The sequence below is a fragment of the Cupressus sempervirens genome, chromosome 3 (assembly GCF_028749045.1).
Source record: "Cupressus sempervirens isolate cs-2001-9-10 chromosome 3, ASM2874904v1, whole genome shotgun sequence".
Lineage (NCBI taxonomy): Eukaryota > Viridiplantae > Streptophyta > Pinopsida > Cupressales > Cupressaceae > Cupressus > Cupressus sempervirens.
The window spans coordinates 1,052,705,677-1,052,849,855 of NC_143120.1; the positions used below are offsets into that span (position 1 = coordinate 1,052,705,677).

The following is a 144,179-nucleotide window of genomic DNA, read 5'->3' on the forward strand; positions in this document are numbered from 1 at the left end:
GAAAAGAGTGAAGAAGAAAGTAGAAAAGAGCCTAAGGATTACAAAAGATTTGTTTACTATGAACCTGATACCCTACCAAATCTATCTAAAAGAAAGGATGCTTCACCTCTTGAGCCCCCAAAATCTCCAATAGCTACCAAGTTGTAGACAATGCAACCCAAGTCATAGTTTGAAGGACTCGAGTCACAGTCAAAAGCTAATGAGCTAGATCAAACTGAGTCTGATGAACCTGAGTCACAAACAATGGGGCCCGAGTTTGATATTGAAGTTCATGATGAAATTAGTAAAACTCATTCCAAATCTAAAGAACCTGTGTTAGCAAAATATGTCAGAAGGCATCATGCACCTGATGAGATCATTGGAGACAAATAAAATGGAACAATGACAAGAAGCAAATTGAAAGGTACATGTTTACTTGCTAAATTTGAACCTAGAAATGTTAAAGATGCTTTGGACAATGAAAGTTGGATTGAAGAAATGAATGAAGAAATATAAAAGATAGAGAAGAACAAAACTTGGACTCTTGTTCCTAGACCCAAGGATAAAAATGTAATTGACACAAAATGGGTATTTAGAAATAAGTTGAATGAAGATAGAAAAGTATCTAGAAACAAAGCAAGGTTGGTATGTAAAGGCTATTCTCAAGAAGAAGGCATTGATTATGGTGAAACTTTTGCTCTTGTTGCAAAATTAGAAGGTGTTAGAACTTTACTAGCTTATGTAGCTTACAGAGGATTTGAAGTTTATCAAATGGATGTAAAATATGCATTCTTGAATGGAATTCTTGATGAGAAAGTCTACATTGAATAGCCCAAAGGTTTTGTAGATCCCAAAAAAAAGACATGGTCTACAAATTACACAAGGCATTATATGGACTCAAGCAAGCTCCTAGAGCTTGGTATGAAAGACTTCATAATTACTTAATACAGATTGATTTTCAAAGAACAAATGATAACAGTAGTCTTTATATCAAAGAAGAACCAGATAAGAAGATTGCGTTGGAAGAAATATTTTTTGATGACACTTTATTCATAGGAAATGATGACTTGTGGAAGGCATTTTCAGAAGAAATGAGAAAAGAATTTGAGATGTCTATGATTGGAGAGATAAAATTCTTTGTTGGATTACAGATTCAGCAGAAAAAAGATAGTATCTACATTACACAATCTAAGCATATCAAGAAAATACTAAAAAAATTTGGAATGGAAGATTCAAGACCAGTTGGAAACCCTATGTCTACTGGACATAAGCTTTCCAAAAATGATTATTCCAAAGAATTAGATCAGACCACATATAGATCAATGATTGGAAAATTGCAGTATGTAGTACATACAAGGCCTGATATTGCATCAACAGTTAGTATGGTGGCAAGATTCTTAGAAAATCCCAAAGAAAATCACATAATGGCAGTTACAAGAATCATGAGATATTTGAAAAGTACTGAAGAATATGGTTTATGGTATAAAATAGGAGGAAATTTAGACTTAAAAGTATTTACAGATGTTGATTGGGTAGGAAGTATTGATGACAGAAAGAGCACTAGTGGTGGAGCATTCTTTCTTGCTAAAAGACTAGTATCTTGGACAAGCAAGAAACATAATTGTATCTCTCAGTCCACAACAAAGGTAGAATATGTGGTAGCAATAGTCAATTGTTCCAATATTGTTTGGTTCAAATAACTATTGATAGGTATGAAGGTAGAGATCAAGGATCTAGTAGTCATATGCTACGATAACACTAGTGTAATCAATATATCAAAGAATCTAGTGATGCATACCAAAACAAAGCACATTGCCATAAAATATCATTTCTTGAGAGAATTGGTGCAAGATAAAGAAGTCAGATTGGAATATGTAAATACAAAAGAACAAATTGTAGACATATTCACCAAGCCATTGCCTAAGGATGAATTTATGTATCTAAGAGGTAAGCTAGGGGTCATTCCCCTATCTAAAGCTCACTAAATGAAGTTTAGTGATGCATCAACTTGAGCATGTTGAAGATCAATTAGTTGATGGAGAATTGACATGGGCATATTACAGATAAATTATTATTGAGGTACATTGATATTCACCAAGTATTATTTTTGGCATCAAATGTCAAAGAGGGAGAATTTTATTGTCATAGCTCATAGAAATTTTGTTGAATAGAGGGAGAAGTTTGTTGTCATAGAAAGAATTGTCAAAGAGGGAGAATGAACTTGGTAGAAGTTCTAGCAAACAGAAGCTTTCTGATAGAGGGAGAAAAGGCAGACAGAGTTCCCATTAACAAAGGGAATTCTCATAAAATGAAACTAAGGATATACAAAATGAAACTAAGGATATGTTCCTTACTTTATTCTTACTCCAAAATTTCATTGTCTTATGACATATTGTATTGCCATCAATGCCAAAGAGGGAGATTGTTGGAACAATTGATTAAGTGTGTATTATCTTTGATGTTACACAAAATGTCATATCATTATTAGTCAGTGTATGCCAAGCTCACTCGAGCATTGAAGACAATTTTTTATGGCTATCGAGCGTTCTAGATTTTGCCTAGTTCAGAAGATTGTGTCTACCAATTTCACTTGGATGCCAAAGGAAAGTCTGTGAAAGTTAAGTGTTAACCGAGCTCACTTGGTTATCAAAGGATCTATGTGAGTATGTAGTGTTAACTGAGTTCACTTGGTTAACACAAGAAAATTATTTTTGAGTTAGTGTCTACCGATTAGGGATGACCAATGAAGGATTTTCTTGTTTTGGCATATTGAGTTCAATTGATTTATCTGATGGTTCTAGCTGACTAAGAAGATGAATATTAATTATTCTAAGTTGTATTTGAGCTAACTTGACAAAAAGAAATAGATAAATAAAAATTCAAGTTGAGGCATAAAAAGTGTGTGAAAATGTGAAGTATGTGAATGCATGGAAGATTTTTGAAGATCTTATGATGCTAAAAGGAAGCGAATCGAAAGGATAAGATGAATATTCTTGAGAAGTTGAAAAGATATATTTGATCAAGAAGGATCAAGTATACAAGCCATAACTAAGATCTATAATCAGCAACTCAATTTCATCCAAATCAAGTCATGTCATTGTTACTCTCTAACCATTGTAGCAGTAATCTAAATCTCTTAACAAAGTTGGCTTAACAATTATTTGTGAATCCTCTAATAAGGTGGCAATTCTATTGAATTGTCTAAAGACCTCTAACAAGGCCACTCCTAATAGGGTTATTAAATCCTCTAACAGGGTCACACCTAACAATGTGTTTTGTAACCTTTAACAGGGTTGGCTCTTAACAGGGCTCACTTTAGAAGAGTGAAAAACAGTAACTAGTTGCAATTGATGGTTTTTCCCAAATTGGGTTTCCACGTTAAATCTTGGTGTCATATGTGTTCATGCTTCTTCTTTTATGTACTCACAACTAAGATTAAGTTAAAGTAATCTCAAATAACATATTAAAATTTGCATGTTAAGTGTCAACCAAGCAATTTCAGTATTTACCAAGTGACAGAAATTTTTTTGTTTGCAAAGCATTAGCTAAATTTAGTTTTTAGAGTTTTATTTGTATTGACATCTAAGGGATCTGGGATTTATTTTTGTAGTAATTGATTCACCCCTCCCCTCTTAGTTACTCCTCTTATATTTCGAACAATTTACCCTCACTTCCCTGTGGAAATCATGAAGTTTTACTTCTTGGGCATTACCTGGAACTTGAAAGTCATGGGTTTGAGTTTGACCTTAGCTACTATAGAAGACAAGGAAGCCATGGTAATTCTTAGGAGCTCAAGGAGCCTCTAGATGTCTTAGTTGTGTGCAGCTGTAAACCTTTAGAGACAATTCATTCACCAAATCTTCAAATTGTGCACCTACGCACCTGTACAGCTTCAAGGAATTGTGCAAGGTGCTCAATTCACTAAACAATTAAAGTTCTTAGTTTTGAAAATAGTTTCTAGGTTTTACTCAAATGGGTTTTAGATCACTCTTGTGTACTTATTTTGATCCTTTTGATGATTTAGGCCTATTTGCGCACCTATGTACTTTGTTCTTTAAAATTTGTAAACTTGTGCACCTATGCACCTTCACACATGCCCACCTTCTAGAGTCCTTCAACTTATGCATATCTCAAAATTACAATATGCACCTGCACACCTTGCACACCTGCGCATCTTCTAGAGACAATTAATTGACCAAACTTCAAATTGTGTACATGCACACATTCAGGGAATTGTGCAAGGTGCTCAATTCACCAAAAAAACAAAATTCTTAGTTTTGAAAATGGTTTCTGGGTTTTTCTCAAACAAGGTCTGGGAGCACTCTAGTCTACTTCTTTTGCCCTTTTTGAAGATTTATACCCTCTTTATAGCCCAACATTGATATAGAATTGAACTCTTTATACTTCTTCTATCTGAAATTCCAAGGTGCTTGTTTTGAAAATGCACATGCAATACAATGGATATTTTTTGTGCTATGGATAATGAGGATGTCATTTTATCTACACAAAAAAGAAAGCACTAGTCATCTTATATTAAAAGATCCAAAAAAGGACTCCATAGGACTCAGGCTAACAAAAAATTGTGTCAAAACTAGTTAGACTACCCAAAAAGTGAAATTCCCCCACCTCCCTCAATAGCTTGTTATGTGCACAAGTACACCTAGCACACCTATGCTAGGTGCACTAGTGTGCACCTCACTTTCCTCTTAAGTGGCTAAGTGTACACATGTGCACTAGTGCACCTTGCATAGGTGTGCATTGTGTGCATGTGCGCAACTGTGTACATGTGCATCAACACATTTGTGCAAAGAGGGGGGGAGCCTTGTGTGCATCTCTAAGGGTGTGCATGCATGCATCCCCAAAGTGGGGTAAAGTGTGCTTGTATGCACTTGGTGCACATGTGCATATACGCACTTCATGCACTGTGAAATCTATCCTTGATTTTTGCTTCTCTCTAACTACCCGATCCTTCTCGATCAAAGACCAGGGTTTGACCTAGACCCTAAGGAGGGTCCAAAATGACTAAGGCTTCAAACCATATGACTCATAAAGAATTTTGGAACTAGGTGGTCCCCATTTTGTGACTCAAAATGGAGCATGCATTGTGAGGCCACAACACCCTTCCCCACCCTCCCTCTCCCTTAAGTTACCTTAATGAGTATTCTTCAGAGTGATCCCTATTAAGGGGTAGCTTTAGTAGCTTATGTGATATTCAGTCCTTTTGTTTCAATGGTCAAGATTATTTTGTTGACAGGGAGACCCTCTCTAACAAAATATTTTTCATAGTTGGTTTCTTGTTTATGTTCTCTGATTAATGCAAGGTTAAGTAGTCAAGGCAGAGTGAGATTGAGCATTGTTTCTCCAACCATCCTATAAGGTTAATCAAATTTAGCTCACTGATTTCTAGTTATGATTTCCTAATTTGTAAGAGGGAGTATGCCCCCTCAAGTCCTCAATTAGGAGGAAAATGTAAAGGGTGGTATGCCACCTTTGGTCAAACAATTGACCTATGTAAATGAGGGTATGCCCTCTTAGCTTTTGTATTGGAGAACCCCTTAGCCTCCTCATTGTGTAGATAGGACTACAGTCCCAGGTTACATCTGAGATTTTCTTCCCCATTCTTTTTCCCTTGGTGGGCACACTTTGAATGAGGTATTTTTTTATATAAAACTATTCAAAATTAATAAAATCTTTAAATATAGCTATTGTCTTTTTCTATTAATGGGTCAAAGCCTAGAGAATATTTTATTATTTATTTATTGTTATTTGACAATTGACAAGATTAAGTATTTTAATGTGTTGAACTTGAGAAGACTCGAACCCAAGACCTCCCAAATGAGAGATTGATAGGTAATGGGTCGAAGCCTAGAGAATATTTTATTATTTATTTATTATTATTTGAAAATTGATGAGATTAATTATTTTTATGTGTTTAACTTGAGAAGACTTGAACTTAAGACCTTCTAGATGAGAGGTTCACAATTTACCATCGTGTTGTAGGATTTTCCCTTATTATACACACACACACACACACACACACACACACACACACACACACACACACACACACACACACACACACACACACACACACAAACACACACACATAAACACACACATAATCGAGTTTAATGTAATAATTATTAATCATGCTATGTATCGATGTTGTATTAACCATGTTGTGTATCGATACTATATTATTCATACTCTATATCTATATGATATTAGTCATGTTGTGTATTGATAATGAGTACCGATATTATACTATGGCAACATATCAATTTGTAAATTGATGGAGATTAGTTTACGTTGATTGATCATTATCATGGGACATGTCTCAACACACATATATAAATAACAAATCGAATATTTTGCAATGTATAGAAATTGATAAGTGAAAAACAAGATATAGTGGTGACATAAAACATATTATCACAATTTGATATTTACTCATCATATCTCAAAATCTTCATAGTATCACTATTCAATATTGATTCTTAAGGAATTATTGTTGACATTTTATAGATTATATTGATAACCATATCATGATCATTGTAGATTGATATAAACTCATATTGATATATATACAAGTATTATAATTGTAATATTGTGATTAATATATCAAATATAATTTTGTTCAAATATGCATATACATCTAGAGAACAATGATTCAAATCAAAATTCCTATAACCTATAAATTTGAGTAAAATTAGCAATAATTAAGGAACATATTGCCACCCTCACTAACTGTGCTTAATGAATTGAGTTACAATCTTTTGGTAGTAGAACTTTAGTTTAAGTGATATTCTTTATATCTTCTTTATATATTCCTTGCTTTATGCCCCCAAAAGTATACAAGATAGACATTATGAATGAAATTTGACAAGTACTACAAGTTTCAAGTAGATGCTTTGACAATGGAAGCACCAAAAGGGCCTATTGGCTATGTACAAATGCTCATCTTGACTAGTAAATAGCTTTGACGTTTAATGTTTTGATTACTTCACCTATAGAGTATTGCTTAAAATTTAAAGCTTTATTAGCTACATGGGTGGATTCAAATAATTGTTCTAACAATTTTTTAGGCAATCCTTCATTTTATCCTCCTCTTTGACAATCCTGAGCAAAATGTCCCCATTCATTACACCTTCTACATTGTATCATGGGACATCCCCTGCTATCATACTAGATTTGGTTTTAAGGTGTATTATTACTGTTCCCCCTTCTATTATTCTAGTATCCACTCGGTGATGCATCCATGTTTGTGTTCCATGGGGGTGTGGAAGGTGGAGTAGATGGTTCTCCTTGTGTAAAAACTACTTGAGTGCTCTGTACCTTTAGGTTATAAGGACATTCCTTATTTGACTATCCGAACACCTCACATATATCACAAAATGCTTTTCTTGGATAACTAGTTGTGGTGTGTCCTTTCTTACAGTCTATACACCATAATTCCTTCCCTTCTTTTTGTATTTCTTTGCTAGTGGCCATTTCTTTCATCATCCTCATCATATCCTTTTGAAGTGCTTGGATTGTTTTGGATTCATCTCCTCTTCCTTATGAGCTCTCATTCTCATTTTTGTGCTTCCTCCTATTTGAGGTTTTTCTTTCACTTTCTATATCCATAGTACAAGTATAGTCATCTACAAAAGATGATGGTGGTACTACTTTCATTTTTCTATGTAGGGATAGGGTTAACCCCTCAATAAACAATCTTTTCTTTAACCCATCTCTTTTATTTTCCATTTTCTCAAATCAATTCTTTCATCCTCCTACCATAAGATCTTATAGATTTGTTCTTCCATTGCCTTGTTTGTATATTTATGTTACTATCTCATTATCGTCATGTAAGAGTCCAAATTCTTCCTTAAAGGTTGCACAAAGATCCTTCTATGTAGCTTTATTCCTAGCCTCCAAATCTGTGTACCAGTCAATGGTGATGCATCTTAGGGTGGTTGGGAATGCCTTTAACCACTCATCTACATTATTTTATCCATTAGCCTGCCACATGGTTATGCACATTTTACAATGTCATGTTGGATCCTCTGATCCTTCTTTTGTGAATCTAGGAAGTTTTTGCTTGTTTGTGGCCATCCTGGTTCTCCCAATCTTCCCTTGAGTGTTCCCTCATGATGGGATAGTATTCCCTCTTGACGAGATTACTCCTTGAGTACTAGTTTCTACCGAGATAATGTTCCCTCCTGACGAGAGCACTCCTTGAGTACTTGGCCTAGGTACTTCTCCTTCCTTCTGTAGTTCTACCTCTGCTTGACTAGATCTTTGTTCTTGGGTAGGATGATGCTCTCTTTGTGCTAGGGTTTCCAAGTTTGTCCACCCCTCCTTGCTTTCTAGTGCTTTTGAAATTTCTAGATTGGCTATTCCCCTTATAGTATTTTCAATAAAATTGTCTTCTATTTGGTTTGGCACTTGAGTTTGATTAATAGCACCTCTTAGATGGTGACACCTTTCTTCCTACTCCTTAGTATGTAGGATCCACCCTAGGGTTGTTTCTCCTTGGGTTTCTTCTTTTGGTACTTGCCTTGGGTCCTTATTTGGAATTAATGGCATGAATTATTTTATTTCCTTGTTTTCCTTGGATTTTCCCACTCTTGGAGTTCACGTGTACTTCTTTCTGCGAGGAGTACTTGTTATCTTCTTTGGTCCCTTTGTACTTTGACTCTTTCTTTCTCCACTCATCAAGTTTCTTGCAAGTAATCGAGGTATTTGTCCAAGGAATTTGTACACTGTTGGTGGAACAAAAAATTCATCTTGTACTATGCTCTGTGGAACCACTCTCTCTCTCTCGGGCTTCCCTTTGCACATAATGGTCAACATAAACTTCCCAGGCTTCCACTAGGTCTTATGTCACTTGATCTTCCCTTGTTATTTCTTCCTCTTCCCCGTCATTGTTTGTAACTTGTACTTGTGGTAGGAATGGTCTGCCTATTACTCCATCCAATTTATCATAAGAACTCCACGCTCAAACCTAGGCAACAACACCAAAATGTTGAATGGTTATAGTACAATATATTAAAGCATAAATTCACATTTCCAACATCAACATAAGAAATTATTGTTGGTATGTTTGTCGTTGCACCAAAAGCTTAAGCTATCAACGAACATCACAAGCACTAGACTTACCCAGATCCACAAGAGGTGGTTAAGCCATGTCACGAACCTCAAAGGAGGTGCTAACCACCAAGTCAACAATCTCCCCCTCAACACTGAGGGTTCTGCACTGACAAAATGAAGGAGACCTCTTGAGATTTGAACCTATGACCCAAGGCTCTGATATTTATTGCTGGTATGTTTGCTGTTGCGCCAAAAACTTGAGCTATCAACAAACATCACAAACACCAGACTACCTAGATCCACAAGAGGTGGTTAAGCCATGTCGCGAACCCTGAAGGAGGTGCTGACCACCAAGTCAACAATTATTACCAATATTGGTGAGGGAAGATAATATTCTTTATTTATTACCAAAAAACAACAAATAAATCATTCATGTTCCAATTTTCTTAAATATTGCTTAGTTGGTTAAGAAGACCAACTGACACATCCTCTTGCCACCTAACTACCCAAGTGGAATGTCCTCACTATTAGGGTTAGTTTGGGACAAGTAATGCCAAATAAATGTTAGAACTTAAACAATAATAAATCTAACTACACTAGTCTACCCTCTATTTTAAACTCCAATCGTAAGGACGTCTCTAGATCAGGCTTCACCAATCGACACATCCCCTCACCACCTAACTACTCAAGTGGAATGTCCCCACTATTAGGGTTAGTTTGGGACAAGTAATACTTTCCAAATATATGCTAGAACTTAAATAATAATAAATCTAGCTACACTAGTCTACCCTTTATCTTAAACCCCAATCTTAAAGATGTCTCTAGATCGGGCTTCCTAGCTCATAGCTACCTTGTCATCTTCCCGGGAGCGCACTCCTCAAGATTTTTCTTGGATGGGACATTCTCTATCTAAGGCTAATCACATATGCATATGTTGACATCATTAGAATATTTTGGCACATGGAGATTATCTATTGATTCCAGACCATGGTGGTCAAATGGAGATCTTAACATCTCACATACCTAATGCCTTGAGTCTCATTAGTCTCCATGGCGTCAATCCAACAGATTGACACAATACTATTCATTTCTCATCTAGCCATTGATACATGGTTACTCATCTCTTGCACTAGCATGATGACCATTTATATGAGAATCTCAAATCCTGTACTGGCACTATAAGATTTTATTTATTACTTATCTAGACATTCAATATAGGATAATAATCCCTATATTGAAACTTTGGAAGTTTTAATCAATTCCTCAAATCCATAAAAAATATATAGATATCTTGCAATATATCAATTATCTCTATTAATATTATTATCTAAACTAAAATAGTTTTCTAATATTCATAATATTAGAACTTAGACATATATATATATATATATAAAATGAAGAAAAAACTATATAATTAATCACTTTAGCTACTGAAGTTATCTTTTCTATTTAATAAAACATTACCTTTAATATCACATACTTTTTTTTTTTCTCAACCCCTATAATTTTGGGTCTTTTTATTTGGCTATGGTAAAAAGATTGAATTCTCCCTTTAATAGTAAACATTACTTTTCATACCATTATTGTCTTCCCTTTCTCTTGGATGAAGTTATTTGTCTTATCGAGAATCATTGTCTAATTTATAATCGTACCATGGACACCTACTCATTTGGATAGTGGGTTCCGTTGCATATGCTAGCCTCTTAGTTTTTTTTCTTGTTTTTCTCATGATTTGAATGTTATACATTACTTGATATTTTTGCTTATTTCTATGCACGCTGAGTTTTTTTTCTTCTTTTTCTCATGATTTGAATGTTATACATTACTTGATATTTTAGCTTATTTCTATGCACGCTGCCCTTTTCCCTCCTTATACCATGTTATATATTTTGTATGATGTGGTGGGTCGTGCCTTCCATACTCCTCATCAGAGTAAAAATACATCCACATGTCATTTTGGGCATTGTAGATAGATTGTACTGTCCCCTTGGGTATCTCTTGCATGGAAAATCAACGTGTGACATCACCTATCTTTTACAAATATTCCCAATTTTTCCCATGTCCAATGACTATTGACGGCTAAGCTGGCAATGATATTATGACATATAAATATATAGTTGACACTTCAGCTTAGGATAGTCATGCAATAGTCTTGGTATTATGTTCTCAAAACACATTGTTGATAGTTAGATTTATTAAATGAAATATTAAATCAATATTATAATGACCTAGAATGATATAGTTTAATAATAGAATTTAATATTTATTTTAGTTAATACATTGACATTATATTATGGATAGTTACTTAGTAATATTGATTAAGATTGTACTTGGTTGAATAAATGATTTATTATTATTATTGATTAAGTAATCAATATGTATATTTATTATTAGAGTAACATAATATAAATTTGGATATATTTAGGAGTTATCATACCAAGCTCATCACTTAGGGTCCGTTTGGCTGTGGGAATATAAAAATGAGAATAAGAATATTTATTCTCGAATTGAAAATGGGGTTATGTATTCCTATTCTTGTTTGGCTCACTCAGAATTTGATGCAGAATTCACGGACTCAAAAAATTATGTTTTCTAAAATTAAAAAAATTGGAATAGGAATACATATTCCTATTCCACCTATTTAGGTGGAATAGCAAATCCTCATTTTTGGACCAAAATTGAAATATGTATTCGAATTTTATTCCTATTCCAATTTCGTATCTATTCCACTTAGGGCCCGTTTGGTTGCTGGAATATAAATTAAGCATTGGCATTTAGAATGCTGGCTTTGGGATTTTGGAACTTGGAATCCAGATTATGATTAGAGAATCCAATTTGGGACTGTTTGGTTGACCAAGAATTTATTGTGAAAATACAGATTTTCTCCGTTTGGTTGCACACATTGGAATTGGAATACTAGCCAAAATAACATACAAAATATTATCATCCAGCTGTAGCATTATCATCATGCAAAAAAAACTAATACTTATTTGGTTTGTTGAAGTCCAAACATTTTTAACAAGTATAAAAAGATTAAGTCATATTGAAAGTAAACATTATCATAACGGATGAAGATGAGATTGTACTAATGGATACTAAAACTTTAATGACTCTTGCTCTATAAAAAAAATACCATTGATTATAATTCACATAATTACTGATATGAAATATGTATATTGTTCAAGTCTCGTTGAATGAATCCGAATCACAAGAATTGATGAAATAAGAGTTAGAAACATCCCATTAAAAATATATATATTTGTAAAGATCCAATAAAAAATTTGATCATCACAACATTCAAACTCACAGGTGCAAAGTCTAAATTTTTATATTAAATTTTTACGAAATCTTACCTGGAAACACTTTTACACCAGAAAAAAATCAATAGTGTAGATTATTTTTTTCCTGCATACAATTCATTTAACTGAGAAACAATGTATGTGAAAAAGTTATTTCACCAAATTTTTTTGCAGTAACTACTGAGGCGGATCAGGCAAAAATAGCCTGATAAATTACTCAACAGTGGCAAATATATGAGTAAGTAATAGCGGAAAATTTTCTCCCCATTTAAAAAAATTAAATTTCAAAAATTAGTGCAAAAAAAAGTGCTCCCAAATGGGCATCCAGAAGTCAAACCCAATCAAATTTTACTTTAGTTGAAATCCTCATTTTCAAAAAATGAGAATTAAAACGAGAATTCCAAATAACAAGTATTTGAAGGAATTTAGAATCCTTGTTTTGAGGGTCAAATGGGGATACCGGATTTCACTTTTTTTAAATTTCAATTCTGATTGTGCCGACCCAAACAATAGATTATAATTTTTTTAGAATTCCGAATGCCAATTCCATTCTAATTCTAGCTACCAAACGGCCCTTATATCCTGTTGCCAAACTGACACTATCTTTAATTACATTATTGTTTTGGTACTTCCTACACAAAGTCATTCCCTTTTCAATGCCTTCGTAATTTATTTCAGGTGCCATGTTGGCATCGGATTCAGCGTTTAATTAAAATAGAGCATTTTGTTACTTGAGAATTTGACAGTTTCATATACTGAAATTTTTATCCTACTTGCAATATAAATTTTGATTTAAAATGTTCACGCACAGTTGTGTCATGTTCCAAGGTGTTACACAGGTCCAATGGAGTTCAGGAATTAAAGATATACACGGCTTTTATTTATGATAGTGAAATACTAAATGTCTCTGATGTATCCTATTTGAAGTTTGAAAAATATTTTAAAGATATTTCCAGAAAATCAGATTCTCACTGGGGTATTGTATTCATATTTGTACTTGTCTATGAACAAAATTAAATTCTTGTGGACTACTAGAACATGTTGCCCAATTATTGCCATATTCTATGTTGTGTTAATAAACAAAGCTATTGTTGGATGCAGCTAAATTCCAGGGAGAAAAGATGTTGGGAGCTTTGCAGAAAAAATCTGCATTCAGCTTGATAAATCTCATTTCTTCATTGGTATGTTTCAACCTCCTTAACTGACCATTGACGCTATCTAAAATATAACAGCAGCATTCAAGTTGATTGTCTTCTCATTTTTTCTGGAGGACGGGTATGATCAGCATGCTGTATCTCATAGCTGATCACCTTAGTTTTGTTGCTCTTGATCTTTTTGTTCTTGATTTATTAATATAGACACGCAGGATGACATTCTAGGGCTTTCTAGGCATGCAAAGTGAATTTTTCTTGCAATGGTTCAAAGCTATTGCTGTTGCCAGAAGTTTATGCTTCTTCCGTTTGACAGATCCTTAGTTTCTTATGTTTTTATGCAGAACCATGGTCTCGGGTCAGAGGGGGTGATGCCTCTAGTATCAACACAGCTAAAAAGTCTATCTACTGCAGCTAAAGAGGTAAATCAAGCAATGATGAAAGTTAGATTATAATATCTATACCAGTTCTGCAGTAACTGAAGTGCATTTTTTGGGTGTTAACTTTTAAAATAGTGCAAAAGAATTCTGAAAACAATACTGTAAAACACTAATGAATAACAGTATCAGTGAAATGGTCGATTCTGACCCTGAAAAAGCTTGTCCTGGGATCAAGTAAACTGTGTTAATAGTCACTATAAATTCCCCTCGATATATTCAAAACTTCATCTATAAACTACTTTCTGCAGTTCCAACAAAAGATATGTATGGCCTACAATTTATATATTTCAAATGTATAAATTTAATTAAGTACAAACACTTTGAAAAGACTATCAAGTGCCTTTCGAACACCTGTACACATCATATGCGAGAGTATTCTTGAAACAATATTGTATAAGTCTGTAGTAATATATTTTCATCAGCATTTAAAGCTATTTGTAGATTCATCTATCCTATGAAAGCCTAGATCTATATAAGCTTTTCTCTATGGAAGACTCTAGGAATCAAAATGGGTAGCATCAATTCTCAAGGAAACCCTGCTCAGAAAACATCTCTACAAAAAAATATATAATTTTTTTAGGCAGACAACTCTTGGCCGAGCTAGTAATGCATGGATGGTCCTTGCTTATGACCACACAATGTGGGTTGAGATAATCAGTGTTAGCTAGCACAAAGCATTCAGTTGCATGTCAGCATAGTGAATGTGTAAGTATGTACCCCAGTTCCTTTCATCTTATCATTGGACACCTATGGAGTGAAAGATGGAAATTTTAAAATTGAAGTAGCTATTAAGAAAACTCTCAGTCAGCAAAAACTCACCAAGCCCCAAAAACAAACTTTGGAAAATTTGACCTAAAAAACAACTTAAAATTTAATTAAAAATACATTTTTTTGCAATTCAACAAGAAGATGCATCCAATGAGTTGATTAATGAGAACATGTAATAACCCCAACTGGTTATAACTTCTTCAAACACCAAGATTCTTTATACTTTAGTTGTTTGACATTTCGTCAAACACTTTGCAAGCAAGCTCTGATACCACTGTAATGACCCTTATCAATAGGCCACTAATAATCACTAATATTGAACTGTGGAATTTCGTCAAACACTTGGCGTGCAAACTAAATACACTGCTGAAAATAAAATGCTGAATAAAGGAAATTGTTGTGCAACAAATCTATTCAAATAACTGATGTAAAATAGTGCCAATATATTCATTCAATGATAACCAAATGCTTTATATATGTTATGCGATTTTCAACTCAAGGCATTGCAACATGACACATTACAAACAAACCCTTATTGGCTGAATACAACTGAGAATTTCTTACAATACAAACTGAAATGAAAAAACTTGGATTGAGAAAATGTTGGAGACTGAATGCTGAAGACAAAATGATGAAAATGCAACTCCAAACTGCCCTCCAATTTGCTGACTGTATGGCTTGCAGGTACAGCCGTACATGTATGGATTGGTACGACTCCTGGCAAAAATAAATGCTGGGCTGAAAGGTGCTGAAAATGATATAGAAATAATTGCCAGGCTCCAAGGAAAATTCTCCCAGAAAATAAAAATCAAACTCCCAGCCAATAGTGAGATATGAGTAAAAATGTATGTCCAGGCTGAAAATCGAACCGTGCTGAAAATGCCCAAATAAGCTCAACTTGAAGTAGCTGAATACCACTTCCAAAGTGCAACCCTTCAATGGATATTTCACCTCCTCAGTTATGCAAATCTTTAGGAGACTCCGTTTCTAATGATCAAATGACAATCTGCAGGCCAAGATGGCGCCGCAAATGCTCAAAGAGAAAAGTGGTGTAAATTCAAAACTCGGGATGTCCGAATAAGAGGCCAAACATTCTATTCATGCACTTTTCTAAGAAGACTCTAAGAACTTCTAGAAGTATCCATAAAATATTTTTTATGAAATCTCTTTATAATGCACTTTTATATTGAAGTAACTTAATAAAATAAAAAGTGCAACTCAATTCAAAATTATAATATTTTCGCCCTGCATAACACATAAAAATAAAAATATAATAAACCCCATCTCTCTAAGAGCAAATAAGACCATCCAATCCCCAAATAATCATCAGAATGACTCTCTCACCAAAAACATCTGCCTACGAGAGTCCATAATAGGCAAATTCACTGAAAAATAACATGTCACTAAAAAGGGGACATGACAGTCCGCCCCTCCTGAAATTGCTTGCCCTCAAGCAATCTCAAAGTTGGATGTTGCAAAATATCTTCTCCCTTCCATGTGGCATCCTCCTCAGGTAAATCTCTCCACTTCACCAACTACTCTCTGATAGTCCTCCTACGGAGCTGTCTCTCTCTGTTGTCAATGATGTACTTAGGAACAAGAACCAATTTCCCTTCATTATCCAATGGAGGAAGAACTGCTGAAGGCACAACATGCTGACCCAATGCCTTCTTGAGCCGTGACACATGGAAAACATTGTGCACCCTGCTGTCTGTTGGAAGCTCAAGCTCATAAGCCATCTCACCAATCCGCCTAATAATCCTGAAAGGGCCATAATATCTAGGCTTAAGCTTCTCTAACCCCCTCTTCTAGAGAGTAGACTGTCGGTAAGGCTGCAGCATGAGGTAAACCATGTCACCAACCTCAAAACTCCTCTCTGTCCTCTTCTGTTCTGCATACTGCTTATGCTGATTTTGTGCTTTGGCAATATTATCTCTGAGAGTATCAACAATGTCCTTGCTCTCCTGAAGCAAATCCCCAGCACGAGGAACTCTAACATCACTCATAAGTAAATCAACAAAGCTCGGTGTATTATAGCCATATAGTGCTTTGAAAGGAGTCATCTGAATAGACATGTGATAGGTAGTATTATAGCAATACTCATATAAATAAATCCATCTAACCCATGCTTTTAGCTGACTAGCCATGTAGTTCCTCAAATACCTCTCCACCCACTTATTTACTATCTCTGTCTGCCCATCAGTCTGTGGGTGGTAACTGGTGCTAGGTGTGAGCTTAGTGCCACATAAATGGAACACCTCTTGCCAAAAATGACTCAAGAACCTGTTGTCCCTATCACTCACTATGCTCCGGGGTATCCCATGTAGTTTGAAGATCTCCTTGAAAAAGACTTCAGCCACTTGCGTTGCCGTGTAAGTAGTAGTGATGGGAAAGAAGTGTGCATACTTCGTCAACCTATCTACTACCACATAGATGCAATCTCACCCTTGGGCCTTAGGCAACCCCGTAATGAAATCCATGGATATACACTCCCACTTCTTGTCAGGAATGGGAAGTGGCTGTAGGAGCCCTGCTGGGAATGTGTGCTCTTATTTGTTCTGTTGACAAACAAGGCACTCTCTGACATACTGCAACACATCTACTTTGAGCCCCTTCCATGTGAATTGCTCTCGTACTTGCCTATATGTTTTGAAGTATCTAGGATGTCCAGTTGTAGGTGAATCATGAAGTGCTCTCATAACAATACGCTTCACCTTCGATCCTGGGACTAAGAATATCCTATTCTTGTAGATAATCGAATCACCCACAAGTGTATACTTGGTATTAACAATTGTCCCATCAACAATCCCGGATGCCCATGAATCTCTAGCATACTCAGCAATGATCAAGTGTCTCTAATCCTCTGATATCTGAATCATAGCACTGAGATGTGTTCTACGTGACAATGCATCTGCTACCACATTCTAAGTCCCTTTCACATAGGAGATGTCAAAATCATAAGCCTGCAGTTTACTAACCCACTTTTGCTACCTGTCATTGAGATCTCTCTGTCCAAGGAAATGTCTCAAACTATTGTGATCAGTTTTAATGCAAAACTTACCACCCATCAGATATTGCTTGAATTTAGCCAATGCATGCATAATAGCCAACATCTCCTTGTCATATATATTGAATGATCTCTTTGGCCCACAGAGCTTCCTGCACTCGAATGCAATGGGGTGCTTGTCCTGCATCAGAACAGCACCAATACCCTCTCTAGATGCATCACACTGAAGCTCAAATGGCTTCGAGAAGTCGGGCAATGTTAACATAGGACATGTAGTCATGATCTCCTTGAATCTCTCAAAGCAAGCTTGTGCCTCAGGTGTCCAAACAAAGGCTCCCTTCTTCAACAAATCTGTCATAGGAGTTGCATGCCATGAATAACCACTAACAAATCTGCAGTAGAAACCACACAACCCAATAAACCCTCTCAATTGTGTCAGGTTCTTTGGAGTAGGCCATTCCACAATGGCACGGATCTTATCAGGTTCCACCCTTCCTCCCTCTGCACTAAGGATGTGACCCAAATACAATAGCTTTGTCATGCCCAAATCACATTTGGACTCCTTGGCGTACAAGGACTCCGACTGTAGGATTCCCAAAACTGTCTCCAAGTGCTCCATGTGCTCCTACCAAGTCTGAGTATATATCAGAATATCATCAAAGAAGACTAACACATACTTCCTCAACTGGTGACGGAAGACCCTGTTCATGGTGGACTAAAAAGTAGCTGGCGCATTGGTCAGCCCAAATGGCATGACCAAAAACTCAAAGTGCCCACAATGACATCTGAAACCAGTCTTCTCAATATGCTGCTCTCTAACTCTGATATGATGGCAGCCGGATCTCAAATCAATCTTCATGAAGTAACATGCACTGTAAAGCTCATCAATCAACTCATCAATTCGTGGAATGGGGTACCTGTTCTTGATAGTCCTTTTGTTCAGCACCCTGTAATCAATGCACATCCTCAATGTACCATCCTTTTTCTTCACCATCACAACCGAAGAAGCATAAGGAGACTTGCTAGGCCTGATGTGACCCATCGCAAGGAGCTCCTTGATAGTTTTCTCGATCTCATCCTTGAGCCTCTTAGGATGCCTGTATGGTGTAATCATCACGGGTTTAGCACCCTCCTCCAACTTAATGATGTGCTCAATACCTTTGTTTGGTGGTCTGCCAGGTGGGATGTCACTGAAGACTTTGTCATACTTCAGTCTCAATTGCTGTATGTCTGGATGATACTCTGTCTTATGCTGTCCCTCTTGTGTAGGCATGAGAGTACATACGGCTGCCCACTCAATGTCATCATGTCTAACTAACCTCTCCAGCCGTCTGAAGGAAATAGTCTTGATGTCTCCATTCCTGATGGCTCTCAAAATGTGTTGCTTCTCGTCCACTTCAAACTTAATCTCCATGTCCTTCAATCTGAAGGTGACCTCTTCCAATGAGCGCAACCATTCCATCCCAAGAACAATATCCAGATCACTCATGTTGACAACATGGTAGTCCACCTTGAACTCATAGTTGTTCAGGCGTAAGGGCAAATTTCTAACCATCCTGTTACACTTAAGAGTATAACCATTAGCAACCTGTACTCGTAGTCCCTCAAACTCCTCAGTCATAATATCACGACGTTCAACAAAATGTGCATCAATGAAATTGTGCATAGCATCAGTATCAACCAAAGTAATAACTCTCTGCCCTGCTAGAACACCACGCAGTCTAAAAGATTGTTCCTGTTGAATGCTAGACAAGCGTGCCTCTTGGAAGTGCAACTCGGGCTCCTCCTTGGTCTCTGGAGCTTCTGCTTCTGCCTCGAGCTCTGCATCACTATGATCAACCTCATGTCTAGAATTATTAGAATCCGAATCCTTGTAGTAAGCCCACATAACCCTGTTGGCCTTCCCTTTAGGCCTCATAGGACAATCATGATCTCTGTCATAGGGACCTTTGCAGTAAAAACATAGTTTCTTCCTGCGCAGGTCATTCAATGTCTCCATATCCAAAGGTGCAGTAGATTTACCCTTGATGTCACCTTTTTTGCCCTTGTTTTTACCAAACTTCTTATTGTCCTTGAATGAAGAAGTGCTCCTCGAGGTGAACCTGCTGGAGGGTGTTGTGAGCTCCATGCTCCGTGCCTTCCTCATAGCCTCCTGCAATGAAGGGGGACCGAATGCCTTGATCCACCCTTTTAGAGGTTCAGACAACCCCTCTGTGAATAGTATAACCAACCTCCTCTCGGACACGTCCTGCATCATCACTGATAATCTTTGAAACTCACTGATGTAGACCTCCAAACTGTCTGTCTGTCTCAGCTCTGCAAGGTCATGGAAGAAGACCTCCGGGTCTTTCTTATCAAAGCGCTCTACCAATCTATCAACAAAATCCTAATAGGATGTCACCTAATTATGCTGCAATGTAACCATACCATGCGACCACCAATCATGTGCTGCACCCTCTAAATGCAAAGTGGCATACTTGATAGCATCGGTCTCTGACATAAGCCTCAATGCTAGGAATGTATCTAACTTATGGATCCAGGCTTATGCTGTCATTTGTCCACTGCCATCGAAAGATGGTAAGGTGAGTTTGCTAGTAGCTCGTTGCAACTCACTATCCTGACCTCCTCTAGGCCTTCAGTTCTGCATGCAATTCCTCATGTGCTCTCTTCTCTGACTCAGGGAGCGAACAAAATTCAGCAACTCGCGAACATGTGGAGGAAGTGCGTGCCATTCTGCATCTGCAACTCGAAGATCATCTTGAAAGTCCTCTGGCATATAATCCTCTACTGCCTCCTGGGTTGCCTCTCTAAGGAATGTAGGACGTGTAGGCCTGTTTGTAGTCCATGACCTATGCCTAGGAGCACCCTGTGAACCTACTACACTCCTGTTATCCTGCTCTGGTGTCCCCCTATCTTGTTCCTAATTACGTCTGTCTTGTGGGTTTATGCGCTCCACCATGGTGGTGAGTGCTTGCAAAGCTTGAGCCATCCGCTCTTGTGCTGTAACCATTGCTCTGAAAAATTCTCTCGTTTCCTGATCCTCATTCCTATTGTCTCTTGGTGGGCTACGTTCTTGTCTGTCACCCATGGTGTCTGGCTGCCTGTCAAAATCTTGTTCCCTATCAAACAAAGTTTGCTTGCGAGTGTAAAATCTGTGAGAGCCAACCCCAGGTGGCTGCACGTGATTGCTAAACCCTCAGGATGACAGGATCTAGTTCTGATACCATTGTAATAACCCCAATTGGTTATAACTTCTTCAAACACCAAAATTTTTTATACTTTAGTTGTTTGACATTTCGTCAAACACTTTGCAAGCAAACTTTGATACCATTGTAATGACTCTTACCAATAGGCCACTAATAACCACTAATATTGAACTGTGGAATTTCATCAAACACTTGGCATGCAAACTAAATACATTGCTGAAAGTAAAATGCTGAATAAAGGAAGTTGTTGTGCAACAAATCTACTCAAATAACTGATGTAAAATAGTGCCAATATATTCATTCAATGATAACCAAATGCTTTTACATATGTTATGCGATTTTCAACCTAAGGCATTGCAACATGGCACATTACAAACAAACCCTTACTGGCTGAATACAACTGAGAATTTTTTACAGTACAAACTGAAATGAAAAAACTTGGATTGAGCAAATGTTGGAAACTGAATGCTGAAGATGAAATGATGAAAATGCAACTCCAAACTGCCCTCCAATTTGCTGATCGTACGACTTGTAGGTACAACTGTACATGTACGGACTGGTACGACTCCTAACAAAAATAAATGCTGGGCTGAAAGGTGCTGAAAATGATATTGAAATAATTGCCAGGCTCCAAAGGAAATTCTCCCATAAAATAAAAATCAAACTCCCAGCCAATAGTGAGATATGAGCAAAAATGTATGTCTAGGCTGAAAATCGAACCCTGCTGAAAATGCCCAAATAAGCTCAACTTGGAATAGCTGAATACCATTTCCAAAGTGCAACCCTTCAAAGGATATTTCACCTCCTCAGTTATGCAAATCCTTAGGAGACTCCATTCCTAATGATCAAATGACAATCTGCAGACCAAGATGGCGCCACAAATGCTCAAAGAGAAAAGTAGTGTAAACTCAAAACTCGGGATGTCCAAATGAGAGGCCAAGCACTCTATTTATGCACTTTTCTAAGAAGACTCTAAGAACTTCTAGAAGTATCCATAAAATATTTTTTATGAAATCCCTTTATAATGCACTTTTATATTAAAGTAACTTAATAAAATAAAAAGTGCAATTCAATTCAAAATTATAATATTTTGGCCCCGCATAACACAAAAATAAAAATATGATAAACCCCATCTCTCCAAGAGCAAATAAGACTATCCAATCCCCAAATAATCATCAGAATGACTCTCTCACCAAAACCATCTGCCTACGAGAGTCCATAATAGGCAAATTCATTGAAAAATAACATGTCACTGAAAAGGGGACATGACAGAACACAAAAGAAGCAAGTAGAGTTTAGATATATATATAAATGCAAAGTGGGTAAAAAATTGCATTCTCATGTACAATGCTGATGGCGGGAAGCAAAATAGTAAATAGTTTCTTTAAAACTAGAAGTAAATACATCATAGCAAAATAGTCTGAGAGTGAGTTTGAGCAATTTTGACCTGTTGGAAAGTAATGTTTGTTTTGGGTGTGAGTGTTTACCACCTATGGTAAACTAGATTAATGCATACTATAGTAACAAGATATAAGACATGTAATGCTTCAAGAACCATATATATATTTCATTAATGGTTCAAGTACATCATACGTCAATACATAAGATAAATAGTGATGATCAATTCTGAATGAGTGCTATCTCCCAACAGAAAGTGTACATAAAGATCCCAAAGGGGTGCGGCTCAACCGTTGCGTCATAATAGAATGCCCTTCGGTTACTAATTAACACCCTTAACACATGTTTAACTAATCCCAATGGCATAACACACTTTTGCCAACAACATCATCCCACCCAAAAAGAAAGTCATCTCTGGACGACAATATGCAAAATGTCTGGGACTAAACACAACAAAATAGGGATGATAAGACTACATAACTCTAACAAGAAGAAGGGGGCTTAGAAGACATCTCTGTAGAGTCCAATATCTTTTGCAGCTAGTAGACTTGATCACGATGAATCTACAAATTTGCTTGTGCTTGTGAATTTAGCTCCACAAATTCATTCAACATAATTGCAACCTCCATTGCCTTAGCTTCCTTCTTTGCATATGTTGCTTGACTCGCAGTCAACTCAGCTTAGGCCTCCTCTAACTATTTCTCAACCATGCTGTTGTCTTATAGGAGCGCTGCTCGCTCTGCTGCCCACTCTACCTGTTGTAGCTAACTAGATGACTAACTTCTCTCTAGACTTCTTTGCTGTCTGTCTAGACCTCTCAGCTGTCTCTCTATTGACCTCGACACGTCGTTGAGCATGGTAGGTGCCTTTATATGCCTCTAGTACCTCACGGCCAAGCCGGGTCCCAACTTCGGTTCCTTGGTCTAGTCTGCCATCATTTCCGATGTCTTAATTGCCGACCATCCTCTTGCCTCAAAGAAAGATTGAAAGTGTATAGGGCATCTCTTCCATATGAAGGCAAAAATAAGCTTCAACTCCTTCGTTCTGGTCATTGCATTATGACCAATCACACAACCCATAGCTAACACATCACTGAGGGTCTCAAGGACCAAGGTATGTGGTCACTCATAATTTGAACTGTAGACTATCTCTTCCTCTTCTGCCTATTCTATTTGTAGTTCAGCCTCTACCTCCATTCCTTGGGAACCTCTTCCTCTAGTTGCAGCTATTTCCACACTCGGTGTGGCCTCTTCTTGCACATCCTCAGATTGTGGTATCACGATATCTCCTAGTGCTGCAATGGATGATGCCCTAGCCAAGATGTCTTTCCTTCTAGGGAATGAGTGGAGGATCCCCTTGCTACAAGGGCAAGATGAAACTGTTGTCGGAAGAACTCACTGGCACAGTCCATCAATGGTGTGGGTTGCAATGTCACTGGTAGTATCATCTTCATACAACCAACTCTTCTAGGCTCAACCAGCAGTACTGTATCTATAGCCACCATCACCTCTGATCCAATCACCTCGAGGTGGACCTAAGGCTCTTGCGGCTTCTGTGATGGACTATCTTCGATCTCCACAATCTCCATCGCTCTAGTATCTTGAGCTATGTCTGTAGATGGCTGCGACGCAACATCACCTCTTGCCAGAATGACATCACTCTCACGAGGTATAACACTCTATGTCAGGAACGGTATCTGCTACCTCTGCCTCGCTTTCCATCTGTTGAACTACTACTATGGCGTCCCCTTTTGTAGTCACTGTCTTGGCTACCCTTGTAAGAACACCCTCTATTCACACAATTGTCGTCATCTCAGGGATCATGGGCACTGCCTTGGGCGGTGTTGAAAGGACTGCAACTACTTACTCCATTGAGAATCTCTCCGTAGTGATAATTGATAAAGTCATCACAATAGGTGTCCTAACTTGCCTCAAGGCAGGGATAGGAGTGCCGCTAGTACTCGGTGTCAAGTGCATTGTCGTCGACAACATCAGTGGTGCAAATAATAGGTGAGGCTTGGAAGCAACTTCCCTTCCGCTTGAGTACTCTCATCATCTGCTGAAAAACTTGTGCTCTTCGACGTCTCCTGACGCCCACTATCTGTGTCTCTGTGGTTTAAGCTTGTATCATGCCTTATGGGTTTCAAGCCTGTCGTTGTTCCTTCGGTATCCAAATATCGCCAGTAGAATACTGGAGGCTCCCCTGGTGCCAATTTTCCATCGGGAGGTGGCTAACACATCTCTAGGAATTTGATGTATGCGGCTTCCAGAAACAAGCTAATGGCATATTGGAGCATATAGAAGTTATGGTGTTATAATGTCTTGAATTCATACATCCTATTGGCTAACACAAATGCTAGTCGTAGACCACCCCATTTATGATGCCATTCATGAAAACTATCTGTGGCAACGCAATGTATGAAGCACGACTTGCTCCCATAAGCCTACACTTCAATACATATATTATACAACACATGGCCTCTCTTTAATGAAGTTTTGTCGGATTCCTTTGCTCCTTGTATCCTTTACTATGGAATCGAACTCTGAAGGAATGAGTTCACGAGCAATCATCTTGGTCCAGAACTCTTTTTGTTCCTGTGTTAGCTTTCGATTCTTCATTTCTACTTTGTGTCCAGCCCTACCCAGAATACCAAAAACCCTTGTGAAGTCTACAGCTTTGAATGAAACAGTAATAGGATGTTTCTGGTACTTGAATGTACTTTTCATGGTGTGCCCATTGAATGCTTGAATCATCATCCGTAAAATATTCTCAAAAGTTTGAACAGGGAATAAGGGCATCTAAATAGCCCAATGCATTCTGGCCCATTGCAATAACTGCTTTACCTCATCTGTTTTAGGTGTTTCCTGCCACCACCTTCGGTGCTTAAGCCCATTGAGTCCTTTGAACTGTATTGTGAGGTGTGACTTTTTCTTATCGAGAAGTTTGCTGAATCTTGGGTTGGACCTTCTTCTTGCTATTGGAAGTTGCTTCTTGCATTTGGCCTGCAACTCAAACTCATGAGGATAAAATTTTTGCTTTCTTGTCCATGCTTGAACTGTTTGCTTCTAATTGAACCTTCCATCGTCTCTTACTTGCTGAATGCATAACTTAACTACAACCGTTTCTTGTTTTGTCTTTATGTGAAAATATGGTTAGGGCTTGAGACTATCGTCGCCTTGCTTTCTGTGGTGCCAGTCGACTCCTGTTGTCCGCCTCTAATACTCATGGTGGATGTAGTCCTCTATGGTTGCACCTATTTTTCTTGCTCTAGGCTTGCTACCCTCACAACATACAATGTAGTTATGTTTCTGCAGGTTTTATTATGTCTCCACGGTTATTTCTCCTCTTATCGCAACACTCCCTTGCTTCCCGACAAACTTGGATTGTGCAAGTTTGAGCTATAAGGGTCTTCCTTTAGCGACGACCTTTTTTTTTCTTCTCTGTGCGGGGTACCTCATCTGTGGCTCTTCCCTAAGATGTTTGTGTGCTCCTTTCCAATGGACAAAGTCACAATTAGTCTCTACCCCAATCAATCCAACTACCATGCATAGATCCCTTACTCATGGCGCGGGTTGAGCCATGCACCTTTGTCTGCAATGCTTGAGGTTCAAATAAAAAATTGATCACTTAGCTGTTATGGCCGATCAATGACTATTCCCTATCGACTTCTTATATTGATTTGCCTCTGCAATAGTCACACCCAACGCTTCCACACCCGACTCTTCTTATATTGATTTTCCTCTCAGGTCTTTGTCTTTTCTTTTCTGCGGAGGCTCAGTGTTTTGTCAGTGGGAATTCGATGTTTTTATTTGGCCCTTCATACCTCTTCCGTGGGAGTTGTTTTTCTGCAAAGTGAACATTTTCCATGAAAGTTAATGTTTTCCACGGGCTTGTGATTTATTTGCAGTGGGTGTAAATCTTTTCTCGATTTTTGTGCCTTTTCTATAGGGCTTGGTGTTGCCCATGGGGATTTAATGTTGTCCATGGGCTTCTCGTGACGCTTGCTCGCAGATTCTTCTTTTCCGCGGGTCTTTTCCAACTTAAGCTCATATTTTTTTCTTAATTCCTACTTAAGTCTAAGTTAGCTGGTCTTGGCAGGTCCTCATGCTTCAAATGGTATACTTTTAGCTTTGAACCATTGACCAGGTCGGCTATCTCTTTCCTGTCCAAGGTCCACCACTTGATCACTCCATTATTGCCGACTTCGCATACCTTGTATGGTCCAACCCACTTCACTTTGAACTTGCCCAGTTTAATCTCATTGCACTCATTATACTTCAACACGAGTTGACCTAGGGTTAATTTAGTTAGTTTCAGTTGTTTATCATGCCATACACTTGAGCTGAGATATTTAGGTGGTCCACTGTGCCATTAATCTCTGTTTGTCAAGCTTTTTGAGATTGTACCCATGTCACCTAACTTGTTCTCGATTGTTGTCCTTAGGCTTGGCACCATAAACTCGACCGACACCTTAGCCTCTTGACCGTACACCAATTGGAACGGAGTTTGTCCCGTAATAACCTTATTAGTGGTGCGGTAGGCCCATAACACAGATAACTTTTCCTCCCAATCCTCTCCAACTCCGTAGGACTTATAGATCACCGATACCAATATCTTATTCGTTGATTCAACCTACCCATTTGCTCTCAAGTAGTATAGGTTCGAGAAGGAATGATAGATTTTAAACTCTATCTTGAGCAATCGGATGACATGATTTACGATGTGTCCTCCCCGGTCACATGTTAACTAGATTGGAATGCCCATACATAGTAATGATTTGTTCATAGATAAACCTTGCCATACTTATTGCTAAGTTGTTTGGTAGGGCTCATGACTCTACCCACTTTGTGAGATATTATGTCACTATGATGATGTACTGACACATTTGAGCTTTGCTTTCCTTTAGGGGCCCAACAAAGTTTAGCCCCCATCGTTCAAAAAGTTCTTGTGCATGCGAAGGGTTAAGCGGCACAAAGTCTCTCTTCAATGGCTTTCTCGCCCTCTGACAAGTATTGTAGCCCATAATCCATTCCCTAGCATTGTTATACAAGGTAGGCCTACACAACCCTGCCAGGAGTATCTTCCGCATTATTGAGTTAGGCCCCATGTGTCTGCCTGCGGGACCTTGTTGTAATGCGCTCACACTTCCTCATCCACGACACATCGTTGAAAGACTTGGTTGGGTCCCATCTTATACAACAACCCGTTAATCAACTGAAATGTTCGACTCCTCAACACAAGATTCCTCCTTTCGCTCGGTTGCATTTCTCTTGGGAACTGCCCTATTGAAAGGTATTCTCTATTATGAAGTAATTGGTAAATATTTTTTTGATATTAACAGAGATCGAGAGGTCAATATATACACAAGAATAAAATGATGTTTCCTTAGGAAATGATTGTAAAGAAAGAAACATTCTATTCTAGCTAAAAGAAAGATAAAAAAAGCTAATAGATAATTACAGATTAACTAATATTAGAAATATTCTAATATTTACAATAGATTACAAATAGATAACCATTAACTAATAATAGAAGCTTATCTATTATCATAATACCCTCCCTTAATGGTTAATCTATTCACAACACCAAGCTGTCCTCTGAATTTAACAAACTTATCAGGACCACAAGGCTTGGTGAGAATGTCTGCAGTCTGATCCGTGGTAGGAACATGCTGCAAGTCTATTGTCCCATCTTGAACCAACTATCGTATATAGTGACAATGAACATCCACATGCTTAGTTTGTTCATGGAAGACTGGATAGTTTGTTCATGGAAGACTGGATCCCATGTTAATTTGATAACGTCTTCATTATCGACAAACAAAGTGGTCGGTTCTGTTGGTAATATCTACATATCCCCAAGCATCCGACAAAGCCGAATGGCTTCACAACTTGCCTTGACTGTCCCTCTGTATTCGGCCCCTGTAGAGGAGAGAGAAACTGCCTGCTGCTTCTTACTGGTCCATGTGACGACACCAAATCCCAAATCGAACACATATCTAGAAGTTGACTTTTTATCGTCAATAGAGCTTGCCCAATCTAAATTTGTGAAGCCACCGAGTCTACGATTAGAACTTCGAGAGTAAAGAAGTCCAAAATCTGTAGTGCCCTTCAAATAACGAAGCACACACTTTGTTGTCATCCACTGATCACCTTTGGGAGTTGTCATAAAGCGTGAGATGTAGCTGACTGCAAAGTTGATATCAGGCCTAGTAGCAGAGAGGTAGATGAGGCTACTTGCTAGTTAGATGTATGTAGTATCATCAACGGGATGAGAATCAGACTTGGCTGATAACTTGAGACCTTTCTCCATGGGTATAGATGCAGGCTTGTAATCTTGCATATGGAATCTGTCTAACAAAGCCTTGGCATATTTGGACTGGGAGATGAATATACCAGAAGACTATTGCCAAACCTCAACACCGAGGCAACAATGCATGAGCCCAAGGTCAGTCATATCAAAAAATTTGCATAAATTCTGTTTGATTCCTTGAATCAAAGATGCCAAACTGCCAGTGATGATCAAATCATCCACATAAAGAACCAGAAGGATGATGTACAAATTTGACTTTAAAGAACTCCTCTGGAAGCCTTGATCCTTGAGGTACTTATTAATTTTTATGTACCATGCCCAAAAGGCCTTCTTTAAGCCATAGAGAGCTTTCACTAATCTAAGAACCTAATGTTCTTTATCGACAACCTTGAAACTAGGAGGTTGCGCCATGTAGACCTCAACGTGGAGATCGCCATTCAAGAAAAGCACTCTTGACGTCCATCTAATGGACCTTCCAGCCAAAGTGTGTTGCGATGGCTAGGACTAATCTAATTGTGCTCATCTTCGCAGTAGGAGCAAAGGTCTCCTCACAATCAATGCCCTGATGCTGAGAAAAGCCCTTTGCAACGAAACCAGCTTTGTACTTATCCAAAGTACCATCAAATTTGTATTTAATTTTGTAAACCCATTTGTAGCCAATGAGTTTCTTCCTTGGTGGAAGATAAAAAAAGACCCATGTGTTATTCTTTAGTAGGCTATGGTGTTCAAATGTCATGGCTTGTTTCTGTTGGAATTCTTTAGAATAATTTAGGAGGGAGGGGGGGCGGGGGTGAATCAGTTATGCACTATTAAAACTTTTCACAGCTTAGTGAACCCATAAAACATTTATCGTCATGCATGCAGCCATAAGATTACACAATCACTTAAAACTTGTAGGTTACTGTCAAATCAATTTGCAAAAATGTAAACATGAAACATAACAGATTCAATAACACACTTGACACAATGATTTACATGGAAACCCAATTTGGGGAGAACCACCAGTAACATGCTACTCTTTCTCGCTTTTCTAAAGTGATGCCGTGTGATAGTCCAACCCTGTTAAAGGTTACAATGCACACTATTAAATGTGACCCAGTTAAAGGATTTCAATCATCTTATTAGGAGTGAGCCTTGTTAGAGCACTTTAGACCATTCATTTGGAATGTCACTTGGTTAAAAGATTTACAAATGACTATTAGGCCAACCTTAATCCAAATATCTTAGGTTGATACAATTATTAGAGAGTAACAGTAAGGCTTGATCTGATAACAACTTACGACTCCATTTGCAGATTATAGATCTCTATTTCAGTCCTCCATTCTGCTTGGCTTTCACACACTTTAGTTCCGATAGCTTGTTCACCCTTCAAGTATCCATACCCTTAAGCCTTCTTGCTCAACTTGCCAATGCATACTCTTCACTTAGGTCACTGAATGAAACAATTCCCTAGACTCCTTGTCTTCCTCAGGTTCTCGCACATAACTTTTGTTTTTGATCAGCCATCCCTATAAATAGAGAATTAAGATATTTTGTTGTTCATTTTCCATCATCCAATTTAGGGTTAGGACATATTAGGTAGGATTCAATTAATTTACCCCTTATTACATTTCATCCCTTTCTAAAAACTTCTCCTTAAATTCTCTTTGAATTTGTCGCAAAACAGTTTACCATGGATTTTGTACCACCAGCTCATCAATCTTATCTTCCACATGGTTCACATAATCCAAGAAAACAAACTTGTCACCTCAGATCTATCGAATTCACTATCTTTCAAATAACGTTGTCACTCGGCATTGACTAGCTTCTGATGCTCGACACATACTGCATTGCTCGACATCTTCTGTAAAATTACTCGGTATGAACTAAAGTTTACTGGTGCTCCGCATCAACTAAACTTTTCTCGGCATCAACTATTTTACTCAGCATACACTAAAATAGACTTTTACTCGGCTCCAACTGATTTTCTGCTCGGCTTGTACTAATGTTGCTCGACGCCTACTGTCCACTTGGTCAAATTTGACATAAAAACTTTGTTTAACTTGTTCTTTTGAACTTGCTTAATGCAACCAATCTTTGCAACCTTAAGTAGATTATCAATGCACTATAATATCACTATCTTAGACGATAATTGTACTTCTTTTCATATCATAACTCAACCTTTCCTCTAGGTGCTATTGTTACATCATTTGATCAAATCCTCTTCATCAATCAAATAAGTGATAGTACTTAAATTATATAAGCAGTTGTTTTCCCAACAAATAGCAAGTTTGACATCAGTGACAAAACAATGATTGAAACACATTTATGACACTTGTATCAATCTGTTTTCAACAATCTCCTCTTTGGCATTGATGGCAAACCAAACTGATCAATCAAACTGACTTAGTTTAAATAGTAAGAGCAACAAAATACCAAAAATTAAATAATTCCTTGTATTGAAATCTATCCCTCTATCAACAACTTTCATCTTTTGAATAGGTTACAAAATTTGTTCTGTTCTGATCAACAAACAGTCAACTCATACTTGTGACTCCTTAATTATTTCTTATATCTCCTACATTATCTTCCTCTTACTAGGTGGATGTAATCAACATATACACTTTCAGTAGTCGAAATGTGCTGATAACAATGTCTATCTTCAATATCTCTTTTGATTAGTTACTATCTCCCTCTTTGACAACAATGTCAAAGACGTCATCGTAATATGTAGATATGAATTTCTTTAGTTTCTCTTTTTGTCACCTTGCTTGTGACTGATTTGTAGTTTCAGCTCTTTGATTACTTTAGGCAGCTCCTAAAGTAAGACCCAGTGCATCAATTTATAACATATGTCAATCAACTTGTTTGATGCAGGGTACTCCTCTTGTTTGTTAGATAGCCTTTGATACGGGTATCACCCCTAGTTTACCTCTTAGATACTCATGAGCATCCTTGGGTAATGCCTTTGTAAAGATATCAACAATTTTCTCTTTTGTGTTAACATATTCCATCTTCACCTCTTTATCTTGAACTAATTATCTAAAGTAATGATCTTGATTACAATGTGCTTAGTCTTTGTGTGCATCACAGTATTTTTTGATATATTTATAGCACTTGTATTAGCACAATAAAGTATCACTGGTTCAATAATTTCTTCCTTCATACTTTTGAGTAGCTATTTGATCCATACAACATTCGTACAATTTATAGTAGCAACAACATATTCAGCTTGAATAGTAGATTGTGAAATGTAATTTTGTTTCTTGCTAGTACATGTAACCAACCTCTTGCCTAAGAAAAATGCTCCTCCATTGGTGCTCTTTTTGTCATCAATATTTCCAGCCCAATCAGCATTAGTATAGGCTCAAATTTCTCATTTTTCTTGTAGTGCAGACCATATTTTTTTGTTCCTTTCAGATATCTCATTATTCTCTTTACAACCATCAAATGATTCTCCTTGGGATTAGCAGAGAATTTTGCAACTATCCCTACAGATAAAGCAATATCAGGTCTGTTGTGTACCACATATTGTAATTTGGCAATCATAGACTTGTATAATGTTTGATTCACATTAGCTGAATCATCATTCTTTGATAATTTATGTCCTATTACCATAGGTGTACTTACTGGTTTGGAATCCTCCAATCCAAAAATATTCAGTATCTCCTTGACATGCTTTGACTGAGTGATGTATATACCATATTTCATCTAGTGTACTTGCAAACCCACAAAGAACTTGATCTCTTCAAACATAGACATCTCAAATTCTTGCTTCATTTCATTTGCAAAAGCCTTAAAGTATCTTGACCTCTAAATATGATATCATCAACAAAAATTTCAGATCACAAAATACCTTTGCCTTTCTCTGTCTTCAAGTATAGATTGCTGTTATCATCAGTCATTTCAAATCCAATTTTCACAAGATAATTATGAAGTCTCTAATACCATGCTCTTGGTGCTTGCTTCAAACCATATAAAACTTTGTGTAATCTACATACCATGTTTTTATTGTTAACATCAACAAATCCTTCTGGCTGTTCTATATAAACTTCTTCTAATATATCATTTAGAAATGTTAGATTTAACATTCATTTGATAAATTTTGAAACCTTTGTATGCAGAATAAGCAAGCAGAGTTCTTACTCCTTCCAATCTAGCAACAAGGGTAAATGTTTTTCCATAGTCAATTCCTTCTTCTTGTGCATATCCTTTGTAGACTAATCTTGCCTTGTTCTTTGTAACTTCACCATTTTCATCTAACTTGTTTCTGTATATCCACTTGGTGCCAATGACATTTTTGTCTTCTAGTTTGGGAACTAGAGTCCATGTTTTGTTTTTCTCAATTTGTTCAATCTCTTCTTCCATGGCTTTACTCCAGTCCACACCTTCTAAGGCATTTTTCACTGTTTTGGGTTCTTTCATGCTCAACAAACATGTATCATTCTTCAACTTGTTTCTTGTCATTGGTCTAACATCTTTATCTCCAATGATTTGTGCAGCAAGATGACGTCTCTTGACATATTTAGACAATCTTGGTTTATCTCTAGTTTCTTCATTTGGTCTTTCAAATTCTGAATCACTATGTACATTTCTGTCAAGTATTTCACCATCTCTTTCATGTATACTAATATCAGAATCAGAATGTGCCTCAACTTCATTTTGTAATTCGACACTTGAATGTAGCTCGGCTCTTGAATGCAACTTGACATTTGTAGTATGTGACTCGGCAGTCACTGAAACTTGCTGTTGGTTTGTAACTTGATTTTTAACATCTTCTTCAGCAGGCATACTTTCATAAAAGTATACAAATGATTTGTATTCTTCTGGCTCCTATATAGGTTCAGCCTCATATAATTCTATATATTCATCAAATTTCACATTTGCACTTTCCACAACTTTGTTAGTGTTAGTATTTAAACACTTGTAAGCTTTACTTCTTGTGGAATAACCTAGGAATATACCTTCTTCACTTTTTGCATCTAGTTTACCATTCCTAAAATCTTTGAGAATAAAGCATTTTCTTCCAAATACCTTAAAATATTTTACATTGGGTGAGTATCCATACCATAGTTCAAAAGGTGTTGAATGAGTACCTTTCTTGACTTGTACACGGTTCAATTTATAGACAGCTATACTTACAGCTTCTGTCCAGTATTTTAAAGCAACATTTTTTCCATCATGTCTTAGCACAGTCCATTACAGACCTGTTCCTCCTTTCAGCAATTCCATTTTGTGGAGGGGTTCTAGGAGCAGATGTTTGTCTTTTGATTCCTTTGTCATTACAAAACATCTCAAACTTATTTTATGTAAATTCTCCTCCTCTGTCAGATCTCAAACATTTCAGAATTTTACCTGTTTCCTTTTCAACTTTTGCTAAGTACTACTTAAACATTTGGAAAGCATTAGATTTCTGTTTCAGAAATATAACTGTCATCATTTTAGAATAATCATCAATAAGCAGCATAATGTGCTTATTTTCTTTGTAGCTTTGCACTTCAATGGGTCCACACAAGTCAGTATGAACCATCTCTAGTATTCCTTTAGAGGTTTGAGTTTTACTATTAAAACTTGACTTTGCCATCTTGCCTAACTAACATTGTTTGCACATTATATTGTCAGACTTCCTCAACTTAGGCAAACCTCTAACTTTTCTCATGTTACTGATACTAACCAAGTTATCAAAATCAACATGGCATAATGTCTTGTGCCATAGCCACACATCATCAAATTTTACAACTAAACAAGTAGCATCCTCTATATCAAGGTAGAATAGACTACTTCTAGTTTGATCACCCTTTCCAATCAGTTTTTGATTAGTATCATATATCTTAACAATCTTGTTTTCCAACTTAGCCTTACATTTTGAATTATTCAGTTTTGACATACTCAACATATTATATTTGAGTCCTTCAACATAGTAAGCATTGTCACATAAAATCTTTTCTATAAGTTTGATAGAACCTTTTCCTTTTATCAAACATAGTGCATCATTACCAAATCTTATAATATTTCCATCATAACAATTCATGGTAATGAACTTACTTTTATCTCTAGTCATGTGATGTGAACACCCACCGTCAATGATCCATCTGTTATTCTTGTTCACACAAGACACAAGTGTAGTTGCCTCATCTTCATTAGATTCGTCCTTCGTTGCAACATACACCACTTTATCATCATGTTCATCAGATTCATCTCTTGTTTCCTCTTCAACAATCTAGCAAGACTTCTTGCCATTGTCTTTGTAATCTTTGCTGTCTTCATCTTTTCTACTTTTGTACTTGTCACCACCTCTATAGTTCTTCTTCTTTGGACATCTAGTAGCAATATGACCAACCTCATTGCAATTGAAACAAATAATAGGTAGTTTACCTTTAAACTTGCCTCTACCTCTAAGAAATCTCCTTGCAAGGAGTGCTTCAAGTTGACCTACTTCCTCCTCATCTGTATCATTGTCACTGGACACATATTTTGTCTTTTTCTTCTTCTTCTTCTCATTAGGTTGCTTCAATGACAGTTTAGTTTTGAAATTAGATTCAATATTTTCAAGTTTATAATTATTGAAGTTAGATAGCTCAAAAGCAGTGAGTCTACCTAACAGACCTTCAAGAGTTAGAACATTCCCTAGTACACCTCTTAGTTCTTGTATAGCAGAATCTCTAATAGCATATATAGGTAGCAATTTTCTCAAAACTTTGCTTGGTACTGTATCATTAGCTATTGTACCAGTAGTTCCTCTTATTGCATTAACATTTTTTATCCTAGAGCAATCTTGAGCAATATTTTCACCTTCTTGCATTCTCATATTATCAAACTTACTTTTGAGACTTTCAACTTTGGTTCTCACAACATTCTTGTCTTCTCTATAGATGGTGTGTAGAGCATCCCACATTTTCTTTGCACTGTCAAGACTTTTGATATCATCAAACTTAACATAACTTAGGGTAGAGACAATCTCCAACATTGCCTGGTTGTGTTCTTTCTTCTTTTTTAGATCCTCGACAGTTAGGGCTCCAACAGGATCAATATGCTCAATAGTAATGGTAGATTGTGCATGATCTTCAAGTCCTCCAAGGTGTAGCTTCATCAGAATTTTCCATGTAGGAAAGTTATCTCTATTAAGCTTGGGTACTTCTCTTTTTGACATCTTGATCTTTGTGCTTCTAGTACCTTCAAACTAGTCCTCTTAAGTAGATGACTCTGATACCAATTGTTGGAATTCTTTAAAATAACTGAGAGGTAGGGGGGGGGGGGTGTGAATCAGTTATCCAAGGTCTAGATGTACTATTAAAACTTTTTACAGCTTAGTGAACTCATAAAACATTTATCATCATACATGCATTCATAAGATTATGCAATCACTTAAAACTTGTAGGTTACTGTCAAATCAATTTGCATAAATATAAACATGAAATATAACAAATTTAATAACACATTACACAATGATTTACGTGAAAACCCAATTTGGGAAAAACCACCAGTAACATACTACTCTTTTTCACTCTTTTGAAGTGATGCCTTGTGAAAGGCCAACCCTGTTAAAGGTTACAACGCACATTGTTAAATGTGACCTAGTTAAAGGATTTCAATCACTCTATTAGGAGTGAGCTTTGTTAGAGGACTTTAGATCATTCACTTGGAATGCCACCTGGTTAAAAGATTTACAAATGATTATTAGGTCAACCTTAATCCAAAGGATTTACCCTAGACTGATACAATTATTAGAGAGTAACTATAAGACTTGATCTGATAACAATTTACAATTCCATTTGCAGATTACAGATCGTTGTTTCAGTCCTCCATTTTGCTTGACTTTCACACACTTCAACTCTGATAGCTTGTTCACCCTTCAAGCATCCATACCTTTAAGCTTTCTCAACTTGCCAATGTAGACTCTTCACTTAGGTCATTGAATGAAGCAATACCGTAGACTCCTTGTCTTTTTTAGATTCTCACACTTGAAAACCTTTGCTTCTGACTAGCCATCCTTATGTAACGTCCCCATTTTTAGCAAATTCTTGCAGCTGGCTTGGTCAGTTCACCATCGCGACCATTGTGAGTTGACATTGGGATTTGAGGGTCTCAATTGTGTAGTTATAGGCTTTTCAGCAGCCTATGGTATGTTTTGGCTCCATTTGAGTGACTTACTATTTATAGTTAGTCAAACTATTGGTTCCGATGAGCTCAGTTGAGTTAGAGGAGTTGGGTGATGCTCTTAGTTTTTATTTCAGACTTCCGGTTTGAGCTCCAAAAATCTTGGAGGGAGCATCTATTTATAGTAAGTCATTCTGTCAGGTTCATTCATCATCTTCCATCATTAGGATCACTTTGGTGTTGTCAGATTTTGATTTTGATGCCTCTTCAGTTATTTTCGCAAGACGGGTGAATTATTATTATTCATATAAATACGTTGAGGTTATTTTTGATAGTGCTGTTGGTTAGTCACCTCGGTATCATAGCTTGTTGGAACCGGGATGAAAAATTTTAAATCATGGGAACAAGAAATAGTGGTTTTACATGTTAGAATTTTAAGTTATTGTGGAAAACGTCATTTTTAGGGCCAAAAGCAATTAATAAATTAGATTATAATGACATTTTATTATATTTTAATGTTGTGTGTGGGAATCTTCTTAACTGAAGTTCATTTGGGAAACTTTGTGCCACTTGGAGATTATAGATATGAGCCCATTTGATGAGTAAAACATCCGATTATTTGATTATCTTATTTTGCTTTGTCATCTTTGTGACGTTTCTGAAGTTTGATTTTTCTGTGCCCTTGCTGAAGTATGAGTTTGTTCTTGAGAAGTTCATTGTAATTCATAGCTGAGGTGTTGTGAATTAGTTTTTTGAGAATTGGTCTTTATCTCCGTTACTCTGGGAATTTGGAATTTTGCATCTTCTTATACTGTTGTTACTGTTGTTGAGAAGCAGTTGGGTGTTGGTTAATTTGGAGTTGGTTGAGCACCCATGTGTATTTGTTGCTAAGCGTTATTTTCTATTTGCACTTTCGGAGCAACGTTTTAAATATTTGTAGTTGCATTTGTTTGTTGGAGAATTCTTTTACTGCTGCTAGACTTCATTTCAAAGGGTTCAAGGCATGTCTTACCTGTAAGTTTATGGATTGTAACTTATAATTTTTTTGAGTATTGTTGATTTAGATAATAGGGGATATTTTATCAACTGGGTTGTTGGTATTTTGTGAAAATACTTAGTATCTAAGTTGGTATTAAAATCTGGACTTTTCAGCTATGTATTCCCTATGTAATATCCAAATATTTGAGTTGAAATAATTATTGTAATATCTTCTATTGTTTTTCTATATTGTTGTATCATGAATTGCAAAACTTCAAAAACAAAAAAAATAAATCATTTCTTTAGCAGAGATTGTTTGGGAGCCCGTAGGGCTCATTACAACGGTATCAAAGCTTGCTTGCAAAGTGTTTGACGAAATGTCAAACAACTGAATTATAAAAGAATTTGGTGTTTGATAAAGTTATAACTGGTTGGGGTTGTTACAGTGGTATCAGAGCGGTTTCTTGCTATTTTGTGGGGTAGGAAATTTTTTTTATTTTCAGATTTGTTGTTGCATGCGGAGTGACCAGCATTGTAGTTTTTTCCGGCTATGAACAGATATAGGAGGCCTAGTAGTTCTGGGAATTGGCAGAGTAGTGAGGAAGATAGTAGGAAATTAAATTCCTTGAGAGAGTATAGAGAAACTTAAGCTTCATCAACAAAGGATGGCAGAGAGCTTGTCGAATCCAGAGATGGTTGAGAGGGCAGCGAGGTATATGGTTTTCACCTTTAAAAGGTTGGCGGGAAGAAGGCTTGAGTTTACCCTGACAGGTGTCCATGATGCAGATAGACCTATATTTAGTACGACACTTGCTAGTCCTATCCACAGTGTTGATGATGGACCTATTTCACAGGGACATGTGATTGTGTCAGTAGCAGAGGATAGCGGTATTGAGCTTCAGTAGGTTGATACTCCTAGAGCTGTTGTTGCAGTTAGTGTAGAGACAGTTGATGCAGTTGTTACTACTGATACTTCACACTCTCTTGAGGAGGGGATTATTATTAGAGATTTGTATGTGAGCTGTCATAGTGTTTCTTTGGTGCAGGAGGCAGCTGCTTCCTTAGGTGGGACCGATGCATGTATAGAGTCACCTAGCTTTGATGTTGGTGATTTGGGTGATACAATGGAGTTAGTAGATGTGGGTTCATACTTTAGCATTATTGATTCAGAGGTTGATGTTGAGTCAGGTACGCAGAGTCAAGTGTCAGCAGTTGAGGCTTTATTAGGAGATGTGGATGCAGATAATATGGACACATCTGATGATACATTTGATGATGCTATGCGTTGCATCGGGTATGATATCCCTTGCTAGGTATCAATTGATGACTTTGAGGAGGTTTTGGATGGGTCCTAGGATCAGTATTTACAGGTGGAAGCTGAGACTTGCGAGGATATTGATATTGCGAGGGCTTCCATTTCTTCAGATGAGGAGTTGATTGAGGTACATAGTAGTTGTATCTCGGATGCAGAGTTGTGCGAGGTCGATAGCACACATGTAGTGAGTGATCTTGTGGTGGGTAGTTTTGATTCAGTTTCTTATCACAGTGTAATTAGTGAGACAAAGAGGTTGCATAGGAGACAGGGATTACAAAGGCATCATGTGACCAGTCAGTTGAAGGTGAGTGAAAGTGACATCTCTTAAGCTTTCGAGCATTATGATACGATTTGTTAGAGTTTAGCTACATCTAGTTGGGGTGCTCCTATGTTCGATGAGCACGGTGATAGTACTCTTTCTCTAGCAGAGGTTCATGCACTTCGAGAGGTTGTCAAGATCTTGAAGCATAACTAATTGCAACTAGTTGCTGACAGAGATTACCTTTTGAAATGAGGTAGCACCTGTTATGAGACTTTGTTATAGAAAGAGGAGGGGGTGGTTGAGCTCACCCAAGAGCTTGAGGTGACTGTAGCCTCTCTTCAGTGTACTCAATTGGCTCTTTAGTAGTCACAGTCACGATTGGATGAGGTGACCGTAGAGTTGGAGCATGTTTGGACCACACCAGCCCCAGATCCAGTTCAATTGGATATTGTGATTGGTGGTTAGTTTGCTTCTACGGTTGGGGATGATGGATGCGATAATGTGGCCGACACATTTGTCCAGCATATGGATGCAGTAGGTATAGAGGAGGTGAGAGCATCAGTAGAGACGAGCTCTCATGGTGATTTGCTTCCTTCTGCCGGAAGCAAATCTATTTCTTCATTTCATACAGTTGGTACCATTGGACAGTTGGCAGTGCTAGATTTGCAGAGGGATCAATTGTGGGTAGTAGGGGAGCAGGTTGATGCTTTCACATATAATTTTTACTACATAAATTCTTTCATGAAGTATCTTTTGGAGAGTTCGGATGTGCGGGAGGATTCATACAAAGTGTCTGAGGGTACTCTCATTCGAGGTTCTCGTGCTATTCAGAGGTTGGTGGGAAAGATTGTAGAGACTCTATCTACTATGCTTCCCCATAGGGATTTCGAGGTTGGATTTGCTGAGAGGATTGCCCAAGATCGTGCCCGACCGGTAGTTTGGATTCAGAGATTGGAACCATCTTTTGATTCCCAGTTTGATGATTATGAGCCCTTGATAGAAATTGGGAGATTTTATCGGCATTACACTGTGAGGAGTGCTCATCACTTTTCTTATGACCAACAGGTAGAGGATTTAGTTTCGTGTCGGTTTGGGTTGGCTGCAATTTCATACCATCCACTATGGGATGGGGTAGCACCATCTTTTCTAGATGGAATTGATAGTTGCAGATTAGACCCCTTGCAGAATCTACACACCTAGGACAGTTTGACAAAGGTTGGAGTTGGTGGTAGTGTTTCAGGTACCTATGGTTGTCACCATCTCCAGAGTTTAGTTGGGTGTGAGTATCAGTTTGATGGGGACTCAGGTGTTGACAGAGTTGGTATTTCAATTGGGTTGAATTTTGATGGGTTGTTGCCTCCATCAGCGCCTTGGGTCAGTTTTCACATATTTATGATGTTGATGTTCGATTTTGGGTGTTGGTGGTATAGGAGTTGCTTGTACATAGCAGGGATAGTACACAGTTCTATCTTTGGGATCCAGGTGGATTGTGATGTTCATTTTGTGCCGTGATTGCTTGGGGACAAGCAATCTTAGTGAGGGACGACTATAATGCCTTCATTTTTAGCAAGTTCCTGCAGTTCGCTTGGTCAGTTTACCATTGCGACTCTCGTGAGCTGACATTGAGATTTGAGTGTTTCAATTGTGCGGTTATAGGCTTTTCAGCAGCCTATGGTGTGTTTTGGCTCCATTTGAGTGACTTACTATTTATAGTTAGTCAAACTATTGGTTCTAATGAGCTCAGTTGAGTTAGAGGAGTTGGGTGAGCTCTCAATTTTTATTTCAGGCTTCCGGTTTGAGCTCCAAGAATCTTGGAGGGAGCGTCTATTTATAGTAAGTCACCTCATCAGGTTCATTCATCATTTTTCATCATTAGGATCACTTTGGTGTTGTTGGATTTTGATTCTGATGCCTCTTCAGTTTTTTTAGCAAGACAGGTGAATTATTATTATTCATATAAATATGCTAATGTTGCATTTTTGATAGTGCTATTGGTTGGTTACCTCGGTATCATAGCTCATTGGAACTGGGACGAAATTTTTTAAATCATGGGAATAAGAAACAATGGCCTTATGTGTTAGAATTTTAAGTTATGGTCGAAAAGGTCATTTTCGGAGCCAAAAGCAATTAATAAATCATATTATAATGACACTTTATTATATTTTAATATTGTGTGTGGGAAGCTTCTTAAGTGAAGTTCATTTGGGAAACTTTGTGCCATTTGGAGATTATAAATATGAGCCTATTTGATGAGTAAAGTATCCGATTATTTGATTCTTTTATTTTGCTTTCTTGTCTTTGTGACGTTTCTAAAGTCTGATTTTTCTGTACCCTTGCTGAAGTATAAGGGTTTGTTTTTGAGAAGTTCATTGTAATTCACAACTGAGGTACTGTGAATTAGTTTTCTGAGAATTGGTCTTTATCTCCATTGCTGTATACACTGTGGTTGAGAGATATTGTGGTGTTGAAAATTTGGAATTTGGCGTCTTCTTATACTGTTGTTACTATTGCTGAGAAGCAGTTGGGTGCTGGTTAATTTAGAGTTGGTTGAGCACCCATTTATATTTGCTGCTAAGCATTATTTTCTATTTGCACTTTGAGAGTAGTGTTTTATATATTTGCAGTTGCATTTGTTTGTTGGAGAATTCTTTTGCTGCTGCTAAACTTCATTTCAAAGGGTTTTAAGGCATGTATTCCCTGTAAGTACATGGATTGTAACTTCTAATTTTTTTGGGTATTGTTGATCTCGATAATAGGGGATATTTTATCAATTGGGTTGTTGGTATTTTGTGAAAATACTCAGTATCTAAGTTGATATTAAAATATGAAAGTTTCAGCTGTATAATCCCTATGTAATATCTAAATATTTGAGTTGAAATAATTATTGTAATAGCTTCTGTTGTTTTTCTATATTGTTGTATCATAAATTGCAAAACCGCAAAAAAATAAAAAAAAATCATTTCTTTAATAGAGATTGTTTGAGAGTCCACAGGGCTCATTACAATGGTATCAAAACTTGCTTGCAAAGTGTTTGACAAAATGTCAAACAACTGAATTATAAAAGAATTTGGTGTTTGATGAAGTTATAATCGGTTGGGGTTGTTACACCTTATAAATAGAGAATTAAGATATTTTGTTATTCATTCTCCATTGTCCAATTTAGGGTTAGGACAAATTAGGTAGGATTGAATGAATCTACCCCTTTTTACATTTCATCCCTTTCTTGAAACTTCTTCAATTCTCTTTGAATTCGCCTCAAAATGGTTTACCATGGATTCTGTGCCACCAACTCATCAATCTTATCTTCCACATGGTTCACATAATCGAAGAAAATAAACTTGTCGGCTCAGATCTATCGAATTCACGATCTTTCAAATAATGTTGTCACTTGACATTGACTAGCTTTTGATGCTCGACACATACTATGTTGCTCAACATCCTCTGTAAAATCACTTGGCATGAACTAAAGTTTACTGATGCCTCCATTGTCCAATTTAGGGTTAGGACAAATTAGGTAGGATTCAATGAATCTACCCCTTATTACATTTCATCCCTTTCTTGAAACTTCTTCAATTCTCTTTGAATTCGCCTCAAAATGGTTTACCATGGATTCTGTGCCACCAACTCATCAATCTTATCTTCCACATGGTTCACATAATCGAAGAAAATAAACTTGTCGGCTCAGATCTATCGAATTCAGGATCTTTCAAATAATGTTGTCACTTGACATTGACTAGCTTTTGATGCTCGACACATACTGCGTTGCTCAACATCCTCTGTAAAATCACTTGGCATGAACTAAAGTTTACTGATGCTCGGCATCAACTAAACATTATTCGGCATCAACTGTTTTTCTCGGCATACACTAAAATAGACTTTTACTTGGCTCCAACTGATTTTCTGCTTGGCTTGTACTAACTTTGCTCGACACCTACTATCCACTCGGTCAAGCTTGGCAGACAAACTTTGTTTAACTTGTTCTTCTGAACTTGCTTAGTGTAACCAATCTTTGCAACCTTAAGTAGATTATCAATGCACTATGATATCACTGTATTAGCTGATTCTTGTACTCCTTTTCATATCATAACTCAACTTTTCCTCTAGATGCTATTGTTACATCATTTGATCAAATCCTCTTTATCAATCAAATAAGTGATAGTACTTAAATCATATAAGCAGTTGTCCTACCAACAAATAGCAAGTTTGACATCAGTGACAAAACAATGATTGAAACACATTAATAACACTTGTATCAATCTGTTTTCAATAGTTCCCACTTTGCAATTCCTTTAGCCTTGGAATATGTTTGAGGTTCAAACACACTATGAATGTTGGCCATGAGAGCAAAGTTAACGGACTCTGTAGGTTTACTCTTTTTGCGAACAATTCTCTCATCAATGAGCTCATCATCACGAAGATCAACAAGTGCCTTAACCCATCACTACATCACGATTGTATAGGAGATGAGATGTCTTAGTGTCAATCAAGTGATAGGCTTTGTGAAGACTACTATATCCAACAAGCATGAGTTTCTGACTCTTGGCATCCAACTTGGTGTGAGACCCATCCCAAACAAAAGCAAGGGAGCCAAAAACTTTCAGGTGATTGATTCTGAGCTTGCAATCTGACCAGGTCTCTTCCGGAGTCTTACCTTTGACCACCACTATGGGTGACCAGTTGAAAAGATAAACTATAGTGTTAATTGCTTCTGCCTTGAATTTCTTCAGAACATGTCTATGTTCGAGCCATCTCGACGATTGTTTTGTTCCGACGTTCAACTACATTGTTCTATAGTGTTGTGTGGGGTGTGGTTAATTGGCCTTTGATGCCATGAGTATCCAAGAAGCTAGAGAATTCATTAGAACAAAATCCCCCTCTTCTCCCATTTTCTGACCTAAGAATAATAATAGATTTCCTAGGCTCTTCAACTAAAGGTTTAAACTTTGAAAGATAGGAAATGCATCTGATTTCTTTTTAAGAAAATATACCCACATTTTTCAACTGAAATCAACGAACAACAAAAAATACCTGGACCCAAGAACAAAAGGAGTGGACATAGGGCCGCAAATATCAACATGAACAAGTTGAAATACTTGAGAAACGTGTTATGAATCGCCATGGGTGAAAGGTCCGCGATTTTGCTTCCCAACCTGGCATGCATCACAAACTCCAAGTTGCTAAGTTTGAATCTCTGGCAAATCGAGGACAAGCTAATGCACATTTAAGTGCCCATACTGCTGATGCCAAAGTGTGCTAATAGAAGACCGTCGAGCAGCCATAGCTAAGTCTCAAGAATCACTAGAATCAATAAATCGGAAAAGACCATGATCCTCAAGACCCACTGCAACAATAGACTGAGTTTCCCTATCAGTGATGGTACACTGATGTGAACTGAAGGTGACTTCCAACTGTGGAGAATGTCACAGCAGTTGACTAACTGAGATTAGATTTAGTTCCATCCTTGGAACATAGTACACATCGGGGAAAATGAGATTCCTTCTAGCAGACTGAATTTGAATGTTGCCTTTGTCGACAATGGTGTACTCTTCTCCACCACCAAAAATAACATAATCTAAATAAGGCTGGTAGTCAGTGAACCAGTCTCATCAGTGGGTGGAATGATGAGAGGCAACTGAATCAATTCACTAGGAAGACAACTTCACATGATCTGTTGGTCTTTTAGCCATGAAGGCATAAAAGAAAGATTTTGTTTGCTCAATATGCTTTGCATTGTTTGCTTTAGGCTGCGAACCTGATTGCTTAGATTGGGCAGCTAAGTGTTTCCCATATTCAACCTTCATGTGACCAAATTTGTGGCAATAATTGCATTGAATGTTTTTCTTCCGAGAGCCTTTTGAAACTGGAGCAGAGGACGTCTGTTGAGAAGATTGCTGAGACTTGCCTTTATCCTTCTGAAATGATTTAGCAACAAAGACTTGCTTTGTGGAGGTGGAGCTGGAACTGCTACCGAACTGTTGTTTCCACCGATCTTGCTGAAGCAGAAGTGTGCAAAGATCTGTGAACTTTAGATCAACACCAGAAGATGTGATGTTGAGAGTCTCGATAAAACTCTCCTAGGACTTGGGTAAACTTTGAAGAGTGACAACCACAATGTCCTCTTCCTCCATCTTGTGACCAATGGCAAGCAATTGATCATAGATTTCTTGAATCCTATTCAAGTAAGCCTGGAGCGATGTTCATTTATCCATGATAATAGAAAATAGAGTGTTCTTCAAAAAGAAAGCTCTACTTTTGTTAGAAGTCTCATGAAGATTTTTGAGATGTGCCTATATCTCGATAGCTATCTTGCTGGATAGAATCTGAGAGATCTGATCGTCAGTTATGGATAATTTGAGAAGCATCATCACCTCCTGATTATTCAAATACCATGTATCCTGATCAGTACCAGGAGCAGTCGGACACTGAGTAACACTCAGAACGATCTAATCAGTATTTCGATATTCAAAAATTGCTATTATCCACTGCTTCTGAGTGTCATAATTTTGACTATTGAATTTTGAATTGCTCTCGAGCAAAATATTAGTCAAAGATGCCATAGCACATTTTCCAATGAAAAAGTGTGAAAATTTGTGAAGGCACATACTTTGAGACAAAAATTGGAAGACCCAGAAAATTTAAAGGGGTACCCAAAAGAGAACTCAGAAAACCCAGAAAGAATATGTTGTTGGTTTTTGGATCCATTGGCTCAAAAATTGAGCCATGAAAATTGAGGCACCCTATAAAGCCAGACGAAGACCCTATTGAGATCTTGAAAAACCCACTAAGAATTTGTAATCTTTTTTGATTCGGTATAGGAAATTAGGCTTTTGAACAAAAACAGCTCTGCTGCATAAAAGACCACAAAAAATGGTGAAAATGTGCAGAAAAAATAGATAGTAGTTGTAGAAACATGGCCGTAACAAATATATATCACAAAAAATAATTTCAACAAATATTGCTCTAATAATTTCAAACAAGAAATTATAATATTTTTCAAAAAAATTCAAAGAATTGACTTTGATACCATATTATGGGTAAATATTTGCTTGATATTAATAGAGACCAAGAGGTCAATATATACAAAAGAATAAAACGATGTTTCCTAAAGAAACAATCGTAAAGAATAGAAACATTCTATTTTAGCAAAAAGAAAGCTAAAAAAAGCTAACAGATAACTACAAACTAACTAATATTAGAAACATTTTAATGTTTACAATAAATTACAAATAGATAACCATTAACTAATAATAGAAGCTTATTTATTATTGTAATATTCCCCAATGTTTGTACTAGGATGGGAGTATGGCAATCCAAAACAAGTGTGCATCCAAAAAGTCATCATTTACTCCTTCAGATGGTTCCCTTGACTTGATCCTTGACAGGTGGCCTACTCTTACGTGACTCTTTCCAGGATGTACAACAATACTAAATGTAAACTCCTATAGGAGGAGCAACCATCTACTCACTCACCCTTGAGTAATCGACTTATTCACTAGGTACATCAAGGCCTGGTGATCCACATAGAACATGAATAGAGTTGCTAGTAAGTAATGCCAAAAATTTTGTACAGCATACACCATTCCAAGGGCTTCCCTCTCCGATGTACGATAGTTCTTTTCAGCTTTTGACAACAGTCTTCTTGCAAAATAAATAGGGTGATCTAATTCATGGTCACTCGTTTGCACTAGTTCTGCCCCGATTGCAAAGTTTGATGCATCCACATGCACATGAAACTCCTTATCCCAGTTCGGGTATGCGAGGATAGGTGCTCCTAACAGTCTAGTCTTCAGTTCTCCAAATGCCTCATCTTGCTCTATTCCCCACGTGTAGGGCTCCCCCTTCTGAGTCAACCTGCCCAGTGGGTAGGACACTCGAGCAAATTTTTTAATAAATCTTCTATAGTACCCAATGTTTCCCAAAAATGACTTCACTTCAATCACGTCCATGAGAAGTTGCATCTCCACAATTACTCAGACCTTGTCTGGGGCCATTTTCAAACCTGTTTTGCACACACAATGTCCCATTAGTTTCCCCTAAGGCACCATGAATCTGCACTTTTTAGGGTTCAATGCTAACCTCACCTGTCAGCATCTCTCCATACACTCCCCAAGGGCTACCAGGTTGCTAGAGCGTTGCATAGTCCGAAGGGAATCCAGTTGTATGCATAGACTCCATCTACTACGAAAGTTGTTCTTAACTTGTCTTCTTCTGTGATAGATATTTGGTTATATGCAAAAAATCCGTCTATGAATGAATAGATCTCATGTCCCACAACTTCCTCTAGAATACTATTTGTGAACGACATTAGGAATGGATCCTTAATGGTTATTGCGCTCAGATAGTGGAAGGCCATACATATCCTTATCTTATTGGCCTTCTTCAGTGAGATTACTATCGGAGACACCCATTCGCTTGTCTGTACATGAAATATGATGCTTGCATCAAGCATTCTTGCAATCTCATCATTGACCCGTGTCGCATAATTTTTGTTCATTCAGTATGGTCACTTCCTCACAGCTAGGGCCCCTTGCACAAGTGGAATTCTATGGATGTACACTTCGGGCGAAACCCCTTTTAGATCCTTATAAGTCTAGGCAAATACGTCTTTGTATTCTGTAAATATCTTGAATGTCCCTACTTTCAACACAGGGTTCATCGCTGACAAAAATGTTCTTCGCATTGGCTTTGTCCCCTAGGTTCATTGCCTTTACCAAAGGTTCTTCATATTTGATGTGTTTTTCCTTGTCGAATGCATGTGTTGGTGTTTCGTCCATCCGTGCCTCCCCTTTTTTATATTCTCCATATTCCGTTGAGAACACATTCTTTTCATCCCCTTCGTCTCCTTCATCTCCTTCATCAACCCCTAGCATGTTGCGACTCCGAAACAACTTAGTCTTCCATTTGCCAATGGAAAAGTCCATTTAATGAGTCCAGGTGAACAATGAAACATCCCTCCAGTTCTAGGATTCCCTCTTTATTAAGTTCCATGCTTCTCTTCCCTTCGTCATCTTCTTCGACTTTGGAATCAGACGAGGATGTTAGATCTTCCACTCACCATTTGCGTTCGTAGGTTGATTGTGAACTTGCGACCCCCTCTCTCCATTGAAATAGTATTCCTCTTTCAATCATGCTTCACTTTTGCTTGTACTAGCCAACCCCTTTCGAGGATCACGTCATATCATTTCCTCTTCTATGGAATCAGTATGAAGTCCTTGACAAAGGGTTGCGTTTTGATCATCACTCTCTGTGCCATTAGAGTCCCAATAGGTTTAACGCTGTGTTGGTCAGTGCCTACCAATTGAAATGTTGGCGGCCACAACATTGGTCACCCTAATTTCCTCGATGTTTCCCCTGACACTACGTTGACACTAGAACCTCCATCTACAATGGTGTCTGTTAGGATGGTCCCAAGGATGCCCGTCTCCACCATTGCAGGATGCTTCCCATATTCACTGCAAGTAACATCGGGTCTTGCTCTGTCCCGAGAGAAATCTTCTTTTCAATGGAGTTTTCCCTTTCACTGTAAGTATTCTTTGCTGGCCCATCCAATGCCTTCAGGGATGGTGTCATGTTTAGTATTGTTGTTCTCAATTGTAACATTGCAAGAAGAAGGTCATTTAGTTTTATGGGGATTTCAGCTTGCATCACCTGCCTTATGATGTTTTGCTTCACTTGAGTCCTCATTGAGGTACTCGCAGTATCATTAGTTTCCTTTCTTTTTGTCGTTATTTCTTTCTCTATTTTGACTTTTGCTTCTCGCATCCTTCTTTTTGGGTACGCGGCTTTCTTCCCTTGTGCTTGGGTGCCTAATAACACTTCTTCCCCGCTCCCTTCGATGTTTAGTAGGCTCACCCCTGGCTTTGAGCATTTTGACTTCTCATGGTTTCTAGGACCACACCATCTGTACAGAAACTATAGTGCTTCACTCTTTGTGCACTCTCTGGCGAAGTGGTCCCATTGATTAGAAGCACGACATTGTATCATCGGCTGCCCACTTGGGTTGTATTGTATATGGCTGCAACCTCAGTTGTTATTGTTATTGTTTTCACCTCTTCCTTGTTGGTTGTTCCTATATCCCTCGGACGATGCCACGTTAGTGTTTGCATTCCTCGTTCCCGCAACTCCTGAGGTAGATACTTCTTGTGTCATTAAAACTTGTTGGTGGCCTCTAGTTTTCATGTTGAAAGGACATTCTTTAGTAGAATGCTCGGCTATTTGGCAGATGTTGTAGAACTATTTTTTGGGGGCAAAATCCCTTCATATGGCCTTCCTCGTTACAATTTGTACACCATAAGTCCCCTTCGGTACTTCGGCCAGGGTAAGTCTTCATGTTCTTAAATTCTTTCATCATGCACAACATGTCTTTTTGTAGTGCTTGGATCTTCTTGTTTGATTCTTCATCGCTACTTTCTCTGGAAGAATCATCTTCCTTATCAGATGATCTAGACTTCTTCCTGGTCTTGCTTTCGCTTTTGAGGTCCATCACTCTGTTATATGTATCGACGTATGACATTGGCGGTACTATTTTCATTTTTCTTTGAAGTGCGGGTTTTAATCCTTCGATGAACCAACGTTTCTTCAAGTTGTTGGCTAGTGGGATTTCCATCTTCCCCACCAATTCCTTTAGTCTCTGCCCATATCCGTGGACAGTCTCATTCTTCGCCTGTTTGGTGTTGTAGATTTCTGCTACAATTTCATTATCATCTCTTAATACTCAGAACTCTACCCTAAACTCCTTCAGGTCTGGCCATGTGGCTACCTTCGCCAGATCGATATCAGAGAACCAATCGATCACTACTCCCTTTAGAGTGGTCGAGAATTGTCGCACCCAATCATCCTAGTACGTTACACTGTTGGCCATCCATATAGTCTCACATGTTTTACAGTGTCGCACAGGGTCTTTTGTACCATCACCCATGAATTTAGGTAGTTTTTGCTTCTGTCTTTCCATAGCTGGTGTTTGTTGTATTGTTACAATTGGCCATGTTGGCTGTAGTGGTTGTTTTTGTTGAACCTTGTGCAGGGTCTATGTCTGCGCCTGCACTTGTGCACCCGCATTGCACTGTGGTGTGGTAGGTTTTGAAAATAGGGTTTAGTTACCAAACTGTGCTTGCTCGTTTGGTGTGTGGGGAAAAAGTGGAATGTCTCGGTTACCCTGCACTCGTGTTGCCTCAGCACCTCTAGCCGTGCTGGTTCCCTCTTCACTCCTACACCGATTCTCCATCTGTGGTGTGCAAGAAAAATTGACGAACTCCTCCCTTGTTTCTTCGATCCAACTTAATCTTTGTCATATCTCTTCTATTAAGTCCTCACTACTTCTCTGTAATATCCCTTCTTTGGGGACATTAGAATTATTAAGAAGGAACGAATTTACAATATTAAATTTGACTATGTAAGCTGGAGATTTATTATTAAAGGTCAAATTATTATTCCTTGTGGTCACAAGAGGACGAGGAGGAATAAGACGATTTATTAGAGAGAAGTTGAAGAGTCACAAGGAATAGGACGAAAACCAGAAAGGAGCCCAAGAGTCTTGGTTTGTGTATTAAAAAAAGGAAATAGGCTTATTGTTGGGCATGCTTGATTTTATTATTTTGTTCAGTTTTCTCTCTTGTGAGAGTTTTCAGAAAGCTTCAGCTTTCAGCTAGTTTGAGGACGTAGCCCCTCGTGCTGGTAGATAGTGGACACAAACCCATTGTCCCGAGAAACGTCATTTCAGGTGTTTCATTTGCACTTACAGGAAACGAAAAATTAGTAAATATCCGGTTTAGGATATTACTGTGGTATCAGAGCCATGAACTTGCCATCCTATTGTGTACAGTCAGGTTTCTTCAGAAATGAAGTTTCAATTTTTCAAAGGGGTTAATATGTATTTACATTTCTCAGGAAGGTATTAGAAAACAAAGGTGCAATAGTGGAAGACTATAATATTGGCATATTATTTGTATTCAAAACATTATTTCACCATGAACATACAGAGGTAGTTGTGCCGCATAGGGGGACAAGCTTTCATTAATAATTTGAAGAGGTGTGGTCTCCGTAACAGAGTCTTTGTGCAAAGAAATTGTAGAAGATTCGAAATTTCTATGAATAATTGTGTTGTTGAAACCTACGAGATTCAAATTGATTGTCGTGATTAATATTTGAGTGGAAGTTGCATGCAACTCAGGGAAAATTCACCGAGCGAACACGTACTTGCGGGATATTTGACGGAAGTGCAACCATTTGGATGCAACTGAGAGTGTGGAGTTGTGAGGAAGACGATTACAAAGGATATGCACCATTTCCGAAAAGAAGCCTTATTTACCATCAATTTTAGTGTTAGATGAAATCAAACTAGAAGAAGAATATGTTGTGTACGTATCTTAGCAGCCTTCTTAGTTTTCATAATAGCAGCAGAGCCTTAAAACCTGAGAGCAATGGGACGACAACTTAGACCCCTCCACAGTGAACACCATATGTAAAGGGCAGTTTTCCTCAGCCAGATCTTATGCAGATATCTTACTCCAGTCAGTGACAAGTAGAAGTAAGGAATGTGTTGGCAATCGATACTTTACATGATTTACTTAACCACGGCGAAGCTAATAGGCTAGGAGGACTTATAGTCACTCACAATGTATTGTGGTATGGAAGAGTAGCTAATCCAGAGATTGATGATAAGAAGGCGAATGACATACGTGATAATAATTGGTAACGGCCTTATTATCATTGAGGACCAGAAGGTTGTCATCTTGTTTGACATGCTGAATACAAACCTTGGAGTTGCGTAGAATATTCTTTATAGACAAAGCAGTGTCAATGATGCAAATTATAAGCATTACACAACTTTATAACGGAGCTCCCGTATTGGTTGAGCATCAGTGGTTGTTATTACAAGTTTTGTACAAAGAGTCGTTCAGTCCGAGCTCTTGAATGGAAAGAAGTAGAGGATGGGCCCAGTTGGATGACTCGACACAGAAGGCCATTGCTTCCATCTCATCTTTGCCCAACATATGCGGTAATCCTAGCATCAGAGAAATTTACTGGTATTAGTGGGATGTCATTTACAATCAATCTATCAAGGCCAGCTTTGAGATTCATAAACGAAGCATTTGATGCATTGTGCCTAGCGAATGAGAAGCATGTAGAAGATGTCCAAATATATTTGCTATCTAGGGATTACTCAAATCTAAAGGTCGAGTTTTACTCAGCAAATGGAAAGATTCGAGTAGCGTGCATTGAAGGCGAACCACCTATTGAGGTCGTCCTTCATGAACATTTGTATCTTTTTGTCAAAGATTATTTTCTGAGTAGAGGAGCCTGATAGTCAAGTATCCAAACCAAAGCAAGAAATAATGGGCAATTAGATAAAAATTAAGGTGTCGATGACGGTTTGTCTAGATGAACGAATTTCCAAACTTTGTCGTGTTTCTTGTCATAGGAGTTATTAGTAACGCATACGAATATTTTCTTGAGTGGTTATTTTTCTTGGACTTCTAGAGCTTGACAGAGATCATTTCCTATTGTTATAAAAGACTAGATGACATGTTTAGAAGAGTGGAGAGAACTGAGCATCAACGACATACTGTTATTTTTGGTTTGGTATAGTAGTAGAATAACTCCATTTCAATTGGAGTAACTCTCAGAACTGCAATTCGAAGATTGATACATTTGGAGCTTCTAGGAAGTGGAAGCTAAATGACAAGAGGAAGAATAGAAGGCTGAAACCGATTCATCAGCAAGTATAGTCGCCCCATAGCGAGGAAGATGAGGTGAGTCCTAGCGTTAACTCAACTCTCCATCATCACAGGTTAAAGCTTTAGTCTGCTTCCCCAAGCATTAATCAAGAGTAGTACTCAAAGAGAGAAAGGTTCTCTATACTAAGCAGAGGTAAGGCACACAAAGCAACATCCTTTGAGTTAGGATTGATGCTATATATTGTTTAGCACAGGGGCAGAGATACGGATATGCCGCAAAAATAGTGGTGAGCTGGTTACTCCTTTCGTTGATAAACACATACGTGCATAGTATTAGTGAAACTGAGGCATACCAGAACAATAAACACGGGAGTTGGAAGTGTGGAATAGTGGCATTGCATTGACAGGAGTCGGGAGGTATAGTTGGGACTAGTTGTAAAGAAGGCCGACCAAATATTCATTGTGCAGTTGATTCACGAGAATAATGCAGCACTTACAGACCACAGTTGGGTTCTTTCAAAGGCCTCACCATAACATTATCGGGTCTGTATTAAACTCACCCAGATTTTTGCTAGTTAACTTGCTGTATGTTGATGCATAGTTATTTGTTATGTAAACTTTACTAGTCCAGCCCAGGCATACTATATCAGTTTACTGTTCTAAATACCAAGTGTTATTGCACTCCTTTAGGGGTCAAGTCCTCATTGATTAATATCTTTAATTCACATCTGCTTACAGAGACAGTAGAGTGGTAACTTTGTGGTAATTTCTCAAGAGCTTGTTTCTTGCCAACTATTCGACAAAATTCCTTTGGTCCAAAGCCCATAATTTTTACCAAATCTGGCAAAGAATATTATAGTGGTAAGGAACATCAAGGCAATTCTGGGACAATATAGCTGTTTGTTAGACTCATAGTAACAGGATAAAAACATTCAGTAATGGGAAGAGATTTGAACAAAACTCTGAAGGTACTATGAAACTACAAGATCATTTAGCCCAAAATTCAGAATCCATTGTAAGAGCAGAGATACTCGACATTTATGGAGAGAATAAAAAACTTCTTATCCGAATTCAAAATAATTTATCATTCAGCAACTACTTGGATTTTTATCTAGGTCAGCAAAATATGACTGATATGGCAAAAAGAAAGTATCTGGAGTTGGTCCAAGATCTCTTTGCAAACAAACAACACACAAGGGTGTACGAAGAAATTCCGATAGACTAGAATTATCATTTGGATGATCTTGAAATAGAAGAGCAGACAACTACCAGAGATTGGCAGCCTTCTCACGATCACATAGAAGATGTTACACAAGGTACAGGTTTCTTCGTTGGTGACTTGGAGGTGAGCTTTGTCAAGCAGAATAATGAAGTAGATTGCACACAAGGTAATAACAGCTTGGGACCTTGGCATCATGAACCATATATTTGTAATACTCAGAATGTGAATTTAGAGGAACAACTTAGGATGACACTGTGAGACAATGAACAGTTTCAGTAGGGAGATAATGAAATACATGCCTTACAGAATCAATTGAAGGTTAGTAAAGACATGGTCGTGGCATCCTTGGTGCAGTTTGACAATACCCACAAGTTGGTTGAGGAGCTCTATAGGAAGATCCCAAGGGACGGGGAAGATGACTGGCATGTGACCGATTTATAGAAGATCAAAACAGCCCTCGAGTCTATGAAATCAGATTACTTATATCTGTTGTCTGATAGGGATTACATTCTCAAGGTTGCTGAGGTTTATGAAGCACAGTCAAATAGGGAAAAGGATGAGATTGAGGATCTCGGCAGGACACTTAATTATGTTTAGGAGGCTCTAAGCGAAGCTCAATTTTCTCTACAAGGAGCAAAAAGTCAAATCAAGCTCATGGAACACTCTCGGGAACATGAGAATAGAATGAGGCAGGAGTTCTTCCAGGAAGTCATTGACGAACTTGAGCGCATTCAACAGATGTATTACTTGGATAGCTGCCCCAAACATTTAAGTAGCAAAACTTCAAAACATTTTCAGCTTGTTGACAACCCTTTGTTTGAAGTTGTTGCTGATTGGACGTTTGACAACCCTCTTTTTCTGTTAAATGAGGGACATCTCTTGTTTGCCATGAAGAGAAAGAGTTTGATTTCAAACTTTGGGATCCTGACTCAGATTCTAGTAGTGAATCCAGTTTTCAGCATGGGAATGATGAATCAACTTCTGTTGCTTATCAATCGATCAGCCCCAACATATTTTCCGATTTCACCCCATTCAGGAGTTGGGTGAATTTTCTTTACCAGCCTCTAAACAGTTCTCGGTGGAGTATTTATGTGAGCTTTGTGGGTAGATTCTCATCATTCTTCATATTCATAGCTCCTATGCACTCGGGAATTCTCCTAGTTTATGCCGACAGTATGAATTCTGATGTCCATGGGATGGTGGTTTCAGCTTTTGGGCAGCTCATTTCTTACATCATCTATCTAAGTTAGGTCTTCACATTCTAGTGGATTATACATGGACCCTGGATATATTTCTATATCATCGTAGCAGCGAGGCAGCATAACAAAGTTTGGGATCTAGGTGTTAGTAGATTGTATCTATGGTTGGACGAGGATTTTATTGTGGTCCTAGTTAGTTCCAGGCTGATTATGGTGATGATTAGTGTTGATCAGTTTACAGGCACAGTATTTCTTCGAAGAGTAATATGGGATCCAGGAATTTGATTGACAGGTGTTTTGCAGAGTGGTACCATGCTTCATAGTTTGGGTAGGTTTGTTGTTAGTTTGGGCTACTGGATTAACTACAGATTTATATGGGATCCTGGTACATATTGCTTGAGGGCAAGCAATCTCAAGGAGGGGAGATTTGTAATGTCCCTTCTTTGGGGACATTAGAATTATTAAGAAGGAACGAATTTACAATAATAAATTTGACTATGTAAGTTGGAGATTTATTATTAAAGGTCAAATTAATATTCCTTGTGGTCACAAGAGGACGAGGAGGAATAAGATGATTTATTAGAGAGAAGTTGAAGAGTTACAAGGAATAGGACGAAAACCAGAGAGGAGCCGAAGAGTCTTGGTTTGTGCATTAAAAAGGGGAAAGAGGCTCATTGTTGGGCATGCTTGATTTTATTATTTAGTTTAGTTTTCTCTCTTGTGAGAGTTTTCCGAAAGCTTCAGCTTTTAGCTAGTTTTAGGACGTAGCCCCTCGTACTGGCAGACATTGGATGCAAACCCATTGTCCCTAGAAACATCATTTTAGGTGTTTCATTTGCACTTATAGGAAAAGAAAAATCAATAAATATCCAGTTCAGGATATTACATTCTCACCCATCGACGATCAGGCAAACAATGTTCCTCGTCGGTCAATGCACCTCCCATGGCACTGTGGTCACCCTTTGTGACACCATTGTGGTCGCCTTTGGCAAGTTGCCTAAGCGTTTGCCTCCATTCGGCTTGTTGTGCGAGGATTAACCCTTGATGTGTGGCGTGTACAACATCATTTTGTAGTTTTTTATTTCTATCCTAATTTAATTGGTTTGACATCAATTCAAAACATCATAAATAACAAAGAACACTTTTTATTTATTTATAATCTCCGTACATCACGGGTTGTCTATGCGACCATTACAGAGTTACAAGTACTCTTTTCCTTCAACATTCCCAAGGCCTAAGGCTTATGGGTTGGACCTTCATCGGGTCTCATCTCGTTCCTCTTGTTCCCGATAGTTACGTTTGACAAAGTTTCTTAGGGTTTGCTATCGATATTGCTCCCTCTCAGTTTCCTCCTTTCATCCTATGTAAGGAATGCTTGCGCGAACAGTCGAGGAAATTGGTGTAGAAGCGGTTTGCTGCCAGACTCACATTCAAGGCGTCCCAAACGGTGTCCTCGGGAACTTCTATGTGTATGGCTTCTCTCTGTACGAATGTTTCAATCGTTGGTCGAAACAATATTTGGATGTTTTCCGTGAGCACGTGTTCGCCTTCAAACAACTTGGTAACTCCATCTTCATTTGTTCCAATATTCTCTGTTGTAGGTATTCCCATTTATTCTGCATATGCTATTCATTGCGTTGCTCTTTCTGGATTCAAGCGGGCAATGATACCAAATGTTTGTTGCCTACAGTAAACTGGATTAATGCATAGTATAGTAACAAGATACAAGACATGTAATGCTTCAGGAACCAAATATATATCTCATTAATGCTTCAAGTACATAATTTGCCAATACACAAGATATATAGCAATGATCAATACTGAATGAATCCTATCTCCCAATAGATAGTGTACATAAAGGTCCGAAAGGGGAGCGACCCAACCGTTGCATAATAACAGAAGGTTCTTCAGCTGCTAACTAGCACCCTTAACACATGTTTTACTAATCTTGATGGCATAACACACTTTTGCCAATAATAGTGAGCAAGTGGTTGAGCTAAGTTTGTCACTGTTGTCTAGCAAGATGATTGCAAAGGTTTGAAAACACTTGAAGAATCTCCATAAAACCTTAGATAAAATCAGAATATTCTTTCTAACGAACCATTTGCTTACATCATGATGGATGAGAAAGTGTCCTTACACGAGCATTCGAAGAAGATAGAGGACATTTGCGATCTTTTGGAGGTGATTGATCGAAAAATGGAGGAAGATATGGTGGTCATACTATGTTCATGGGGATGTCCTCTAGATTTTTGCGCCCGATATCATCTTGGGTATGGTATGGGGATGGGAATTTGCCGCCTCCATAGGCGTTTCTTTTTTGCCAAATCGGGCACTGTTCTTGAAACGACATTTCCAACCCAAGGCATAATGGGGGTACGATAATTCCTCTATTGTCCTTAGGATGGATTGTTGTCTATGACGGCCTAGGCAGAAGAGTGATCGTCAGTTATGAAAAAAACATTTTTAAATTTTGTTTCTTCATTTTGCGTGGCCTATGTGGGTTTACAAAGGCAATATAATATTGCACACTTGATTTGAGGAGATGGAAGGTCAAAAAGGCAAAAACTTGTTCATTTTACCATATTTTCCAAGAAGAGTGTAGAGCGGCAGCAACTAGTGAAGAAGTTTTGCATTTTGGAGTTGCAAGTGGAGGCTTTGCCATCAAATCTTCATTCAGGTTTGCTTTTCATTTTCCATTTGTTTATTTCAACTTTGTGCACATTTTTTCTTTTCTTTTTCCATTTGTTTTGCAACTCATAAGGGGGGCATTCTAGGTGAAATATGCTTTTTCCCAACTTGTAGCACTATTTTTCATTTCATAATCATGAGCAGCTATGAGAGTGAGGGAAGTAGTGGTAGCATGGATTATGTAATGCAAGAAACTAAAAAAAGAGACCTAGTACTAGGGCAGCCATAGGGTCTTCAACTAATGTGGATGTAGTAAGGGAAACAACCTCTAACCCATTTGAGCGCTTTTCACAAGCCTTCAAAGACCCATTTGTTACCCTATGCGGTAAACACCATTCAACTTTAAGAAATCTCTCCAATTCGCCACAAGAATGGACGAAGATAAGCAAAAATTTAGAGGGTAATAGGGAATGGGAGTCCCAATCATGTCACAATATTATTGTGGAAGCTATACTAGAGTTCATTGCCATATTTTATGGATAGGTGGTCAAGGGGTCAAAAGGTGCAAAAGAAAAAACACAAGAACAAAAGATTGAGGCGACTACGTTGTGTACGTAGGGTGAGGCATTAAAATCAAGAACTTCAATGAAGAATGTGCAAAAATCGTATGTCTTTGACTCATCTTTCTCATAGGGAAGAAAGTGCCACACCCACTCCCACTTCAACTAAAGGAAAGGAAAAGAAGAGTAAAAGAGAGATCAATGTTGGTGATTTGTTTAATTTGTAAGCAAAGGAGGTGGCTGATTCATTTATTGCTAAATTTTTTTTTGCTCATGCTATATCATTCCATGTGTCACATTCATCATATTTGAGCAAATGTGCAAAGATATTTTTCCCACTGGTCCCTCGTTTGTACCACCCGGATAAACAAAACTACACACCACCCTTCTTGATAGAGAACACAAAAAGTGTGCATTTTGATGGATGATATAAGACAAACATGGTTAAGGGATGGATGCTATATCATCATGGATGGGTGGACCGTTATCAAATATTGACCACTCATAATCTTATTGTCAGTAACAAAAACAGTTCTTATTTTCTTAGAGCTATAGATTGTTCATGAAAAAGGAAGGATGCAATCTTCCAATTTTAGATTTCGAGAGATGAATTGATAGAAGAGGTTGGACCTGCTAATGTTGTGCAAGTACTTACTGATTCAGCCCGGGCATGTAAGCTAGCTGGATTGATGGTGGATGGTGCCTATAAGCACATTTTTTGGCTGCCATGTTGTGTAGATGCATTGAACAACACCTTGAAGGTTATTGGGAAAATTGATTGAATAAAGGCAATGGTGTCTAAGGCTCACAACCATCACATATCTCTTGCATTGTTTAGGAAATTTTCCAAGAAGAAATTCCTTAGGCCGGTGGAGACTAGATGTGCTAGCTGCTATATCGTGTTGGAGAGAATGCTTGAGGTACAAGAGAGCCTACAACCCATGGTGGTCAATGTGGAGTGGAGTAGATGGCATGAGTCTAGCTCACTGGAGGGAAGAAGTGTGAAACAAAATTGCTATTGCTGATTTAATAAAATTTATTTCTGATTTTGTCATTTGCCGATTTTATTATTTAAGAATTAAGAATGTCAAAATTTAAGACATTTCTTGTCAATATTTTGCCCAGAAATAAAAATAAACAAACAGTAAGGAATAACAAAAACAGGTACAAAAGACATGAGATTTTCTTGGGAAAACCCTTCCACTTGAAGGGAAAAAACCAACCACACCACGAAAATATCACTTATATTGATAATAAAATGTTCAAGTACAATGCTTTCCACTGAATACAATATAAATTGGTCGAGTTTTTCTGAATTTTTTTTCAAGCCTTGGTGAGTTTTCCAACTATGATCCAAGGTATGTAAAGAAAATGCATTGTTAAGCCTAATGACTTGAGTTTGGGACATCACAAAGCAAATCTATAAGTGGCTATTTAGAGGCACTAGCTAAATATCAATATATACTTGTACTCCCCAAGGACTATAACAAAGAAGGAATATAGAAAATGGTACCCTCCTCTAAATGGATGGATCAATTGAATTTTGACGAGGTGTCCAAAAAAATCTTGGATCCTTTGGGGTCAAAGCACTTCTCAAAATTCACAAGGGAGAACTTAGAGTTAATTCAATCATTATAGCTTAAAAGTCGAAGAGCTCTTTTAGGTCTAAATTAGGAGCTGGCTTAGGGTTAAAATTTTTATTATCAAGGGCGACTCCAATGTTATCATCGATGTAATGTAAAACAGGAACACAAGAACAACTGCGATTATCATATCAAAGAGATCCTTTCAAAAGCTATGCCATTGTTGAGTATGTTTAACAACTAGTTTCTATTTGCTAGAAAGTACTAAAATAAAGTGGCCAATGTGGTTGGTAAAAATATAAGTTTGAAGGAAGACTTCAATTTCTTCTCTGAGCCTGGTTTTGTTGTTTCTAGCAACAATTTACCTGAAGTCAATTTACCAACCAACTTTAATAGACTAGCTTTGATTTTTTGAAAGCATGAGATTTTTGAACTTTTGGAACACGTCACCTGCATCATAACTGTCAAGAAAATCTATCAAGACATGTTTCTTTTCTTTTCCTTTTTGTCCTTTTTTTTCCTGAAGGCCAACAGGATGCTGGTGAAGGTTGAGGAATATGAGTTCTTTGTATACTTAATTGTTTAAGAAATTTTAAGGTCTTTTCAGTGTATCCATTTCAAGCATATCCTACAGCAATGATATTCCAGGGAAATGGTTGTGGAATCTAGTTTTGCATCTGCGAGTTAGTCGCCAAAGATTTAGTATTTGATCCACTCTGTGCATATCCTTAATCATTTCCTTCCATGAGATAACATTTAATTATGACTTTATATTATACAGCTCACGTGCTTGGACAATGGTTTCACATCTTACTTGCAGATAATTGTGTTCTTGTGGCATTTTATTTAAGCATTCACATACCTTGCCTATGTTTACACATTAATAATTTGCTTCTATTTCCATGCATACCTTGGCTTCTACATCATAACTCCTTTTTGTGAACACTTTTGCAATATATGACTTTTGATAATGTAGTGCCTTTTATTGCAGATTGCAGCTTCTTTACAATATAAAAACAAGTGGTTGCACCTTCAAGGCAAGGCTCATAACAACCTTCTATATCTAAGGTCTTATAAGTCAAAAGTAGATTACAAATCTAAAGGAGAATGGAAAGGGCTTCGTCCAATGATATTGGAAAGAATAAAACAACGTGCAAAGTATTACCCAATTCCATATATGGTTCCTATTGCTCATGAGGTCTTAAAAGCAAGAGCTTTCCTTATTGAGGGGGTATCCAAGCTTTTGAACGTAATACCTGTAAAAGCATGCCGGTGAGGTTACACAAATCTGATCACTGTTTTGCAATTGATTTATTTGTATCATTTTATCTTGCTTGTTTGTATGCCATCTCAGCATAAAATAATCATTCAACTCACGTACAACTGTTTTTTTAAAAAATATTTATCCTTTTGTAGCAATAGGAACAAATATATTGTTTTTCTTGAACATATTAAATATTGTAATGTTTCTATAATGGTCATCTTAATTTTAGTCATTTAGGCTTTGTTTCCGAGATGGCTGTTAGAGATGCATGATAGGAGGTCTTGGCTTTAAAACCCACCATGCTTCCCTCTCTTTTCTTTACTCTTGTGGTATATTGACTTTAAATAGGATAAGCGCCATGAACATATACAATTGTGTGTGGCACATCGGTAAAGTGAGAGGCTTGTTACGAGGAGATTGGGGGTTTGAAACCTTCAACCTTCATTTTGATCAAATCTGGAAAAGCCAACTACAGCTGGTCAAACCTTGTCTAGTCAACCAAATTGGCCAAACCCATTTTTCGTAACTTTAATCGTTTGTAACTTGAACAAACAAAGTCCAATCGACTCTGTTCAAGTTGCATTGGGTTTTTTTTGGGGAGCACTTTGATTTGATGTTGGTTTTTGGAGGATTGGGAACATATGAATTTTTAGTGGAAAAATCCATTTGGATCACTAATTCAACAAAGATACAACTGATGCTTCTGAATCTTTGATTGACAGTAATGGTCTTCTAGTCTGGTTCTTCGTTATGTCTCTCAGTTTCGCCTTGTTTGCATAAACTTTAACAATCCTCGCAGCTCTCTTATCAATCTCATTCTTTTCCATGAAAATATGTAGTGAATTGCTCATCGGACACACCAACAAGGTTGGCCATAGAAAAATAGGCATTAATGATATAGAGTTGGCCACCTTGAAAAGAAATACACAATGTAATACACTCTAGGAAGAAGAGAAATGCAGTAAGAAAATAGGTTACCAAGAAGCTTGGAAACATTCTTTGTCGTCGGTAAATTCTATATTGTAGCTGACGGGTAGAATTGTATCCAAATGGGCACGTGATGGTTGCGTCACCCCTTCAGAAAGGTATATGTACACCATCCGGAATGGACTTTGAATCATCATTGGAGTTATTGTAATAAGCATATTGCGTATATGAATAAAGTATTTGTTCTGCGTTATATCGTGCTATACTACATGTGTTAATTATCCTTTTACCCTGTATGGTAAACATTTGGCGCCGTTAGCCTTTCAAGAGGGGTGTTACACTGTGAGGCACTTAGAGTAGGTGTTGGACGGGAGGCTGTCTTGGTGGGTGCATAGAGAGCTCAGGAGGAGCTGATCATCCAGTTGGAGATAGTAAAGTGACACTTGGCTCAGTGTACATATGAGTTGGAAGCAGAGAAGGCAGCATAGGTGTTGTCAGTAAATACTGTATCAGGATGTATCCTGTTAGTGTATCAGGATGCATCCCGTTAGTGTATCAGGATGTACTCCATTTGTATCGGGATCTATGTCGTCGGTATTGGCTGACAGGGTGTGTATCGGGAACGTTCTACTATTGTAGCCGACATGTTGTATGTGGTTGACGGATACCTTCGGGAAGGTCCCTTGGATAGTATTTATATCCCCCTTCAGGATCGTTGTAATCAAGATATCATTAGAAGCATAATGTAATATCTTGGCGTATGCGAGTATAGTTCTGCTATTCTTATCTGCTATTCTATTCCATTGTCTGTATGCATTGATTTCTTTACCCAGTATGGTAAACATTTGGCGCCGTTGCCTAATGGACCTGGAACAAAGGCTGGAATGAAGACTAATGCCGAATCAGTTGAATAAAAATAAGAACAAGCTGAAGGACAAAGATGAAATTCGCATAGCTCAGGGAAATTTAATTTTGGCACAACAGGCCGAGCGTTGAAGGAGATTTCAGAAGATTGTCGACGGGAGCAGAAGCGCGGAAGCATTGTTGGAAGAGACTCGACAGCGGGTGGAGTTGGTGGAAGAAGCAAGGGAGGAGTTTTTGAATTTGTATTCGCCGAGGGAAGAGAATCCCAACGGAAGAGAATCGACTCGCACGGCTCCGAGTACCGAGGGGGCAAGAGCGTAGAGTGAACTCTTTGTCCGCGATACACTTCCAGAAGGGACAAATTCGCTGAACAGAGACCTTTCTTCACCAAACAACACAGTTGCCGGGATACCAAGTTTCAACGTCGGGATACCAAGCGTCAGTGTCGGGATACCAAGCGTCAGCATCGAGATACCAAGCGTCGGTGTTAGGATGGTGGGACCAAAGGAGAAGTTGCCTAAATTTGATGGTGATGGAGCAGTTGATCCCATCTGACATTGTAAAACCTACGAAACAATTTGGAGGGCCAATGGCATAACGGATACAAACGAATGGATGAGGCAATTTTCGGCAACCCTACGGGGTGTTGCGATTGATTGGTTTACTGATATAGATCTGCAAAAGTTAAACAATTGGGATAACATTAAAAGGAGTTTATCGCACAATTTCAACTCTTGCGCGACGATAATGAAATTGTAGCAGAGATATTCAATACTAAGCAGGGGAAGAATGAAACTGTCTGAGTCTTCGCAAGGAAGTTGAAAGACTTGATCAATAAGATGGAGAATAAGCCGGATGATGGGTTACAGAAGAGATGGTTCATTGAAGGTCTTCACCCAAAGCTGCGAAAGAAGATGAAGATCGTGCCACCATCGACATACACTAAAGTGTACAACCGGGCAATGAACCTAGAAAGTGAGTAGAAGACCAAGAAGAAGAAGAAGAATAGTTCATCTGATTCATATGATGACGTGTCTCAAGAGAAGATAACAGTGATGATGAAGGCAGCAGCAAGAAGGTTCGTGCCCTCTGGAAGGACATGATTCGGATAATGGAGTTCAAGAACATGAACAAGGAGACTAAGGGCAATGAGCTATGGTGCACGGAGTGCAAGAAAGAAGGCCATATGAAGGGATCCTGCTCGAAAGATCAATTTTGTGAAATTTGCCAGATTATGGGACATTCGATAAAGGAATGCCCTTTCAACCTGAAAACAAGAACACTGCAGCAAGTGTTCCTAACATAGGATGCGTCCGCGTTTGGAGGGAGCGGGAACAATAGTACGGAGGGTGCCATGTCGGGAGGATACAAAAATAATCGGCACGGTCAAAACAACAACAATAGCGGCAACAACAATAATGGCGGGAGGAGTCGAATCCAGTATGATGCGAATGGCCGGCCGATAGTTTAATGCCGTGCATGCAATTTGTGGGGTCATTTCGCCCGAGAGTGCACAACGACGAACACATCGAAGTTGTTATGCAGATGGTGTGGACTTGGCGATCATTACGATGCTAAGTGCTCGAAGTTTGGAGTAAACTTGATTACTGTTGGGACGGACGAGGAAGAGGTTCTATTAATCACTCGGAAGCAAGCAAAAGTGTATCCCGACCTGACGGAGGAAAAGAAGAGACTAGAAGAAGCGCGTGTCGAGATCCAAAAAGCAACGCAGGCAGAAACGACACACCTGAAGGACACGCTTGGTACCTCCGTATGGAACTGCGTAGAACAAAACATCGTACGAAAAATATTGCAAGCCGAGGTATCTGTCAAGATAAATGATCTATTACTCATTATGCCTCAACTCCGTACGACACTCACGAATATAGTTTTGATTGCTAAGCAACCAGCAGAGCAAGAAAAGGAGAAACAAGGGGGCGCAAATGCGGAAGACCCGATGTTTTTAGCTCTTTCATCCGGACGCTGTCCGGCGGTTGTCGAAATGGGCATTCTCAGGACTGTGTTGACGGACACGCTCGTTGATGGAGGGTCTGGTGTCAATGTGCTACCAGAGGATACCTGGAAAAAGTTGGGACAGCCAACATTGTGGCCACCTACATTCCAGCTACTAACGGCCGATCAACATGGAATCAAGCCATTGGGAGTCCTGACAGCGCAACCAGTGACGATTGGAACACAGTCGTTCCTGTTGGATTTTGTTGTGATCCCACTGAAGCGAAAAGGATATGTGCCATTTTGGGCTGGGGGTGGCTAATACAAGCCAAGGCGAAACATGATTGGAAGAAAAATACCTTATCACTTGAAAGCAAAGGGCGGAAATATGTCATTGATCTGCACACTCAAATGGTCGAGGAAGAAGCTCTATCATCAGACTCTAAAGGTGAAGAGGATGAAGTCATGCAACGTCTGGACCCAGATCAGGAGGGAGTCCTGCGATTGGAAGGGGGATCAACAGATGATGACTTGGATTCGGTGAGCAGTCTCTATCACTGGCAAATGGAAGACTACGAGCTGTTCTAGAGCTGCAACGTCTTGACAATTGAGGAAGGAAGAAACGTAGAAGAATTTCCAAGCGAATTCACCGAGATAAAGGAAGGAGATGCGCCATTAGATATAACACCCGCTCATAAGTTCACTAAAGGGGAACCCATCAAATATCATGAAGCCACGCTGCAGACCATGAATCTGGGAGATGAAGCCGAACCACAGAACATACTAGTGGGAGACAACTGGGACCCAGTACTGAAGGCAGTGAGATTCAAGATATTTTTGGAGTATAAGGATGTGTTTGCATGGACATACAAGGACCTGAAAGGAGTACCCCCGGAGTTGTGTGTGCATCGCATCCCGTTGATTGAAGGAGCACTACCTGTATGGAAGCAACCCTATAGGATGAACAAGAACTATGCGGCTCGGGTTACGGAGGAAATCAACTGCATGCTGGAGCTCGGCATTATCTTCAAGGTGCAGACTAGTGAGTGGGTGTCGCCGATAGTAATTTCACTAAAGAAGGACACCACCTAGATCTGGATATGTGTCGATTTCAGATGCCTGAATGCAGTCACCATCAAGGATCTGTTCCCGATTCCGTTCACGGACAACATTCTGGAGGAGGTAGCGGGACACGAGATCTACTCATTCATGGATGGATTTTTCGAATACAATCAAATTTCAATCGCAGAGGATAAACTGAAGACAACATTTTTCGTAGAAGATGGAGTATACGCATATAACCGGATGTTGTTCGGCCTGTGCAATGCGCCTGCTACATTCCAGCGGATCATATTGCACATCTTCGACAAGATGTCCGTTGGAAACTTCAAAGCATTTCTAGATGATTGGTCGGTGTTTAGTGTCGAGGACAAACATTTGGCAGCTCTGGGTGAGTGTATGGAGAGATGCCGACATGTGCACCTAACCTTGAACACGAAGAAGTGCAGGTTTATGGTTCCACAGGGAAGGTTGTTTGGACTCATAGTCTGTAAGGAGGGATTGAAGACAGATCTGTATAAGGTGAGAGTCATATTGGAGATATAGCTTTCCACCAATGTATCGGAGGTAAAATCTTTCCTCGGGCATATAAGCTATTACAGACGCTTCATCAAAATTTTTGCCAAGATAGCATACCCGTTGGACAGGTTAATGTGCAAAGGAGAATCGTTCCTATGGGAGAAGGAATAGGATGAAGCATTTGATGGGCTCAAAGTACGGTTGGCTATGGCACCCATCTTGGCATATTTGGATTGGAGCAAAGAGTTTCATGTACATGTTGATGCGTCCAACTATGCAATTGGAGCAACCCTGGCACAGACAGGGACCCATGGGCTAGATCATCCAATCTACTTTGCCAGTTGATTGCTATTAAGAGCCGAACAGAATTATAGTACGACCGAACGGGATGCTTTGGGGATGGTCTACGTCGTATAGAAATTTCGTCATTACTTGCTAGCGACACCGTTCGTCTTCTATGTCGACCATCAGGCTCTGCTGTATGTGATCAATAGACCTGTCATTCAAGGAAGGATCAGCCTCTGGTTGCTTCTATTGTAGGAGTTTACCTTCAAGATCATTGTACGACCGGGGAAGAAACATGTAAGTGCAGATCATCTGTCATGCCTCAGAACAGGAGAGCTGGCAGACGGTGTCAATGATGACTTTCCTGACGCACAGCTGTTCTAGATTGCTGTACTGCCAAAGTGGTACATGAGCATCGAACAGTATCTGTCAACGGGACAGTTTCCAAGTAGCATGCCACCGAGTGAAAGACAGAAGTTGGTGTTACGGAGCTGAACATTTCAGTTGATTAATGGGCTGTTATATAAAATGGGACCCGATCAGATCCTAAGGCGATGCGTCCTAGAGGAAGAGATGCCAAGGGTACTGAAGGAAGCACATGAAGGACCGGAAGGAGGACACATGGGGCCAGACACGACCGCACGAAAGATACTTCTAGCAGGACTATGGTGGCCGATGGTACACAATGACACCAAGGAGTGGGTCGTTGCATGTGATACATGTCAGTGAGCTGGGAAACCTTTGAAGAGAGACTTCATGCCTCTGAATCCCTCTCATGCTCAGGAACTTTCTGAATGATGGGGATTGGATTTCATTGGACCCCTAAAGGCAAGCAGAACCAGGAGATGTCGATACATCATCGTAGTAGCGGAGTACCTAACCAAATGGGTGGAGGCACGCGCGCTACTAGATAACTCGGCAGTAAGCACAGCAAAATTTATTTATGAGCAAATTATTACTAGGTACGAGATTCTATTGCAGCTAACGAGTGATAGGGGAGGACATTTTGTAAACCATGTTATCCGCCTGCTCACCATGGAGTTCAAAATTTATCACTCGTTATCAAGCTCGTACTACCCAAGAGAAAATGGACAGGCTGAGACTACCAATAAAATCTTGGTATCGATTATCTACAAATCCTGCACGGTCGAAGGCGAGGATTGGGAGGAAAAGTTATCGTCTGCCCTTTGGGCTTACCGTATGGCGTACAAGGTCACAATAGGACACACATCGTTTCAACTAATGTTTGGCCAGGAGGTCGTAGTACCAGCGGAATTCATGATTCCGAGCTTGAGGATAGTACTAGAAAACAAGTTAGGTGACATGGAAAGCTTAAGGGAGCGGCTGTACAAATTGAACAGGTTGGAAGAGAAACGATTATTGGTGCAGTGGGTGACTGAGGTAACACAGAACAGGCGGAAGGCATGGCACGATAAGCACTTGAAACTGAACAGGTTTCAACTCGGACAATGGGTGTTGAAGTACGATGGCCAGAATGAGATTAAGCCAGGCAAGTTCAAAGTCAAGTGGGTTGGGCTGTATCAGATCCAGGAATTAGGTGACGATGGAGCAATCAAGTTATGGACGTTGGATGGACAAGAAATTTCGAACACAGTGAATGGGTGCAAGTTAAAAATTTATCACGTGCCCGGTAAGCTGTCGCCATCCATGACTATAAAGGAGCAGTAGTATTCTCTTCAAAAAAAGAAAAAAAAAGAAAAAAAGAAAAAAAGAAAAAAGCAAAAAAAGAAAAAGAAAAAAGGCCATACGGCGTTGTAAGAAGACATAGAACACACCGTACGGTGCTCTTGATGGTCACCGTACGACATTTTTACCCCCAGCCACCGTACGGCATTCTATATGAACCGTATGTTGTTGTATCACCCTCGCATACCAAGCACTGTACAGGGAGTGGGCGTCAGGAACATTAGCAAACAAGAATATATGTATGGCGATAAAACAATTCTAGAGGCACACATGAGCACCGTATGACATAATTTTGGCTGCACACTTTCATCACCGTACGGTGTAGGGGGCTGTAATTGGGACTGTACGACAGGGTATCATTTCACCAAGTAATAAGCACCGTACGGCTGGCCATCTGCTTCACAGTACAGACATAAACGGTATCAAGAGATATGAAAGGGGTATGTATGGCATTCACTATTCGTCTCAAAGACCTTCGTGCCTGAAGGTGTCCATGCCTGAAGGTGTCCACTGGAGGAAGTTGTTGCACAATTTAGAGCCCTTAAGACAGTAGAGGTATCAGCAGTAAGCCGTACGGCTTCCCCTCTAATGGTAGCATTCAGGATTGAACCACCGTCCACCTAAGTATATCACCGTACAGACTTCTGAGGGGTCATAAAACATTTTTGGAGGTATCCCCTGAACATTCGTTGGGAAATGAAGCATTGATTTGTAGTTACTTGCAAGGAGGCTCAGCATTGGCATCAAAATGGTGAATGGGAAAGTTGCCGAGTAAAGGTTCAGAGCGTTGAGAGCTATAACATCTGCCAGGTTCCAAGTAGGAGAAAGTGTAGAAGATCATGTTGGGAGTGCTTGTTGAATTCCGTACGGATGATTGGGCAGATTTTGATGTCACTTGGAGACGTTTAGGGGAGGAGCCGGATAGGAGATAAAGACCTATGGGTAACCTGCAAGTGGATTATGCAGTGGTATGGCATTCAAGGGAGAAGGGTTTGTGCTCACACCTATACGGTCTTCATTGCCTAGTGTTGTAACGTCTAAAGGAGAGAGAGTCCAGCGGTGGTCACATTCTCATTAGCAAATTTCTGTACAAACACCAAGCAATCCGTACAGCCGTATGGTATATAGGAGAAATAAAAAGGCTAGCATCCGTATACAAGCCAGGAGGGAATTTTTACAGCTGTACGGTCAAGTAACTGACCTAACGGTTTTATTTTTAGCAAACTGGTAAAGACATAGTATGCAATTAGTTGGTAAGAGAGCTTGGAGAAAGCAACTGGATCAGGATTCGACCATGAACCAAGATGTGTAGGCAGGACCCTCTCAACCACGGCCGTGCAGGAAGGACAAGGGCAAGCACAGAGCAAAAGTGCAGACTCAATCGAATGTGCAGACAACGCCACGGACTGTAGTTTTTGAAGGATTGAATGGATGGGATTGCCGGAAATGGTGGGATGAAAATTCAGATACTCACATGGTTAAAGCAAGCATCAGAAAGGCGCAGGTGGAATAGGCTATCCAGATGCCACTTTTCTGTATCTGAGATTTTGAGGCCATCTTGCGGCCTATGATTGAGGCTTATGACAGGCATTCTCGGAAGTGTTCAATTCCGTCTCTGGGGTATGACATCGTGGTATCATTTCGGCCAGCCGATTTTACGAATTATTTGGTATACCAGGAGTAGCGCAAGGAGGAGCCAAGATTGATGGTAAGCCCAAAAAGATGAGCAGGGAGACGAAGTTGCAGTTGATACAGATGGTGTGTAACGACCAGGTACAATAGCAGATGGATACCCATATAGACACTTCGAAAGGAAGAGGGCTGCGAAAGTTTGATATTCGAGAGGGCCATTGGAAGTGCCTCATGGATGTGGTAAAAAGCAGGCTTATAGGATCCAGCAGAGCATTCGACATTTCCTTTCCATTGGTCAGTATGATGAATGGGATCATGAACGGGAAGGTGTACGACTGGGCTTCTTTGTTAGCCACATGCATGGATGAGTTCATGACCCTGCAGCACAAAACATTCTATATGCTGCACTACGCCATCAGACTCTTTTTGGAAGCTACGACTAGGACGATACCCCATGAGCAGTTGGAGATTAAGCCAAGTCCGGCGGTACTTGGCGAGCCTCCTATGATGCAATGGAAGCATTTGGATTCACCTACAAGACAGAAGGGCGTGGGCAGAAGAGGGCACGATAGGAGATAGAGGAATCAGGCAACACGGATAGTGGCCGCTAGGACACATCTTGTGAGGAGGATGACTTTGAGGATATGTAGGTGGAGCAGGATGAGGAGGAAGATGATGAGGAAGGCGGAGTAGTTTCAGCAGTTCCACTTCACTTTCCATGTTAGTTGACGGTTGCACCAGTAACTACTACTTCTACTACTTCAGTTCAGGCAGGTCCAACACCACACATACACACCATGGCGGATGTCCACATCCTAGGATTCGAACAATTTTGGCGTCCAGTAGTGATGACCCCGATTACTTTACATTCTAGATCACAGGTAGCAGTAGCAACAGGATTAGTCTCACATTTAGCGCCTATCCAACCTAGAGTGAGCCAGAGGATAGCATCACCAGTGGCCACAACTATGGGTACGCAGCCAGCAGGATTGCAGCCTCAGCCAGCGGTACAGGAACCCACTCCCATATCTGTAGCAGAGAGTTTGCCTCAGCCACTTCCTATAGCGGAGCCAGTATCAAAGGGAGGAGTCAGTCATGAAGGTGTCCAGGAGCAGGTTCGACTAGAGGTGATTGGGACGGATGTAGTAGTCACCATAGCGGACACTCTGTTGGATGAGGATCAGGATGCTGATTTCAGTATTCCAGAAGTGGAACCCTAGGTGCCGGGAGTGGACTAGATGAGTACAGCGAGTCGGGCGAGTGAGTACTTGAGGCGACGGCTGCTTGCCCTTGTTGCCAGAGGTCCTTCCATTCAGTCTCCTATGAGAGAGCACATGCAGTTGGAAGCCATTTGGTTGAGCAGCGAGGTAGTCGAGGTACCGGCATCACCAGGGGTGGAGGATCAGAGTCCAGCAGCAACAGAGAAAGTAGACAAAGGGGTACAGGCGACGGGCCCTCTACCCGTAGCGGAGGAGAAGGATAAGGATGTTCATTCTCGCCTTGCTGTCATCACAGAGCAGAGCAAGTTCCTGGCAGAGTTGGTACCTACAGAGAGAAGATAGGCAGAGGCTGGGTAGGAAGCTCGAGAGACGGCCGAGAAGGCTCGAGAGGAGATGGCTGACTGACTTGCCACCCAACAGAGTGCATGGGAAGCAGAGTGGACAGCACTGTTAGCACAGCTCGAGGAAAGTGCACGAGGGAAGCAGCAGGTGGAACAACAGTTAGCAGCAGGAAAGTAGCGGTTGGTAGAAGCTCTTCAATAGAAGGACTCAGCGAAGAAGGCTCATGATCAAAAAGAAGCTGAGTGTCAGGAGGTTGCATTGATGCTGAAGGAAGTAGTGGAAGAGAACTCTAAGATCAGAGCTGATTTGAAGGTCCAGACAGATCAGGTGTATCAACTTCAACGCAGTTGGTCTTCGCAGTCAGAGACATAGCCTTCGAGTTCATGATGTATAAGTCCATGTTGTTTTTGTTGTTTTATGAATAATTTAGTTAGTTGTTGGGTTTTTGTTGTGTCGTTGTTGGGAGATGACTTCTTTTTGAGGGGATGATGTTGTCAGTAAATACTGTATCAGGATGCATCCTGTTAGTGTATCAGGATGCATCCCGTTGGTGTATCAGGATGTACTCTGTCTGTATCGGGATGTATGTCGTCGGTATCGGCCGACAGGGTGTGTATTGGGAAGGTTCTACTATTGTAGCCGACATGTTGTATGTGGCCGACAGATACCTTCGGGAAGGTTCCTCGGATAGTATTTATATCCCCCTTCGGGATCATTGTAATCAGGATATCATCAGAAGCATAATGTAATATCTTGGCATATGCAAATATAGTTCTGCTATTCTTATCTGCTATTCTGTTCCATTGTTTGTATGCATTGATTTCTTTACCCAATATGGTAAACAACCGGTGGCTATCAAGGTTAGCTTGGCTAAGGAGACAGTATTATGTTAGCAGAGGCTACAGATGCAATGTGTTTTGGAGACTAGTTTGGTGCAGGCAGAGGAGGAATATGAAAGTGGTGTGACGGAAAAAAACTATCCTGTTATAGTTAGTCACAGTTAGTGTATTCTATTTTGTTCATTTGTCTCAGATATTTTGTAATTGTCGTCCGGAGACGACTTTACTTTTTGGGGGGACGATGTTGTCGGTAAATTCTATATTGTAGCCGACGGGTAGAATTGTATCCGAACGGGCGCGTGACGGTTGAGTCACCCCTTTGGAAAGGTCCATGTACACCATTCGGAATGGACTTTGAATCATCATTGAGGTTATTGTAATAAGCATATTGTGTATATGAATAAAGTATCTGTTCTGTGTTATATTGTGCTATACTACATGTGTTAATTATCCTTTTACCCTGTATGGTAAACATTCTCCCATGCATGAAACGCTAACCAAAGAATGACACATCATACCTAAAGCATCACAAGCCTCTCATCTCTTCCCTTCACCTATACTTGGACCCAACCAAAATGAATTAATTCACCACAAACAGTCAAGTCAGCCAAATCAAACAACAAAGTAGTACATGTGACAACAAATTTTCACTTGCGGAGCAAACCAACAAAAGTAAACTGAAACACCACACAAACCATTTGACCCAAGTCCACCAAACTCCATACCCTGATATTCTTTTGCCTAGCAATGCAAGTCATTTTCCAAGCCTGTCCAAACCATCTGACAGTCAACCTTACAGCCAGCCAAATAGCATATCAAATCTTTATCAAATAAACAGTTTGGGAATCTGTTTAAATCATAGTGCAATATTTACAACAATCAGTTGTTCAATCCAGAGCCACAAGCACCCATCATCTCAAGACATTCTTTAATAAAATCTTCAAATACTCTTTCCTACATACTCCAGCTTTCTGGAAACAAATCCTCTTCCTCAATCAAAGTGATAGCCTTAGTTTCTTAATCCTTTTTTCGAATCTTCTTCATCAATCATGTTGTTAACAAATAAAGCCTTTGCAGACAAACATTAATGCCACACCAGAAAAGGTTGACATTAATGACAACACAATCATAAAGCTAACAAGAAATGATTTACAGGATTTTCTATTTTTTCTCATTCACATTTTTAGTTGTTTAGTTTTCTATTCATGTGGAGGGTGAATGATCTGCTCCAGGGCTGTTCCTTTTATCTGATTAGTGGTGGTTGGCTTAGTGGCTTACTCATTTGGTACTTGTTGCTACTAATGTGGCCATGCACATACTTTTTTGCAATCATGTTGATTTTGTGGTTCTCAGCAAGGATGCATGTTAGGTTACCTTCAACTTAACTATGAATGTATTATAATTTAAGATGATATGGATATATATAGCCTTCAGCTTAACTGTGAATCTACATTTTAGTTTTGAAACTTTGCTGCTGGTCACTCTCTTTTGTGCACTTGGTCTTAAATTTGTATCTTTTCATTCTGTTCTTTCTTTGTAGTTTTGATTAGTCATATGGGGTCTTCTGAATCCTGCTGTACTTAAAATAAATGTTTTGACTTTGCTAGACACCTAGAAATTATTTTCATTGCTATTATTTTCCTTGTGTTCATATTAAGCTTTTATGTCTCTGTGGAGGAAGTCATATTTTCCTTAGTTCATAATGACTTTTAGTGACTTCTTTGTTGTCTATTACCAAATTTTACATTCACTGTACCACATGGGTTAAAAGAACGCCTAACATGAGTTGTATTTGAAATGTGCAGGCACTGTTCAGAAATTTTTATTGGCGGCACAGGACATCATATCCTGACATGCCGAGGTCCTAAGCACGGAGCCAAGAATTCGATGCATGTGTGGATAGAAGGAAATATCGATGATATAGTTATTCCATTAGAAGTCTTTCATCTTCATGATATGTTTCAGGATGTAATAAAGCATGACAAACGGTTTGACTTTAATAGAATTCCTGCTATTGTGGAGCTTTGCATTCAAGCAGGAGTTAACCTTCCTGAACATCCAACAAAAAGAACCAGTCACTTCCATAACATGGATTATGGAAGAAATTTTCAATCATCAGAACACCTTTTGGAAGATTTAAGTGAAGCTTCATTAAACACAAAGCTAGTGGAATCATCCTCTTTTCCAGAAGAGCTTGGTGCTTTGGCCGAAAAGACACTGCAGGCTTGGGAGACTATGAGGTTGGGGACTGAAAAACTTATGTTTGTTTATCCTGTGAAAGTTTGCAAATATTGCCCTGAAGTGCATGTTGGTCCATCTGGACATAAAGCTAGGCTGTGTGGGATATTTAAATATGAGTCTTATAGAAGGCATCATATGTGGAAAACTGCAGATTTAGATGATTTCATACCACCAAGGTATGTTTGGCACAAACGCAAACAGGATCCTGTTCCACTCTTAGATGAAGGAAGAGGATTCTATGGTCATGCACCTGCAGTTGTGGAGCTGTGTGTGCAAGCTGGGGCAGTGATACCTCGCAAATATCACCGCCAAATGAAAATAAATGGTATGCATCTACTTCTGTCAGTTATCTTTATTACATATACATGTTCTTCATACCCCACCGCGCAGCTGTCCATTGTCCATGACACTTATCTGATTTTGAATCTTCTGTTTTCTTTTTAAGAATGATTTAGAGATGCAAAGATGCATTAATTATTGTAGAATATACATGAGAATGCATGGATGGATATGAGTTATGATTTCTGCATGAAGGTAAACAATTGATTAAAGAAGCATAATAAGATTTAATATTCAGACTAAATATACATGCTTGAGTAAGATGTCAATATTAACAATATCAGAAAAGATAGCTTGAAAATACTAGTCAGCTTTATGCCCCAGTTAGCTGCCAAATCAGGAATTGATAACATAAAAAGTCAAAAATAAAAAGATATGGTAAAGTTTATCTTTGGTGCTGATAGTTTCTTAATTATATGTTCAATGTCATACAGCACAGCTATGACTGTTCTTTAGGAACTTTAGGATATGTCATACAGACTCTCTTTCTTTCTTAACCCAGGACTCTCTCTCTCTCTCTGAACTCCAGAATTTGAGGAAAGAACATGGAACAATTTTTACTTACGTCACTTCATCTCTCTCAGAGAGGAGGAGATGGCGGTAGGGGCCCTTTAATGTCCTGTTGAAATCACTGTTTTCAACTATGGCTTCTTAGCTCTCAACTAAGAAAGCTAGTCTCTAAGAAAAAAAGATGACCTTACATGGTGTGTGAACTCTAATGAGAGCTTCAAGCTCATCCTTCAAGGGCCAAGAGCTCTTTTAGGCTTTAGCCATCCCATGTGAGCTACTCTTTCTCAAAACTGACCTAGACAAGCTTTTGGAGAAACTAACATGAGCAAATAATTTATTTCCCTAGCACTCTAGAACCATACACTTCTCTGTAATGATCCGTCATATATGTTGCCTTGACCAGATCAGACATCCTTGAAGGAGCCATATATTGAACATGCTAACAAGAATATCACAACTAATATAAACAATAAATAATTTTGATGGTAGATATGCAATATTAATGCGAATACATGTAGTTAAGACTTAAGAGTTCTAACTATCAACATCAATTAAGGAGAATAATATATCACAGCCAATCAATATCAGAAGAGGCACGAGACTATCTAACAGCAATTATGTCTAATAATGGACAAATCATCGATGTGAATAATAGCCATTTATTTAAGAAGACAATAATTAAGAAGGCTGATTGTTAATCATAAAGATAGCCAACCGATTTCATATGAAAGGAGGTGATTAACATAAAGGATCAGAATGCAGTGATTAGCATGGTTACCCGGAGACCCGTCTCTCCCCTAAAAGACACATCTCGGAGATTCTTCGCGTCTCCAGAGACCTCAAAAAAGGTTGGAGACTTAATGACGAAGTCTCTTGAAGTCTCCTAGTCTCCTAATCCAAAAAGTGAAGTTTCCCTGAAGTCTCCTGATAAAAATAAATGTACAATATAATATTAAATTATTTTATGTATTTCAGCCCTCATTTTAATGTTTTTTAATGCAAAAATTAAGACCAATGACAATTTAAATGTTTTGAGAGTATGATAGATGAAGACCTTGAGATGGATTATCACAACCTTGTGGAGTAGATGATAGTACCATCAACATACTAGTACTAGATAGATTTCTGGTTTTTGTTTATTGTAGTAAGTTTGTTCATTTTTGTTTGCATATTGGCACTTTAGCATCAAAATATACTTTTTGGAATTTAAAATTAATGATAATCTCAGTGATTATCAATCTGATATGATGATCATATGCAATATTCGGAAAACAAGTATCACTATGAGATACAGTAATGTGATTATGTGAGTTTTGAAATATTTGACTCTATTAATGTGACATTACCATTATTATTTACTGTAGTCTTTTAGTTTTACAGTATTACTATTTTGTATTTAGTATTATACTCTCTAAACAATTAAAAAAAATTTGCCATCTCCAAGTACCCCCGTCTCCTATTTTTGAAAAATTGCTTTACCGGTACCGGTACCAGTACTGGAGGCCTTTAAGTCTCCCCGTCTCCCAGTTACCTTGGTGATTAGTAATGAAGTGGTGTGATTAGCACCAAGGAAAGGAGATAATAATGAGACATATTTTGCCAATGCGATGCCTCATTCCAAAAACAAAATATATGAAGTCATTCATGATAATTCTAACAGCATCATCGACTTGGAAACTTATTTACCTTTTATCCTTAATTGGATATGATCTTGTGAGAATCAGCCTACTATTATAATATTAGAGGAGCTTATGAGGGCCATGATTGCAATAGGTGAAACAGTCTGCATTGAAACTCTACATTGAACAAGAATAATAATAGTAATTAAACTTCAACAAGAATTGCATCCACATGCTCCTCTAATATTATCTATAACACAACTATCATCTGCAAATTTTTCTACAAAGGAGGCTTCACAAATCTGAAACAATTAAATGCATTATGAAATACCTGACTGATATCTCCAATTCTAGCTAGGTAAGATAGTTTCACTACTGAAAGCTGTGATCCCTTAGGGTTCTTATCCTAGGATAAAAGGCTTCAAGATGCTCTCCAAATTCAAATAAGAAAATAATCAAGCATATTCCAAATGAAGCCCAAACTGCTCTTTTATAACCCCTGATAATTTACTTTTGATGGATAATATTAAATATTTAAAATAATTAATTCCCTTCATCCTGACTATAGCCTAGAATTAATTAGTCTAATAAGTCTCCTGAAGTGACTTTGTAGAAGGGGACATTACAGTCAGCCAAATTCAATTGGCACCAAAACCTCCACTGGCATGCTGTATCAAGCAAAAAATAAATAAAAATGAAATCACTTTTGGTGGAAAAATGCATTGTTTGAACTTTGTACATTTTGGCAAAAAAGTGGCCTAAGTGCCATGAAAGTAAACTAATGTGCAAAAATATTCTTCATTTGTGCCAAAATGTCCATAACTTGTGCATATGTACTTCAGTCTTGTTTCTTTTGAAGCTATGGAAAGTTCTTGTTGATGACCAAACAATGGTGAAAACAAAATTAAAAAAGAATGAAAAATTTAGAAGTGGTGTGAAAGCATGCTTGGTTGGCAGCTTGTATAAAAATGTGCAAAATACCACATAAGTGTGATGATGTGGCAAAGCGCTGCATAAGTGTGTTGGCAGGCCAAAGTGCCACAAAAGTGTGCTGGTATACCATAGTTCCAAAATGCTTTTTAGGTGCTTCAAAATGACCATAACTTTTGCATACAAACGCGGCTTTTCATCCCATTTTTGGTGGTCTAGGCAAGGGGATCCAATGAAAGGCTCCCCTGCCTATTAGCCAGTAGTCTTACAATATTATGTGCCATGTAGAAGCCAACACATCAGTGTTTTATTAATTCAAAATAATCTGCATCCTACAAGGTGCAATAGGTTGATAAGAAGCCTAACTTTCTACTTATATGCATTTCGACATGCCTTGCCAACCATGGCTTATCACAACACAGTAAACTAAAGGATTTCTTTCATCCTCTACCTCTTAACTTTTCTCTATTCACATGTTTTTCCTCTCTCAAGAAATTTTAGTAACTATTCTCTAGCAACCTTCTGATTAATTACTTCTCTAAGCTCTTCTCTATGACTATCCTCAATTTGATTCCCTCTCTCTCACTTTCCTTGAGTGAATAATCTCTCTTTGTTTTCCCTTATTATGTGTTGCCTTTGAACAAGATACAAGATTGATGCTTTTATTTTTCCAGCCTTCAAGATAACTGCCCAACAGTTTCTTTGCCTTCTCATGATTGACTATGTTTCTGCATTGTATCAGGCAATCATCCAACTGCTATTTTTAAAGTCAGCCAATAACTTACATGACTGCTAGCAGATAGCATTGTCAACAAAATGTCCACCAAGAAGAATATGTACCACTGCCATGCCAGAGGAATGAACAGTCATGCAAGAAAGAATAACACACGAGGATAAGTGAAGAAATCACTTAGGAAGAAAATACATGGCACAAGCTTAAGACCAATTGGTTGCCAATAGAGGAAAAGAAGCATTGCATACCCAAAAGAAGATAAGTGGGGGTCAAAGTAACAAATGCACCAATCATTTTACCCAGCTACCCAAATTCTGCTCATGCCATACAATAACGCAAAATGGACTGAATTTGATAAGCTGGATATGTAAGTTAAATTGATTTAAATACAAGACATGTCAGATGCTAGCAATTTTTTTACTCAATCTGCTAGCATCATTGATTATAACCACAGGTAATAGTAATTGATTGAATAAAATTATGAGACCCTTGATGCAACCGCACATGCTTCACTGCTGAAGTTGTTGCATATGTCAACAAAGATAATAGATGCTTCTGAGGTCCCTTCCTGCTGAAGTCACAGCTGCTACCAAATTCACCTTAGGCTGCTTTTGATAAAGATAATAGTTGATGAAGTTTGTTGCTTCTGAAGTTGCACAGATAGATGCTAATGAAGTGATTCAGGTAGATGCTCACGTGGTCTTGCATTGGCATAAGCTGATGAAGTGTATAACAGGTTGAGGAAGTGAAACCATGCTTCTGCAAAGCTATTACATGTAGAAGTGGATTCATGTTGCTGCAGAAAATGAATTTGTGATTTGCTACCAAAGTTGGCTAAAATGTTATTTCTCCTTGATACTCCTTTGAGCATGTCCAGAAAAGTCCTCTCAACCATCCTTACTCTATTTTTGGTTGATAAATAATTATTTGTGGACCTGGATGACCCTACATCACAATTGAAGCTTTGGGAAGCTCTTTTTGATGGCTACAAGATGGAATGATAATTTTTTGTTCCAAGATATAATGGATGGAAGGATTTTATTATGAGATAGGTATGTTGCTTCATGTAGTTCAGAGTATTTAAAGAGCTCTTTTGTGTTACCAAAGGAATATGAGGGTCAAAGCGGCAGTCAAAGTGTTTACAGGATATAGAGTGAAGGGAAGTGATCTTTAGGGATTTATTGCTTTTTAAAAAAGTGTGGAGACTGCTATTTCTAGATGATACCTAAAAATAGAATCAACTGTTCAGAGAGTAGGAGCTATTTTTCATTTTTTCTAGGATTTATTTTTATCTAGAAAAGAAGCTTTATCTAAGGATAAACTTTATTAAAAATATTTTTGAACTCACATGCAACTTTTATTTTTAAATATTTTTTTATATTAAGAGACATGTTGATGCAACTGTGCAATTTGATGCTCTAAAACCCAACAAGGTGTCATATTTGAAGAAAGTACTGGTGCATTTTGATGGATTGTGGAAATCTGATATCTCTGAATGGCAAATTTTGCTACTCATTACTCTCCTACAAAATTTATCTTTTGAATGATGTTTACTTGTATTTCTTTGAACTCATCTGTCAATATGTTCAAGATGAAAGTCGAGTGTCATTTTTTCTCACATCTTTTGTTGCTTGCTCCATGCTAAGAAAAGTTTGTCCACTGTTTAGTTTATGTTATCTATTGATGAGGTCATTTGTAAGAGGAAACAAAGAGACACTTCAAGTGCAGGGAGTCTTGGCAGTTGGTATATATGTCAAATAGAGATGAACGACACAACTAACTGAGCTTGATGAGCACATAAGTGAGACATATTGCAGAGTATGCCTAGAAGAGAATCTTGAAAACATTTAATTGGCAAACAAAAGCCAAAACACATAATCATGGAGGTATCAACAATGTTTAAATGGATAGCACAGACTAAAGGTATGCCTTAATCAAATCAAAGGCTAAGTGAAATGGAAGATCAGAAGGGATGCCTATAACATTTTTCAAGAGGTATCACTGACTAAAATGTGCACCTAGCAGGAGGATAAGTGATCTAAGTGACAAGAATGCATACCTGAACTGTTTTTAACTGGCTGAAATGGATTAAAAGTGCACTTGGTGGTCTGATTGGTAAGTCTTAGAGTGGCAAAAGAGGTAAAAAAGCATATCTAATTGTTGAAAGATTACTTTATTGATAGATGTAGAAAAATTGTGCTTGGAACAGTTAAGAAGCATTCAAGTGATGTGGATGGACATTAGACATGCATAAATGTGAAACAACAGGGGTGAAAGGTAGATTTGAATCCTTTTAACTTGCATACAAGGGTGAATAATTAGCCTTTGGTCAGGGTACAACAAGTTCTGTGGCATAAGGGAGTGTTAGAGCATGTTTGATAGGTGTAAAGTTGTGTTACTGAATCAGTGAATCAGTAGAAAGAATAGACATACTCAGTTGGAGTTGGTTTCAGGTTTGGATTGTCTGTGGAGTTGTCTAGGGCATGAGTTTTGTACACATATTTGTTTGGAATCATTCATGAACATACTTGGATGATTGCAGTGGCAAGCGACAAGTTCTGTGCTTGTACATTATGTTTGACAGTCATTTTCTTGCACATTGTGTTTGATGAGCTAGGAAACAAAAAATGAGAGGCATCTGTTTTCTTCATAAGTCGTGAAAGATTTCAGACTTCAGCAGTCTTTGCGAAAAGTGAGAATAAATCATAGATTGTGAATGTGGATATGGACCATAGATTAAAAAATTGCAGATATCTCTGTGAGAAGTTCACTTATCACGAGAAGTTATATGTGGCGAAAAATTGCATAACTTTCGCATGAGAAATATCAAAGAGAAATTGGAAACTTATTGCAGATAACTTATCCAAATATATCCGATAATTTGGTAATTGATCACGATAAGCCAGAAACTTATCGGACACAGTCTCAGCCTATCTGAATTAGGCTTATTAAGTGTCTCAGGCCTTCTGAATTTTAAGTTTTAGTAATTGGACATGTTCTTCCTGTTTTCTTTAATGGTTTATGTGACAGTATAGTTCTATAGTTGACCATCAATATGCTTGCTCAAAAACATGTTTTGGCTTTCTAACAGATATATTGATGGTCACCAAGTACAGCTTAGAATTTCCCGCATATATTGATGATCATAATCATGTTTTAGAAACTTGGAATATGAAAAATATCAGTGCTGACCAAGAATGCAATGTGGTCACAGACCACTAAAATCTGTGAAATCCCTTTGAGTATTTATTTTGGGCCAATATCAGTTTTCATGCAGGTTTTCCTGTCAGTGAATTCTGAACTTGACGAGAAGAGTGGAGATCGGGGCACATTGTTAACCAACCATTTAATAATTACACAGGAAAACACAATATTTGAAAACAGAGCACATAATTGGTCGTATAAGCCAGGTTATTTACCAGGTTAAAAACTTAAAATAGAGGAATTTGAAAATGATTGCAGGAAAAAGACTTCTATATGGTTTATGGAAGCCAAGATTTGATGCTGTTGAACCTTTGGAAAGTGGAGCTGATACAAGCATCTAGGGCTACACACCCTCCCACTCCAGTAGTTTTTACTGGAGTTATTAGAAAGGGGAAGAGAAAGATGTAGACTATTTTGATATTGTACTTGTATTTTCTTATAGTTTACAAAGACAATTTGCTATTTTAATTTTGCTTCTAAGTTCAGACTATCAAACTCTAGCCATTAGCATTTCACATAAGGATATATATATATATATATATCAGCTTGTTTGGTTTGTTGACTCATTAGATGCATCTCCTTACTGAATTTTGCAAAAATAATACATTTCTAATTAAGTTTAAGCAGATTTTGAAGTTCCTGATATTTTACCGATAAGTTTCTGACTTATCTTTGACATTTCCTAATATCTTTTTTTTTGCTCTCAGCGATAAGTTGCCGATAATGACATTATGATATAGACATCAGGTTGGGATGACATTTCTACTAGCAAACATTTTTAACGGGCTTGCTTCTGAAAATTTTGCTCTCTTTGGTTGAAGCATACTTGATAATTCACATTGTCACTCAAGCACAAAACCCCAAAATATGTTGCACTTGAGTAGATCTGGCCAACCAAATTCAGACATGTTGATGTTATTATTAATTGTGATCTAACAAATATTTAACTATATTAATTAATTGAATAATATTAATAACACTGATTAATAGTGAGTGACTATGGTTCCACTTGTGGGATTTTCCATTGTCTTATCTGTATGCATTTGTTTCAGCCATCATTTGAAAATTCCAGCCAAGCAAACAAAATGCTGCATCCATTGGATGTAAACACGCAAGTGGTAGTCTTGTGCTCATGGTATGAACATCCAAAATTCATTAAAGAAAATGACATTATCTTTTGATGATTTTACAATTTAATTTATGCTATAATTTCATGAAGAAATAGGGAAAATGGTTGAAGCCTGAAGGTATTTTTCGCTTTTATGCACTGAAATTATCAATTCAATGTGTGTAGAATAGTTTGCCATTTTCTGATCGATGGTCATCATAATCTTCATATTCTAGAGAATCTGGATAACTAATAACAAAATTTCTTGACTTCTGAAAGAATTGTCAATTCATCAGTCAGAGCTCCAATTTCTTTGCAATCCAATGAAAAAAGGTTTGATAGGGGTAAAAAATGCTTGAATCTGTATTTTGTGATTTTGCCACGTCCTTTTGAAATTATTTGAGGAGATCAGATACTCATTTTCACATCCTTAAAGTGTTTCCACATACCGACTCTTCTTTAAAATTGTCTTCAATTGAGGGAATATCTGTAAATGTTTCCAGCAATTCAACAGCATATATGATGCACTTCCTCTTGTTTATAGAAACATGATCTAAATCTCTACCATTTCTTCTTAATGGCTGTTTCCACAACTCATATTTCTATTTCCAATGTTTCCAAGATCTTTTTGCGATTATTTATGCTACTTAGAATTGCAAATGTTTTCTGCCGAACGGTCCAGTTTAAAGTTTACCTTGATTATCTATCCCTTTTCAAAAAATTCTACTCTCCAGGTTCTGGAAGTTTTAATCTTATTTATCGTGCATAATTACTGCGGGCTTACCTTTGTCATTGTTGGTCATATTCTGGTGGCTGAAGCTTTTTGGCTCCCTGGTCCAGATGAAAAGAGAGATGTAACGTGTTCACCTCAGGGAAATCACAGAAGCTATTGTATCATAAGTAGGAAGAAACACAGAATTTGTAGAAGAGAAATCTGACTCTGATGATAATGACTACAGAAACTGAACAAGACAGACTTAAGGAGATAATGTTATCATTCAGATGCATTTTTTATTTAAGGATAATCTAAATGATTTGCATTATTTATTCACTTGCGAAAGAAGGTTTTTGCCATGAAAAACATTCACGAAAGTACAGAGTTGCTTAATAGTCATTACAAATGAAGTTCTCATTGTTTACAGTGTGGATCACTGTTTTTTAATAATTTATTTTTTAATATGTCAGATCACTTGGAGCGTGCCATACCTGAATACTGATAAAAGACGTTGTTCAATTCAAGGGAAAGAAATGTTAAATGGTAAATTCTCATGCCATTCCAGGGTGAGTTCCGGAATGTTCCGCTTCTTATAGTAAATTGAATCAATTTATCTTAATTGTCAGCTACTTTTGATGCTTCGAATTTGGCAAGTATGAATGGATTCCGATCACAAGGTTTTATCCTCAATGACAGGTATCTATTGGCTTTTAATCATTTATCCTGTCATTCCTATTCAGGAGTTGACTAAATGTCTACAATATTGGAAATCTTTGTGAAATCACGTGATCAATGAAGGCGTGGTGATGTAGCTTGGAGGGTATGGTAGTAGATATCCATAAAAGGAGCTTAAATTATGCTCGCTTTGAGCTCCCAAATTTGTCTTTCTCCAAAGGAGAAAAATATTTTGTATATTATGTGTCTTTTTCCAAATTAATGTTTAATATCAAATTTGTACCTTTCTCATTGTAAATGACTTACTCTAATTGTTTCTAAAAGTAAAATGTGTGATAGTGCATTATTAATCGTTTAAATTCTTGATGAATAAATAAATAATGTAGGAGCTCTTAAGAACTTTACATAGTTATTCACTTATTTCTTAAATATTCTTTTATTGCTCAACTTTAGAGGACCTTGCAAATTTTGTCTCAAAATAGTGTATGGACAATCTATCTTTTGTTCTATTTTAGTAATTAATTGGTAAATTTTGTTTAACAATAAAAAATAAAATAGGGGTGAAAATTTATTTAGTCAGGAAATACAAAGCATGGGTATCAAAGATGTAATTGACCTCTATCTGCAATAATTAAATTTTGCATGTGATCAGAAGCCCATTTGGCTAGACAATTCACAACTCCATTACACTCCCTAAGGATATGAGTGAAAGTGACAAAATCCAAATAAGTACACAAATTCAGGATCTAGTTAACAACCAAGACTAAATGCCAACTAACATCCTCAGAATGTTATTGAGTCAAAAGGTGCACCACCACCTGCGAATCTGATTCATAGATGAGCTTACTCCATCCAAGAGCACAATTGTGCTCTACAACATACAAAATAGCAATAACCTCTGTTAGATTGTTAGTAGAAGGACCTTTCTAAATAGATAACGTAAATTGAACGAACAATCCCCAAGCTATCTCTACTAACTCCACCAATGCTTAGAGGACCTGAGTTTCGCTAAGAAGACCAATCCTTGTTGATTTTTAGAATGCCATAAGGAGGAGGACTACCTCCCCACCCTATTTATCTTTCAAAGAGGGTGTTTACCGAAGAGGGTGTTTACATCTATTTCTTATGAGCTAGCCTCCTGGAAGAGGGATATGGAGACAAGAATAAAAAATAACATCATTAGGTTCAACAACCTCCATTAGGTTACATTTTGTTAAAATAGTTTCTCCAAAGAATGAAGAATTTCTACTACAAGTGGTGAGCACCCAACAACACATTTTAAAAAATTTGACATTCTCCAAGTAGATATGCCAAATAATAAAAGAAGGGCAATAGTCCAAGCAACTTGAAGAAAATAAGTTTTGATAGGCACCTTGCCCCATTGAGGAAAAAACTCAACCAAAGAAGAGACATGCCAACAAGCTTGATTCCACACATCCCACCAAAAGTGTCGTATACGTCTAGTGAAGGAGTATTGTGAAAAGTGATGGGAGTCAATTTCTTCAGTATTAAACATAATACACACATTGAGGGGCCCTGAAAGCCACATATATGCAATCTATCCCAAGTAAGACACTGATTATGGACCACCAACCACTTGAAAAAATTGCACTTTGAGAACTTATACCAAACTTGTTTCCACCAAGGAACTTGAATGTCCCCAAGAGTCTGCCACAACAACTCAACATTACTTATACATTTTGTTTTCCCATACAAATCATTGTTTTCCTAAACCAGAACATCATTCCCATCCAAGCTAGTGCACTCTTTAAGACTCTAGAATTTGAGCCAACACCTTGTCTTCCTCTGATCCTCTTGGAGGCCATTGCAAAGGATGTTTGCAATGACAACCATCAATCCACAAAGTATGGGAAATTTTATAATGGTCAACAATGTCTTAGCCAATAATTGTAAAGATATCATAAAGGCCTTGAAGGCAGGGATGAGTAGAAAGAATAGAAGGGTGACCATCTCAAGGGTCAAGTGAAAAAAGATGTTGAGATTACGTATGATAGATCCAAAAGGGGCCATTCTTAACTGGGCCCCAAGTTTTATAAAGTGTTCTAGATCATAGAACCTCTCCCCTCCAAAGGAAAGTGTGGAACATCCAACACATTAACACCTGACAGATATTTATGGGTGAGAATATGAGCCCAAAGCTGATTCTGGCTAGCACACTAGTGTCAATATTAGCTCCAAGAACTTTCCCATTTCAAATAGTAGAATGTAAGCCAAGGTTGCCCTTATTCTTAGGTTTGTATACAATTTCCTACTTAACCAAGCTCCATTTAGTAGTTGAATAATTCCCGTTCCTAAGAAATTGTTGAGAGAGGGAATTAAAATCCCTAAAAAACTACATGGGAGCAACATGAACAAATCACTTGTATATATGAAGAGTTTGAATAATTGACTAAAAATAGTCAATTAAGAAGTAGTAGATAACCAATCGCAAGTCCAATGATTAACATTCTGATGTAGCTTCTCAAGAAAATAATTTCGAGATGATTTGAGATGTCTACCAATTGTAAGAGGAATGCTCAAATAAACTAAGGGAAGAGAGCCAATACGAAACTACAAATGTCAGTTAGACACCTTTGAATGGCTTGAGGGGTATTGAAGAAGAAAATGGAGGATTTAGACTCATTGACTTTTGACCTGAAGCTGCAAGGTAAATATCCAAGGTTTCCTAAAAGATTCAATATCCCAAACATGAGCTGAGTTGAGCCCATAAGAGATGTGTCATCCACAAATTGGAGTTGTGAGTGTTGGGGCAAGCCATTCTCACATTGCCACCCATGAAATCAAAGCCTTGGACAACTTAGACCTAGGGCCAAAATAATAAATAGGTAGGGTGAAAGAGGATCCCCTTGATAACAAAAGAAGAAGCATAAGTAACACAACTCATAGTCCAACTTACCCATTCTGGACTAAAATGGAAGGCTAAGAGAATGTTTTGAAGAAAACCCTATTTGACTTTGTCATAAGCCATGGCCATGTCTAATTTAATGAACATAGTTCTCTCCTTTGAAGTTTTCATAGAGTGAATAACCTTAGAAGCCACCACTGCCCCATTTAGAATCTATTTACCAACTGACATATCCCCTTGTTCCTCAGAGATCACCACAGAAAGACAAGTTTGGAGCCTCTTTGCAATCCATTTACTGATAATCTTATACGCCATATTACATAGCGCAATATATTGAAAAATTCAAATTCACTTCCACCTTCCTTTTTGGAAATGAGAGCCAAGAAGACATAATTCAAGGCCCGAAGCATCTATTTATTATGAAGAGATTTTGCAACAATCTCCAAAAGATCCAAATTATAATGTCCCAAAATTCTTGAAACAATTCCATAGGGAAACCATCTAGGCCCGAAGCTTTATCTTTGTCCATTCTAAAACAACCTCTTCTAAGGCATCAAAATTAGATGGATGAGAGAATCATTCATGGGATTGGTGAGAAGAGAGGGAATATAAGAACATATCAAATTCTTCTCCACAACAGTAGGAGGGGAACCTTAAAAGAAAACAACAGAATAAAAATTTTAGGTCTCGTGGGTAATAATTGACAGAGGAGATTTGAAGACCTTCAATGTTAAACAAGAGAGGAAATGTACCCCAGTTACAACAAGCTTAAACAAAATGATGAGAGAAAGTGTTTTTCCTATCCCCTTCTTGCAACCAACCAATTTGAGCCTTCTATTTCTAATAAATCTCCTTTTGAAGTTCCCATTCCTCAACATCCCACATGGCTTGAGATTCAATTTTCCAAGAGCATCAAAGAATCAAAAATCCCAAATTTGGCGAGTAATCACTGCATGACAGTCAAGAGCATTCCTCTTCCAAGATTGAAGGTTACTAAAACATGACATATTCCATCCATTTCTTAAGGTGATATTTAACATATCTAAGTTTCTTCTCACAAAGAAACATAGATGTTCCATATGCATGACCATCCTCTCTCCACCACTTAGCCACCAAATCAAGCAACAAAGAGTCCCAAAGCCACATAAGCTGAAATTTGAAAGGAGGAATCTTTGGGCCAAAAAGAAGAAGAAAAGAATTCAATTGTCTAGTGATCAAAACTTCTCTAGTTAAGAACTTCAGAACTAGTAACCAAGTAACCACCCACACAAAAATAAGATACAAGAAGCCCATCTAGCCCTTTAGGAATTGCCTATTGCCCACTTTGTGTATTGTTCCAAGTGTGACACAAAGTGGGTGGGGGTAGTTGTTGAGTAAATGGATCCAAAGGAAGCATTCACCAACTCCCTACTAGAGTTATACATAGAAGCAAACAATTGGCCACTGATAAGAACTTCTCTAGTTAAGAACTTTAGAACTAGTAACTAGGTCACCACCCACCCAAAAACAAGATACAAGAAACCTATCTAGCCCTTTAGGAATTGTATCTTGTCCACTTCGTCTATTGTTTCAAGTGTGATGCAAAGTGGGTGGGGGTAGTTGTTGAGTAAATGGATCTAAGGGAAGCATTCACCAACTCCCTACTGGAGTCACACACGGAAGCAAACATAAATATGAAAGAAATACCAATTTATATTGAATGCAATGCAAATATGCTGAGACAATCTTCTTAGAATGTGCTAGGCATAAGGCCTACTTAGTTGCAACCATATACAATCAACGAGCTTAGAAGCTTGAGCTTATAGAGCCAAACTTATGTTATTTTTCTTCTACCTATCTTAATACTAATTAATCACTATCTTATACCTCAAATATATAGCCATCAAGACCATAAGTCGACCAAACCAAGCATTTATTACAAAATATAGGTCCTGCCCTTAAGGGAAAATCAACAACCACACAATTAAGCAAACTAATATCCCTGGGGACAAAGTAGGTCCACACGTTATTCATGAAGAGATCCCCAAGGTCGTGGACAACCTTAATATCACAAAAACCTCATGTTGGTTCTCAAAAGTGTTGGTTGAATTCCTACAAGCCTTGCTCACTTGATAATGAGAATCTCAACACAATTATGGTCAATGAAGAAGATTGAAATACAATTAATCAATCTCCACACTTCAAGCTCTACAAACCTAGTTTACTTATGTCTTTTGACAAAAATCCTTCAAAGGTTAATAACACAGACTTTAACTGATGCTTTTGAGTAGGCAAGTGCTTTCTCAAGGAAAAATCAGATTTGGATGTTTTGAATGTGCATTAATAGTGAAGTAGAACAATATATTTATGTAGTTAGATGAGATAAAGAATATCACCTTCCATAAAATTGTACTTTCTTTCAGAAAGAACAAAAGACCAGTCATTTTCTATTGGGAGAATAGAGTCAATTACAATATTTCTTGTGATTATCAAACTATTTGGAGACATGCACACTACCATCAATAGTCAGACAAAGAACTTAATTAATTGGATTTAACTTCAAAAGATGAAGACTTTGCAAATGAATTTTTCTAACTAGGGTGGGTTCCAATTCGAATTCGTCAACAATAATATGAATCCAATTAGGACAATTCATGAACAACAAATATTGCTGATCAATTCCCAATCTTTGGAACAAAAAATAGGGTATTTTTATTGATTCAAAAGTGAGTACAATTGTGTTGTGATTGGTTGCAATATCTATCCTATGCTGCATATATAAATTATCTATCCTCTATGATGCATCTATTAATATGATGACAAAGGAAGTCTTATCTCACTTACACATTATTGCCCTTAGAGAAACACCAACCATTTTGCAGCTCACTGATAGTTCTACTATTAAACCAGATGGAATGATAGAGGATGTGATAGTTTCACTAAATTCTTGGTAATGTCTTGTAGACTTTGTTGTTCTTTCCCCAAAGGCCAATATGGGTGGGTATCCTCTCATTTTAGGGAGACCATGGTTAGCTACTGCATATTCTTATATAGCTTGTAGGTCTGGAAAAATGACAATATCTAATGGGATGCATACTAAGAACTTGACCCTATACTCCCTTGCTCAACCTTTGTTGCAAGATGATCAAGTAGCCTGGCCTGATTTGGGAGATAAGGAACTAGAACTTAATTCACTTGACCAACTTATGATGATAACCATAGATCCATTTGTAATCCCTCAAGAAGATGATGACGATATCTCATCAATTGTCACAAATGAATATGGAGTCAGTTCTTAGTTATGTTCACAATAGGACTGTACCTTGGAAACTATTCTGCCACCTCAAAATGCACCTCAATATATAGAGTCTTCCCAATTCCTTCATTCATTACTCCCACATAAGATGCAATCAAATCCAATTGCTCAAATATCCACGATGAAAAAAGTAAGAAGGGTCAAAGTTAGTTTAGGAAAAGAACTAAATGTTAGTAATGCTCTATCCCCTACATATTAGGAAAGTATAATAAAGATATTGCAAGAGAATCAACAAGCATTTGCTTGGGATTACATAGACATGAAGGGCCTGGATCCTAATCTTTGCACTCATAGGATTTACATTAGCCCAAAGTATAAGCCTATGAGACAACCTCGAAGAAAGGTTAATCCTATCTTAAGAGACATAGTCAAGACTAAAATGTAGAAACTGTTAAATGTTGGTTTTATCTACCCAATCTCTGATAGTTAGTGATTTTCTCCCATAGTCATTATACCAAAGAAAAGTGAAAAATGGAGAGTTTGTGTAGATTACAAAGAACTGAATTTAGCCACAAAAAAGGACCATTTTCCATTGCCATTTATTGACCAAGTCCTTGACAATTTAGCTAGCAAAATATATTTCTTTTTCCTAGATAGTTTTAGTGTCTATAATAAGATCCAAATAGCTCTAGAAGACTAGGAGAAAACCACTTTTACATGCCCATTGGGAACCTTTGCATACTCATTCTTACCTTTTGGCTTATGTAATGCTCCAGCTACATTCCAAAGAGTTGTTATCAGTATTTTGTCTGACATATCTATTGAATGCATGGAAATATACATGGATGATTTTACTACCTATGGGACCACTTTTGAAGAGGCTAAAATAAATATGGAAAAGGTCCTCAAAAGATGTTAGGAGTACAATATTTCTCTCAATAGTGAAAAGTGTTTTATGATGATGGAGGAAGGTGTTGTATTGGGTCACTTTGTTTCATCACAAGGCATTCAGGTGGATCCAACAAAAATGAAGTAATCACTACTTTTCTTACTCCCAAAAAGAAAAAGGATGTGAGAAGCTTTCTGGGACATGCTGGTTATTATAGAAGGTTTATCAAAGATTTCAGTCAAATTGCTACACCTCTCTATAACTTATTGAAAAAGGACTCTGGCTTCTCTTGGGACTCTAATTGCGATAAGTCTTTCTTGCAACTTAAAGAGGTTCTTACAACAACACTAGTATTTAGAGGTCCCAATTGGGGATTTTTATTTCATATTCACACTTATGCCTTTGATTATGCCATAGGGGCAGTGCTAAGAGAAAAAGGAGTGGTAGAACATGCCATTTATTTCATCAGTAAAAACTTGTAGGGAGTTAAATTTAATTGTACTATAATAGAGAAGGTCTTGCTCATAGTCATTTATGCGCTAAATAAGTTCAGACATTATATTATTGGTTATGACATATTTGTCCATACTGACCATTCAACTATTAAATACTTGATGAATAAAACTACCATATCAGGCAAACTAATTAGATGGCTTTTGTTTATGCAAGAATTTGATATCACTATTGTGGAAAAACCTGGTATAGACAATGTAGTATCTAACTTCCTATCTCATTTACATGTCCCTAAGGATCCTGTAGTCATTGATGATAGTTTTCTAGATGAGCATCTTGTTTGAATTCTTTAGAATAACTAAGAGGGGGGTGAATCAGTTATCCAAGGTCCAGATGTAAAATTAAAAATTTTCACAGCTTAGTGAACCCATATCCATAAAATATTTTCATCATGCATGCATCCATTAGATCATACATATACTTAAACTTGTAGGTTACTGTCAAATCAACTTTACAAACATGTGAACATGAAACATAACAAATTCAACAACACATTTGACACAATGATTTAATGTGGAAACCCAATTTGGGAAAAACCACTAGTAACATGCTACTCATTCTCACTCTTCTGAAGTGATGCCTTGTGAAAGGCCAACCCTATTACAGATTACAATGCACACTATTAAATTTGACCCGGTTAAAGGATTTCAATCACCCTCTTAGGAGTGAGCCTTGTTATAGGACTTTAGATCATTCACTTGGAATGTCACCCAGTTAAAGGATTTACAAATGACTGCTATGTCAACCTTAATCCAAAGGATTTATCCTAGATGGTACAATGATTAGAAAGTAACAACAAGGCTTGATCGGATAACAACTTACAACACACTTGCAGATTTCAGATCTTTGTTTTAGTCCTCCATTCTGCTTGGCTTTCACACATTGAAGCTCTAAAAACTTGTTCACCCTTCAAGCATCCATACCTTTAAGCCTTCTTGCTTTTATTGCCAATGCAGACACTTGTCTCAGGTCACTTAATGGAGCAATACCCTAGACTCCTTGTCTTCCTTAGGTTCTCACACATGACAACCTTTGCTTCTGAGTAGCCATCTCTATAAATAGAGAATTAAGATATTTTATCATTCATCCTCCATCGTCCATTTTAGGGTTAGGTTGGATTAGGTATGATTCAATGAATTTACCCATATTTTCATTTCATCCCCTTCTAGAAACTTCTCCTTCAATTCTCTTTGAATTCACCTCAAAATGGTTTATCTTAAATTCTGTGCCACCGACTCATCAAGCTTATCTTCCACACAGTTCACACAATCCAAGAAATCAAACTTGTTAGCTTAGATTCATTGAATTCTTGATCTTTCTCATAATGCTGACACTCGACATTAACTAGCTTCTAATGCTCGGCACATACTACATTGCTTGAAATCCACTATCAAATCACTTGGCACAAACTAAAGTTTACCAGTGCTCGACATCAACTAAAATTTACTTGGCTTACAATGTATCACTCGGCATATACTGATCTTCAATTAATTTTCTACTCGGCTTGTACTAGCTTTGCTCAGCACCAACATCCACTCAGTCAAGCTTGGTAGACTTAATTCTTCTTTCTTGTTCTTTTAGACTTAATCAATGTATCCATTCTTTGCAACCTTAAGTAGATTATCAATGTACTATAATATCACTGTCTTAACCGATCCTTGTATTCTTTATCCATATCATAACTCAACCTTTCCTCTAGGTCTTATTGTTACCTTATTTGATAAAATCATCTTCACCAATCAAACAAATGATAGTACTCAAATCATATAAGCAATTGTCTTACTAGCAAGTAGCAGTTTTGGCATCAATGACAAAACAATAATTGAAACACATTTATCATACTTGTATCAATCTATTTTCAACAATTTCCCTCTTTGGCATTGATCGAAAACCAAACTGACCAAACTCAACTAGTAAAACCAACAAAATACCAAAAAGAAAATAATTCCTTGCATTGAAATCTCTCCCTCTGTCAACAACTTCTATCTTTTTAATAGGTTACAAATTTTTTGTTATGATCAACAGACAATCAATCAACTCATCCTTATGACTCCCTCTTGGTCACCTCTTATATTTCCCTCAACATTATCTCCCTCTTACTAGGTAGATGTAATCAGTAAGTACACTTTCTCCCTCTGAGTAGATATTTCTTGTTGCTAGACTAAATAATTAATTTACAAATTATTTATTCTATTTACTTAAGCTTACTTAGGTAAATGCATTTATTTATTAGTTGTAGTCGAGGAGTTTGTTATAAGTTGTTGACAATACGAGAGTTTGTTCTCTCCTAAGTCATACTTATCCTCTCACATTGTTCGAGGACTTTCCACCTTATGTGGATGTATGCTTAGTTGTCACACTTATATCCTAGCATCTTCTAGCTTGTTCTAGGAGATTCTTTGAGCTCTTTATATTCGGGCTCCCTCATTGTTTCAAATCATCACTTCTTCCTATTGTAAATACATATTTTCTTGTGTTTGCATATTGTCTCTCATGTCCGTTTAGGGTTTTTCCCTTGCTCCACACTCTTCTCTCCTTGGCTTTTCTTTGATAGGTTTTCACATGTAGGTGATCTTGGGCATCTTCAAAGTTGGATTTCATCAACTCCAACATGGTATCAGAGCCTCCCTGCTGCTGCTTCGTTGAAATATTTTTGAAGTCGTGATTTGGAGTCACAAACCCTAGTTTGTTTGTGCATTTTTTCTTCAAATCAGGGGGAGAGTGAATTTTTGGAGCACTTTCAGCCCAACCAGACGCTGCCATTAGATCCGGAAGGTGCTTTTTAGCTATGATCCATATAAAATTTGTTAGTTTTGGAGATAGAGCTCCGGGAGGCAAAATTTTTTTGCTTGCAGGCCCTTCCGTATGGTCGTACAGATGATTTTCGGCATTTATTTCAATTTTTTTTAAAAAATTGCAGCTCTACCACCGTGCCACCTGTGCGCGGCCCACAGTGGCCACAACAGGTAGTGTTGCCCCGAGCACCGCCTCCCCAGTGCTGAGCTGCCACTTTCGCCAATGTAGAACTTTTCTACCGCTCCTCCGAGAATCTCCACTAGTGCGTGGCCCCTTCTGCCATCTCCTTTGGCGGCTCTTCTCTATTCGTCGCTCCTCCGTTGCAGAGCCACCTATTTCTCCGCTCTGCGCTGCTCAATCCTAGTCATCAGCTCAAGCCCCATCAACAGCACATGTCCGCCTACGTGGTTTTTTAGGCACAGTCAGCGCCTGACGCGTGACAAGTCTACCACTTCATCCGCATTTCCATGTGGCATCTTTTTTGCGATGACGGCTTAGAAGATGTCAATTTTTTTGCCATGAAATGCTGACGTTAGCACTGCATTAGCACACCTTTTTGCACTCTCCTTCTAGGTCCTTTTTTACTTACTCTCGATTTTTTGGCCATAACTTGAGCATACAGAGGTATTTTTTCGATCCAAAAGAAGCGCCAAAAAGTTGGTTCCGAGAGAGAGACATTGGTGCAGGTATTTTTAGGTTTTGATGCTTTTTTATTGCCTATTTTTTAGTTGAAGTCCAAAGTTCTATTTTTGACTCCGGCTTGCATATCTTTTGCGTCCCATGTCAATTTTTTGAAAACTTTATACTTTTAGAAAGTTGGTTCTATCACATTTTTAGAAATGTGGTCTTTTTTATTAGTTTTTGCCCCATGCTCTTTCTATCATATTTTTGGCATTTTTGCTATATGGTGGATATCTTGAGTGTTTTTAGGCCCAAGGATCATTTTCCTAGCATGGTTTCTCTTGTTTTGAGCTGTACTTTGTTTTGTATCAGCTTGTTTTTTGTTTTGATCATTGTAGCTATCATTTTGAAGCACTTTTATGTATCACACTAAGATAAAGTGCTACTCTTGCATTTCGAGGGTCATGAACATTGTTTTGAGTCAGTTGTACTTGCACTATTTTCATAAAGCACCATGGAGGGGGATAGTTGTTTTCTATTTTAAGCATTCTCCCTTTGTCAAGTGAGTGTCCCTTCCACGACATTAGCCCCATGCAGAGTTAGTTTGACCGTGTGTTATAGGTGTCTGTACCTCTTCCTCTCTCGTCATTCTTGGTTCGTCTGCAGGAGACTTTGGCCCACCTTCTCAGTTGCCTATCATCTCACCACGTCTACATTAAGGGGGGGTTATGCTATTGTTCTAATGCATCCTTGGTTTGATGGTTCGATAGTGTGGTCTATGTATTCAGTGGTTGATCCTATAAACAAGGTGATTGTAGTGGCTAGCTACCTATGCATTTCAGTGAGATGGATCATCTACCATATAGACACGCTTGGTTCGTGCCTTCTTCTTCCATGGAGGTTCTTTAGATCAACAAGTTTCTTCTTAATGACAGATTTGCGGCTTCTTCATGCTTCAGTGATGCTCTTCATGATCACTCCTTGTTCCTATTTTAGGGGACATTTCCCTAGTTGGAGGCTTCTTCAGTTCTTCACTAGGTTCTTACCTCTTTTTGGGGGAGGATTTTTTCCATGTGGTTTTCTCTCTTTCCCCGTTTTCAGAGGTTGCATTTTGTTGCATTGTTCATGGGTACCTAAAATGGCCTCGTTGTCAGGACCCATTCTACATTTCTTAGTTTTGTGAGCTTAAGGCATTTCCCTAAGTTGCACTTAAGGGAGGGTGTTAGAGTAAATAATTAATTTACTAATTATTTATTTTATTTACTTAAGCTTACTTAGGTAAATGCATTTATTTATTAGTTGTAGTCTAAGAGTTTGTTATAAGTTGTTGACAATATGAGAGTTTGTTCTCTCCTAAGTCATACTTATCCTCTCACATTGTTCGAGGACCTTCCACCTTATGTGGATGTATGCTTAGTTGTCACACATATCTCCTAGCATCTTCTAGCTTGTTCTAGGAGATTCCTTGAGCTCTTTATATTCGGGCTCCCTCATTGTTTCAAATCATCACTTCTTCCTATTGTAAATACATATTTTCTTGTGTTTGCATATTGTCTCTCATGTCCATTTAGGCTTTTTCCCTTGCTCCATGCTCTTCTCTCCTTGGCTTTTCTTTGACAGGTTTTCACATGCAGGTGATCTTGGGCATCTTCGGAGTTGGATTTCATAAACTCCAACACTTGTTTCTTTTATGTGTATCTTCTATCTCCCTTTATGTTTCTCTTTCAATAGTACCTCTCTCAGCAGGATCATGATTTTTTCCTTTACAATATCTCACTTTGGTACACTATCTCCCTCTTTGACAATAATGCCAAAGACTTGTCATCTTTAATATGCATATATGAACATTCTTAATTTCTCCCTCAGTCACCTAGCTTGTGATTGATTTGTAACTCTAGCTCTTTGATTACTTTAGGAGACTCCTAAAGTAAGATCCACTGTATCAATGTGTAACATATGTCAATCTACTTGTTTGATGCAAGACACTTCTTATGCTTCTTAGATAGCCTTTGATAGGGGTATCACCCTTTTTTTTACCTCTTAGATACTCATGAGCATCTTTAAGTAATTCTTTTGTGAAGATATCAATTGTTTTCTCTTTTGTGTTAACATATTCTATCTTCACCTCTTTATCTTGAACTAACTCTCTTAAGTAATGATACTTAATTGCAATGTGCTTAGTCTCTGTATGCATCACATGATTCTTTGATATATATATATACATATACATATATATAGCACTTGTATTATCACAATAAAGTATCACAGGTTCAATGATTTCTTCCTTCATACCTTTGAGTAGCTGTTTGATCCATACAATATTTGTACAATTTACTATAGTAGTAACATATTCAGCTTCAACAATAGATTGAGAGATGTTTTGTTTCTTACTAGTCCATATAACCAACCTTTTTCCTAAGAAAAATGCTCCTCCACTGATGCTCTTTCTGTCATCAATATTTCTAGCCTAATCAACATTAGTGTAGGCTCTCAATTCAAATTTCTCATTTTTCTTGTAGTATAGATCATAGCCTTATGTTCCTTTCAGATCTCATTATTCTCTTAACTTCCATCAAATGATTCTCCCTAGGCTTTAGCAAAGAATCTTGCAACTATCCCAACTGATAATGCAATATCAGGTTTGCTATGTATGACATATTGCAATTTTCCAATCATAGACCTGTATAGTGTTTGATTCACCTTAGCTAAATCTTCATTCTTTGACAATTTATGGCCTATCATGATAGATGTGCATACTGGCTTGAAATCTTCCAATCCAAAAGTTTTCAATATCTCCTCAACATATTTTGACTGAGTGATGTATATACTATATTTCATTTGATGTACTTGCAAACCCATAAAGAACTTGATCTCTCCAAATATAGACATCTCGAATTCTTTCTTCATTTCATTTGCAAAAGCTTTACATAAAGTATATTGAACTCCAAATATGATATCATCAAGAAAAATTTCAAAAAGTAAAATACCTTTTCCTTTCTCTGTCTTCAAGTACAAATTGTTGTTATCACCAGTCCTCTCAAATCCAATCTTTTCACAAGATAATTATGAAAGGTCCTCTCATACCATGCTTTTGTTGTTAGCATCAATAAATCTTTCTGGCTATTCTATATAAACCTCTTCCTCCAATATACCATTTAGAAATGCAGACTTAACATCGTGCTTGCTTTAGACCATATAAAACTTTGTGTAGTCTACATACCATGTTCTTGTTGTTAGCATCAAAAAATCTTTTTGGCTATTCTATATAAACCTCTTCCTCCAATATACCATTTAGAAATGCAGACTTAACATCCATTTTCTTTGCAGTATCATAACCCTTGATATCATCAAACTTGACATAACTTAGGACAAAGCCAATCTCCAACATTGCCTAGTTGTGTTTTTTCTTCTTTTTTAGATTTTCAATAGTTAGGGCTCTAGCAGGATTAACATTCTCTGTGGTGATTGTAGATTGTGCATGATCTCCAAGTCCTCCAAGGTGTAGCTTTATCAAACTTTTCCATGCAGAAAAGTTATCTCTATTAATCTTGGATACCTTTCTTTTTGAAATCTTGATCTTTTTTCTTCTAGTACCTTCACACTAGTCCTCTTAAGCAGATGACTCTGATACCAATTGTTGGAATTCTTTAGAATAATTGAGAGGGGGGTGAATCATTTATCCAATGTCCAGATGTACAATTAAAACTTTTCATAGCTTAGTGAACCCATATCCATAAAATATTTTCATCATGCATACATCCATTAGATCATACATATACTTAAACTTGTAGGTTACTATCAAATCAACTTTGTAGAAATGTAAACATGAAACATAACAGATTCAATAACACATTTGACACAATGATTTATCATAGAAATCCAATTTGGGAAAAACCATCAGTAACATCCTACTCATTCTCACTCTTCTGAAGTGATGCCCTATGAAAGGCCAACCCTATTAAAGGTTACAATGCACACTGTTAAATGTGATCCGGTTAAAAGATTTCAATCACCCTATTAGGAGTGAGCCTTGTTAGAGGAATTTATATCATTCACTTGGAATGTCACCCAGTTATAGGATTTAAAAATAACTGTTAGGTCAACCTTAATCCAAAGGATTTATCCTAGATTGGTAAAATGACTAGAAAGTAATAGTAAGGCTCGACCTGATAACAACTTACAACACAATTGCAGATTTCAAATTTCTATTTCAATCCTCCATTCTGCTTGACTTTCACAAACTTCAACTTTAACAATCTGTTCTCCCTTGAAGCATCCGTACCCTTAAGCCTTCTTTCTTTGCTTGCCAATGCAGACACTTCTCTCAAGTCACTGAATGAAGCAATACCTTAGGCTCCTTGTCTTCCTTAGGTTCTCACACATGACAACCTTTTCTTCTGACCAACCATCTCTATAAATAGAGAATTAAGATATGTTGTCATTTATCCTCCAGCATCCATTTTAGGGTTAGGTTGGATTAGGTAGGATTCAATGAATCTACCCATATTTTCATTTCATCCCCTTCTAAAAAATTCTTCTTCAATCCTCTTTGAATTTTCCTCAAAATGGTTTATCTTGAATTCTATGCCACCAACTAATCAAGCTTATCTTCCACATGGTTCACATAATCCAATAAATCAAACTTTTCAGCTTAGATTCATCTAATTCTTGATCTTTCTCATAATGCTAACACTCGACATTAACTAGCTTCTAATGCTCGACACATACTACATTGCTCAGCATCCACTATCAAGTCACTTGAAATGAACTAAAGTTTACTAGTGCTTGGCATCCACTATCAAGTCACACGACATGAACTAAAGTTTACTGGTGCTTGGCATCATCTAAACTTTACTCAACTTACACTATATCACTTGGCATATACTGATCTTCAACTTTACTTAGCTCCAACTAATTTTTTACTCAGCGTGCACTAGCTTTTCTATGCACAACTATCCTCTTGGTCAAGCTTGGTAGACTTAATTCTTCTTTCTTGTTCTTCTAGACTTAATCAATGTATCCGTTCTTTGTAACCTTAAGTACATTATCAATGCACTATAATATCACCATCTTAATTGATCTTTGTACTCCTTTTCTATATCATAGCTTAACCTTTCCTCTAGGTGCTATTGTTACCTCATTTGATCAAATTCTTTGCATCAATCAAACAAATGATAGTACTCAAATCATATAAGCAATTGTCTTACCAACAAGTAGTAGGTTTGACATCAATGACAAAACAATGACTGGAACACATTTATCATATTTGTATCTATCTATTTTCAACACATCTTTCCTTATTATCAACACAAAATACATGGTATTCTGATATTGCAAATTATCTAACCATGAGGAGAACACCTATTCATTTTTCTCCCAAGTAGAAGAAATTGTTAGCTAAAAAGAGTTTCAATTTTTCTTGGATAGCTAGATTTATGTTCTTTTTCTTGGATAGCTAGATTTATGTTCTACACTGGTCTTGATCAAGTAATGTGTAGATGTGTTAGGGAAGATGAAAGATATGATATTCTTTGAGCATGTCATGATAAACCATGTGGAGGTCATTTTGCTGCCAAAAGAATAACCTTCAAAATATTGACTATAGGATACTACTGGCCAACACTTCACAAAGATGCAACTAGGTACACCAAGAAATGTGATAAATTCCAACGAATGGGAAGGCCTACAAAATCAAATGAGATGCCCTTGCAACCACAAGATGTTCTAACACCCTCTGAAAAATAGGGGATTAACTTTGTTGGACCTATCAAACCTTCTTCATAAGGTAAATCCTACATTCTGGTTTGTACTGATTACATCACCAAGTGGGAAGAAGCCAAACTAATGAAGCATCCTAGGGATAAAAATGTTGCCAAAATTTTATATGAATCCATTTTCACTAGATTTGGTATTCCATGAGAATTGCTATCTGACCAAGCTCCTCAATTCACTTCAAATCTTATAGCTACTTTGATGGAGGAATATAAAATTTGTCATGGAAAATATTCTTCCTACTATTCACAAGCCATTGGCCAAGTAGAGGTCACTAACAGGGAACTTGAAGTAATCCTTACTAAAAAAATGTTAGTTCATAAAAAGGATTGGGCTAAAAAACTTCCTGAAGCACTGTAGGCTTAAAGAACTACATGGAAAACCACCATTGGATTCACTCCTTTTCAACTAGTCTATGTCAAGTCTACATGATGCCTATGGAATTTGAGCACAAGACATTGAGGAAAACATTGGAATTAAATTTGGATCTTACTTCTACCCAATGGGAGCAAATTTTAACACTAAATAGAGTAGATGAATGGACAAAATTTACCTTTCCTAATATAGAGATGGTGCAACAGTAAATAAAACAATGACATGACAAGCTTATAAAAGATAAACAATTTGCAATTGGTGATTAGGCACTTCTTTACGATTCCAGATATCAGCATACACCTGAAAAATTTCAAAAAAGGTGGTTAAGGCCTTATGAGATTGTTTTTGTCTTTCCAAATGGTGAAGTTCAATTGTCAATTGTTGATCCTGTGCGCTTCAAATTGCTCATAAATGGACAAAGGCTTAAGCTTTATGATAAGCCTCAAAACAAACAAGGGTTCTCGGAGTAGTTTCAATCAAATGATGTTTAAGAGTCTCCTACAACATTTGGACTTGAGCCTTTTGTTGAGGATTATTCTTCTCTTTAAAGTTCACATCATTTCATAACAAATACTTTCTTTTTGGAAGTACATTCTTCATAATAAATTCCACAATTCTACCTCACACTTTCTCTTAGTTCACCGCTCCACCTCATCATTCTGCATTGTAGGATGGCAACATTTTTTTGTCATTAGCACTTTGATAGGTTCATACATACTATCCAGATACATATTCATCATTTGTTTTACTTTATTAGTAGCACTCTTGTCACATGCGCAATTGTGGGACCATTTTCTCAATTAAGTTGGGGGGAAAGGTATTATTATTTTCATTTTTCGTGACCATTTTTGTATATGCTATTTATTTTTCAAATCTTTGCAAATCTTGCCACATATCCAATTTTTCCTATAACGTGACAATTCTAAAATTTCACAGATTTTGCTAAGATGACTAGTACGTGAAGTCTGAGGAGATAATTATGGGAAATGAACTCAAGATATGTTGAAGATTTGCAATTATGGTTCAATAACAACTTAAATTCTTTATCTTTTTCATTTCCTCCTATAATAGTTTATTTTTCCATCTCCATGTTTTAAAATTTTCTCTACTACAAACCCTTGTTGTGATCTTGAAATTCATTTGTTGCTGCAAACTTCTTTGTCTGTGTTTTTTCTAACCTAAGAAGATGGGAGGATGTTTAATTAGACATGAACCTACAATTCATAATGTTTTATTAGGGGAATAAGCATGCACACCAATTTTTCAAGCCAGAGACTAGCTTGACTACTTTCAGAGGCTTACCAGTTGGGATAATGAAGTGGCCACTCAATTTTTAAGTACATTGAGGAACAATATAACTATGGTTAAAGGGTTAAGGGTGCCCACTCACAAAGGAAATTGTAACAAAATTTATGGGATTGTCATGGGAAGGAGATGAGTTTTTAGGAAAATTTGACCCTACATCAGCTAGAGCTTAGTTTATATTGCATTCAGACTCACCATTGAATGTCAACAAGAAACAAGGTATGAATAGATTGTCATTGTTGGACCTTTACAAGAAATGTGAAATATATATCATTAGATATTTTACTTGTGAAGTGCAAAAAATGTTTCTAGATTCTATTCATTTCAAGTTTTTAAGTTGTTTGCACCATGATAATAGGTCAATAAATGTTCCCAATTTCTTATTTCATATTTTGAAAAAAGGGCTTCACTCATACAAGAAGGTAAGCTTAACCTTGTTTCTCATCACTATCTAATTAAGTTAATTATGGAAAAGGAATTAAGGGAACAAATAAACGTGTCATGAGAAGACCTTCTTTTAAGAGAATGTGTGAATCAAACCCTAAGTCCTATAGGACATAAAGTAGGAAAATAGGTTCATACTGAACATGGGGTTAAGAAGATAATTGAGGAAATGGAATCAACATCTTCCTCTAGGAAATCTTGAGGTTCTAGACATAAAAACCTCGAGAATTCTCTTGAAGCCTCTATGTATGGGTTAACCAGGATAAAGGAACAAAGAAAGTAAAATTTTCTGAAGAAAAGACTACACCCTCTCCTACAAAAACTAGGGCTTCTATGAAGCAAAAACAAAAATGAAGTGAAATTCCCTCTGGTTTCTGTCAACAGATAAAGGAAGATGTTCCTAGGAAGTGAAATGAGCCTATAAAAGCAGAGGAGATGCCAATAAGGAGAATACCTAGGGGGAAACAATTTTCATTTGCAAATAAGCCACTTGAGCAAGAGGTATTTGAACCTAGGAGTCCTTAACAAAGTCTATTTGATTTACCACTCAAGATTGAAACAAAGAAACCCTCTACAGATAAAAAGAGTGAAGAATGAATAGTAATTGAAGATGATTCTAGTTCTGATGAAAAAAACTTTATACTTTGGAGGATGGGTTCAGCTTCTCATGAGCCCCAATCATTTAATGACTCTATGAATACAGAAAATGAAAATACACCAGAATGAGACTTCCTTATGGAAGAAGATATTCCAAAGTCACCTCCTATAGCATTAGGAGGAAACTTTTCTGAAGCAGATTTTGGGTTGACATGAGTTTAGTAAATGAAGTGGTAGAAAAAATACTTAAACAAGGATTAGATACATTGGCCTCCACTGCCCAATAGATTGACAAACCAGATGAGACAAGAGTGGAGGAGACGCACCCTGAAGGCATTGAAATTCTAGTTAAAAATGAGATTGATGTTCCTAGCATGAATACCAAGCTAGGTACCTCTCATTCTATGTCATTACTCTCTGTTATCTTTCAGTTGTCCAATCAGTGAACTTTGGAATGAGAACAATGGAGACAATGACATAAGAGGTTGAATCAAGTTATTGATAGTCATTATCAAGATCTTGTGGAAAAGGGGGAAGAAGTAGAGTAGTTACATGTTAGAGTAAATAATTATTTATTAATTATTTATTCTTTTACTTAAGTTTACTTAAGTTAATGCATTTATTTAATAGTTGTAGTTGATGAGTTGTTGACAACATGGGAGTTTGTTCCTATCTAGTCATACTTATCCTCTCACTTTGATCAAGGATATTCCATCTTTTGTGGATGTATGCTTAGTTGTCAACCTCATCTTCTAGCACTTTCAAGCTTGTTCTATAAGCTTCCTTGAGGCCTTTATATTTAGTCTCTCTCATTGTAAATTCACATCATTCACATAGCAATTTCATTTTCCTATTGTGAGATATTTTCTCTTGCTTTGTTGATTTCCTTCAAGCTCTTGCTCGTTCAGTTTCTCTTCAGCAAGCTATTTGCATGTAGGTGCTCTCGGTGCATTGTGAAGTTGGATTTCATCAACTTCTACATGGTATCAAAGCCTCCCTACTGCTTCTTGGTTGAAGGATTTTTGAAGCCGCAATTCAAAGACACAAACCTTAGTTTGTTTGTGCATTTTTCTTCAATCAGGGGGAAGAGTGATTTTTCAGAGCACTTTGGCCCTAAATGGATGCTACCATTGAGTTTAGAAGGCTGGTTACAGTTAAAATTCATATAAAACTTTTTGATTTTGACTTTCAGGTGTTGGGAAAAAAATTTTTGGCCCCCTACAAGCAGCCGTACAAACTGTACAGATTTTTAAAGATTTTTTTTTAAAAAAAAATTTCGACCGCTGCAATGCCCCTACACCACTGTGGCGCCACCCCTGCTCAACCCTAATGCTATTTTAGCTAGCCACATTGCTGCAGCGACGCCCGGGCCTAGCCGCTGCCAATGGGCCACCAACACACCACTGCCGGCACCGCCGGGTTCTGCTCCCAGGTGCCACCTTTGCTAGTGGCGTTGTCGCCTATCATCGATCCATCGGTGATGTCAGATTTTTGTAGAGCTACATTAGCATTTTGATTACCTATGTCAGAAAATCGACCACCATGTCAGCATTTGTCGGTGCACACGTTAGCGTTTCTGGCATGACATCAGGCTGACATCATCAGTCCTACCTAGGTTGCTGACATCATTTTTTAGTGTGCTAATGTCACTTTCTGGCATGCTAACATCAGCAATCCGATCGCCAATTTTTTTTTGGCAACATCCTCTTGATGGTCGTATGATCGTCAAATTTTTTCTAGTGACTGTATTTTTCTAGTGAGCTAGTCTTTTTGAGTAGTACTTGATTTTTTGGCCATAACTTGAGCATACAAAGGTATTTTTTTGATCCAAAAGAAGCACGGAAAGCTAACTTAGAGATAGAGAAAATGGTGCTAGTTTGATCACATTCTAAGTTTGTTGGAGCTTCCATTTTTGATGTCAAAGTAGAAGCTTCTATTTCCTCCTTTGCATCTGGAATCTAGGTTCTTTTTCAATTTTCATGCTTTCTATAGTTGTTTTTTGTGGTACTTGAGGGATATCTTTATACATTTGTTCGGGGGGGGGGGGGCATTTTCTTTTCTATAATTTACTTCAGAATAATACCCTTCTGCTTCCATCTTCTTCTCTCAATGTCGGACCCATCTGTGACCTGACTCACACCACACAACTATCACACCTAGAAGGCACAAATGACTAGGCTTCTCATGTCAAGGGGCTTATGGTCATGTCTGGATGAGTACCAACCTATTCTCACATGTCCTTTTGAGGTTCTTCAATAGAGGAATAAAATGGATGAGGCCATGGGATTGATTGCATTGAACATCTCAAATAGTCTTCTATTTCACTTGGATGGTTTGACCATTCCGCGGGCTATTTCGATGAAATTCTATAATTTTTTTGGCACAGTGAATGAATTCTGTGCACTTTAGCTTGATGCAGAATTTCCATCTTTGACACCTACTGACTTCCCCACCATTGAGGGCTTCTTGATGAATTTTAAATCTCTGCGTACACTTTTGCAGGGATGTGGGAAAAACAAGACTAATGATGAGTGTATCTTTTTAATACTCTCCAAATTGTGAGGCCAATATCAAATCTTCTCTTCTACTTTCTATTCCACTATGGATGCCTTGGGTGAGAGACATAGGATGCCTTCATTTGAGATATTTTGTGATCGATTAACTCGTGAATAGTCCAAGATCAATCAGATGGATTCACTTTCAAGTTCATAATCGTAAGCATTGCTTGCCAAGGATACATAGGAGAAAAAGCAAAAGAAAATATCAGATTCCTATTCTACTAGTTCATCATTATCTTCTAAGAAGAAGGAGAAAAAGAAGGAGAAGAAGAAGACTAAGACTAAGATCCTAGAAAAGGATCTCATGATGAGGCACATTGTTTTCAGAAGAGATTTGATGGCTATGAGAAACAAATTGCAGATTTGCAAACTCTTATTCAGAAGAGCACTATTTCCTCTCCATCCTCTTCTACCTCACAAGGGTTTTCTTTTCAATCTTCTTCCACATCTTCGAGATCTACACCAGATCTTGGATAGGGTCATGCATTACAAGCATCCTTTGCATGCTCTTCATAGGTCCCTTGGATACTGGATTCAGGTGCTTCTCACCAAATGACATCTTCTCAAGGTGTCTTTTCTACTCTTGAGGCTTCTCCCATTCCTCATATTCTCATGGGGAATAACACTACCCTACCAGTTTGTGAGAAAGGTTCAATTCACATCCAAGATGGTATATTTAATGATGTATTGTATGTTCCATCTTTGTTTGCCAACCTTCTCTCGATTTCTCAGATTACATGCAGCGAATCAGGGAAGACAATTGAGTTCACTACTGATTTAGTCTTTCGAGATCATGTCATAGGAGGCCTTATTGCTATAGGGACAGTTGATTCTTCCACCTGTCTCTACACCTTCTCACACTTTTACCCACCATCTCCATTTTCGGAGCATGAATCTTCTCTTTCATAGGAGCATCATGTGGTGTAGTCTGGATACTTGAACCTTTGTATTGTTCCTAAGATCCCTATTTTGACTGCCACACCACATCCAGTTGAGGGCTTTTCTCCTTTGTAGGATTCTTCTTCTGCTCTACCTGATCCTATAGCTTCATTCATTGAGCCTCTAGGTACACTTGTTGTCGATACTATAGTGAACATTCATGACAGTGTCATCACACCTACCTTGGGGATTCCATTTCAGGATCCTTATACTTTTTCCTTTGGGCATCAACTAGGCCTTCTAGTTTCCCCTCTCATTCAGGGGTTCCCTTTTTCCTTATGCATTGGAGTTTCATTGGTTCGATCTTTTCTATAGGAGCTCCATCATTATGGGGAGGCTTTGGTGTCTATTCTCATGGAGGGACTAGTTGTACTTATGGTTTTGAGAGAGTCTCTTGAGCCATTTTCAATCATTGTCCTTGGGGGGTCTTGTTGAGGCCTTCCTTCATGTTTTTTTCTCTATGTTTGTTTTTACCTCTTTTTGGGGGAGGGTTTTTCCCATGAGGTTTTCACTCTTTCCTCCTTTTCAAAGGTTACATTTCTTTGCATTGTTCATGGGTACCTAACAGGGCCTTGTTGCAAGACCCATTCTGCATTTCATCTTAGTTTTTGTGAGCTTAAGGCATTCCACTAAGTTGCACTTAAGGGCAAGTGTTAAAGTAAATAATTATTTATTAATTATTTATTCTTTTACTTAATTTTACTTAGGTTAATGCATTTATTTAATAGTTGTAGTTGATGAGCCATTGACAACATGAGAGTTTGTTCCTATCTAGTCATACTTATCCTCTCACCTCGATCGAGGATATTCCACCTTTTGTGGATGTATGCTTAGTTGTCAACCTTATCTTCTAGCACTTTCAGTTTTTTCTAAAAGCTTCCTTGAAGCCTTTATATTCAATCTCTCTCATTGTAAATTCACATCATGCACATAGCTATGTGCTAGAAAATGTACCATGTTAGTAGCATGAGTTAACAAGCAAACATTAGTTAAAAACCTTGAAATTATATCAAAGATTCTTCAAAATGAAAGGAAAAAACACTAACTAATGCTTGCTTGGGTTTTGCAACCCTAAGCAGCTAACAAATCCAATCTTTCAACCACCTCTACAGCTCAACACAGACACCCATAAGAGGCCTTGTTGGTGTGTTAAGATGGGGGTATGTTTGGTGTGCTCTCCCAAACACAACAATAAATGAATCTCTTGAGTATGTGAGCGCAAGTGTGAATGCAAATGTGAATAAAAATGCACTAAGATCCTAAGCTATGTGGGATGAAGAACACTTCAAGAAATGGCTATGGAAAAAGCCATTCTTGAAAGCATTCAATAATGAAGATGATATGCAATAAAGAAAACTAACTAAGAATGTAAGCTATGGAATAGAAATGCAAATGCATGAAGAAAAATAAATGAACAATGTAAGATGCAAACTAAATCAGCTACCAAATGATTAGTATGAACCTACAAAATCACTATGAGAACTCTACTAATGCAAGCTCAAACTATCATGAAAGCTCAACCTATGAATGCAAACTCAAATCTCAAACCAACATGATAACAATGCAATAAAATGAGAGATTTAAAATGCTTGAGACAAGCCCTCTATTTATAGGCTCAAGAGAGGGCTTGGTGAGGTGGCATCCATGTAGATGCCACATAAGGTGACATGCAAGCCATGCAAATAGTCAAGAATTCAAAGTTTGCTCACACATGTGTGAGAAAACTTGAGAAGAAGAGTGGGAGACGAGTGTGTAGGAATGCCATATCACACATGTGTGAGCACAATCTTAGGCTAATGAGGGGGATTTGGGAGATGATTAGGAATGATTAAGTGCGATTAGAGAAGAAGTAGGCTTAAGAGGATGAAAATGATGGTTATAGGCTAGGCTCTAGGTTAGGCTTAAGATTAAATTAAATGAGATTTAATTTAATCATAATTTTAGAGAAATTAATAGGGTGTGAGGATTTAAATAAATAAATTTTATTTAAAAGGGGGGAGACATGGAGCATCATGTGTTAAATTAATTTAACACACTAGAGGTAAGAGTATTTAAATTAAATTTAAATACTTAGGAGAATGAACTCATTTAATTAATTAGTTTAATTAAATAAGTAGAGGAATGTGGACAATATAATTAATTGATTGATAATTAGTTACAATGTCATGGGCAATATTAAAATTAATTAGTATAGTGTTTAGGGATGATTTTGAGTGTCTACAATAGCAATTTCATTTTCCTATTGTGAAATATTTTCTCTTGCTTTGTTGATTTGCTTCAAGCTCTTGCTCCTTCGGTTTCTCTTCAGCAAGCTATTTGCATGCAAGTGATCTTGGTGTACTGTGAAGTTGGATTTCATCAACTTCTACATTACAAACTAAGCTTACCAAGATAATCTCAATTATACCTAAACTTATGAGTTATCATTCTCCATCTCTCATGTATGCATTATTCTTAAGAGAACAATTCTTGAATTATCAAATGGCTTGTGTAATGAGAGACAAATCTCCATCCTTAGTTGAACCCTTTGACTTTTCTTAGGCCTTCCATCATTCTCCTACAACAATACAAAATTTGTTGTGTGAATTTTTCCTACATAACCTTGCAGTATCTTATAATAGAGAATGGAATCCCTTGTTGTATGTTGGGGATATTCAATTAAGAGCCCTTATGTCATGGATCCGAAATAAAATAAGTGAGAAGTACAGGCTAAGTCTTATATGGAATTAGAGGAAGAGATTCCCCTATACCTAAGGTTTGAAGCTAGAGATCCTAAAACTTGTTGTTATGATTTGTTAAAGATTGTCTCATTAGATACAAGAAGTTGTGCAATATATCCCCTCAAGGATGCAATATTTGATGGGTATGATAAAATATCTGAGACAAAGATGCCTGAGGCCATGAAGGTAATACAGTGGCAATGGGCTAGTATGGCAGAGGATCTTTGAAGCAGGGAGCCATATTCACCCCTTAACTTCATTTTGGCTAACAAAAGAGCTCCTTGGTATATAATGTTAGGCAGGGTTCAACAAAGTTCTTGGATTCCTCTTACCTTCTAGCCACCAATGCTTATTTCTTCTTTGTTGGCTAATGCTGAAAATTTGAATGATTATGATATAGAAAAGGAAGTGAGAAGATGGAAAAAGTACAAAGACAAAAAGGGCTTTTACTAGAGTTTTGTAGGAGGAGGTACCAGACGGAAAACCACTATAGACTACAGAATGCCGGTCATGGTAAAGATCTTCATGTTTTTTGGAGGACTTGAAAAAAGAAAAGTTGGGGGAAAATGATTAGGCCAATCTAAGGCCTATTTAGTTCATATTTTTATATGCTTTATATGGTTAAGACTTGAGAACTTTATGAATTTTTGATAAACTTATTTAGACTATTTATAGTTATACTATTATATGTGTGCACTTTGACATTTATAAGATTGGATTAATATGTTATATATTATATGACTACATAGAATAGAATGATGTATCTTTCCATCTTGCATTAATTGGGTAGTTCTTCTTGTAGCCATGTGATAAGAGAAAAGATAATATGAGAAAACTTATTATGAATTTTATCTTGGGTATGTATTGCAATTTTTGCACGCTAATCTTTTGTAGGGAAATTGCGAGTCAGTAATGGAAGAAGTCAACATTAGAAGATAAATTGTTGATAATGGAATGGCTGTCTGTTGTGAGTTCATAATGATCTCATAACCTTTCAGTTATCAGTTATTGTTATGGGTTGAGTCAAAGTGGTTGTCAATCATTATGGAATGGATCTAGAAGCCATGAACTCCTGAACTCATGTGAAAATAAGCGTAACTTATTATTGTATTAAAGAATGTTGTGTGTTGTCAATATTGTCATATCCTTGGCATTGGAGCATCCTAGATCCTAAGAATTCTATTTTATGTTGATATTAAAAATTAGTTGTAGTTTAGATTCTTGAGTTTAGTTATTCCATGAGAACTCTTTTGTAATTTAGTAGTAGTGATAAATTTAATTATGTTATTTCAATATGTACTTCTAAGTTACTCATGACTAAAATGATACTTATAGTTCTTAATCTCTGAGTCATTATTTATTCACTCTTCCATGGGGGGCCACATAGGAGGTGAACATAGTTCATAGCTAGGTAGGAATAAATCTTTCATTTCCATAGAATAAAAGCATTTTAGAACTTTGTTCCTCCTATAGCCACATGCTAACAAAACTATTGGTTATTTCCTACAACATAAGTGAATAGCTCAGTTTCATGTTTGCAGTCTTATTTCTGAGTACTAGGGTAGATCACTATTTAATTTCCTAGTCTAGTGTTTCTTTTAGTAGTTTTATTGCAAGGTTTCAATGAAATATTAGATGAATTAAAGCATATACTTTGTGGGCATCATTTCAAGTTTATGTCCCAGGTCGATAATTTAATGAGTTCAATGTGTTATTCTAGTACATTACTTGGCACTTATAAGATGCAGAGTCAATGTAAAAAGGATGTCCAATCCTTAGATACAGAGTCATTATACTGACCAACCACCAAGCTCACTTTAGAAAAGTGAAAAAGTGGTAGCATGTTATTCAGTGGATTCTCCCAAATTGGGGATGTTAAATATTGGTGTAGAAGGGTTATGTGTGTGTGAATGTTGTTTGCATGGTATTTAAAATTTTATGTTATCATTAGTCAACACACACTAAAACAAAGAGTTGGGTAACCATATGAACAAGTTATTTTTATATTAAGATGCTATACTGACCAAGTGGATTTATGAATTGGATTGAGCTGTTTAAGGTTGTTAAAATTGAAATTGGTACATCTAGACATGAGGATAACTTATTCAAACCCTCCCTCCTCTTAGTTATTCTAATCATTCTTATGCTTTTTGGATAGAGTACTGTAGATGAAGCCGCAACTTTGAATGACATCTTGAAACAATACTCTTTAGCCTCTATCCAAGAGATCAATAGGGAAAAATCATATACCTTTTTCTTCGACACTCATCCAGAATGGAAGAATAAATATGTGATATTTTATATTTCAACAAGGGCTTGCTTCCTTGTAAGTACTTGGAGTTTCCTCTAAATTAGTTATTTGAACATCTAACCTATCGTACTCAATTATAGATAAACTACAAAAAAAAGTGGTCGGATGGAAAGGTAAATGACTCTTAGTAGCAATGAGGGAAGATTTAGTACAATCCATTTTATTAGCCCAACCCATCTATGAAATTTCCAATTGTGACCTTCTAGGTTGCAAACTAGATGAAATTGATAGAATTCTTAGAACCTTCCTTTTGGAAGGTCTAATATGAGAAGAAAAATTTCTCTCTTTTATCTTTGAATCAAGTATGTAAATTTAAGGATCAAGGAGGAGTAGACATTACAAATATTAAAATCTAAGGGAAGATCTTGGGAGCCAAGTTAGTTTAGAGAATGCTTAAGTTTCCTAATCTAAAATAGGTTAAGATTTTGATCCACAAATACCTAACCTCTTCTGATTCAGTGATTTTTTCCAGAGAAGCCAACCCCCCAAAAGGATCAAGAATATGAAATTTCATATCAAATTGTAGATCTATCATTCATAATAAGTTAACATAGAACCTAGGGGATAGAGGGGCTGCACTCTTTTGATATGACTCATGGAGAGGTTAGAAGGCTTTAGATAAAGACCCATCTCTCATCTATTCCATGGAATATTTAGAATCTAGGTTTAGTTCTAAAGTCAAGGATTATGTGGAATTTGAAGAGGAGGGACTCAAATGACATTGGAAGGATTTGGATAGGGAGGATATTCCTTCTAGTGAGAAAGATTTCTTGAAGAAATAGTTAATTTCTAGGAAAATATTTATTAGGGGAGGTAAAGATAAACTTATCACAGATGGATGAAAGAGTGGTGAATACAATTCCAAGATGGGTTATATTCTTTTAGAGTCCTCTCTTGGGTTTTCTAGGAGCCTATTTCCAATAAAACTATGATGAGATATGTTTTTTCTTCCTAAGGTAGGGGTGCTTACTTGGATAGTCCTCCAAAAAAGGACCCTTATATATCATCTTTGAAACTCACCAAAATTAGTGAACACAAAATAATGCAAACAACTACTACAAGTCAGCTAAAGAATATTTCCTTAATTTATAATTCAGCCTTCCAAAAATTTATCCAAATTAACTCAACGAGACCTCTGATTGAAGCTTACCCACAAAAAAAATTCAATTGGTCTTCCACGACCTCAAAATTATACATACTTTAAATCAATAGATGTGTCAATTATAATGTGGTTGAAGCTAAATGCTAAGACCCCTCTCTCTCTCTATATATATATATGCCAATACAAATATTGATTATTTTGACGTCCAAACCCACACCTACTTTTTTCCTCCAAGTATCACAAATATTGTGAAACTAGAAATCACTTTATCTAAGCCAAGAGAAATTAGAAGGCACAAATAGATTATCGCCTCATTTTGAATGATATTTTCTTCCGATCCTCTTCATTGATTCTTACTCTTTGATATTTGACTTTCAAATATGGCTATTTAAAGTAGGTGTTTTTATGTTGGTCTTAATAAATTATCAATTTGATGGTCTTTGGTTATGTTATTGAATACCAAATAATCAATAAAATCCTTCGTGAACTATCTTTAGGAACAATAACAATAAGATAACCATATATGATTTATATGCGTGTTATAATGAATAATAATTTGGTGTCAGAAAGATAGTAATTATTTCTTTACCTTGTGAGCATCCATTAATGATTGTTGATAGACCAATGTTGAGGTGACGTTTATTTGAGAGCAATTTCTCTCATGCTCAACCTTAATTAGTCCTTGAACCTCTCTAAGTTGCTTCAAAAATGTCATCATCATATGATGCCTTTTATCATATGTTTTTATATTATGATTGTCTTCAATTTATTTATTTATTATTTGACAACTTTTCCTAGTTATACGAGTTAGTTGATAGTTAACTATGTTTTTCTTGGCAAGCATTAGGCTCTCTATATAAATTATGCATTGAGAAATTTGTATGATCCTTGATTGATCATATCTTATGTTCCTTCATTTGTTGAGTAGGGTTTGCTAAATGATGGTTTTGAAAAAAATTCTACTTTTAAAAAATAAAATAAAATTGTAAAACAAATAACAGACTTTGTAGGCTAAATCAAAATATTTATAAACTTTGTAGGCTAACACATTGGTTTTTCACTATGAGCTAATTTGAATATAATTTTGGTGCACAAGGTAATAGGCCAACTTATATTTTTCTATTTTTACATGCCTCATGAAAGATATTGTATTTTAATGTGTTTTTATGATCACTAGTCTTTACAAAGGGTTAAGATTTTCCTATTTTCACATGCTTCATTAAAGATCTAGTGTTTAAATGTGTATTTATGATTACTAGTCTTTATCAGAGGGATATGGGAACATTTTACAAGTTGAGGCATTATCAAGATGAAAGCTTGAATATGACAAGGTGGTTGGAAAAAACCCTAAATTACTTGTTATGACCCTTACTAGCCCACCCTATACCTAACTAGAATCTAACCGATTTCGGTTTTGACGAGTTTGTATTTTTTTCTTTTGTATTTCTTTTTGATTTTATAAATAATTGACTATACATGAAATGTAGTCTAAACACTAGAAATTTACAATAAAGAGATTGCTTTATGCATTGATAGGTAATATCATGCATAGTAATTGTACTTATAATTAATTGAAATTAAATTGAAGCTTAATGGTGAAACTGGATCGAGTCACTCGACTATGATAATAGATTTAAACCCTTTTCAACATACAACAAAATGTTATGGCTGACAAAAAATAAAGAATGGAAGTGAAGCCTCAAATACAAGTGGCTTGGTCTAGAAACACATACCATTGTTACTAAGTCTCATGTGAGGCCTAGGGTTGTATGTTAGCTTTGAAACTCATCAAAATTGGTAAACAAAAATAATGCAAACAACTACTACAAGTTGGATAAGAATATTTCCTTGATTTATAATTCAATCTTCCAAAACTTAATCTAGATTAACTCAACTAGATCTTTAATTAAAGCCCACCAAAAAACAATAATTCATTTGGTCTTTCACAACCTCAAGTTGTACCTACATTGAAGAACTATCATCCTCAGATTATCTAAATAAGATAAACCCTAGGTTTCATGGTTCAATTTGATCAAAAGAAAATAGTCAAATGCATAATGAATTTTTTTTTCCCTCCTTGGCCTTGTATAATTTCTTCAACATGTTGGATACACAAAGCTTCAACAATAAGCCTTTTAAAAGTCTTTCATATTTCCTTTTGTGGTTGACTATAATTAATTAATTAATAAAGGTGTACTTTTCCATTAAATATAGTTGCCCCTCACACAACAACACCTTATAAAGTTAAATAATAACTTCATAATAAAACCACTATAAATAATTTCACTACTGTCATTATAATTTTAATATCTCAATGGCTACTCATAATCTGTTTGTCTCATTTGACCCTATAGGGAAACCACTACTTCGATTGCGCAACTAATTGCCTTACTAAAAATAGTAATGGTTTATCTATATTAACCTCTTGCTTACTATGATTAGTAAATCCTTGAACTCCTAATCAAAGCAAAAGTATCCAGGGTCATCATTGTAATTGAGGTTGGTCCAGGTGCCCTACCTAATATATAAATGTTCGATGAACAACTTACTATAAACAGTGTACCAAACCAAACCAAATGAAGAGAAATCCTAAATCCTCCTGTACACCAGAAGGGAAAGAGACTCTTGTTCTACCAACTTGGAACCCTATAACCATTTTAGCTTATGAGGTCCAAGGATAGGCTAATCCAACAAAATTTGATGCTCATACAAATGACGACATCAAATTATCTCATTTCATTTTCAATCTCAAAATTTTAATTCCTTATTTCTTTGCATTCTTGAATGGGTTTGATGAGTTTAATGTAGAAATTAAGGAACACCAAGGGCATACACTATAGAGATGTGGTGGAAGGCTATTGCGATGGCTTAACTAAAGCCTAGGTCATCTGAAACACACTCATATTAACCAAGTCTTTATCTACTAAGAGCATAATGAATAGGAGTATAAGGTTGACCCACAAAGTGTTGCTAATATTCATTATATTGGGCATGAACAAAGAAACTTTTGATGTAAACACTTGGGTTGCTTTCTTTTTATCGTGAGTTGTTTCATATTAGAAGGCGAAGAAATGAAGTCCATCCCAAGTTTTATACTTACCTAATATTACATTATTAACAAGTATTTAATTATACATCATATTTCTAGTTAATTAAAAATTTTATTTGCATTTTACTTGTAAATAGAATAGAATTTGGTGTTTTTCTTGCTTTATTAAAACCAAGATAAAAATAAAATATGTATTGATTTCTATTATTAGAAAAGTTAATTTTAATATCTTGATTGCATACTTACAAACTTAACCTACTAGGTTATATCTTATTTGATCTAATTGCAATAATTTTCTATAACAGTAGAGTTTACACATCATCTTTGGTCTAATTTTGCAAGAACTTCACACGTAACTAAAAATGTACTTTACTCCTCTATCTAGTTATTATTTCATGTATTACAATAATTTAAGATACTAGGGGTTTTACACCATCTTTGATATACTTTTATAATAATTTCACATGTAAAAATAATATGTATTTTCCTCTTTTTACTATTATTTTAAGCATTAGTTTTATTGGGAAGGAGTAACTATTTGACATCATTGCCTTGAAATAGATTGGGCATAATATAAGATATTCAAGCCCATTAGATTACATTAAAGGTAGAAAGGGACCACAATGTGGTAAGGGATTAAGATTAAGTATCTTTAAGTTTTATATCAAATATAAGAGAAGAAATGGCAGGCAATGGAAAAAGCTCTAATAGTGTAAATTTGAAGTTATATTAAATATAAGAGAAGAAATGACAAGCAATGGAAGAAGCTCTAGTAGTGTAAATTTGAAGCTAAAGTCCATCTTAGAGAAACATTTATAGTCAAAATATTTGTTGAAGTTGTAGTCAAGAAACAATATATTGAAATATTCAACCCATCATGATAACCATACAATGATAAATGGGTGGCAATATATAGAAAGACACCTTTCGTTATTTGAAAAATTATGGATTAACTTTGTTGATGAAGTTTGGTTTAAGGATGTCATACAACGTCTCACATATAAGGATAAAAGTAAAAGTTTGTGTTACACATTATATCAATTATTAATAAAAATGAATTTAAGAATTCCCAACCAAAAGCTAATTTTCCTCAAACATATCTTTAAGATAGGCCAGCTATTTATATTTGCAACCAAAATGCACATGCAACACCACATTAAGGCCTCTTTAAAAAAAAAGGAACTACTTGGAAAACTTGCATGTTTCAACAACTTATGTGATTAGTTTAAAAACAAAAAAAAAAAAACAACCTTTTGTAGATCATTAATGCCATTTAAAAAATAAAATTAGTTATCCTTTATATTTAATCTAAAAACCATAAAAGAGAAGAGAAAATAATTCAATGTTGAGATGGTTTAGATTTTTTCCTTTTTAAGATAAATTATTAAGTCAAAAGTTGACATTTTACCATATATTTAAAAATACATTGAACAAAATTGAAAAAAAATTCTTGCTCTAAAATTTCAAGTTTTATACACAAAAAAAAACTAAAAGAACAAAAAGAAATTACATAAGGTAGAATGTTCTATGTGTCTTCATTTCTTGTGTTGATAACAACTCAATTATAGTGTCAATTTCATAAAATAATTTATCATAATAACATTTTAGTTTTCCAAGAAATATACACTACAAAATATATACATTTGATTAGTCTATGCATTTTAAAATTTGATACATATATTATTTTTAAGTGGTTCAAGTTTAAAGTTGTATCATTATTGATTATTTTAATTATAAAAATGTGATATGGTTTTGTATTTTAACTCAAGAAAATCGTTCTTGAGAGATAAACTCCTTTGTAGTTAGGGAAACCACATAAGAGCAACCTTGGAACATTGAAGAGATAACATAATAAAAAATAATATTTTTTTAAAGAGCCATGGATTAATAAAGACAAGAGACTTTGAAGGTGAAAGAAGCTTTCAAAACACTAAAGCCATTAGAAGAGGATTTCCAAGTGTTTGAGAGTGCTAAGAGCTCATTTTTATGTTTAAATAAAAACTCCACATGGAGTAGGTTTAGGCACTATGTTTGTACTAAGGTAAAACAACGATAACTTTATCATAATGAACACACACTAATAAAAACAATGTTAAAGTTTATGAGAAATGGATTAGATGATCCAATAAAACATATTGGCCCAAGATTAGAGGAAGAAATTAAGGTAAGTATTTGAAGAACTCAATTTTCAATTTTTAGATCACAGTAATTGGGTATAGTACCCCCTTACAAAATGAAATGTTTCGGGTAAAATTTTGAACATGATTGGTGATGTTGGTAGAAAAATCCTATGTTACCATATGGGAAAAGAGGAGATTATACCTCATGACCTCGAACTTTACTAGAGGAGGATCTCGCTAATCAAGCTAGACCTCCAACCCAAGAATTCAAATTTCATATAAATGACAAGAAAAAATAACAAGTTGAGGTTTATAGGTATTCTCTCTTTGCAATGGTTGTTGTAGGATACTTCTCATGATAAAGATTTTGAGATCCCAAGCCCCCACTTGCAAAGGCTTACAAGCTCCTTCTCAAAATGGGTCTAAACTAAATGTTCAATTTTCTCACATTCTGCATGTTTCTTCTTATCCTTCTCACAATGTGACAACAAATTTTTCTCATGTTACAACCATAATTGTTGTGTTTCTTGAGTTGGTTTTGGAGACTCCTTTGAGTTCCCTCTACATTGGGGGTTCCAAGGGTACTTTTGTTGCCACTTTGCTAAGTGCCTCTAAGAAACTTGGTGTTGCATCTATTGTTGGTGGATAAAGTCTGATCATGTTGCTAAATTTATATCTTCAAAGGGGAAATATTAACTCCTTTCTTGTGCCAAGAAATTCCTTGTGGTGGTGTGTAGTCCATTTTTGGTAAAAAATATGGATTTCTATCAAAGTTTTGGGTTGTTTTGTAAATACATTAGTTTTTGGCCTTCTCTTCTAAATCTTCGTCACTGGGTGATATATTTGTGGAGACCCTTAGTCTTTGATAATATTGAGTTTTTTCCCTTGTGCAAAAGGCTTTTTAATTATTCTTTTGACATCCTTTGAAGAACAAGATTTGATGCTTAACAAGGAGTGGGTCAGGGGACCTAGTCTCTATCAAACCCTAGCTAATTTTCTTTAAGCTCCTTATTGAATTACTTAGTGTGCATCTAATGTGGGTTTAATTTCCCTATCTTCTCCTTTGTTTTTGGGAGAATTCTTATTTTGAGGCCATTGGCTTGTTGGAAACATATGGTAGGCTAGGTTACTAAGAGGGGAGGGGTGAATCAAGAACCAATAATTTTTTATCTTACTTCACCAATGAATCCTTCATATATTATTATGATCTAATTGCATGCATGAAATAATGAACACAATAAAACATTCATAACAATTTGACACAGGATATGTTGACTTAGAAACCTTCCAAATAGAAAGTAAAACTATAGTGGGGATGATACCCATAAGCTTTAGTACTGTAGTATAAAGTTAACTTGTTAAGGCTTACAATTGACCACTTCTAGTGATCTACCTTGTTAGAAGCAATAAGGACTATGGGGTCTACCTTGTTTAAGGATTTACAAATATACAATGAAATATGCACTTTGTTAGGATTTAGCAAAAGACTGTTAAGTCTACCCTGTTAAAGGATTTGACTGATGCACTTTTTAGGATGAATCAGTAGCTGATCTTTGATTTGCAACTCTGATTTATTGAATGAGATTCCTTGTATTACAATGATCACCTAGCTATGATAGATAAATCTCTATTGTCCCTTATACTTCTTGTAGCCTTCTTCAATTCACACTCATCCACATCATATGCTTCTTCACATTCTTATTTGGATATGATACAATGCATTACATATATATCAATCCAATCCATTACTTTATGGAGTCAGCTACAATACCAAATTCATCATAATTCATGAAGTCGACCCAAGTGTTATAACACAAGTTCTAAAGACAAACTTGGTGATGTTCTAATATACAGAAAACACTGTCAACACTCAAAAACTCTAGCTCTCGATTGAAGTTGAAGCTCAGTCCATACTAATCACTTTCAAGTAGCTCAAACTCAATCAACACTCTATGAATCAGTGAACACTGATAAACTCAATAATTACTGAATCACTTGGTTAACATTGCATGACTTGGTCAACACTAGATTCACTACGTTAACACTAGAGAACTAGGTTAAAACTACAGATCTCAGTTAACATTTGATTCTTCATCACTTCCACTGGATAGCTTGGTAGACACTACCACACTTTGGCTATACTGTAAACTATCTCTAATGCTCGGTAGATACTATGTAGCTCAACATGAACTACAAACTATCTATTTGGCTCAGTAGTAACTGAGACACAAAGTTAACACTGCTGGATGAATGATAGGCTCGATGGAAACTGTAGAGCTTGATGACAATGTAACCATTTGGCTAAGTGTTGAGTCTTTGATAGACAAATTCACCTTAATGTCAACAATTACCAATTTTTGGAAATATAAGAGGAGTAATTGAGAGGGGAGGGGTGAATTAGTTACCACTAAAATAAATCCTAGATCCCTTAGATGTGCACACACAACATATACTTCATTGAAAAATACTATTGCTTGGCAAACACACAGGCACTCGGTTAAGACTAATAATATCCTTTAACTTGGCAACTACTAAAATAACAACTATAACTCAACAAATTCTTAACATGAAAATATTAGGATATTATCTACAATTAACCTTAATTAACTTGGTTGCATACACATAAAATAAATACCATGAACACAAGTGACACAAGGATTTAACGTGGAAACCAAATTTGGGAAAAACCATCAATTGCAACTAGTTACTGATTTTCACTCTTATGAAGTGAGTCCTATTAGGAGCCAACCCTATTAAAGGTTACAAACACACCATTAGGTGTGACCCTATTAAAGGATTAATCACCTTGTTAGGAGTGGCTTTTTTAGAGGTCTTTAGACACTTCAATCTAGAAATGCCACCTTGTTAGAAGATTTTCAAATAGTTGTTAAGCTAACTCTATTAAGAGATTTAGATCACTGCTACAATTTTTAGATAGTAAAAATGATATGACCTAATTTCTGATGCAACAACTTGTGCCAAGACATTCCTTGTGGTGGTGTGTAGTCCATTTTGTGGTAAAAAATATGGATTTCTAGCAAAGTTTTGGGTTTTTTTGTAAATACATTGGTTTTTTAACCTTCTCTTCTAAATCTTCATCATTGGGTGATATATTCATGGAGACCCTCAGTCTTTGATATATTGAGTTTTTCCCTTGTGCGAAAGTCTTTTTATTTATTCTTTTTACATCTTTTAAAGAACAAGATTTGATGCTTAACAAGGAGTGTGTTAGGGGACTAGTCTCTACCAAACCCTGGCTAATTTCCTTTAATCTCCTTATTAAATCAATTAGTGTGCATCTAATGTGGGTTGAATTTCCCTATCTTCCCCTTTATTTTTGGGAGAATTCTTATTTTGAGGCCATTGGCAACTTTATTGATCATTTCATAAAGGTGGATGACGCTACAAAAACTATGAATCTCTCTACCTTTGCACAAATCTTGTTGAACATCGATTTGTCCATACTTCTCCCTAGAGATGTTGTTGTCATGTTAAGGGATGGACCATGGGTGTGAGTGGTTGATTGTAAGGGCATCCTTTTTGGATGCCACTCATGTTTCTATATTGGTCACTTGGCAAATGATTGTTCTCTCTTGCGATGTAAAGGTGCCTTGAATTAGTGGAATGACACTTGCAAAGAACATTTGATTACCTTATATTCTAATTCTTCCTCCAATGAAGAGTTTTGGGCCAACATTAAGGATGAAGCTCTTGCTACAAATCTAGGAAATGATATAAATCTAAGTGTTTCTTTTATTATCAATTGGGTTGTCCATGTGAACATTATTTGTGTGGTCTCCTTTGGTTGTGATGAACCTTATTCACTTTTTGTTCATGCTCTACTCAAATATCTAGTTGTCAATGTATAACCTTTACAACAATCTAACCCCTTTTTTGACAATAGCCAAAATAGAGTTTCATTAGGTACACCCCCATGTGGTGGGAATCCTAAGGGAAACATCTCATAGATAATTATTTGACAATGTAGGAAAAAAGGCTATTTATAATCTCATTCTTCTCTACAAGTGGTGAGTTATCTTCCCTCCCAATTTTGGGGAGGGCTACTTGTTAGAAATTTTTAATATAATTGAGAGGGGGGCCAGGGTGAATTAATTACTCAAGGTCTATATATACCATTTGAACAATCAAACATTAAACACTTCAGTGTTCTACTTATCATATTGTTGCCCAGTCTCTATTATAAAACTATCATAAACATAACTTGCATTGCATAATGAAAACATTATCAAATATAAACATTCATAAAACATTAATCATAGTCTGACACTAGAATTTTATGTGGAAACCCAATTTGGGAAAAACCACCAGCAACATGTCACTCTTTTTCATTCTTTCAAAGTGAGCTCTATTAGGAGCCAACCCTGTTAAAGGTTACAAAACACACTATTAAATGTGACCTAGTTAGAGGATTTAGTCATTCTATTAGGAGTGGCCTTGTAAGAGGACTTTGATCATTCCATTTAGAATGTCACCTAGTTAAAGGATTTACATAGATTTTTAAGTCTTCAAATGACTATTAGGTCAACCTTTGTTATAGGGATTTCAATACAAATTGTTTACAATGATAAGAAAGAAAACAATAGGTTTGGTCTGTGTGATTACAACTCACTTTTTTTGGTTAAGATCTTTTTTTGGTCCTTATATTGGTTCACTGATAAGCCTTTGACTGTCATCTATGATCTTGATCTACTTGGACACCTTTCAAGCAATTAGTCCACTCTTCTCATCAACACTTAAGCCTTCTACTTTATTTCACTTATCAATAACAACATCATATCAGCAAGTGTTCTCCTTTAGTTTTGCATTCACACACTTGTGTGTTTATGATCAACCTTTCTCTTTATGTCTTCCTTCACATATAAACTAGTTCATACACACACTAGCCGGGCTTGGCTAGACACAACTGGACATCACATGAAATGATAGGTTTTGTATCTCTTTATATAGAAAATTCATGCTTTACCATTTTCTACATCCATTGTAGATCTTAGGTTTTACAATCAAATTCAACTTGAGTCAATGTATTTGTTCATCTTTTTTATCATCATCCTCCAAAAACTTCTCTAGAATCTATTTGTTAGGTCTTCACCTAAACACCTTCTTGAATTTAATGATTCAACTCATCAATCCTATCTTCAACACATTTTACATCTTCCAAGAAATCAACTAAGTTGTTTTGATCTTACAATTCCTTTGAATTTGTTCTCTTGCTGTCACTTGAAAATCTCTAAATTCTGGTACTCTATCACTATAAATATTTCTCTCAGCATCAACTAACTTTCTCTGTCAATGCTAATCCTTGGTCAACACTAGATTTAATTGACACTAACTATAGCTCGGTTGACACTTAGCATTACTCAACACTCCTTAGTATTTTACTCTTTTGCTTGGATTAACTTACCTTTCTTGACATAAGCAATTACTTTGCTTTATCAAAGTCTCTCTAATCAAATGTCCATTAGAGATTTATTTTCATAATTTCAACCTTTCCTCTAGGTGCTATAGTTATGAGTAACTTCTTAAATCCTCTTCATCAATCAAATAGATATGCCATTTAGATTATGTAGCAATATATCTCATCTATATATTTGACATCAATGACAAAACAATAATTGTTCTGATTATAAGTTTCCAACAATCTCCCTCTTTGGCATTGATGGAAACATCTCAAACATCTGAATACTAGTAATAGCTAGGTTACCATACAATCCAAAATATTTCACTGCCATGAGTGACCAATATCCTTAGTTTTATTCTGATTCTCATCCATGCAAACTCTCTCTCTCTCTCTCTCTCACACACACACACACACACACACACACACTCACTTAGTAATCTCTCCCTCTTTGATCTCTTCTTAGTAATCTCCACCTCTTCAGTACTCTCTCCCTTTTTGACAACAATGCGAAAGACGTAGTTCTCTCAACTTCAAAGTCTTCATACATCTAAATTGTGTAGATTCCTCATGTTAGGCTGATACTTATCATCTATCTATGACTGATCTATCTATGTTGAACTGAAGTATTCTACCTTAGGCATGTTCTAGAGTAGAGTTGTATTGCACCACTGTGTATAATGTTTTCATTAGCACATGTGATGCAATGCACCTTTTCTTCTTAAGTAGCTTTAGTTAGGGGAATCACCCCTAGTTTACCTCTAAGATATTTATGAGCCTCTTCAGGTAATGGTTTTGTGAATATGTTAGCAATTTTTTCCTTTGTATTCACATATTCTAGATTTACTTCTTTGTCTTGAACTAATTCTCTCAAGTAATGATACTCGATAGAAATTTGCTTTGTCTTAGTGTGAATCATTAGAATCTTTGAAATGTTGATAATTTTGGTCCTTATATAGTTTTGAAATTACTTGCTCCTTGTGGAGGACTTCTAAATGAGGGGTTATGGAGGACTAAATTTGAATAAATTTGGCCTTAATATTAGCTTCCTCTACTATTAGTACAGTTAATTTCCTTTGAGTGTGAAGCGATTGGGAAAAATGCTTCTCACTTTGAGCTGGATCCCTAGGTAATTGCATGCTAGAGACTTTCAAGTTTCTTTCCAAGCTCATTATTCTTTGATTTGTTTCTTGTGTGAAATTTGAAAAATCACACAACTTCCCATACAATAAAAAAATGTTTTCAAGAAAATTTTTGACCTTATCTATTTTCTTGGCCAATTCTACCTATTCAAGTGCTATGCCACTTGATATCTTCTTATTCACTTTTCCTTGAAACTTTCTCTCTAACCATTTCATGAGTTTAACATTGGTATCCTGGTCTTCATTGGTTAACTGGTCAACTATGTTTGATAGTTGCTCTATTATTGGTTTTGCTTCATCTGGTGATTGCAAGCTGAAGGCATCCATGAAGATGTCCTTGATATCATGAAGTGCTTGCTTATGTTTGAACTCTTTCCTCAGTATTTCCTACCTCATCCTTCTATCTAATGCATTTTGCATTTCAATCATTTGTTCCATTGTTATAGTCTTGGAATCATAGAAAGGAATCAAAATATCTTCATCTAATTTAGGGTCTCCATAGTGAAGTACCCTGGCCACTCTAGTTGAACTTGAGCTTTGAGTTGAAAATTGCAAGGGGATGGCTTCAGTGCTTGGCTTTTGAATGGTCTTAGTAGGAGTGCTAGTCTTTGGTAGTTCTACCAATGTCTAAATTGTGGTCTACTCCTTTTCTTTTGTTGTATCCTCTATTTCATATAACTTCCTTTCCTTTGCACTCGGCATCTGATCTTTATCACTTGTTTCACTTAGTGGAGGTGGTGGTGGAAGCATCAAAACATTAGTCCTAGTAGCTGTGTATGTGAAAGGTGGATCCTTCATTTTCACCTTTTCTCTTTATGGTGCAGTTACTGCTTTTTGTAACTCATCAACACTCACCAATATAGGGCTTGAGTATAACTATGCCTGTAAAGTAGATTGGTGAAGGATCTTAGAGAGATCCTCTGCAGTTAATGGATTAATGTTCTAAGCAGAGTTGTTAGGAACATCCTTAATGATTATTGTTTTTATAGGTGTAGTAGTTACATGAGGTGGACTGGGAGGTGGAATTTGTGTGTCTTGCACACTCTATTTTTCTTCTTGCTACTGGTCAACTATTGCCATAGTTTCTTCTCCCTTAGGTGATTCCTCTTCTTCTTTCTCCTTATTCTCTTCCTCTTTCTTTTCTTCTTCCTTTTTCTCTATTTCCTTTACCTCTATGTCTCCTTTCTCTTCTTCTGCTTTCTTTTCCCCTACCTTCTCTTTGGCACTAGTTTCTGCCTTATTTTCTTCCTCTACCTTCTCATGAGTAATTTTATAAATTATTTTCCACAATTGTGTGGATTTATTTACAACATTCTCAATCTTGTTTTGAAGGATGCAAAAGGCTCTGTACTTGGGTGCAAACTTGCCACTATGTTTCTTGTTTGCCTTTGCTATTTGAGCCTTTTTCATGTTAGGCTTTACTTATGCTAGGGTAGATTATCTAATGTCCCTCTCCATCTTTAGACAATAATGCCATTTATTCTCAACTATCTCATATAGTTCCTTTGGCATGGTATTGTCAAGCTCTAGAGGTGTGTTTTAAAATTCTACCATCATGGCATACACAGATTCCTCTACTTTATTGTGCTCTTCTCTACTGAGCTTATTGAAATTAAGAGACTTTAAATCCTTCAAATCTGCATTTTTAATCTTATTACAAAGTTTATCAATTGTAGATTTTGGAGGAGGCTTACCACTTTAAATTGGCTGATGTTCTCTGATTCTATTCTCTCCTCATCATCTATATTTGGCTGTGCCACATACCTTCTTCTCTTCTTGGGCTCTTTTGCAGGCTTTTTAGTGGCTTTCTTCTTTTCCTTTGATTCCTCTTTAGCCTTTTGAGTGGTTGCTCTTGTAGTGGCCCTTGTTGCTAGAGCTAGCTTGGTTTGAGCTAGTTTGGTAATATTTTTAGACTTGGACTGAGCTATAGGCTGAGTTTTTTCCTTTTCTTTTGCTCGTCAGGTATAGGTGCTTCCTTGGCTTCTTCTCCCTCGACACCTTCCTCTTTTTCTTCCCCCAAGCCTTGGGTTAGCTCAACTTAGCCTTTCCCTTGCTCTTCTTCTTCACTGTCTCCTTCTACTTCTTCTACTTCTTCTTCACCTACTTCTCCTTCAATACTGGCTCCAAATGTCTTCTTTATCTTCCTTACCATTTTATCTTTCTTCTTGATGACAAAAGCTATTTTCAATTCAGTCTCAACTCTGGACTTAACAACATCATATGTCCCAAAATGAGGAGCTACCTTATCTATTTCTTCTACTAGCAATGCTATGATTACTGTTGAGGCTTCATCTATATCAAGCTCATATCCCAATGGCCTTAGCCATCTTACTCTTGGTATTGCTGCCTGAATATAGGTGTAGTCAATGCCAACCAAGAAGCATATGTTATTGAGATGTTTCTTTACCAGTGAAATTGGTATTCTCATTCTTTGCCATGGATTTCTTAAAGTCTTCAAAATAGCTTGTCATTTGTGCCTCAGAATTGTCACCCATTTGATCAATGAACTCATTGATTTGTGTAATTACAGTTTTGTTGGGGTTCTAGTTTACCTTTCCTATAGAAGGGAATTCTTCCATCACATAAAAGAATATACACATAAGAACTGACCCAAATTTGCATTGAGCACCTTTTGATCTCCTTAGAGCTCCTAGGTTCTCATTAATTTTCTACAACATGAGTTCTGCCAGATCATAGGTATGATCTTTCTTTACCAGTTTGTAGGCTACATCAACTGCTAGACATGGCACACTGTTTAATCTACTGGATTGATAAAATTTGTGAGATATAATTCTCACAACAAAATCTAGAAGTGGACCAATTATTGTATCAATGGTCAATCCCCTATTGTTCCATTTGGCTCCTATATTTTTCTCAATGACCTCCTTTTTATTGCTTCTCAAGCTCTTTGGTCGATCTAGGGTTGGGAATCCCGTAACCTTATGAACTATCCTCTTTGTAATTTTAATAGGTCATATCTCTAGCCACATACATCCATTATGAATTCGACTCAAAACAATCTGTATCCATTCAGTTTTGAATCCTATAGGATAGACTAGGGCATTGGTCAAACCCTTTTTCTCAACTATCTTGAATTCCTTCTTCAAAATCTTGTTCTCACATAGTTTTTCATAAGCTTGGAATATTTCAAAATCACCTATGGCACCAATTTTGAGTTGTAACATTTTCTCACATCTTGAACCATGACTACTTCGTGTGGAATGACGAATAATGCACTAGCTGGGTCATTTTTGTAGGCAACTTTGGGGATTGGCCTAAATTTTGGTTGCTTTACTTCACTGCTAACTAATTGAATCTCATGACCTTCCTTTGCTTTGGGTTTCTTGAGCTAGAGGAAATTTTACCAAACTAGGGTTTTAAACATATTAAAAACTTTAATTCTGCATAGCTTAGTAGCTAATAAATATTGTAAAATTGATGAGGTCATACTGAATTATTGTTAAAATATGTGTGAATGACTGTTAGGTTGTTTCTTGATCACCTCTTCACTCTTCTCATATTTTCTTTGCATTTTAATGGCATGAAAATGAATGAAATTTGACCTTATACCTATCAAAGACCTAGCACTAAATGCTTCGTGCATACAACTATAAACTTGGCACTTGAAGGATTCAACATGACTTGACTCCCATTGTATTTCATTTACTCGGCCTCCACTAGACTTCTACTTCACTCAGCTTCAACTATTAGCTCAGTTGCTATTAGAAACTCAGCATCCATTGGAGCTTTACTCGGCATCTAAGGGTAACTCGACAACTTCTTTAAAATTTTGTCTTGGCATCTTTGCTTATGCAGATTTCTTCCTTGCAGAACTTCTTTGTCCTTGGAACTAATGCATGGTATAACTTTGTATATCAATCCCATGCATCTTTCTTTTGCTTAGTTTGATGAAGTATGATCACTTGACCTCTTGGGTGAAGTGATCTCTCCATTTGATGTGCTGCACTCACCTTTGTTTTTCCATGTCTTATTCATTTGTCCTCTTATTTGTTCAACATCAACCTTCTCTTTTCCTTTGTTGACTTCTATCTTGGGTGCTTTTGACTTTGTTGGAAAATTTCTACTAATATGTCTAGTCTTCAAGCAACTAAAACATGTAGCTTGACTTAGCCATCTATTGTAACTCCCTCTGAAATGTGTCCTTATGCAATTTTCAAGAATGTGTCCATACTCCTCACACTAATGACAACTATACTTGGTATTGTAATCCCAATTGTAGTGATGACCATGGTTGTTTCCTCTTGTAGGCTGATTAGGTGTCCACATAGACTTTGATTTGCATTCAAATGCTCTATGTCCATATTTTTTGTAGTTTTAGCAGTGACCTTCAAATTTTGGTGTCCTCATGGTCTTGGTTTTACATTCATGTGCTTGATGTCCTTATTTTTTGCACTTGTGACAAAAGCTTGCATTTGTAGACTTATCATGCTAATGACTATTCTTGCTCCTACACACATTAGAGGTATGTCCCTTTTTACCATAGAAATGACAAGTAGATTTAGTGTTCTTACCTTTATTGGTCCTTTCTTCTACATTCTTGGATGATTCTCCTTGTTTAGTGTTGGTGTAACCAAGTCCTAAAGTATCATTACTAGCCCTTGGTGATTTTAGTAGTTGCTCAAAGTACTTAATAGCTTCATTAAGTTTGTTGAAGCTTTATGCTATCTCCTTTTCTCTTTTCAATTCATTCTGCAATTGTTCATTCTACATATTCAAGGTGGAAATCTCAATGTCCTTCATGTCTAGCTCATGATGAGCATTCATCATATGGCTTAAGGTGTCTAGCTACATGTTTGAGATCTTTTCAAACTCAATTGTCTTCTCCTCCAATCTATTGGTAAGATTTCTCTTGTCATCTTCTATCATGGCCTTGTCTTCAATGACTCTCTTCTTTTGTTCAGTCACTTCACTAAGCATTATGGCTTGTGATTCTTGTTCAAGCTTGAATAATCCAATTTTTTTAGCTTGTGCTATGGTTTTCTCCATTAGTTCTATTATTGCTGCATCAAATTCTTTGGAATCTCCATTGGAAAACACTTATGTGGTATCAACCTCCTTGTAGTGTATGTCATTTTCAAATATGGCTATCTCCTTCCTTCTTTTAAAGAATTTTCTCAATTCTTCTCTAGCTTCTTCCATTTTGTGTAGAGCTAGGTGCACATCAATCACCTGATTGTCTATGATCTTCCCAAGTTTGAAGACTTCCATCTTCGGACCTTTTCTCTAAGCTGTTAGGCTTCTCCTTGTGAGAACAAATAGCTTTGATACCAATTTTTGGAATGTTCAAAAATGGGAAGAGTACTTTTGAGAGGGGTGGGGGGTTGAATAAGAAGTACCACACTTTTAACCTTTTTCAATCCTTTAAACACATAACTGAAAAGTAAACTGCATGCATGTAAACTTATAAATGAACATAAGGTAAATACATGCACATGACACACATAACATAGGATTTGGTAACCCAAAAACCCTCTAGGAATAAGAAGGAAAAATTGGGGTGGGGATGATACCCACAAAAATTAGTACATCAATAAATGTTTAACCACTTCTGATGGTCTACCCTATGAAAGGTCTGCCCTATTAAAGGCTTTACATTGTGTCAATAGTGACCTGATTAGAGGATTTACAAACACCTTACACAAAGTGTCACCCTGTTAAAGGATTTACAATAGCCTATTTAACCCACCTAATACATAGGATTTTAAATCACCTTCTCCAAAGGTTCTCCTACCTAAATGTTAAGCTAACCTATCAATATAGGATTTCCAACATCTAATACAATGGCAAGAAAGTATTAGAATAATAAACCTAATAGTATGCAATCTCTAATTGTTGGATTCAAACATTTGATCTGCTCTCTCTAATCTTGATCCTCTGAGATCCGATATCTGATCATGTACCTTGTCCCTTATGCTGTTCTAATCAACTGGATATGAAATTGCTGCTCTATTCCTCTAAGTCTTTCCTTCTTCACATTGAATTTTGCTATAGTCTCCCCATACACTATTCTCTACCACATACCCAATGGAGTTTTCAACCTCCTTTTAAAGATTGTGAAGACTTAGAGTTAAGTATGGATCTACAATCCATATTGAATCTCAAGTTCCCACTCATTCTTGCATTTTTCTCATTGGTTGCATGCCTTCTCCATTTGTCTAATTCGTTGCATGCAAATCACATAGGGAATGTAAAAGATTCATCCTTATCCTTTTTCTCTTTTGAAATCTCTCTATTTTGGCTCCAAAAATGATTTTCATTCGAGTTTGTGAGGGCACAAACTCATATGCTGATTCTGTGTTACTTGGCACATACTGAGCTACTGGTGCTTGGCACATATACTATCTTAGATTGCTCAACACCTATGCCACTCTGTCTTGCACATTCAACATAGAATTTTGGTTGCAAGAATGACAAGGCACAAAATAGCTTAGAGGGAGTTAAGGTATTTTGAATTTTTTTTTGAACAAACTTTGAAATTTTGTGGATAAGGTACTCATAAGGACAGATGAATAAATGTCTAGTTAAGTGTTTTTGACACTCATGTCAAAGGGGGAGATTTTTGATCCTTAGATAGTTTTGACATTTGAGTGTCAACACACTTAACCACTTTCTACATTGAAGCTGAGTACACTATGTATGTCGAGCCATAGTGTGTGTTGAGTTAGATTTTCAATAGGTACCGAGTGACTTCAAGTATTGAGTAGTATATAAGTGTCAAGTGTTATATAGGTGCCAAGTCACAGTTGATGCCAAGAAAGTCAGAATGTTTCATATGCTGATTGAGTGAGAATCGTATATGTGCTGAGCAAGATAGAGTGTAATAGGTGCTGAGCAATCCAGGATAGTATATGTGTTGAGCACTAGTAGTTCAGTATGTGTCAAGTAACACAAAATCAACATATGAGTTTGTGCCCTCACAAATTCAGATGAAAACTATTTTTGGAGCCAAAATAGAGAGATTTCAAAGGAGAAAAAGGATAAGGATGAATCTTCTACATTCCCTACGTGATCTGCATGCAGCAAATCAAAAAAATGGAGAAGGTATGCAACCAATGAGAAAAATGCAAGGAATGAGCAGTAACTTGAGATTCAATATGGATTGTAGATCCATACCTAACCCTAAGTCTTCACAATCTTTAAAAGGAGGTCAAAAAATCCTTTAGGTATGTGGTAGAGAATGGTATATGGGGAGACTATAGAAAAATTTAGTGTGAAGAGGGAAAGACTTAGAGGAATACAACAAAAATTTCATATCCAGTTGATCAAAACAACACAAGGAACAAGGAGCATGATCAGATATCAGATCTCAGAGGATCGAGATCAGAGAGAGTAGATCAAGTGCCTAAATCTAGCAATTAGAGATTGCATACTATTAGGTTTATTGTTCTAATACTTTTTTGCCATTATATTAGATGCTAAAAATCCTATATTGATAGGTTAGCTTAACAGCTAGGTAGGAGAACCTTTGGAGAAGGTGATTGAAAATCCTATGTATTAGGTGGGTTTAACATCCTATTGTAAATCCTTTAATAGGGTGACACTTCATGTAAAGTGTTTGTAAATCCTCTAATCAGGTCACTATTGACATAGTGTAAAGCCTTTAATAGGGCAGGCCTTTCACAGGGTAGACCATCAAAAGTGGTTAAACATTTATTGCTGCAGTGATTTTTGTGGGTATTATCCCCATCCCAATTTTACCTTCTTATTTTTAGAGGGTTTTTGGGTTACCAAATCCTATGTCATGTGTGTCATGTGCATGTTTTTATCTTATGTTCATTTATAAGTTTACATGCATGCAGTTTACTTTTTAGTTATGCATTTAAAGGATTGAAAATGGTTAAGAGTGTGGTACTTCTAATTAACCCCCCCCTCTCAGAAGTACTCTTTCCATTTTTTAACATTCCAATAGATAAAACTTATGTTATCACAATAGATAACTACTAGATCTATAATCTCTTGTTTCATACCTTTCAACAATTTCATAATCTACATTATGTTTGAATAATTCACTGTAGCTACCACATACTTGGCTTCAAATGTTGATTGGGAAATACTATTCTAATTCTTGCTTATCCATGACACCAATCTTTTTCCTAGAAAGAATGCACCTCCACTAGTGCTTTTTCTGTCATCGATATTTCTAGCCCAATCCGAGTCAATGAAAACCTTTTCTTCAAATCTATCACTTCTCTTGTAATATAATCCATAATCTTTTGTATCTTTCAGATATCTCAATATCCTTTTCATGACCATCATGTGATTCTCTTTAGGATTTTTTGAAAATCTAGCAACTATCCCAACTGCTAAAGCAATATCTAGCCTAGTGTGAACAACATATTGTAATTTTCCTATCATGGATCTATGTAGGGTTTGGTTCACATCAGTAGAATCATCAATCTTAGATAGCTTATGTCCTTTAGACATAGGTGTATTCACTGGCCTTGAATCTTCCATACCAAAAGTCTTTGATATTTTCTTGATGTATTTGGACTGTGAAACGAAAATACCAAACTTCATTTCACATACTTGTAATCCAACAAAGAATTTAATTTCATCGAACACAGACATTTCAAATTCCATTTTATTTCATCAACAAATGATTTACATAATGCTTCCCTTCCTCCAAATATAATATCATCAACAAATATCTTAGATAACATTACTTCATTGTTCTTACCATTCTTTAATATAAGTCGTTATTATCATTTGTTCTTTCAAAATCAATTTTCATTAAGTAGTTATGCAGTCTTTCATACCATCCTCTTAGGGCTTTCATTAATCCATAAAGAGCTTTTTTCAGTTTACATACCATTTTCCTCTTGTTTGGATCTACAATTCCTTTAGGCTGTTCAATGTATACTTCTTCCTCTAGTATACCATTTAAAAATGAAAATTTGACATTCATTTAGTATTCCTTGAAATTTTTGTAAGATGAGTATGTAAGAAGAATGATGACTTCTTCCAGTCTGCTCACAAGAGAAAAAGTTTCTCCATAATCAACTCCTTGTGCATATCCCTTGCATGCCAGTCTTGGCTCATTTCTTTTTAATTCACCATTTTTGTTGAGCTTGTTCCTAAAAACGCACTTTGTCCTAATGAAATTTTTGTCTTTAGGTCTTGGAACTAAATTCCAAGTATTGTTCATCTCAGTCTAGTCAATTTCTTTGTTTATTGGTTGTATCCAATCTTCATTGTCTAAAGTATCCTTTATTGACTTGGGATCAAACTCACAAAGTAAGCATGTATTGTCTTTGAGTCTTCTTCTTGTCATTACACTTGATTCAATGTCACTAATGATTTGATTAGGTTTATGATGTCTTCTCACATATTTTTCTAACATAGGTGGTTTCCTTCTTGCTTCTTCTTCAAGTTCATTTGGGAAAATAATCTCAAGCTTATTTCCTCTTCCTTGTTTAGATTCTGGTTTAGGTTTCAAATGCTCTACATTCACTGTCTGATGGTCACATTTATTTGTCTATGACTCGACATCTTCAATTTTTTTCTTGGCACCCAATTTCTATTGTTTGACAATTCACATTTGCACTCCATGATTTCCTATCTGATGGGAACTTGTAGCTTGACTTGTCTATTCATTTTGAGTTTTGGGAACATCATCATCCACATAGATGAATGTACTATAGTCTTTAGGTTCTTCATTACATGACATATCATCTCTTTCTTTCTTGACATGTACTCTATTCAAGGTATAGAAAGGAAGTATTAACCACTTCTCTCCAATATTTATGTGACACGTTCTTCTTCATCATTAGTGTTCCTACACAATCCATTATTGATATGTTTCTTCTTTTAGCTATCCCATTCTAAGGAGGGGTCCTTGTATTGACATCTGTCTTTTAATTCCTCTATCATTATAGAATGTATTGAACTTATGTGAGATGAATTCACCACCTCTGCCATATCTCAAACACTTTAGACTCTTCCCTATTTCTTTTTCAACTCTGGCTAAATACCACTTGAATAACTAGAAAGAATCAGATTTAGCTTTGAGAAACATCACAATCATCATTCTAGAATAGTCATCCACAAATATAATGAAATATTTATCTCCACAATAACTTTTAGCACCAATGGGTCTACATATGTCAGTATGAATCAATTCCAAAATATCATTAGCAATAGATGTTTTACTCTTGAAACTAACTTTGTCATCTTTCCTAATTGACACTATTTACACATAGCATTGTCAAGCTTCTTTGGTTTAGGAAATCCTCTTACTTTCTTCATCTTTCTGATATTCACCAAATTGTCAAAGTTCACATGACATAATATTTTGTGTCATAACCAAATATCGTCTTGTTGTACAAACATACATGTCTCACTTGATAGTTCTAGATAGAATAAGTTAGCTCTAGTTTTTTTCACTAGTTCCAATTAGCTTACCATCACCATCATGTATCTTGACCTTTCTATTGTGAAATTCAACTCTATAACCTATTTTTTTCAATTGTAAATCACTCAAAAATTTGTAGTTAAGTCCTTCAACCCGGTAAACATTGTCACATGCTATCTTGTTAGTGATTCGAATAGCGTCTTTACCTTTTATAACACATGGGATATCATTACCAAATTTAACACATCCACCATTGTATGGACCAATATCTTCAAATTTTTCTTTATCACTAGCCATATGATTAGAACATCCACTATCGATAATTCATCTATCACTTTTGTTCACATAAGAAATTAATGCAATTTTCTCATCTTCATTAGAATCTTCTTTCATAGAAACATAAACAATTTCATCATCATTTCCCTTAGGTTCATTATCAGTATTTTCTTCAGCAATATAACAAGTTTTCTTACCTTTTTCATCCTTTCTTCTCCTGTAGTCTTTGTCATCTCTTCTTCCTTTGCACTTTCTTTCTTTCTTTTCATCCTTATCTTCTCTATCAGGGCATCTAGCATAAATGTGACCAACTTTGTTGCATGAAAAAAAATGATAGGTAATTTACCTTTGTATTTACCTCTTCCTCTTCCAAACCTTTTTGCAATGAGGGCTTCAAGTTCATTAATCTCATCATCAGAAGTATCACTTTCACTCTTCACATGTTTTCCTTTCTTCCTACTAAGAACAAGCTATGATTTGAAAATATATTCAATGGTAGTAGGTGTGCAGTTATCAAAATTAGACATCTCAAAAGCAGTAAGTCTACCAATTACACCTTCTAAAGTCAAGTTGTTACTTTGTGTGCATCTCAATTCTTGGATTATAGAGACTCTAATGGCATAGATAGGTAGTAGAGTCCTCAATACCTTACTTATCATTGTTTCACCTTTGATTTCTCCATTTGCACCTCTAATAGCATTAACAACCTCTTTAACTCTTGTGCAATATTGTACTATGTTCTCACCTTCCATCATTCTCATATTATCAAATTACCTCCTAGGCTTTCTAACTTGGCTCCTAGAACATTGTCATCACCTCTATATATGGTCTTCAATCTATCCCACATCTTCTTTATAGTATTGCAATATTTTAGTTCATCAAAATCAACATAGTTTAGGGATGAGGTAATCTCCAATATTGCTTGGTTTTGATCTAAATTTTATCTCAGTTCTTCAACAATTAGAGTAGTTATTGCTTATACATATTTATTGTCCAAAAAATTGATAGCAACATCACTGATACTGGATATGTGCGGCTTCATCAGGGTCTTCCATGTAGGAAAACTCTCCTTGTTTAGCTTGGGTACATCTCTCTTGTTTGTCATGATCTTTACCTTTAAGTACCTTCAAAAATTTCTTTGGGGGGGGGGGGGGGGGGGGGGGGTGAATCAGTTACTCAAGGTCTATACGTACCAATTGAACAATTAAATAAACACTTGACTATTCTACTTATCTTGTTGAACATTCATAAAACATTCATCACAATTTGAGACTAGGATTTTATGTGGAAACCCAATTTGGAAAAAAAGACCAGAAACATGTCACCCTTTTTCACTCTTTCAAAGTGAGCTCTATTAGGAGCCAACCTTGTTAAAGGTTACAAAACACACTATTAAATGTGACCTAGTTAGAGGATTTAATCACCATATTAGGAGTGGCCTTGTAAGAGGACTTTAATCATTCCATTTAGAATGTCACCTTGTTAAAGGATTCACATAGAATATTAAGTTTTCAAATGACTATTAGGTCAACCTCTATTAAAAGGATTTCAATACAAACTATTCACAATGATAAGAAAGAAAATAGTAGGTTTGATATGTGTGATTACAACTCATCTTTTGTAGTTCAGATCTCTGTTTGGTCCTTATGTTGGTTCATTGATAAGTCTTTCACTGTCATATTTGATTTTGATACACTGGGATACCTTTCAAGCAACCAGTCCACTCTTTGCATCAACACTTAAGCCTTCTGCTCTAATTGACTTATCAATAACAACATCATATCTACAAGCTTTATCCTTTAGCTTCACATTCACACACTTATGTGTTTCTAATCAACCTTGTTTTGTATGCCTTCCTTCACATGCAAACTCATTCATGTACACATTAGTTGGGCTTGGCTAGATATGGATGGACATCACACCAAATGATTGGTTATGTATCTCTTTATATAGGCAATTAATGCTTTACCATTTTCTACATCCACCAGAGATTTTAGGATTTACGATCAGATTCAACTTGATTCAATGCATCTGTTCATCTTCTTGATCATCCTCTAGAAACTTCTCTAGAATATGTCTATTAGGTCTTCACCTAATCACCTTCTTGAATTTAATGATCCAACTCATCAATCTTATCTTCAATACATTTTACATCTTCTAAGAAATTAATTGAGTTGACTTGATCTTGCAATTTTTTTGAATTTGTTCTCTTACTATCACTCGACAATCTCTAAATTTTGGTACTTAGTCATTGTAAAGTTGTTTGACTCGGCATCAACTAACTTTCTTGATCGATGCTATTGCTTGGTCAAAACTATAATTTATTGGAACTAACTACAACTCGATTGACACTTAACATTACTAAGCACTCCATAGTATTTTACTCTTTTTCTCAACTTTGCTTAACTTTCTTAACATAAATAATTACTTTGCTTTATCAAATTCTATCTAATCAAATGTCCATTGTAGTTTTATTTTCATAACTTCAACCTTTCCTCTAGGTGCTATAGGTATGTGTAACTTCTCAAACCCTTTTCATCAATCAAATAGATATGACATTTAGATTAGGTAGCAATATGCCTCATCCATAGATTTGACATCGATGCGAAAACATCAATTATTCCAATTGTAAGTTTCCAACATTACTAGACTTGATGGCCTCTACTTGTAAATGAAAACATCCCTACTAATGTGTTGTTGGTTTCTTTGATGCCCTTGGGTTATGGTTGTTCAAGGGCCAAACTCCTTATTAGACAACTAATTTTAATTAATTTTATAAAAAAACTACAACTAAAACAAAAAAAAGTGTATTATTCTAGGGTAAAGAATTATAAAGTTAGAGAAAATAAATTGTTTCCTATTTAATAAAAAGAAGGTTTATTGAAGGCCTTATTCATTCATTTAAGGGGAAAATTGAAAGTTTGTGTACCCTCATAATACACAGAAGTGTATTATAAGAGATGAACATAGTAAATGAATTTATAAAATGTCTAAATGACTCATGCAAGAACATGCAGGGTGTAAGAGTAATTTGGTAATTTTTGTATAGAGTTATTATTTTTGAATAAAAATATGTCATGTCCGCTACTTTCCTACAATAGCATTTAATAAATAAATTGATAAAATAATATTAGTGAAAATAAATAATATAATTAAGAATAATAAGAGAATGATAAGATATAAAATAATATAAAACAATGAGCATACTAACATTATTACTTATGTCATTATTATTATAATATATATTATATTATAATAATATTATCAAATATATATATTTATAATTTTTACTAAGATATTTTACTATGAGAGTTAATTAATTTCGGAGAGAGAGAGGTTAATTCTCACTTATTCAAAACTACCTCTCTATGTACTCTTCTCTCTCCTCGTACTAAGAATACTCTTTCTCCATGTACTAAAACTACCTCTCTCTACATACTAAGAGTTTTTCTCTCTCCCCTAAAATGGAAGTCATGATGCAAGGGAAGAAATTAGTTGATGAATAGTTTCAAAAAGCATGTAAAGTTGTTATTGCATAGTTTGATGGAGAAAAATTAAAATGTTTCAATGTTTCCACCAAAGCTAGACATAAGTTGAGATGTGGATTTTTGAGTTAAATATCTTCAATTTGTGGCTCCATTAGTAACAAAAATGTTTAAATACAAAGTCAACGAATTGCTAGAGAGGTGCTCCTAAACAAGCACACAGATAGTAGGGTAACCATTTGGTAAATGCCTATTGACATGTAAGTTAGATGTCTGATGATTGGGCATTTCCAATGTTGTGAGTTTCTAGATCATTCATGAAACCTATTTGACATAATATTATTGCTTCCTAAGATAAAAGTTACGAAGCACTCACTAGACAATTTTGAAGTCTTGGAGAGGATGTGTATGTCAAACAAAGTCTCCCTCTCATTGTAAGACTTGGTATACATCAATTGAGGAAAGAATCTAAAGCCAATTGTTTCCTTGTGTCAATACAAGTTCCTTCTCTGGACTATGCAAAGTTCACTGTAGAGTTTAGCATTTGACATGCATGATGGAAGACTGTTGGTAGGTTGTCTAACTATTTGATGAAATGCTACAAGCAATTCTAGTATGTCTAATTGATTGTATTCTCCCCTTTGCTAGCATAGCAGGAAATCATGAATTCCCTATATGGTCATGGAATTGATCGAATGGAACCCAATATAAAGAATTGAAAAATTGGTCAGCAACAAACGTTCCAAAAGGAAAGTGATGATGATTACTTTCTAAATTACACAAGGGCATGCAAGGAATAACCTGTTGCTTGTAAAGTGTTGATACCAATTTGAAGGTGTCAAAGAAAATATATCCAATGCCATACCTAGCATGAGTATCATTTCAAATGCCTTTGTGGTTCACCTAAAGATTGTATCTAAACTATTTGACATAAATCTAATGTGGGCATATCTATTGGATTATATAAAGTGGAGATTTTTGCCAAATGTTTGATAAAACTTGTATCCGAATAAAGGATTTGGTAGTAGGCTATGCACAGGTAGCACAAACAATACATTTTGAGTCTGTTTGCATGTCATTCTCAAAGTGTCTATGGAACAAGTAACCAAGCTCCTCATTGATTAAGAAATTTCTTGTGTAGATTTGCAAGAAAGATGAAGGAATCAGGTTGTGTTCCTTGTACAAATTTTGTATCAATGAATGCCAAGGGAGAAACAAAAATAAAATAAAATAAAATAAAGGCTTCTCTTTCAGTGGAATTGATAGTCAGAAAACCATGGTGTCAAAGGGAAGGCACATGAAGTGGATGGATCAATTATGGTAACCATTTAACAAAATGCCTCAACATGATTGAGGGCAGATACAAGTATGCAATGCAAAGCCCACAACATCCTCCTTTCTTATGCCATATTAGTGGCTTTATAATGGCTTACAAATGCTCACTCAAACAACAATATCACTTCCACCTTTATTAGCTTCCTCTCCACTTAATCTAAGGACTATAGAATCTCTCTATTGTAGCAACATCCTTATGAGACTACAATAAGACCTTTAAAAATTGTGAGCAAACATAAATGGTGCATTAGGATTGATGAGAAATCAAGTGTAGCTTTTGGATCAAATAGCAGGAGTAGGAGATATCAATGATCACACTTGAAAGCTAGAATTGGGAGTGTCTAAAATTGTCTTTAGTGTTTGGTGTGTATATTTTGTAAAGATGTCAACTTTAGGATTAATTTTGGGTTGAGTCAATGCCTTATTTTTTTTCTAGTTATGGTTAAACATTGAAAGTTAGATTTTGGAAAAGATAGAATTAGTTATGAACTATCCTCGAAATAGTTCAAACTCTAACTTTTTGAGGGGTTATGAACCCAAAAAGTTGGTTATGGTAGAATGACTATAAATTCCTGAATCTATATGTAATGGGAAAATTTTTGGAATTTGGAAGAAGGGAACATTTATGTTTTTGATGATTATCTTTGTGAAAACATGTACAGAGGTTGTCTTTGTAATCAGTTTCTTCTTATGTTCTTGGTGCAAGGAAATAAAGGAACATGCATTTTGTATTATCTTTTCTTCAATGTCTAAACTATTTGGGTGTTGATTCTACTTGTAATTGATGTTTTCACAATATGGTGTAGATGTTAGTGAACCATCCAATCATCACTAAGATAATTCTAGTCTTCAAGTATAGTTCTTGATCATTCTTATTAGCAATTTATGTTAATTCAATAAAGTTGTGAAGTCATTTGGTGCATTCGTCATCAATAACTTTCTCTTTAATCTTTAAGTTTTAATACATTTTATTGAAAAATCAAATACATCCATCATATGAGGGAGCTACCCCTCTCAAAAATAGAGGAGGATTGTAATATGGTAATGATTGATTTCAATCTCTCCAATTGTTGGCACAGTTGTCACTATTCATAGGGCTAATAGGGTTAGTTTTAGATGTAACTATCACATTGACAAATTTTTTTTTTAACAATAATATAATCATATGTTGATAACTAAATGACACATAATGTAACTCTAAGAATAGTCATGTCTACTCAAGGAAATATGCATATAATATGGAAGGCATAGAGATTGGTGTTAGAATATTTATTGTTCCAGGTGGTTGCCCCTGGAGCCAAACACCCACCTACCACCCTTGACGACCTACACATCTGTCAGAGACTTGATTGTGGGTAGGTGAGTTTGAAATTTGAGAGGGAAAATGTTTTTTCTAGTAAGACAAAAGGAATGATTAGATCCATTTGACCAGAGAGAGAGACAAAAGAAGAGAGAGATTAGAGAGAAGTTGTAGAGTAGGGTAGAGAGAATGATCTAATTAGTTCTAGAGAAGAAAATCAATCGGCAGATCAGAGTAAAGTGTTTAGAAGGTAGAAGGGTTTCAACACGTGTTGGATCTTTTGTCATTTTGTAAGTGGTTATTGTCGTTTTGACTTGTTGAAGTAGTGATTGCTCTAGGCATTGTTGAATTCAACCATTAGAGCTGTAAGTTTAAGTTTTAAGCTTTAGTAGTTTGAAAATTTCAAGTTTCTCTAGTTGAAGTTTGATGCTCCCAAATTTTGTAATAGTTTAGTTGAATAGAATATAAGCAAACAAGCAAGCATGCATACATATCTTATTGTCCTCATCTTTTATTCACTATTGCATGTTTTTTGTTTGAGAAGTTCCTCATTGAAATCTTCACCCTTTGGCTCTTTGCATTTTAATGGCTGTTTGCCATTCTGCTCACTCGGTCAAGTCTTGACTGAGTTTCCTCTCTTCAGACCCTGCCAAGCTCACTTAGCATCCTCTTGTGTTGAGCTTCTCCTTTCCAGTGGAGACTGAGCTTTCTTGGCTTCCTTTGATTGCCAAGCTCACTCAGTATTGTCTTGTGTTGAGCTGCCCAAGTGTCAAGCTCACTCAGCTTCTTCTTGTGCCAAGCTAGCTTGGCACCATCTCCCTGCCACTCGACATTGTCTTGTGCCAAGTAAGATTGCCACTCGGCACCCTTTTGTGTTGAGAAAAATTGGCACTCGACTACTATCCTTGCTGAGCAAAATTGGATGTTGTGAGCACCATATTTTATCACATGGTATCGGACCTTTGAGGCCCCACATCCATAGTGAATTAGGGCATTTTTTTTTCTAGAATATTTGACATGGTAGGAGATACAAGAAAGATATGGTAGCAACCACTGTCCTTTAATGGAAAAAATTATGATACATGGGAAAAGAAAATGAAGAATATAATGGTTGCAAATGATTTGTGGGAGCTTGTGATTAAAGGGTTCAATGATGTGATAGACCCAACTCAATATGCTACACTTACCAACAATCAAAGACTCAGTTGAAGGAGTCAAGGAGGAAGGATGCAAAGGCATTAAGTTTGATTGAGGCAGCTATGACAGAGATAGTTTTTCCCAAGATTGCAATAGCACATTATGCAAAGGAAGAATGGGATATCCTTGAGACAAAATTCAAGGGGACTAATAAAGTCAGATTAGTGAAGCTACAAATGATCAGAAGAGAGTTTGAGAACCTTCAAATGAGGGACAATGAACCTATTGTAGAGTTCAGCTCATGAATCTCCACTTTGATAAACCAACTCAAATAAAATGGAGAAGAATATGATGAGCAAAGAATTGTGAAAAAGATATTGAGGATTTTGCCTAAAAAATATGACAACCTTGTGATGACCATAGAGAAAGCAAAGGACCTCACCACATTGACAATGGACGAGTTGATGGGAACTCTTCAAACCCATGACCACCGGATAAACAAGTTAGCAACAACTTCCCAAGAGAAGTCTTTCAAAGCTCAAGAGAATTCAAGAGGTAGGGGGAGAGAAAGAAATGGCTCTATTAGAGGCTTAAGAAGTAGAGGTTGTGGAAGGAATGGTCAAAAGAATGCTGATGTAGAAACCTCAAGATGAGCAAGAAACCAAGAGGGAGCAAGCACCTCTCA

The 144,179-nt window shown here is 36.8% G+C and overlaps 1 protein-coding gene across 4 annotated transcripts; it reads left to right on the forward strand.

The window, feature by feature from the left end:
* Positions 1 to 13,032: 13,032 nt before the first annotated feature.
* On the forward strand, positions 13,033 to 85,117 carry LOC149570351 (APO protein 4, mitochondrial-like). Of its 4 annotated transcripts, none has more exons than XM_089822992.1 (7): positions 13,033 to 13,326; positions 13,452 to 13,531; positions 13,846 to 13,923; positions 61,126 to 61,406; positions 74,551 to 75,311; positions 84,615 to 84,687; positions 84,841 to 85,117. In XM_089822992.1, exons 2-6 carry the CDS (start codon positions 13,472 to 13,474, stop codon positions 84,644 to 84,646), a joined length of 1,212 nt encoding a protein of 403 aa, XP_089679118.1. In that variant the 5' UTR covers positions 13,033 to 13,326; positions 13,452 to 13,471; the 3' UTR covers positions 84,647 to 84,687; positions 84,841 to 85,117. The 4 variants fall into 4 exon arrangements, 2 of the variants coding, with proteins under 2 accessions (XP_089679118.1, XP_089679119.1); XM_089822993.1 differs by having other exon boundaries at positions 84,885 to 85,117; XR_016362923.1 differs by having other exon boundaries at positions 13,034 to 13,326; positions 84,615 to 84,710.
* The last annotated feature ends 59,062 nt before the right edge of the window (positions 85,118 to 144,179 follow it).

Excerpts from the sequence above, each read along its gene's own strand:
- LOC149570351 (XM_089822992.1), top strand. The coding sequence starts at position 13,472 with ATGTTGGGAGCTTTGCAGAAAAAATCTGCATTCAGCTTGATAAATCTC. Across the intron at positions 61,407-74,550 it reads ATACCTGTAAAAGCATGCCG|GCACTGTTCAGAAATTTTTA; the intron begins GTGAGGTTACAC and ends TGAAATGTGCAG. Across the intron at positions 75,312-84,614 it reads CCGCCAAATGAAAATAAATG|ATCACTTGGAGCGTGCCATA; the intron begins GTATGCATCTAC and ends TTAATATGTCAG.